The following is a 143,522-nucleotide window of genomic DNA, read 5'->3' as shown; positions in this document are numbered from 1 at the left end:
CCACAGTGGCTGTTTGACTCCGAGATTAACAAAGTAAGTACCGCTGACAATAAACAGCAAACACATAAATAATGGTGGAAGAAGAGAATTATGTGACAGTGATATTTCAGACAAAGATAGATCCAACATACGGTGAGTGACAGACTTACTTTCTTCCCTTTCATCGCCAAAACTGTGATGTATGTGGTTTTGGGGAGCGATCAATACCAGTTGGTTAATTCTGGCGATGTTATGCTACCCAGCATGTCAGTTCTTTCCTAGCACTGCTATTTTTGGTGATCTAAAAAGTAAAGTTTAATAAATAATCCCCACAAAGAACAAACTACAAATGAGTTTTCATTTCCTTTAAACTCTTTTTGTTTTTCCAGTGACGCCAAAAGACACAGAAACAATCTACGACGAGGTGAACACTGAGGACAGGAAATTGGATGTATCCCTTGTAATAACAGGTTATTTGTGGTTTTCTGAACAAATAAATGATATTTTTTATTCAATCATTAAAATAAACATTTTTTTCTATTCTTGTAGAGAATAAAGAGTTAGCTCCACCCTGTAGTCGGCTTGCGTTGGTTGTGACAGGTCTGGTGATTATTTGCCTCATCTTGGTGTCAGTCATCATCGGCCTCAACTTCCGCTGTAAGTCCACCTGCTGTGTATTCAAGGACTTTAGTGTAATCAGACAATAACACTAACATCTGTTTCTTATCTGACTGCAGTTAACACAGTGATGAGTGAGCAGCAGCGAGAAATGGCCAACATCACAGCACAGAACCTGCAGCTGATGACACAGAAAACATCCTCAGAGCGACAGACAGAGGAGCTGACCAGACAGAGAGACCAACTCAACTGGACCATCGGAGTCATCATGGAATATCAGGAATTTTCAGTGGAAAAACACTGCCCACAGAAAGGTGAACATGTCTTAGTTTCATATAGTTTTATGTTACTTTTTGCTCTCTTCCTGTCACGACTCCCACAAACATGTTTTTATTTGAAGGTTTAATGTTTTAAACTGTTTAAAAATCTTCAAATCTAAAAAACTCTTTGTAACGTATTGTAAAGTTGGATTTCTAAAATGATTCTGGTCTTGTTGTCCCTTTCTTTTTTTGATCAGTGTGTAAACCTTGCCTGGATGGCTGGGTGCTGTTTCAGTCAAGCTGTTACTTTTTTTCCCAACATCAATATTCGTTTTATTGGAGGAGCTGGGATCAAAGTCGTGATCAATGCAAAATGTATCAGGCGGCTCTGGTAGTGATCGAAAGTCAGGAAGAACAGGTGAGCCAGATTTCATTTGTATAGATTTTTTTAAAGTTTAAATAAAGTGAAAGAGCGTTTTCATACACAGAGAGGAAAAACAGTGTCAAAGTTCAAGCGATTTAGACAGGAAGGTTTGAAGAGGAAGTTAATGCAACTATAATTCAAAGTTACCTTCCTTCAGTTCAGTCTTTTCCCACCTCTTTGCCATTTGACTGGATTTTAAGAAAACATATTTCTTCCTCACTCAACACTTAAAAATACTGTAAAAATGGAAACTGCAATCTCTTATTTTAAAACTATTCAGATTCTTGTTCTCTGAAGTGCACTGGGGTTTGCTTTATATTTGAGTTGTGTTTTGATTCAAGCAGGCCTCAACTTGTACTTAAAAAGAAAAGAGAAATATTCAGGAAAAAGGAACTGCAAGCTTTGAGTGTTCCCACTAGCTCGCTGCTCTCTTTAAAATAGTCTTTGTGGCCTCACTTCCAAATTCAGTAAATGACATGATCTTTGGTCAGAGCTGTGGAAAAGAAACCAGCGATCATTCCTACAGAGTCCCCAGCGTGTTTAAAAAGAGAGTGAGAACGACTCTTCATACATCAGACAAAAGATAGTCGAAGTAAAAGGCACAGGCTGAGAGTTTAAAAGACCAAGAGAAAAATGTTCTTTAATCTGATTGGACAAACTTAAATTCATTTTGAAGAGCTCCAAACTCTAAGCGTCAGATCAGAGTTTGCAGTTTGGCGAGATCATCTGTGGACAGATCTGAAGAAGGTAATTCAGCAACACCTCCCAGGCAATCTGGTCTAACAAGCCCACAGAGTCTTAGCCAAGGAACCCAGCAGCTGTAACTACAGCCAGCAGTCTGGATAGTTGTGTAAACTTTGTCAATATGGGTACTGAGTGTTGATTTCTTGAGGGAACAAAAGCCAGTTTTATCCATTTAAAATGTAAACATAGTGTGCAAAAAAGGAAAAGGTTGTTATTTTTTTTAAACCTTTTTGTTTTTATATTTTGCTGTTATAGACGAGTCATCGTTCTTTTTATCTCAAAGGAAAACTAAAACCCGACTATTATTATGTGGCAGATAACACATGTATTACAAATTTAGGAATTTATCAGCAACCACACTAAGGACTACCACGCTGATGATAAGCACGGCTACTGGATCGGTTTGAGAGCAGAGAGCCCAAAGGACACGTGGACGTGGGTAGATGGAAGTAACCTCACTGTGACGTAAGCATGACCCCCGCCCACCACCACACATACAAATACTTGCCTATTATATCTTACTTAGCTCATCTAATTGACATAATGCTTTCCCTAGCTGCTTAGCCTAACTCTAACCATCACAAATGCCTAACCACAACCTAACTGTAACCCTGACACTAAAACCACATTTGAGCCTCAAAAATGCCTTCAAACTCATGAGGCCTACGATTTGGGCCCATAAGGACTGATGGTCCCCACAAGTATAGTAACAGTCAAAGTTTGATCCTCACAAAGATGTATAAGTGCAAACACACACACACACACACACACACACACACACACACACACACACACACACACACACACACACACACACACATTTTTACAACACATTGTAAATACCCTTTAAAAAATGGAAGTAAAAAGCAGAACAAAAAAATTGTTTCAACATTCCCTCTTCTAATAACAAGAAGTTTAAGATTTACAGCCACAAGAAGTTTACAGTATGAACCAATTCCAAATAAGTTTGAGTTAAAACAACCTTTAGGCTGGAATAGCTCAAGGAAGTGACGATTAAGTCGAATCAGCACATGTTGATGGCAGACTTGTTTTCTGTTTGCATTTTCTCTTTTCATTTGTGAAATGAAAAAACACAAAGTGTTTTCATTCAACATAAAAAGACGTCTTGCATGCATCCAAGTAAGGAAAACCCTGGCTAACACTGTTGTGTGACTTGTGTGTTCTCAGCTCCCACCACTGAGAACACACAAGTCCTAATAAACAACAAACTTATTTGTAGCAGAGTGAAAAAAAATAAAAGCTGTTAAAAACTCTTCACTGCATCCATTGCTTGTTTCTCAAAGATGATTTTTGACCTTTGACATTTTTCTTAAGCTTCCACATCCGTGATGGACTCGGTTGTGGTTTTCAGAACATCTAAGTGTCTGACTTTTGCGAGACCAAACACAAGTGTGCATTCATGGCCTCTGTGTTGGTTAAATTGCCTCGATCCCTGTTACCATCAGGAATGCTGTGTGTGCAGAGACTGACACAGATCATTGACTTATTTTTGGTACCCAAGCACTCCACGTGCTGAATTTCAGAAATACAATAAAGATTATTTTGTCAAAGGTTGAAATGTTGAGTAGGCATACAGACTGACACTATGTGACTTTTTTAGGTACTGGAAAATGCAACAAGATGTCAACAGAAGATATTGTGCTTTAAGCCTACCAAAAGCGCCCCCTCTGGCCAACTGGGGCAAAGAGAGCTGTGACATGAGAAACTGTTGGATCTGTGAAAGACGAGCGTTAATTAAAGCAGATTAGGAATCAGTCCCAGTAATAGAATTGTTATTTAATGTGACAGTAACTCCTTGTGTTTTTTGAATTAAAGGCAATGAGTTTTTTTTCTGTGTCAAACTGATTTTGTAAAAAATAAGTAATTTCTTTGTTTTGATTTATGTTCAGTTACATTTTGAAACAAATGCTGCAGAATCACACACCACATTTGAGCTGCACTGCAAAAGCATTTGTACTTTTTTGTAATCATATGTGCTCTTTTGTCATTACTATGGGATTTCTAATGTATTAGATGGCAAAAGAAACATATTCCGATGCATGTAAATGCAGAGACAGGCATGAATGTGTTTATGTTACTATTTATTAATACTACATGTTTGTGAAACTTCCCTTTCCACTTGAGGAAGTGACAGTCTGTTCATGCTCATTGGGCGTAACTTGTGAGCATCTTTATTCCTTTTATAGTAACAGAAACCAAGAATCTGAACAATAACAATAATACGCGTGCGTGCGTGTGTGTGTGTGTGTGTGTGTGTGTGTGTGTGTGTGTGTGTGTGTGTGTGCGTGTGTGTGTGTGTGTGTGTGTGTGTGTGTGTGTTGTGCCTATTGTCTAAAACTAAAACAGTGTGTAAGAAATTAACTGGCTTATCCTACAAGAGACTCATGTTAAAATGTTCAATGTTATTATGAAAAAAAGTGTTTCCAGCTTAAAGTGGTTTGGCCGGTGTGGACAGCTCCCACCTTCATAAAAACTGTGATTCTTTTATTTACTCATTCATCTGGACACTCATAAGGCTGATACCTAAGAACACAGGCAGCTGGAGCAACAGCTGTGTGCTCGGCCTCGCCTCCACTGAGCTGTGCCTGTCGCAGTATTTTGATGCATTTAATAAAACTAATCGTTGAATGGAAATCTGTCTGTGACCAGTTTACAGTTTTTACACATTTTGGTTTTTTGTCTGTTTTACAGTTCTGGTCAAATTCTTTTTTCCCATCAAGTTTTTGTTTCCATTCATAATAATTTGCTACAATTTCTTATGCTTTTATTGTTGTTGTTTATTGACTTTAAAAAGTGCAATATAAATAAATAACCAGAATATAAATGATGTAGTAGTTCATCACATCTCCGGTTATTGCAGCGTGTGAAGTGCAGAAAGAACTTGTAAACTGGGGTAAACTGCACAGACAAATGAGAATTAAAGTTCATTGAGAATTAAAAGGGGCTCGCAGTAACTTCCCGGACAAATTCATCAAATACATCACCAAATAAAAGTGTTTGTGTTCAACACCACCACTCTCTCCACGGTTATGATCCACAGGATCCTCCCTGTCTAACAGGATACAAGTGGCAAAGTTATCACATCATTTAGTGTTTAATGGAGTTCTTTTGTCGTCATTTTGAGGAATGTTAAGTCAATAAATTTGCTAAATAGTGTGAATTGAATATTGTTCATTACATCAGGACAACGGTTTGGCTGATCCATGATTACTGTGTGAAGGTTTGATTAATTTTTCTTTATGAGGTGCAGTGATGACAGACACCTCACCACTGCAGAGTCTCACTGCTCCTTGGGCCAGATGAGTTGCAAAAATTGCGATCACTCGCCTCTTCCTTTTTCGTACTGTGACAGACATTTTTCATCACAACGTTTTCACCTAACACGATGTCTCACAACGACATCGATCATCAGTTAAGAAACAACGCGGACGTTGCACCAGACAGATATGTGACAGGTTGGTTTGTTGGGTTAAAGCCCAAATGTGTTAACTGCTCTTAGCGTAACGGTGTGTTACAGAAGCAACATAATTCCGAGAACAGGCATGTGTATGAACACGTTGAGGAGTAATAGGAAGAGGAACCGCGGGTTTGTTCTGTGCCAGTTACAGCTGGAATTTCATATTGTTTTATGGTGCGTGTGACACCCCACCCACATGATGGGCATGTGGGTGGGGTGTCAGTAACACTCTTTTAACAGTCCGCTCCTGTTGAGGCCAGTTTTAGTTTTCTTTGCGCTGAAGGCAATTTGGCTTTTAATGATGGAGGAAGAAGTCAATTATTCCACAATGGTTTTCAAAACTGGTGCTTCACTAACAAAAGGTAAGTTACTCTCCTCCTTCATTCAAAAATGAATCACTGATAAGTCTGACTGTTTATATCTTTGTGAAGTTGCCTGATGAAAGAACGCTGCTCTGTTCACATCATATCATCCCGTTTTTATTTAAAAACAACAAAAAGATTATTTATCATTAAAATTCGGAAACATTCAAATCACTAGAAAGCACAACATTTCTATTTTATACGCCAAGTCATGAGCTCAGACTTATCTTTTTGAGTTTATCACATTGTTTGGCTTTATCATAAATGATGTGATAAAGCTAGTTTGAAAACTAGCACATGGCACACATGTCAGACTTGTTGGTATGAATCCCTGCATTCAGTCATTTGTGTCTTCTAGAAAAAATCCAGGACTCAACCATTTATTCTGAAGTTAAATCTAAAGCGCCTGCTGGTCCTCCTCCTGCACCTGGTAAGTTATAACGTTCATGCAGATATTACATGAGCAACAAAGCAAATTCATGCTTTAAACTTTCTGTATTTGACAATGACACAGCCTGAGAAAACAGACCAACACAAGTAATGCAAAAATACTGCAACCACCTGCAGAGACTAAGGCAAGTCTTGAGTAGTACAAAATCCATAGAGGCTGGGGTCTGTCACACCAGGCAACATCCCAGGTGCAGCCTGTGTAAAGATGCCCCTCAGACAATCCAGCACATAACTGCAGGGTGCAAGATGCTAGCAGGCGGGACATACATGGAACGCCATAACCCAGTGGTCGGCACAGTATAAGAGATAAGATAAACCTTTTTTAGTCCTCACATGGGAAATTTGTTGGGTCACGGCAGGAAGTGAACAGTGCAAAGTTACAAGCAGGAATAATTAAGAAAAACATGGAATAGAATAAAATAACATAGAATAAAATACTGTGTTATGTTGGAACAGATCCAGTGAGACTACAAACCAGTGGAGGCTAACCTAACGAACATAGTAGTGGTGGACAAGCAGTTCACTTTCAAAAGTGTTCATTTAACAGTTAAAGGAGTCAACACATATAGACACTTTTCTAGTGTCAGGTTTAAAACTCACTGTGTTAATTTAACAGTGGTGATTTTGCAGAGTGTGGTGTGTGAGGGGAAGGAGAAGGAAAGAAAAGGGGAACATAGAGCGACCTAAGAGATCAATGATATGCTTTAATGACACATGACTGCGCATTTTGTAATTCTGTGGGTTGTGTTGTTGTCAAACTCATCTCTATGAGTCCATTCGTTTAGTTATTTCTGTCTTCCAGAAAAAAACGAGGACCCAGCCATTTATTCTGAAGTTAAATCTAAAGCGCCAGCTGGTCCTCCTCCTGCACCTGGTAAGTTATAAAATCCCTTTTTCATCTTCACTAATTTAGCAGCAAAATGTTTTAGACCATCAGTGGAACAAATGTATTCACTACCTGTATGTCTTTGACAACATCTGACATGAACATCTGGTGCCTCAGTGGTCCTGAGAGGCTAACACAACAGAGCCTAAGAAAACAGACAACACACGAGCAAAGGAATGAGCTGCAGCATCACACAACAGTAAAAGTCCATGTGACAGTTTCTCATAATAATGACGTCAAATTTCTCATTAGAAGCAGAAGGCAAAGCAGCTGCATGCTCCAATTTCCGTCTACTGCTGGCATGTTTGGCGATCCTTTGTGTCCTCCTGCTGGTGGGCATCATCGCCATCATCTACAGTAAGTCTGAGTTCAGCACACCAAACTCTATTTAGTTTTAGTTTTATTTTGTTCTGGATTTTTGCATGTTTCCAGAGAGTGGGTTTGCTCGTTTCAGCTGTTTTTTTTTATTAGTTTCACTGTTTGTTTACCTTTCTTAATTATTATAATATGGAGGGTAATTAACAGGGGCAGATATTACAATACAAAGACAACACCATGTGAAAGCAGCTGAGTCACAAATTTGACCAAAAAATAGAAATAAAAAATAAATAAAGACAGTTTTCGTCCTATTTTCAACTTTATTGTTACATTTAGTTCTCATGTTCTCCCAAAAGTCTAGCTTTCATTTTTATTTTAAGTAAATAAAATATTTTTATGCATTGATTTTCTAATTCTCTGTTTAGTGTTGGTTCTGCTCAACAGAATTTTACTTTGATATTTGGTGTTTTTAAACCATCAAAGGTTTGATGGTTTTGAGTTTTCAGTGCCAGCTGTTATGCAGTTTGCTTTACATCACATTACATAATAAATGCCAGTAAAGATTTTTGAATTATTCTTGAAGATCTGATGTGTGATTTAAGTGTTAAGTTATTGTTTCTGAGCAGTCCACAATAACCTTACAGAACACTGCAGAACCTCATGTTATTTCTGAAGTTTTATGAACAAAAGGTGTATTATAATTATTGTTAGTAGTAGTAGTATTCCTGAGTAAATGAAACTTGGCTAATTTGGGGTGATTTTTAGGCTTGAAGTTACATAGTGAAGCTTTGTGAAAAGCTCGACCTGCTGCGTGAGTAACGACAGTGACATTAAAGAGTAAAAGAAGGAAGTAATGGTTCTATCCAGCCTAAAAAACCATATATGTGGTTTGTTTTGCTTCTCCAGGGCATTATAGGCATCATGTGATGTGGCAATGAAAAAAGAAAGGATTGGTTAGCTGCAAAAATGTGTGAACTCTGTGAAAACTTTTCACAACTCTGTGAAAATGACTGAAAATGCTAGTGTGGACGCAGAGCGTTTTCAGATGAAAAGGCCGTTTTCAAATCTATCTGGGCTACTGTGGACGTAGCCTGAAATTCATCAAACCCATCCATCCACCCCATCCTCCTCCCTGTGCAAACCCTGTTAATTTCTAACACATATTTATTCCTACTTAGCTTCTGTCTTGATTTAATGGTTGTTTGTGGATCAGTTAGTTAAACGTACTCATTACATATTCACTGTATGTGGAAAAACCTTCAAAGCTGTTTATAAAGGTGGCTTAAAAAACAGAGATTAATTTTTCCCCGTATAACCTGAACCATTTATTTTTTTTAATCTCTTTCCCACTAAAATACAAAACTGCATTTTATTACTTGTTACTCGAGCTTTCTGTACCTCTAGTGCCTGGATTTTAATTTAAGGCTAATTTTCCTTTTTACTATTTATTACCTTCTACTGGTGGTTAAAAAAACATTTTATTATACATTCATGTTTTAGTGTGTTTGGTGTCTTCAGCTTTGTCTCACAATGAAGACAGGAAGAGGAGGCTTCTCTGTTAGGACTGGATGTGAACCCTCATTGGTCGGCTGTGATGATGAGTGCTGTGCTGTCTTCTCTCCTTCACAGTGAGTTTGCTATTTAAGGTACAGGCAGCAAACCTCAGTAACCTCACAGCAGAACATCAGCAGTTGGCCATGGAGAAGGAAATCTCAGACAATAAAACTCGGGAGCTGAGAAGACAGAGAGACAATCTCAACTGCACGCTGGAAGTCATCCTGAAGTTTGATAACTTTCCAGTAAAAGATTACTGTCCTAATAAACGTGAGTGCTTCATTGTGCTTGTCTCAGAAGTTAATAAGCTTCATATGTCAAAATTTTATTAGGAGCTGAAGATGATCAACAGTATGATAGAGTCATGAGAGTATGAACGGAGAATTTATGTGACAAATTTAAATAGAAAACCACAAAACAAGTAAGCGTGCAGGTTGGGAGAGATGATTTGAACTGGTCACAAAACCCAGGAAAAGAGTTATATTTGAGGTAAAGAGCCTCAAATATCATCTAAAATGTACAACAATTTATTTTGACTTTACCGCACATGGAATCTGTTCTCCTTTGAACTGACCTTCAACCCCTGCGCATCAGTTGGCAGTATGTCCCACATGTTTGTTACAATTCTCAGGAGTGAACGGCTCACCCAACATGCGATAACGCATAGATGCATATTTGCCACACCAAAACCAATAAAGCAAACCAGCACCTCACCGTCTTTTGCCTTTCTCTAAAACTAAGGATCTGTCCATTAAGTTTAAGGGAAGCTTAAGAATTTCTCATTAGCAAAATCAAGGAATCTCTGTGTTCTCATTGTTTCCAGAGAACGACTCATCAAAGCTACTTTAAAATGGAAAGTAGAAAAGAAAACAGTGTGAATCTTTTAGCTTTTTTGCTACATAATTTGATAATGTTGTTAATGAGCCTACGTTGAGTCTAGTTTCTAATCTCCTTGCAGAGTGCCAGCCATGCCGCAGTGGCTGGATCCTATTTAAGAACAAGTGCTACCTGTTTTACAATGAGAACGCCCCCTGGAAAACTTGGGAGGAAAGCCGAGTGTATTGCAAAGGCAAAGCTGCAGATCTGGTTGTTGTTGACGATCTCAAAGAGCAGGTGAGCTCTAACAACAAGACCACAGCACAATTACAGCCATGATATTTTCTTACATAACTGATGATAATTCATAAATGTCACTGAATGACGAATGATATGACCCACAGGAATTTCTCAGTAGTCACATAAAATTTTACTATAGTCAATACCACGGATACTTTATTGGGTTACAGAAGACAGCAAATAACTGGGTCTGGATTGATGGACACAATGACACGCTGAGGTAAGAAAACTGTCTTACAGCTACAGAACAAAGTTACAGCAGTGGTGGGAATGACTGAATGATTAATGATAAAATAATATCGTGATTTATATGCCAATAATAATAATATTGGATAAAGTGATTTCAGTAAAAGAAGATGCATTATGAAAGAAATTATGCAGAAATAAAATATTTGGGATGTTTTTACACATGCTGACGTTCATGTCCTGCTTTTATAGTTACTGGATGAAGGAGATGTCAGACACTTCAGTCTCATATGTGCTGATCATCCCTGGGACGAATGCCACAAAAAGCTGGGTCGAAGCGACCGGTTACTTTCAGAACAAATTCATCTGTGAGGTAGACGCCCTGCTTTTGTCCACTTAGTTCCAGCTGCCGTTCTCTGTGTGCTCTTCCACGTTGCCATCCATGCTCCAGATACTGTCTGCATTATTCGTTTCTCATCTTTATAATGGAGGATGGAGAACTTGTAGTTTTTCAGCTGCTGCAACTATTTATGAAAACAGACTTTGAGCAGACCAGTGTGTGTGTCGCCAAAAAGCAGAAATAATGCAACACTGTACTTTTACACCGCACAACATTGCATGTATTGATTACATAATTCATGTTGCAAGTTCCATCCCGTGTCAACCTCAACGCTGTCTCCATCTGTCTCTGTTGTAAAGTGACGGAGGTTCAAGGAAAAGTTGAAAGTTCAACTTTTGGGGTTTTGTTAATCATCTATTTAAAATAACAGCGTGATGCAGATGTTTTAAAGCCCTTTTTGATGGAAAGACAGTCACTGCACTTCACATGTTCAGCAGGCATATTTATCTTTTTAACTTTTTGATTCATCTAGGAAGAAATTTGAGATACAGTAACACTTTAAGGATTTTTCTGAGCCACCGTAGCAATGACAAAGGGTCGAGTCAACAAGATTTTTCGACCGTTTTGTTATTTTTAATAGTGAAGTGAGGATAGTGTTCAGCATCTGAACACTCACTGAGCTGTCAGTTTAAAGAAACATTTAAATCACAACCAACACTGATGTTGAAACTCAGGTAAATGAAGGTCGAACATATATTTAATTAATGAAATGATCCAAAAGATCATAAAAAGACACATTTATTCTACTATTCAGTTTTTTAATCTTTGGTGACTCGAACCAAGATATTTGGTTGGAATTGAAGGCAAAAGGGTCATTTATTGTTGTTACCATGGACGCATTCTTCTCACATCTTGATTAAAGGAACAGTTCACCCAAAAATCTTTTCCCCCTCTGGCCTGTAGTGCTATTTATCCATCTGGGTTAGAGTTGCCAGGTTTTCCAGATATCCACTGAAGACACATCTGCTTTCTCTTAAATACAGTGGGAGTACATGTGACTCACCTTGTGGTGCTGAAAAACATTTGAAAAACTCAGCAGTAATATCTCTTTTTAGAGATCACTCGTGGTTACTCAAGAAGGGAAACAAATTCCTTGTTTAGGCGTTTTAACGTAGGAACTATTTTATTTTCTATCATCTTCACAAAAAAGCTTACAGCTAATCAACATTACAGCTCAGGAAACAAGAATCTCATCAAAGTTTACATCTGTCACAAGTGTGTGCGTCTTGTCCCAGGAACACGCTGACACACCTGTCAGGTGACTAAAACTCTGCAAATGATCTACGCACATGAATATTTTCTAATTCCTACAAAAGATACAAACATGTTGTATATTTGTTTACTTTGTTGTTTAAAATGTTTATTTACGCAAAGACAATTTTAAATAAAAGAATCAAAAGTACAAAAGTCTGCTGAGTCTGATCATTTAATTTGCATATAAAACCAGCATGTGTCACAATACTCCGCGTCCTGCACCAGTACTGTAAAAACAGCTGGGGTCTCCGTCATGTTTACCTCCCAGAACAACTAAACTGACTCCAGCTACAATCGCTGAGGTTAGAAAAGCCACGTCTGGTTGTGATGGATTATTTAGGGCACATTTCATGTTATAAAGGCAATCTTTAAAAAAAAATCATCAACTTGTCTAAACAGCATCGGGCTTGTAATGCGCATCACCTGCTGGATGTAGTTAAAGATGTTTTCCAGTTTGCTGAAAACATCCAAAGTTCCTTTACAGTCCACGTTTAGACTGTAACTCACCGAGTTCCTCTAATATCGACTAAACAAAGCTAAACAGGAAGCACTCACATGAAACCTCAGCTGATTGTTTTTTTTAAACCACAATTTCACTTGTTTATTCTTGCTGGTCGACATTGATGATTCAGGTTTAGCACCACAGACGAGTACACTGGGAAGCACGTCCTCTTCAGACATGGAATTAGATTCCCAGTTAATCACACACTAGTCTTTAGACTTCTTCTTCTTCCTCTTCAGAGGAGGAGCCTCCTCATGTGTACACGTTTTGTCCTTTTTGCACTTTTTCCTTTTCTTCACTGACTCTGTGACGTCTGAGTCCTCCAGTCCTGTGTGATTTGATTGGCTAGGCTCCTTACAGTCACTGTCATTTTCCTTTGGGGGTTTAGAGGATTTCTTCTTCTTCTTGCCCTCGTCAGCATGCATCTCAGCAGTCACCTCCTCGCTCTCTGCAGCCGGTGAATGCGTCTCTTCGACTCTGTTCTCCTCCACTTTGTTCTTCTTCTTTTGCTTCTTCTTCTTCTTCTTGTGCGAATCATCTGCCTCACAGTTTTCTACATGGATCAAATCCTCATCAGTTCTTTCCTCGGGATCAGCGCTCTTCTTTTCCTTCTTCTTCTTTTTCTTTTTAGGTTGAACATCTGTTGTGGGAGTTTCACACACTCCATCACTACTCTTCTCATTCATTTTCATCTTTTTTCTGCTTGTCATCATCTCCTCCGGCGTCTCTAAACGGGAGGCTGGAGGAGGAGCACTTGCTGGTTGGTTCTTCTTTCCATACTTGGCCATGAACTCGGCCTCCTGCTGCTCCAGCCTGGCTAACTTGGCGCTCATGGTCAAGCCGTGCCTGGCTCCCCTAAAATAACAGAAGCACAGAAAACTGGGTTATGCTTTTTTACAGTTCTTTGATGTTTTTTATGTCTGTGAAGGTTCTCAGTCATCCAGGTCATCGTAGTTGCTTCAAGCAACTTAAAGAAGTCCAGACGCTTTTCTTTGCAAGCTCCTTTGACTTTGATGTTTTTTTCCATGTTGAATTCTACAAATCATATCATCTTACTTGTGAGCTGTGCGTCCTCCACAAACCTTCATAAGATCAGTGTCAGAAAGCCTGCAGAGAGTCAGACAGAAACCTCACGATGTAACTTATCAGATAAAAGGTCCGAATACAATTCCAAGTCTCAGTTGCTGATGAGATCAGATGTTGTGAATGTTAGTCTTACTTGGTGGTGCTGGACAGATCCATCCTCTGCTCATCCTCCTCATCAGAGCTGCTGCAGTCATCTGAGCTGGAGGCCTTCGGCTCTGGCTGCTCCTGACCAGACAGCAGCGTGGCAGACTGAAAGAAGAGCCAGCCGTTTGTTTGTTTGTGTGAATAAAATAAACTACATTTAAAAACACAATAAGCGTCCATGTCATGCACAAAAGTGTCGTAATGTCCCACTGTAAGGCCCGCTTTAGACTAATGTGGGGAAACTTTGCAGAGCCTACGATGTGAACTACATAAATGGCCGACGTCGGTGACGCTGTTTATGCTTTTGCTGTTACTGTGTGGTCGTGTCCCCGTGTTTTATAAGCCGTGCCAGACGGGTTCCTGCTCTTTGTTACGGTCAGTTTTTGGGGTGTGAACATTTTTACATTTCTTTGTACTTTCCTTCATGTCCTCTCAGTTTCTGCAATCGCACACGAACGCTACAACAAAGGTGGAGGTCGAGGCGACGACATACCTGCTGCTCGGTCAGATTTGGGGACCGCAGCATTGTTTTTGTAGCCATTTTGATTTTCCTGAACGAGACGCTCTCATGACTCATCGCGTAACGCCAGTGACCAGCAATGAGTGGCAAGCAGTGTGATGACTGAACTGCAGTAAGTACAACAAGAAGGGACATGCAGCTAAAAGACAGCAAACAATTACCTTGACAAAGCATCCATACAGCTTATCTTTAGCCAGTGTCGCTTTCCTCGGCTTTTTATTGGAGATCATCCCATCCTCTTCTTCTGCAGTCTTCTTCAGCTTAATCCCATTCTGCATCAGAAAACCAGGAAACACGTTAACGCTGTGTAAGTGAACAAACCAGCTGCTTCCACTCGGAGCCTGAATGGAACTGATGTGAACGTTAAACTGAGTCTGGGCCTTGTTGCAGCTTCCATCCACTCCTCAGAGGTGGTGCTCTGAAACGTCAAACTGCTCCTAAAATCCTGAAACTATTCTCACACTGAAAAAACAGCCGCACTCAGGTGGACGAGCTAAATAAATAAGTACGAGCAAAACCTAAAAAATAAAACAAATGAGCGACCTACTTGATCAGACTCCACCTGCAGGCTGGAGGAGGCTTTATTGAAGACATGATCCCACCAGTGGAAGGTGAACTGCTCCCCTTCTTTATGGCCAACCTTGCAGAAGAAATGTAAATGGCCCTCTCAGCTTAAACCTGTTTTAGCGTCAACACAAGCGTCTGCTGCATAAAGACGAACAGCACTTACTCCTCCTTTGTCACACTTCACTTTCACCTTGATGGCCTCCGATATGCCGTTTTCAGCTCGTCCCAGTCCTTTACCTGAGGAGAGAAAGCGCCGATCAGACTCCTGCACCTGAGCGCCGACCCTCACGAGCGCTGCTTTAATGTCTGAATGAAGAAGTTCAAAGTATGTTACCGTGCTCCCAGCCGTGGCGAAGGAGCTGCTGCTCCGCAAACTTCAAGCCACGACTTTTCTCTTGAACGACTTCTGCCATCTGCACACAGACACAGTTAAATGTAAGCAAACCCATTCAATTCTTTTTTTGTATTTCTGGACATTTGATAAATAAAAACCATGTTACACCTGAGTAACTTAAACCCTTAAAACAGTTAAGTATGCAGAGAAAACCTAGCGTGTGTTCTTAGTTGATTTCCTGCTGGGCTGAGATCATGGCTGTATGTTTGGATGCTCTCAGCACAGCATCCATGATGTGATGCTGCAGGACTCCCTCTCCCACACTTCCTATCAGAAATAATATGTAATGTCTACCTACCTTTTAGGACTGGGCGATATATCGAGTTTTTAAATATATCAATATATTTTTATACGAGATAAGAGATGTGTGCCATAAAGTGCAAAATAAAAAATGTGTGAAACTGCGTCCCGCCCCGAAACAAACCACCTTACAGAACTCGTATACAGTATTTTTCGGGCTATAACCTTACATTAAAATGCTGTCATTTTCTCAAAGATCGACAGTATGACATGTATGAGTTCTCCTTACTGACCGCGAACCGATTTTATGTGCTACACGGCGCTCAGCAACCTGCCAAAAATGCTTTAGTACGACTTTGCTGAGCTACGAAACTGCACCGCTTGATGGTTTGTCGGAGCATTACGGCTAGCGTAGTCAGAAGCCTCGCGGAGTGATACGTACTGTGCTTCAACGTAATATTACCGTATTGTGTGTGTATAAGGACCATAAATGGCACCTGTAAGAGACACGGTTACAAAGAGGATTTCAAACTCCAGGCTGTCAGTCACGCAGTACAAGTTGGGAACAGAGCAGCTGTGAAATCTGTCTCTTTGTTATTATGCTCAGCGTCTGTTAGTTTACATTTCGACTGCACAATTGTGAGCTTTTTGTTATGCACAAAAACAACACTGTTTTCTTTTATTTATGGAGCATTATTATTTAATAAATGCTGATAATTTATTTCTGAGTAATTTTTTCATGTACATCTGCGCTGTATGTGAATAAAAGTGCCTGTGTGACATCTGGGACACAGCTTAGACTAAGAACTCTTTTTGTTCTTATTTAATGGCTTTAAAAAATATCGAGATATATATCGTGTATCGCCATCCAGCTAAAAAATATTGTGATGTGAATTTTAGGCCATATCGCCCAGTCCTACTTCTTTTCCTCACTTGGTGTAAGACAAATCACCCACAGGAGAGGTGGAGGAGTGATGGAGAGAATAAATTAAGATTTTCAGGTAATGGTTGAAAAATAAATGGCACTCAGGGAGCAGGTCAGTCACAAACACACATCTGTATGTATTGTGACTGGTGAGTTTTACAGGGTCCTGTCTACTGTTCTTACTGTGCAACAGTTGCAGTGTTATGAATATAAAGACCCTAAAGGAGACGAGACCTTCCCTATTATTGCCCTTCAGCTCTGACTATCCCACCTCCCTCATAAAGAGTCTGATTGACGACACAGGAAATCATTCCTGCCTGTGGCCATCTCCCTGTACAACGCATCCACTTAACACACTGTTTGCTGCTACAACTACACATGTTTCTTTTCCAAATATTTATTTATAAGTGACTTATGTATGTATGTATGTATATATATGTATATATTGTACTATTCTTAGTTAGCGTATTGTCTGTCTTGTCTTAATGTTGGTTTAAAATGGAGCACTGTAACAAAAAATAATTTCCCCCAGGGATCAATAAAGTATTCTGATTCTGATTCTGATTCTGATTGTGCTTTTTGTCCACAGCAAACATTTTCTTATTGCTTTTCTTAGTCAGTTCTTGTTTTCATTCGCAGATTTTACTTCATTAGTGATAACTTTTTTAAAAAGCTCCGATTTCTCATTTCCTAATAATTACACTGATTATCTGTGTTTTTGGAGACTTGGTGTATCGACGTATTTGATGGAGAGCAGCTTGACTCAACTCCGGTTTGAAACGTGCAACAGAAATAAAAGTTTGACTTTGTGTTTCTGACTGTTGATCTAAAGACTTTTCAAATGTTTTAAACATCCAATATATTTTAAAGGAATCGTTTTATCCACGATATTGAGACATGTCGCGCACGGTTAGCCTATAAAACCAGTCTGCTTCTCTTATAAGCTGCCGTGTAACTGCAGAGAGGTTTAAAGCAGATCTCAGGACCTGAGCAGGTTTAAGAGTGAAGTTAAAACTGGTGAATTTGCGCATTCTGGGATGCTAACTGAACCGGTTTCGCTCTTTACACTGGACGAGCTGATGCTAACAGCTAGCGTTAAACACCTGATGTTCACGGCCGTTTCTAGACCAATGTTTCCCGAACCTTCGGCGACACAACAGAAATAACAAGTCCACAAACCTCCGTTTGTTTCTGTCGAACTGTTTCACTGAAAAACGTGAGGACTGGAACCGTGCAGGAGCATCAGAGTGTAAACATGCGGTGCCAGCAGACCGCTGACATGACACCGGAAACACGTCACGGAAGGGAGGCGGTAACCCCCCCCCCCCCCCTTTTCCCAATAACTTTATTAACATGTGCATAAATTAAAGGAACCAAAACAAACAAACAAAAACCCAGTAATTGCTGTATTCACATCTGTTATATCACAGCACACAGAGACACATAATAAATGATGCATAAAAAATCAAACAAAAAATAGTTATAGTCTAATGTCTCTGTCACCACAAAATTTCATTAATCTTCTGTCCTCCATGTTCTTATAGAATAGAATAGAATAGAATTCAACTTTATTGTCATTGCACATGCACAGGTACAGGGCAACGAAATGCAGTTTGCATCCATCCAGAAGTGCTTTAGTGATATAGATATATTACAATATATATTAGCAATAATATAGATATGTGAGTATATTACAGAAATGGGTCTATTATGTTATAATGTACACGGTATGAAGTATGTTGTGAATATTCTATAACTATAAGTATGTACAGGCTGTAGTGAGTACAAGCTATGTACAGGATATGAACAGGATATAAATATGAAAAACTATACAGAATATGAAATAAATAACTTTACAGAATCTGGGATATACAGCTATACAGAAATGGGAACTATGCAAGTTGTAAACAGTTGTAGGATTAAAAATTATCGAATGTACAGAATGATTATTTACACAGAGCTATACAGTAGTGCAGTTAAGATAAGTGAGGGTGTAGATAGTTTCTACAGAGGCTATATAAAGTGCTAGTGGTTGTGAGTGGTGGTTCAGTCCATGTTATTATTGTGTTTGAGGGTACAGTTGTCCATTGTGGGTGTGTGTATGTTCAGTCCATGAGTTAACGTGGGTCAGATGTCAGGAGGCAGAGTTCAGGAGTCTGACAGCTGTGGGGAAGAAGCTGTTCCGGTACCTGGTGGTCTTAGTCCGGAGGCTCCTGTGGCGCCTCCCAGAGGGCAGGAGGGTGAAGAGTCCATGTGATGGGTGACTGGGGTCTTTGATGATTTTCCCAGCCCTTTTCAGACACCGCTTCCTGTAGATGTCTTTTATGGCAGGAAGTGGTGCTCCGGCGATGCGCTGGGCAGTTTTCACGACCCTCTGCAACGCCTTCCGGTCCGAGGCAGAGCAGTTCCCGTACCAGACTGTTATACAGTTGGTCAGGATGCTCTCGATGGTGCAGCGATAGAAGTTCACCAGGATGTCTGAGGACAGGTGGTTCTTCCTCAGAGTCCTCAAGAAGAAGAGGCGCTGGTGAGCCTTCTTGACCAGCTTGGAGCAGTTGGTCGTCCAGGTGAGATCCTCGGAGATGTGGACTCCCAGGAACTTGAAGCTGCTCACACGCTCCACAGCCGTCCCCTTAATGTGGATGGGTGGATGTGGGTCAGCATTCCTCCTGTAGTCCACGATGAGCTCCTTGGTCTTCTCGGTGTTAAGCAGCAGGTTGTTTCTGTCGCACCACTCAGCCAGACGATCCACCTCCTCCCTGTAGGCGGCCTCATCGCTGTCACTGATGAGGCCAATCACCGTGGTGTCATCTGCAAACTTAATGATGGTGTTGGAACCATCAGCAGGTCTGCAGTCGTGGGTGAAGAGGGAGTAGAGGAAAGGGCTCATCACACAGCCTTGTGGTACACCGGTGTTCATTGTGATGGTAGATGAGCAGCGGTTATCCAGCCGGACATGTTGGGGGCGGTTGGTCAGGAAGTCCAGTAACCATTTGCAGATGAGGGAACTGATACCCAGGTCTGTCAGTTTCCTGATGAGTTGTGAGGGGTGGATTGTATTGAATGCTGAACTGAAGTCTATAAACAGCATTCTGGCGTAGGTGTTGTTGTTGTCCAGGTGTGAGAGGACAGAGTGCATTGCGATGGAGACTGCATCCTCTGTGCTCCTGTTCCGGCGGTATGCGAATTGGTGGGGGTCCAGGGTGGGGGGGAGACAGGATTTGAAGTGTGCTAGGACCAGTCGCTCTAAGCACTTAGTGATGATGGGGGTGAGTGCTACTGGGCGGTAGTCATTGAGGCAAGATGGGTTGGAGTTTTTGGGTATCGGGACGATGGAGGTGGATTTGAAGCAGGCCGGTACCACAGCGTGGGCCAAGGACAGCTTGAATATGTCTGTGAGCACTCCTGCAAGCTCCCCAGAACACGCTCTGAGAACACGCCCGGGGATGCCATCAGGGCCTGCAGCCTTGTGGACATTGATCCTGCTCAGCACCGCTCCTACATCGGTGGGGGAGAGAGTCATAGGTTGGTGGTCTGGCGTCATGTCTGCTTTGGTTGTGGTTGTGGGGTTCCCTCGCTCAAAACGAGCATAAAAGTTGTTGTATTCATGGCCACTTTGTCCCCTAAACATGTGGTTACACAGTTTACACAGTTTGTTTGAATGTACTTGTTATCAACAAGTGAAAATGACACCTGTGTATTTAAAATCAGAGTACCACACTGATGACAATGAAAAGATTATCCCAATGAATAAATTCATAGATAAATAAAACCAGTTCAATGAGGAAGTTCAGGAAACGCTATAATATCAGCATTTCATACATGGAAAAATAACAGAAAACGAGCCACATTAGAGTAGAGATTAGATTAGATAGAACTTTATTAAACCCTTGGGTGGGTTCCTCTGGGAAATTCGATTTCCAAAAAAGCACAGCACCGACAGAAGTTACAGAGTTACAGAATATTATATATATATATATATATATATATATATATATATGTATATATATATATATATATATATATATATATATATATATATACACATACATACATATATATATATAAAACACCCAGCACGCCCCTGCGGGCGGTTTATCCTTCAAGCTCGGGTCCTCTACCAGAGGCCTGGGAGCTTGAGGGTCCTGCGCAGTATCTTAGCTGTTCCCAGGACTATATATATATATATATATATATATATATATATATATATATATATATATATATATATATATATATACAATACACACACACACACACATATATATATATAAATACAGAGACAATATAAATAAAATATACGAAGGGGATAAATAGAATAAATAGGAATAAAAATAAAAATACAAGTGAATTGCACATTTCAAGTATTGAGTCTATTGCACCGTTGACTATTTACAAAAGTATTGCACAAAAGGTATTGCACAGTGAGGTGAAGAGGCACATGGAAGTACAAATGTAACCATTTTATTACAAAATCAAATCAGTTCAGTGCTTCTAGGATTTTAAGCTTAATTTAATTTAAATTTGTATTCTCTGTGTGTGTGTGTGTGTGTGTGTGTGTGTGTGTGCGTGCGTGTGCGTGTGGCCTTTCAAACAACGTCATGCAGGGTTGATGTTTTTAATGACTGACTCTGTGTCAGTAGGTGGCAGCATTACATACCAGAAAGAATAAGAAAACAATCAATTGTTAAGCCTGGGGTGGTGCAAATGTGTTCTCTTACTGACATTAAAAATGAGACATATTTTAAGAATTGGTATTAATACAGATGTTTTTCCAGGTTTATTCCTGCACACAGAGGAAAAACTGACTAATGGCTGCACTCCTTTCTGATGAATACGTTTTTTAAAGAAGAATTAACAATTCAAGATCTCCCTATATGAGATTAACTTGTCAAAATACCCCAAACCATGCACTGTGCATTTACTATATTACTGATAATAATTTCAGATAGTCCTTTTTTCTCTGGGAGGACTCAAAATTCCAAATAAAGATTTTTTTTTACTCTACACAGTGCTTTTTGCCTCTCTCTACATACAAACTGATCAACACTGACTCTTTAGATATCATATTTCAACCAGCAGCTGAAACTTAACCATAAAACTGACAGAGATCATCAGCTGCAGTTGGTAGTAGCATGTTTTCAGGATGAAGAAACCGAATTGACTTGAATGTTGGGAATGGTGTTTGCCGGGTGTAACAGGCAGTTACGCCCAGGATTGCTTCACATCAGCAGATGTTTGCGTTCCTCAGATACCTTTTCTGACCTTACCGGGGAAAGCTAAAAGCGACACTTAAATGATGTCGGCCATCCATCAGTGTCCACTCTGTGGGACGGCAGGAAACAATTTTATTTAGCCTCTGCACTGGTTTCCTCACAGTGAGGATGTTTGTTCCAACAGGCCTCCATCCATGAGCTGTTTATCTGTGTCAGCACCCAGCAGGAGGGAAACAGGCATCCTGAACACTCTGGTTATCAGCTGGCCTACTGTTTGGGGAGCAGGAGGCTATTACACAGCTGTCTGTGAGAGACTGGTGCAGACTGGTGAAGAAAGAGAAGACACATGACTAAAAGTCTGTAGACAATAGCTCTGGTAGTTGACTGGGAGTAAACCCCTGCAGACAGCGATGTGACCAGTGTGGAGTGAATCTGACTGAGAATCATATGAGTCAAGCCCTGCTGGCCATTAGAAAGAGTTCAGGATTCAAACACCTGAAGCCTTTTTTATAGTACTGCATTTGTGTTTGTTTGCAATGGTATTGCTTATGCAGAAAGATACACAAAGATTCTCCAAAAATCAGCAGTAAAGAGAAAGAGCACAGAGACGATTGGTAGTTTTAGTGAAGGAGAGCATGCAGAGGGTTGGTGTGATGGGCAGGATGTCAGGGATTGGGTGAAATCTGCTGTGGTGACCCCCAAAAGACAGAAGTCAAAAGTAGAAGAAAAAGGAAGGAGAGAATTCAACTCAGCATTTATTGTTTGACTTCAAGCTAAAGAAACTTACCTTTTAATCTGTTTTGTACTTTTTAATGCTTTTTATATGTTTACACATTTATTTGCAAATGTATCTATTTTGTACATATTTATGTATTAATATATTTGTGCAGATTGTAACTTTACACTGTAAGTATAAATTGTTTCTATGTTCACTGTACCACATGTTCAACACATAAAAGAAACAAATCTGTTTATAATTGTTCAGGTGCTTTCTTTTTCGTCACATGTAACCATTAACCGTGGTTATATGATGCGCACACAGGAATTTATTAACCATCAAATACTGCAGAAGGAACTGATCAGTCACACAGTATTTATAGAGGATGGATGAACATCCTGGCTCTCAAAAGTGAAGCCAGTCCTGATGACTAGATTTATTACACTGCAGATCTTATTTATGTTATTTACAAAACATATTGGCAAATGTGTAATTTCTTTCATATACAATGCTAGAGACTTGCACGTACAGCTAAACGGCTTGTGAATGTGGTTTCCTCACAGCAGACAGAAACTCTTAGTCTGATTCTTTTCAAAATGCAAAACAAACAAGGCAGTGACTTCTTGGACTTTCAGTTTCAGTTTATTCACAGGCAGACAGGGATACTGAAGAATATACCATATGAATGAGTAAATGTCACAAACTGCCTGTTCATCATGTTTTGCATTGATGTGCAGAGTCTATATATGCTGTACCACTAGGGGGCAGTGTGACAAACAACCAGTCTTGCCTGTGCTGTAGTTGGTCATTCAGTCAGCTGTGGAGAAGAGCAAACTGTAAACTGAAGGTTAAAACAATGATGTGTGTCCACTGCAGCCACTGTCAGTGCTTTTCATGCTGTCAGTCTGACATCTCCATCATCAGCATCCTCAGTATAATCTATACATAATCCATCCGCTGCACATCTGGAAAGCTATCGACTTTATATTAATTATAAAACAAACACTCTTTTTTTTCTTTTACAATAGTTGCCAACATTTTGGGAGAGGTAGATTTATTACATCGAAAATCTTATTTATGTTTTTTATATAACATATTGGTCAATGTGTAATTTCTTTCATATACAATTCTAGAGACTTGCACGTACAGCCAAAGGGTTTGTGAAGGTGGCAGCAGACAGAAGCTCTTAGTTTGATTTTCTTTTTAAAATTCAGAAAACAAACAAAGCAGTGACTTCTTGGACTTTCAGTTTCAGTTCATTCACAGGGAGTCAGAGATACTGAAGAATATACCATATGAATGAGTACATGTGACAAACTGCTTGGTTTCTGTTTCTAGGCTCTTTTGTCCGATCACACCAAGTGTTAGCGAGAGCTTTTAACTCTTCATACTGCCATCTAACTATAGCGACTTCTGGGAAACCATAAAACTGACATGGCAGCATCTTGGGTGACGTCACTGGGTTTAGGTTCATCATCTGTATACAGTCTATGTGTGAAAAGCAAAAATGGCTAATGATCATTTCTATTGTGTGTTTCTGAACAATGAGAAAATCTCGGAGCAGATTTCGTGAAGAATTGACACTTGCCCCCGGAGGTTAGATCAACAGACTCAATCCTTCATGGATCAATTCACATATTTTAGACTATTTCTGGATTTTTGTCATCTGTCGTGCACCAGCTGAAACTTCATAAGACCCCTGCCCCCGACCTTGTTCATTTTGTTTCCACGTTTTCACTATCTTTGCTGCCTGCTGAAACTCTTCTGATTTCAACAACGATCTATCTGAGCTGTATTTTCCACCTGCACACTCACTCTAAACTTACTTTTTTTCCCAGGTATTATCCCTCTGGAGCGCTTATTCCTAAAAATTTCCAAAACACACACACTTACACATCAAGGTCTGGAGGCCCACCGAAGGCAAAAACAACTCCCAGTCTCCCTGCAGACCTCCCCCCCCCTCTCTCTCCTAAACCTCCTTTCTGCTCTATCCCTCCTTCTCTTCCCTCCTCCTCTCTCGGTCCCCTCGCTGTCACAGTTTTTCCACTTTCCTTGGCTCCACTTTACGACCCTCCCTCGTTTGGAAGAAACTGCTCTCGTTATTTTTTCTCTCTCTCACTTGTGAATGTTTATCCGGCTTGAAGATTTCTCTAAGTGTATGGGCTCTAAAGCAAACGCCGTTTTTCTTCACAGTTTCGTCCTCGGAAGTCGCTTTTTAGGTGAAATATTTCAGCTGCAGAGAGTCTGCGTGTTCCTGGATGCCAAGGTGAGTAACAGGCTGTCAGCGAGATAACAAACAAACAAACAAACAAACAAACAAACAAACATAAACTAAACAAAACAAATATAATTTATTGCTTATTGACCTGTCAATGAATGCACCTTTGTTTAATTGCTTACTCGTACACGTAGCGTGTAGGCATGTGCTGTTATTGCACCCCAGACGGCGAAAACGTCAGTTAATCTCATGAAATAAAAAAAAGGATAAATTAAATATGATTCATTCAGTTAAATACCGATTATAGATCACTATAATTTAAGAATATAATATTCGTGGAGTCTTACTTTTGGTACTTCATTTTCAGACAATACGTACTTACTTTTACTGGTCGTGTTTTCATTTATTCATGTTTCTGAACGTGTCTTTACATTTCTTTGAATACTTCGGCTGCCACTGCTTTCATCAGATAATGTGCATCAATATTCAATAAAATCCCCCGTAAATCTGCAGACGACCACTTTCATACTGCTACATTACAACATAATACACATGTGAACATTATTAGTGAACTTGTCCTCTAAATAAGATTTCACGTTTCTGTGTCCTGAATGTATTTTCTATGTTGAATCATAATCACCAACAGTAAAGTCGTCTGTTGGGTACCATGAAGGTGTTGGAGCTGAATTATGTGGTTGCTGTTGCGGTTGATTTGAAATCACATTTTTACATTTTTGTCTTCATTCATGTGAAATGCATCGTGTACACTTAGCTTTGAAAACTATACTGGAACAATCTACTCAAACTTGTGATTGATTATTAGACATAAAATACCTTTGAAGGTCCACATTTGTTGGTCAATATTTGTAGCACAAGATGAAATATGAAAAGGCAGCCTGTGTTTAACCAGATATATAAAGAAAAAATTGGATTTTAAAGTCTAACTGTGTATTAAAGTTGAATGAGAAGCATTTAATTGATCCCATTCTGTATCTTTATTGTAAACCAGTGATTGCTGTAACCTCAGACTGTTAAGGTTCTGGGTTCAAACCCCAGGAAATCTCAGGAAGGCTTGAACCCAGAACTGGATGTGTGTCCAAAAACATCAATGTTAAATGTTGAGACAGATGAGGAGTAGGACAAGTAGGACAAGAATAATCAGAAAAGATTATTCTTGTCCTACTTACAAACTGTCAATTCAGTTCAATTCAATTTTATTTAACAGCGCCAAATCACAGCAACAGTCGCCTCAAGGCAGATAGACAATAATACACAGAGAAAAACCCAACAATCACATGAGGAAACACTTTGGTGACAGTGGGAAGGAAAAACTCCCTTTTAACAGGAAGAAACCTCCAGCAGTCATGTCACATAACATCTGTCACATATTAGTCATACTTTTTTCTTTTTTAATTAAAGCACTTGTTTAAATGAACTCCTGACGTTGTGTCACCGCTTCGTGCACTTGCACACTTTTCCTCCCGGGTGTGTTTTTTTTTCTTGGCGTCTCTGCCTCTGCTTTGAAAACGTTTCCAACTACTATCAAGAGACAGCGTGACTCAAAAAAGCTCTGCTCGTCTGGCATGTTTCCTCCATCAATTCATGGCAAAGGAAGTTGCTGGGAGTAGTTCTGCTCTTTTCTCATCTTCCTCTGTTCTGTTTGATCTTCATTAAGCCGTTCAGGTTTCATCCCTGTTCTGGAGCACCTCTGGGTCACAGAGGAGCCGTGATTCAAGCCAGTGAAACGTGGCGGCAAGGTGGCTGCAGCCAGTAGTGCTGCGTGTGTGTACAGCGCACACATCCTGATGTGATGGTGTGTGAGTCAGGGTTCGTGTCCTGTTAGTGAAGTTAATCAGATGAGGCAGATGGAGTGTTTTCTCTGCAGATGTGAGCGGGTGCAGTGGATTGTTTCTCTTTTTTTGGGCATGTGTGAAGTCAGTAACACAATAATGGATGTTTATAGCACTCTGATATGAAAGAGCGCGTTGATTAAAAGGAGTTTGATTACACTGAAAAGGAGAGAGTGCAGCACATTTCGGGAGGGCGGTAGACGAGGGGGTCACTAGCTGAGCCGCTGGATTAAAGAGAAACCAGTGTAGAAACGTGGCTTGATGACAAATTGACATGTTTATAGTTTAGAGCTTTGAAATGTTGAACTCCTGCACATGCATGTGCACTGTTTTGGAAACAAAATGCACGTTTCCTTTCCTCTGTGGAGATGTAAAATCACCGTAAATCACCGTAAATCCAGCAGTTATTGTCTGTGACTTGTGAATGAAAAGCTTTTTGATTAAGGGGCCCTGACATCTTTCGACTCATAAACATCTGCATGGAAGGCGAGATATGATTAACTATCAGAGTAAATCTCAGCCACCTGGTCTGGACTCCTGACCTCACATCTGCTCTGGCAACTGAAACACCTCAGGAAGTCTCTGACTGCAGACTGAACTTTGTGTGTCTACAAATATTCCTAAAAGCTCATTTTTAAAGCTCATATTTAATCAATAAGTTATATTCTGGCTGTTAAAAACGAACTGAAATGGGGCGTCTTTGTTTTCCGTCAGTGCCCTCATATGGAATCCTCATTGGTTGACAGAGTGTCTGCCCTCTTGCAGACTGTTTCGGCTATCAGTGGCATAATAGTGACCCATTTTTTCTCTCTGGTCAACCAACAAAAATCGCCTCCAGTCTGACAGCTGGAGATCCGGCTGACTGAACATCTGTTTGTCCAGGAGAGGACTTGATTTCAGGCAGGCTATTGGATTTGTTTTGGTTAGAGATGACACCGGCTAGAGACACAAAGAGATGAAGTGGAACTGGAGAAAAAAGGGCTCAGTTTAAGTTACTGGATCCCCCGGTGCTTGGGCTTTTCTAAAATTTATTGTGCGACTGCATGGGGCAGCCAGAGTGTCTGCACATTGTCTTTTGAATGTCACTCCTTTTCTTGACAAAGTCATCCCTGATGGCCACACAGCACAATGTAACATCACAGTCTGAAGGCTTTGTTTGCATTATCCATCGAAGCACGGCTGCTGCCATATAGAGTTACGTGCACGCTCGCAGATTAGTCTTTTGCACACTGATGCCATCTTCAGGAGTTATGCCCTGACTTTACCTGGGCTTATATGAAATATATCTCAACATCACACAACATTTACTGCAGATATTTGTAGGTGTGACTCTTTACACTGGGTGTAGTGGACTCATGAGGTGATTTAATAATATCGTAATGGCTCTCACTGCGATGTACGCCTTAAGGAGAAACTTCTGTGGCTGCGAAAAAAAAGAAAGTGCTACAAACGAGTTCGTCCTCTAGAGTCGGGCTCCAAAAGTGAGTCAGTCCTCGTAAACTTCCATTGCCCAACTTTACAGTAGAAATAATATGTCTGCAGACTGGTGCAATGTTGTGTTTGCGCATATTAGAAAACTAAGCAGTGGGCTGCTCACTTTATTCTCTAGTCCACTGATAACACTTTGATTACTTTCCATATCTGCAAGTCTTCTTGGGTCAAAGGGATGTAAACGTGACGTTGAGATTTCGTGTGTCTGTCTGTTGTCTTTGACTGGTCTGCTGAGATTTCAGATTACAATACAACAAATACGCTTGCGCCTGCTGTGCTATCTCCAGCTGTCTGTAACAGAGAATCGAGGCTTAAGTCTGCATTTCACTAGCAACACTTAGTCTCTAATTTCATAAAGGCAGATGTCAAAGTGAAGGTTTGAAATGGTTGACATCATGGCCATCAGAACATTGCAAGTTATGAACTTAACTGTGGATCTGTTAGGCTTAATAAATGATGCCAGTGGAACAGCGGTGGGTGCTGTGTTGGTGCAAACCACCAATAATGGGAAATTTTAGTGTCAGGATGATGACCAGGACCAGTTTCTGTGGTCAGAAGTGGTTGAAAATAGCTTCTTCAGAGCGGATTTGTTCTGAATTTTGAAACTTTCAAACTAAAGAAGTTTTCTTCTAATTCATTATTGATTAACTGAATTCTTTTTTTCATGTCTTGCTGAATAATTTCCATTATGCCTCGCATTTTTATTACTGGGAAGTCAATTCATTATAACATTATTTTAATACTACATTTTTCACTCAAGCAGTTCCAGAGATTGAGGTTAAATACGTTCACATAAATCATTAAAAGCACCGTCTATGATTATGTTAAATCACTATTCTACTCATGCTCTCCCTTTTACGCACTGGCGACAGAGTCTTCCCTATTAAAGTTCAGAAGATGTAAAAAGTGGCCTGTATGAACTTCAAAAAGTTATTTTTGATGTAAAAATAGTCGTCAGGAAAACGACAAAGAGCAAAGGGAATTCAAAAGAAGGTGACGCTGGTTGAATATTCCTACCACAGGCTTATATAAGGCTCTCAACCCCATGTGCTTTGCAGCCGTGCAAATAATTTGGAGCAGATTGGAGTGCGGCCCTCCAGCTCAGGGGGTTTGGGTCGCTCGCTCTGCTCTGGCACCGGAACAGCTTCATTGGGCCTCGGCTCAAATAACCAGTTATAAAAAGTAGAGGTCGAAGGGTTTGGAGCTGGAAATGAAGGAGGAGCCAGGGGCGGGTTGATGGAGTGACCACAGACTACTTGTACTGTGGTGAGGGTCTTTCCTGAAGTTGCTTATGTCGGTGGTTGTTCTGGGTGGTGGGTGGAGCAGCCGTGGAGACATTGTTCATTAAGACTTCGTGGGCTTTTGCTGGTGTCTGTGTCTTTGTAGGACGGCTGGAACCAAGTGAAATTTGAGATGTAGAATTAGAAGAAATATGGTACCAAGTTCACAGCCCAGGAGGCTTCTCGCTCTTTGTCTCCACCACTGTGATGAAAACGAGGTTATGTTTTTGTTATTGTTTGTTTTCATAGCCGCTGAAATCAGCCGTGCGGATGGCAGACAGTGTTTATTTTGTCAGCCATAAGAGAAAATATGACTTAACCATGCAAGATGAGAGGTTTGCATGTGAAAAACAAATGGCCTTTATGTCATGCTTGGCACCACGTGGACATGAACTGCTAGAACTCTCGATGCTTTTCCTGAGTTCAAACCCAGATCCACTCCACCAGCTGCGTTAAGCTCCGAGTCGTCCATCTTGCGCTTTATGAGAGACGTATTTTCTTCTTTTTGTCTACTTTGTTTTTTTCAGGCCACTTCTGAAATACAAACCTAGGCCCCAAAATAGACAAGATGACAGATTATCAGCATACCCATTATTCAAAACAACACGAGCTCTGTGTGGAAAAAAGAGTTCTTTGTGGGGAAAAAGGACACTTAGAAGCCAAGTGGCGCTTGCTGTTGGAAAATGCGAGAGCAGCAGGTCTGATAGCACCTTTCAAGGATTCTCTTTTATGTGTCGCACTTTTTTCTAACCCCAATTTATTTTGTTTACATGCCGGAGGAAGCGAACATAGAGATGCAGCCCTGGATGTACAAGATGTTTCCTATCTGCTTCCTATTGTTTGTCCCTGTTTTCATTCCTGTGGTGCTCTGCCATAATGAGTGAAGACAGAGCAGAGGCAGAGTGGACCTGTGGGGCTTCTTTTGCCCTGTGCATGAAAATCTAAGAGCTGGAGAGCTGAAGTTATTAGCTGCAGACAGATGATAATGAACCAGAGATTTGTAGTCAGTTAAAAAGTAATAAGAAAAGCATGCTATCTTCAAAGACATAATAATCAGTAAAGTGCTGACAAGATACTCAGCGGTAGCTTTTGAGTTTGCAGTGTGTTAACCACAAAAGTGGTCTCTTGGCTTGCTCGTTAATTGGTAAATAGTTGAAACTAATTTCCAGCAGTAGTTGAAAAGCCTGGAGAATCCTCACTGTGATGGAAAAAAAACCCTCAGTGACTCACAGACAACCTGCTGTGTTTCCTGCTGCTTCTGTTTGCCTCTGGGCATCCCGAAAAAGAAAAAGTGTTAACAGTTTCCCTCGACTTGGTTTCCTCCAGTCGTGAACATCATCACAAGATGACAGGCTCCTGCACCTCTCTCCCTCCTGCCATCCTCAGTGTTTGCCCTCCCACAGTGTTGTTTGCCCAGGATGTCCTGTGCGGTGGCTTGACTCTGGCTCTTGTCTCCTCTTTGCTCCCCGTCTTCCTGCTGTGTTAAACAGATATGAGTGTGTCGTTGCAAGAAGCCCCAAGAGACAAATGTGTTGCACAATGCAGATGACCATGCCAGGGCTTTCAATTAACTACAGCACATTCTGCAGAGCCCTCTTTCATCTTTCGTTAGCCGCGAGGCAGCCAAACAAAGTGAATTAATGGCACCACCTGTGGGGGCTGAAACAGTTTCAGTCTAGCGACACTGCTGGGAAAGCACGGAGAAACAGACTAAGTAAAGGAACATCTTGGAGAGTTCACCTTCAGGGTAGCACACGTGGCTCAAGTTTTTCAGTGAAGAAAATAAGGCTCGAACTTCCAGATGCTTGCAGAATGGGGCCCATCTGGAGAGAGGGAGCTTTGGGGCTATATGTGAAAAAATGGCTCTAAAGTGATCACTTTAATAAGTTACAGGTTTCCACCTAGTCCTCCAAAAAGGCAGCACACCATGTGCCAGTGGTAGGACTGTAAATCATGCTCTTAACTTTTAGGAATTTACTGTCCCCAGCTGGACTTCCTGAAAATACAAATAGAGAAGCAAAGTCAGAAGAGATAATGACTGAAAATGACTCTGGTGAACTGTACCTGTCCTGGCCTGCTGCTGCTGCTGCTGCTGCTGCGTGCATATTGGTCCAGGACCTTAGTGTTATCTGGGTACCATAGATACGTCGGACCACATTGAGAATCCATTGAGATGCACATCTGTCTTCCAGGATGCAGCTCCGACTCCCCTCTACCACCCTTCACACACAGGTTTGTTTGGTAAATAACTGATTCACAGCTGGGCGTACAAGTGCCTCAGTAATCACGCAGGAGAAAAAAGAACTGAGTGGACCTTAACAGTTTTGAAAAGTTGACATTTATCTAAAAAGATAGCCACTAGACCAATGTATTTATTTATTTATAAAGTATTTAAATACACTAACACTCCAAAGTCAAAAAATTGCCAAAAATTGTGCATACGAGATAAATGTAGCTTTAAAACTGGTCTTACTCTTAGATTCAAGAAGTTTATTGTCATATACACGGCAAAACACGAGTGGTTACGCAGAGCAATGAAATTCTTCCTTTTCGAGAATTTAAAGTGTAAGTAGTTATGCAACACTGTCACAGTGGAAATATATACAGAACACGGAATATTAAAATTGTTTATATTGTATGAAGTTTTATAATGTTGTATATAAATGTACAAAATTGCAAATTTAAGGGTCAAGATCAGGTCAACAGTATGGATGGACGGATTGTTAGCTAAACATACTTGATATAAAATCTCCAGTTAAAATGATAAATGTAATGCTGCAAATTGTTAGCTGAAGTATGAATAAACAACTGAAACTGCTAGCTCAAGATGTCAGATAAACAAAAAGAAAATGATGATAAAAATTATTAATAAAAGCTTAAAAATCATTATCTAGAAGTTCTGCAGCTAGGAGGTAAAATTAAAAGATAAAGGTATGGATGAAGAAATTGTATTTTGGGTTTGGGTATAGCTAAACTAGGTAAAATGATTAATTAAAAGAAGTTTATTAGCTAACAGTACGGCCGGCAGTTAAAGTTTTTAGCTGAAAGTTTGGATGAACAAACAGTTTCCAAAATTTACTGGATAAAAAGTGAAACTTTCAAGCCAAAAATAATAACACATTCTCACTGATAAATGAACGAAGTACAGATTTTGTTTTAAATGATTGTAAATGGACACATTTGAAATGTGGCGTAGATAGAAAACTCCCTTTGAGGAGAATGTGGTGAACCTTGAAAGCACCAAGTTAAGTCTTATTTCAGGTCAGTCCTGGGAACAAATAGCAGAGAAAAACATCAACAACAACAACAGAAACAGATAGCCACTAGAGCTCAAATCGTTTCCAGCTTGCAGCAGCTGCAAAGAGAAAAAAGCTGCCATCCACTCACATTGGATGTGTTGTCTTAATCAAAACCAGATGTGGCATGGTTAAAATCTGTTACTGTAAATGGCTCGCTGTTTCATTCTGCAGCGACTCAAAGACTTGCATAAAAGCTGCTGCATGGGAACGTTATCCGCAGTATGAAAAATGTTGTTCTTAAATCTACTGTCACAGTGAGGATCAGGCTTCCCATGATGTTACTCAGACGCCACAGACATTCAGAGGGATCAGTATAATGTTGTTGGTCACCAGACCCCCCAAGAAGGCACATTTTACCCGAAATAATAAAAAACAAAAGACTTGTCACAACTGTTTTTAAACAGCGGGTCCTGATCTGTATTATCGAGAGCCTTAAAATAATTGTATAATTTTGAAACTTGTTCAGCTTCTGTGCTTGTAGCTGTTGTGGAGATTGATCGCCAAACGAGCTCGGCCACCACGAGGGCGAAGACCGCAAGCTGTAAGCAAGCTGCACGTTCTTCAGCCAAAACAAAAGACATAATGGAAAAAAGAGAAAGCCCGTGTCCCTGGGTGCACGGAGATACATGGAAGCAGGCCAGGTCTGTGCGTGCACATCTGTGTTTATGATGGTGTTGAATGGTGAGTTTCGTGCTGACTTGGCACTTTGTGGTTCAGAGTTTTCCGTTAGTGGCTTCGGTGTGATCGCCCGTTTCCCCTTGTAAGAAACTACAAGTCAAACAAGTGATTGGAGAATTGCATGCCAGCGATACATCAGCAGTCAGTAAAACAGATTGAGATTGAGTTTGCATATCTCACTGCACTTGATAAACATCCAGATGTGTACAATGCAAAGACTACAGCTATTATAAAAGAGTCTCGTGTTACAGCCATTAGGAAAGCATGTCAATATTTGATGTGCTAGTAAAATATTTGCTAACACCAGCCTCAAGAAATGTTGAGGCTGGTGTTATGAAGCTAATTGTCTTACCCCAAATAAGCCAGAACAAACAGCATTCCACTCACAGCACTTGAAGACTTCCTTGTCTTCTAATGCACGGGCAGCAGCAGACTACTCAGACCTGATAACGAAAGTTATCCCTGCATGGTCGTCTGACTGCATTGTGCAGAGCTTCTTGTCATGTCAGGAATGTTTGGCTTTTTTGGTGTTTAAATTCTCCAAGAGTGTTTGGGGGGTGAATCAAATCATTGTGTGTTTGTCAGGTATAACACTTAGTACCACCCTGTACTAATCCCAGCTCTGGAGATACTTCTACAGCTGTCTTTTTGTTCTTTATTCAGTTTTTTATTTGTTTTCAGGGCTTGTTTGATTTCTTGTTTGTTTGTAAGTCTGGACAGGGAGTCTTTGATAAAGATTAGTTGACTTATTGTGGAGGACAGTTCAGCAACGACTCTGGTGTCCTCTGTGCTCTTAGTATTTCTTCAGAGCCTTGAGGTTTTTTGGGGATTTTGGTGTGTTTTATCCTCCTGAACCATTCTCCACTGACATGCACGTCTCTGAGGAAGTCTCTGTTTCTCACTGAATAATTCATCTTTCTTCTGATTGTGTAATCATTTCTAAGATACCTGATCTTGTGCTGTTGGGTCTAATCTTCACAAACCCTCAGTCCAGCACTTCTCTGACTCTGGGGAAGCAGAATGGCAGTCAGACGTCTAACATTTTCTTTAACACATTTTTTGATTCCCACTATGACTCCGTCCGTTGCTCAGCAGTGTTTGTTTGGAAGCTGAGGAACAGCTAAATAGTTTTTTTAAATTATGATGTTTTGAACAAATGAGTTAATATGATCACAATCTTCATCTTTACAGTTTTATATGTTTTACATGTCAAAACTTATTGTGTTTTGAAATGTTTCTAAACCTCTTAAAAAAATTAAATGTCATCTCAGAGTCTTGGAGTCTGCTGTTAATAGATGAAATGAATAAAGAGGACTCAGAACTTGTCTAAACAGCTGGTTGCTAGTTTTCAGCAGATGATATTTAAAACATGAGTAAAAAGGTAATTAGTTTGGGACTGTTTTTGTAGGGCTAAAAACAAACTGTACTTTTGTAATGGAGCAGGATGTTATACCAAATACGAAGTCGCATTAAAGTTGAGTCTCTGATGAAGGGAGCATGCCGCCTAGTGCAACAGTGTGGCTCAGTTTGTAGTAGTTTTTGGACAACAGGGGGTTTCATAGACTTTGGTTACGCATTTAGTAGTAATATTAGCTCATTGTTGGTTTTGGATGTTTCTACATTACAGTAAGAAAATTATTTAACATTATCAAATGGATCCTTGTCAGATACATTAAAAACACTACTTGATGTTTGTACTGGTGGGGAGAAATGAATGTAAACAGTGCTGTAATGGAACCACACAAAATTAATTAAGAAGACATCCAGCATATTGTCCAACAGTGACAAAGATCAACACCAAGCCCAAATAAGCATTAGAGAGAGGCCTAAACAAGTGACACATTCAATCGGTGCTTGTTTGTCTGTTTAATCTAATTAGAGACGTTATTCTCTGATAAAGGAGCTACTCAGAGACATCACTAACAACGAGAGTTGATGAACTCTCTAAGACTTCCCTTGAGGCTTTCTTTGTTTTCATTGGCTCATCCAAAAATTTCAAAGGCGCTCGACCCTGTGCCCTGTTCTATATATACAGCGCGCTAATAAAAATGAATCAAAAGTGTTGGCTGTAGCTTCATGATGGAGACACAGCAGCTTTGTTTCCCACAACTTTCTGACCCTGAACGAAGAGGACAGAACATTTGTTTGAGGCAGTAATTAAGTGAAAAGGAACATCTTAAGATAAAAGAAATCAAATTTCATGGTGTAGAAACAACAATGGAGCAGATCCTCTGATGTTTAAAGAGAATTAGGACCAAAACATCAGAGGATAGCGTGATTAAATGTTATTGAGATCCTGGGGACAGTGTGAAGTGTCAGGGAGGTGTCACCACAAATCAGATTAAGTTCTACATAATAACCTTTGCAGTGTGGTGATTGTATGTGGTGGAGAATGAACACCCGCAAAGGTGGGAACCCTCTTGGAAGTGGAAAAAATCAATGGTTGCTGCTGATTCTGTTGATGTTTTTTTAATTTGGGGAACAACTGTGAGCGCTGTCCAGGGTTTGAGTGCTTTATAAGGGGATTGCACAGGTTGCCTGGTGGGAGGCAACCTGTCTGCCATCAATCACACTCTGACTCAGACTGGTTGCAGTCACTCTCTTAGAGAAAGTTTTCAAATTGCTGCCATCTGAGTCAAGTCAAGTCCGTTTATTTATAAGCTTGTTAAAAAATAACAAGCATTGACAAAAGTGCGGTACAACAAGACAACAAAAGCAATAAAAATAACACAATGTAGAAAAACGGACGGACAAAAAATAATGTCAAGGCTCGGTTTTAATAAAAATGAGTTTTCACATCAGTGCACATCTTCTGTGAGCTGCCAGCAGTTAAAGCTGTCTTTGAAAACAGATGCTAGACCTCCACCATGACCAGTTATCTGTAGGTAATGGAAAAAATGACAGTAAGGTTGAAGAGTTCAGAAAATGGGCTTAACTCACCAAAAATACGCCAAGTTTCAGTCACAAGTAAAAAATCCAAGTCCTGGGAGGTGAAGAAGACCTCGTTAGCTGTTGAGCTGGTGTTAGACAGAGTCAGCGTGATCGAGAGTGACTGAGATGGAAGACCTAGTCGGGAGGTCCGGTGCCACCGGGTTTATCCATTGGTAGGGAGGTTCAAGGGAGCACCAGGAGGTGAAAGGGACAAGAATACGGTGTTAGGGAAGTCAGTCAGTCAACTCATCTGCAACACATCTCATTTCATCAGTGGACCCAACTCAAGTGGTTTCTAACTGGTTTTATTCTGTTATATTCATAGACAGTAAGAGCAAGGATGCTGAGCACTTGTGTCATTTCACAGTTACGTTACAGCATCACTGCTTGTAGAGGAACTGCTGAACTTCTGAATGAATTCTACGACCAATAGAGTTTGAATTGTTGCAGCTCTATTGATTATCACTGCCACGTTGTCACAAACAGATCTAATTGCATGTAACTGCCACCTTCATCTTGCTGAATTCCAAACCGTTCACAGACCGCTTTTGGTCTGATTGCGTTTTGTTGCTGCTCTTTTTGTTTGCTGCAGTTTCTTCCAAGATGGCAGCTGACTGCGAGCGGTCGCAGACCTGCTGCCTGCCATCAAAGGCAATGAAACTGCAACATGTTTACACGTGGCTGTGATCGTTTTGTCCGTGCCGTTGTAACGTCACACAACCAAATGATTACAAAACATACATTTAAAAGTTGAAAATTTAGCCTTGGAAATCAGGTCCTTTTTGATAAATCACTGAAGAACAATTGAGGGCATTTTAGAGCTGCCATAATTTAAATTATTGCTATTTTTCTAGCTAAAAGGCTCAAATATGAGAATTTACATTATAAAAAAAATATTTTGGCACATAGGGAGTCTTGAGGATGTCAAGCTTAGGCTCCAGGATATTGAGTCACTGAGTAATTACAGTGTAAATCTTTTATAATTTCTCTGCTTCTATAAACTAATCAGATATAATTTAATCGCACTGATATTGATTTATGAAACTAAGTTCGATTAGCCCAGTCATTACAGAGTGGTCTTTTCTCTTGTTGTTTTTTCTGTTTCAGCAGTTTGTTCCTTAAACATTCAGCAGATATTTGGAGTGTAGAAATAAATAAAATTTGAAGTAAACTAGGAAAAAAGAGGAGATTTGATTCAATTCAGGGATGTGTTTTTACAGAACAATGCATTATAGGAAAACACTTAATACTCGAAGTTTAGAGCATTTCCTGAATGGTTGCAGTCGGCAGACAGACAGTAGTAAGCAGGACGAGATGGAGAGGAAGTGCACATCTGAATCAACAACTGGCCCGTGAGTCCACCAGATCAGCCAGGTGCCACCGCCATTAGAAATATCCAGCTCAGATAGTTGCAGCAAGAGCCACTGACGTCTGAAATTACTATTCCTATTATGTGGTCAGTGGTTGGATTTAGTTCAAGACTCTGTGGCTACAGGGATGCTTCACAGTCAGTCCAAAGTCATCCTCAGAAAACATATTCTGCCAATGAAATTACTTTCTATGTTTTCTAATCTTTAGAATTTGAAGGTGGTTTAAACAATCCATCCAGGGCACTCGTCTTTGTTGCTCCCACATCTCAGTGAGTGCTTTCTGTAGTACAGAGATTTTTAATTTTATGTAGAACGGTAGCATGGAACAAAAGGAAGAAGTGACACAAAACGTGTCATATTGCTGAATCCAACTTCTTTGAGTTGGCCTTTTGACTCTTTACGTCTCATTAAATGACCAAGTCACAAACAGCTGTACATCAAAGGTCAGAGACTCGTGTTTGAATACATATCCAAGACTCACTGTGGATGCAGATGTCTTATGCAACAAACATCATATTTTCCCACATAAAACAACCATTCTCTGGTGATTGCACGTGAAGTGACTTTTCCAAAGCTCCTCGTGTTCGTTTTTCTTACGAGCAGCCTTGTAATGTTGAGGCTTTTCTCCTCTGTTCTTACTGTGCCCATTTACAATGCAAAGCTATGTTTTTTGGTCACAGTTTGTGTTTTTTTTTTACAAGGACTTTGCTCCAGCATGATCCACAGAGCATTAGAGGACATATAATTACAGCGCTGTATGGTCATGTCCCCCAGAAACCTCAGCTAAAGCCTCCATTTTGGGTTTTCCACCATTTTCACTCACTAAAGTTTGCATAAGACTCTTGTTTTAAACACAAGCCAGACATGACTTCAATCCAAGGTGTTCAAGTCTGTGTTTGTATTTATTTTGGTCCACAGAGGTGAGTCGGGGTATTTGTCACACTGTTTTTGTTTGTTTTTGCCGACTTCTCTGACTTCTCTGACCAATGAAACCACAGTCATCCTGCCTGCGGTTATGGTGTGGAGTGTGGCGGACCAGGCGGCAGTTTACACTGTGGCTCCATGTACGAGTGCACGAGCCTCAAACGTGTCGGAGCAATGCAGCAGGGAGAACGAAGGGAGAGCAAGAGGACTTCAACTGGCAAAAAGCCCAGCCCGTCACAAAAAACAGTCTAAAAGGGCTTATTCTGTGATAGTAGGAATGCAAGACCCACACCAGCAAAAATAACTGTTGTTACATCCCAGATACGCTTCAGATCAAATCCGGTGTCATCGTCTAGGTGACATAACTCCTGAGTAAATGCATTCTAATAGGAAAGTTGGAAAAGAAGGAAAACAGGATTTGTTTTGATTCTCAGCAAGGTAGCCGTTCATGCTTAAGAACAGCGCTGCAGGACTTAATGTGGCAGGATGGATTAAAAGTTTTAAAGTTTCACTCATGCTTACGTTTGCTTACATTGTTACCTCGGGGCTGGTGGGGCTGCTTCTGCTTTTAGAGTGGGAAATCCAAGTAGAGTAGATCACTCCAGATGAAAATTCTGAAACACCATTTGTTTGGGTCGAGCAGGGTTTTTTACCAGTCCCTTCATGTATCACTTGGATTTACCTCAGATAACAAAAGGATGAAGCCAGATGACTTTATCAAAGCCTGCAGGGGAAGGAGGCAGCTGTGAACTGCTGGGTCCATCAAATGTTTCACTTTGACAAAAGGGTGACTCTTGCTTGTGACTGTTACGCTTTAAATTTGTTTTCAGAATAAAGTTTTGCTACAGAAACACCATCAGTTCAGGTTCTTTCAGTGTTGTTGCAGTTGCTGCTGTTTGCTAGTAGAGGCCTCCAACTCTGTGTGAACTTGTGTCGATGTGCTCGACAAGTGGGCCAAAACAAAAGCAGCACTATAGTGACCTTATCACACCGACCTCTGTTATCCACTGACTCTGTTCTCTGTCAGCGTGGTGACAGAGGCTGTGACAACAACTGCACCACCTCCTGAGCTCGCTCGTGAAGTGGCTGTCCAACAAAAACACACACAGATCGTGTCTAACAACTAGTTTATTCTGACGGAATAAAGGGAAAAGGTGTGGTTGTCAAGTCTTAAATCTGTTTCTGCTTTATAACACATAAATAGATTAAACTTTTGTGTCTTTTGTATCCAAGCTTTGAGGTTACAAACTTACAAAAGATTTCATTATAATTGTGGAGTTTTTTATTAATGGTTATGTTATGTTTAAATCTAAATATCTGTGTTTGTGTGATGCAGTTTTCAGTATTTGTCTGGCTTAGAAAGATGTTAAAGTGATATAGGAGTTCAGATTTTGATGAGTTTTGATTATTTTGGCAATTAAAAATCCAAGATACCCAAAGTCCAGAAGGCAAAACAGACAGAAGTCTGACAAGGAGCTCAGTGAACTAATAATAGACACACAGAGAGCAACAGACAATCTGATGAGGACAAAGGGAAACGCAGAACTATATGTATGTATATGTAGGCATGATTGGAGATGAGATACGTGTGGGAACATACACAAACAGATGAAATTCATGCGGACGGGAGCAATAATAGGATGTAAAACCAAAACAAGGCACGAGAAAACTTTCAAACTAAAGCATAACCCAAAGACTTACATGCAGACATGAAGAAACACAACAAATATAGCACAGACCACGAGTCTGTAGGGGAGCTGATACAAATGCTTTCTGTCAATGAGTAGATGTGCGCAGAAATACAGTTTTCCTGCATGGTAACAAACTGGTCATGGAGATTATTCTATTCTATTGTATTGGCCACCAAGGAGCTGACAGTATGGTAAAGCCTGTACAGAGTACAACACTACGACAGACACTGTGAACTCACAAATCCAGCTGCTGTAACGTTACTGTAATTTAACAATAAACCTGCAGTTTATCAGAGAGCTGCCTTTCAGAAGTTTGATGCTTTGCTTCCGTGTAGAGTTTCTCTTGAAGGAAAAGTAGTGAAAGAAAGTAAAGTAATGTTCAAGAGACACAATTAACCTCAGCTCTGGGAATCTAAACCTGAATGAATATAACAGGGGGCCAAGATCGAGGAGGGGGTACACAGTGAGTCCTGCTTTTCTCAGTTAAATAAATTACACCAGACCACAAGCCGAGGCTGCCAAATGAAAACTGGCCTGATGTTGGCACACAGATGACACAGGGCTGACATGATTACTTTATATTTTCCAGCAGCTCCCCTAATTAAGAGCGCTTTAAAGGGACTCGAACCCGAGGACAGATTGGCAGCCTGCGCTGGGCATCTGCCGTTGCATTCAAAGAGCCTGTTGGTAAGAAGAAGTCTTTTGCAGAGGAGGATTCAAATGATTTATTCCCATGTTATTACTGGAAACTCTAGCAAAACTGAGGTTTAAGATCTGCTGACATAATTATAAGATTGAGTTGCAGAGTACGAGGTCAAATGAAGACAATTTAACTGCCTGAGAAAAGCAGACAAAAGAAACAGACTTTGCAAAGGTGCAACTTCTACAGTTCAGGAACTCTGCACCCGGTTGCATCAATCTCACAGATAGCAAACAGCCTAGAGCTCAATCAGCAAAATTCAGACTTCCCAAGATTTCTGCAAGGCCTCAACCCTCCACTCTCCCTCACTAGATCATCCTTTTGTCATGCAACTCCCCCGAGATCCGTCAGCTGCATTTGAGCTGCCAAGAGTTTTCCACTTAAGCACTTTTTTTTCCAGTGTGGGGGTTCTGCTTTTGTGCCAGGGTACCATCTTTTACCGTATACTGAGGCTTTACAGCAGCCAGAGTGAAATGTGTTGATGTAGGCGTTGCATAACATTAATAATGTGGCAGAACTGACAACTACCGCAAAATCTGTGGGTGTGTTTTTAAGCTGTTCTTCTGACACTAAAGTTTTGGGTGGGGCACTGTAGATTTTTAAGGGTCTCTGCCCTCCCCCCCTACACCAACACCCACCCAACATGAGGCATGGCATCAACTGCAGAGTGTGTGCCAGGCTCGTCGCGGTCGAAGCGACCCTGCGAGCCAAGACGATAACCCAGATGCAAGGGATTATGGGTTTTATATTCAGTTTACAGTAACTCTGGTGTAATGTGAGGGTGGGATGGGGAGCTGGGGGAGAGGGGGCTGTGGCTGCGGTCGATGTGTCACACCGAGGTTTCTGTCAGTTTCTGCCCTCCAGCAGTTTTCATACATTTGTTATTGCAGGAGCTGAACTGTAAATTTGCAGCGCTGCAGCTTTCGTCTCCTGTGGAGGGTATTTTGTGATACTCGCGATGATCACAATCAGAGGGCGATCATTTAAACCTCCTTAAGACTGCGACACACACCGCAGCTTTATTGGCCAACTTTTAAGTGTAATGGTGCACAGCAGCCCTTTAATCATGTGCAGTGCGATCAACATGTTGCCAGGAAACATTTGACTTGATGTTTATGCTTTTGGTCTTCGTGTCTTTGTCTTTTGCTGGAGGTTTGGCCAGTTTATAATTCTCAAAAATTGACTTTTTAATGTCAAAGGCCTTTAAAGGGCTTGCATTTAGCCACAGGCTCCCGTAAGTAAGAATTTTTCTCTATGAGCTCAGTTTGTGGAGATTTTGACTTTTGTTCTTTCTGTGCGAGCAGACAAAGAGCTGGGGAAGAAAGTCTGATACAGCACTAATGACTGTTCATTTCTGCTCACTCATTGTTCTAATGGCATTATAATGGAGTTTAACCACTCCTTATCCCTCCCTTTGGGAACCACTGGTTGATTAAATCACTCCCTAAACTTCAGCTGTATGTAGATGCATCAGCTACGCTGTGCTTACTTTCAAGCTGTCCACCAGTGCAGGGACTTACTGTCTCATTCGAGCTGCAATCAGTTATCCAAGAGATTAGAAACACTCAGATAATTCATTATTTTTCTACTTTCTACTGTATTTCTACTTTCTACTGTTTCAGAAAAAAAGTAATAAAAAGCACCTGCCTTTACTTAAATGGGCTTCCAAGTTTTAGATTTAATTTCTGAAATAAAATTAATATTAATGTTTTCCAAAACTTTCTTAATTAAATGCATCTTTTTTTGGTATTATACAGCAACATGTAGTTAGACTTTTGATTTCTATTAAAAAAGTCTCCAGCATCGTCAGATGAGCCGGGTTTTATTAGTGATCTTATTGTGAACAGTTTTACATCGAACATTAAACTGTGGTGGGGATCTGCTTTTGATATTACTTACTTAGTACCTGGGTAGCATGAAACAAGACATAAATTACCTGCAGTTTGATTCATGCGACTCTGCCACACAAAAATGCATCCCGCCTGCAGGATTCATAACTCTGCAGGGAAAGTCGGGAAGACAGCCTTCAGTATTTCACCGAGCTGCTTTCCTTTTGTAGCCTCGTGGACTTTTGTCAAGCGCTTTAAAATATTGTTCAGGATAGAGTCATTTAAAGTTTTTATGCTATTGATTTGAAGTGTGGAAAACCAGGAGAACCCAGACACAGCTTTAAAAAATAGAAAAAGTCTTGACATAGGAGGCATATTTTGTAGATTCTCTGTCTGAATCTGACATCACAGCACCCCGACAGCGTGTATTTGGCAGCTTTCTGTTCTCTTTGCTGCGGCCAGTCAGTTATATCATCAGCTTTTCTTATTTTTATTTTTTAAGTTGATTTTCCTTTCCTCTTTGACTTTCCCTTCCAGTGCCTGACTAATATTTTCTACCTCAGAGACAGAAATCTGGGGTTAGATGGAAATTGGCGTCATGTGCCTTGCTTCAGATGTCACTAGACTCTAGTATTAAACTTACTATTAATATTAGCACCGCTGCCTGTTGCCTTTACAGTGATGCAGGAACTCATTTAGAAGATGATTCACTCCCTTATTTGCTAAAATCCAGAGTGATTTAGACCGAGCGCCGTCATCAATCCTGAGATAGACTCACTGAGACCGTCTTCCTGTAAAGGTCATTCAGGCAAGTTGGAGTTATGTCTTAAAATTAAGCAGCTGATAGCAGTCATGTGAAGAAGTGCATGTAAAGTGTGTTCTTCTGTGGTCAGCTTTAGCTGCAACATTAAAGCTATCCACATGAAAACAGCTTTACCTTCTTTTACCTGCGTAACAAACAGAATAGCTTACATACATGCGTTTCATCCAGAAGCTACACAATAACATTACTGACAGACATATAACGCTGAGGACGCAGGGTCACGTGTTTGCTTCTTCAGCAATGTGTATTCTTTTATTAAAAGAGGAGAACGTTTTTTAAAAAGCAGTCGAAATCTTGCTGAAACACAGGCTGAAAAAATGTGCTCAAACATTTACAAGAAAAGCTCCCAAATGATGTGTTCATCATAAAATGATGAGCTGATTTCTGGTAAAATAGTCATTTTCTTGAACATTTCTAAGTTTTTTCTATTTAATTTTCAGTTTGTTCTCATAAATTTCTGACTTTAATCTAAAACATTCAGATTTTCTGGTAGTTCCACATTTTTTTTAAATCTTACCTTAACCTCCTAAGACCGTACATCTTTCACGGCATACATTTTTAATTTCTCTTTGCTATTTGGGCTGATTATAGAACAGTGGCAGTATAATGTCAGTGGATATCAGGCCCTTGTAGAGCAAAATTTAGTATCTTGGTCCAGACAACCCAAACTGTGATGTCCACATATGTGGATTCCAGGTCCTAGAAGGTTAAACAACCTTAATAGGCCAGTTTTGCTTTTACATTCAGGAGCTGATAAATTAAAATCGATTAATATATCATCGATGTGACCAGGTGTGACTAGGTTTTTACAGTTTTGCATACTTTAGGAGTTTAAACAACAGAAGACACAAAAGTAGGCTGATTTCACAAGCCAATCGAACCCAAAAAGAGTAAAATAAGCTCATTTCTAAACCACACAGAATGCATGAGAACCTCACCAGGTTATAGTCCAGAACATGCTGAACTGGGTCCTAAATTTTGCAACATTTTCTCTAATAATTGTTGTAAAAAGGTGTAAATTGCTTCATAAATGTCACGAGAACAAAGAAAAAAGGGTTTCTCACAAACCCGCTTAGTGTGTCCCCTCCAGTGCTAGCCCCTTCACTGTCATTACTCTTTATTATCTTGTCAGTCTGATGGGAATATTACCTTAATAAAATGGCTTTGTTGCATGAAGTCAAATGAAAATTATTTTAGGGTTGTCAGCACTTACAGATCCTGAAGGGCCTGTGATTGAAACTGAATATGGTAATAACATGAGTACAAATGTCTGGTGAGATTAATATAAAAGCAGTGCATCTGTTTTCATTTGGGCTCTGTTTTCTCTGAAGCCCCTGTGCGGTGGTGGAAGAAGCATTGCTTGGACTTCTAACAGCATTCTGCAGTCGGTGCAACGCGTGTGTGCACGAGCGGGACGCTGTTGACAGTGTGAGTGAAGAGAGGCCGCGCGAATTAACAAAATATCCTCGGATTCTAAAAATACTTCAGCTTATGGGACTCATTTGATGTGTAATGTCTCCAGACATGTGTGTGTGTGTGTGTGTGTGAGCGTACGCTCGTGTATGGCACTTTGCTTATTTTCTACTGTTTAAAGAGCCACATGAAAGTTTCCCTACGCTCAGTAAGATTGTCTGTTTTTTTCATCACAAACACAACCAGAAATATGTTGGCGCAGTCGCTACTATTATGGGTTTTTTTACTGATCCTGGTCCAGATTTTACATTATGTGTCCAGTGGATTTGAACTGTGGAGGTGTGTACACATTACTGCCAGCTGGCTGTAAGCTCAATGCATCAAATAGGAGTGGAAAAAGGTTTAGGATACATAAAGCACGCTTTTGTGCTGCAGCCAAACTTGTCCAAGTGAAAAGGTTCAGGACTGCAGTCTGGAAGAAGCTCAAGGAAAATAATGGTTGCTGAATGTAATGGAGTAAAGGCCATTATGTGAGGAGGAGGAGGAGGAGGAGAGAAGAAGAGTCAGTCTGTCCACTGGTCAAGTGGAGGTGCTTTCTCTAAAAGCACCTGCCGTTCTTTGTTGCACTAAAACAAGCAGGGTTGCCTCCCTGAAGACCTCCAGATGATGATACTACCACCTGGAGCTCTAGGCGTCTCCCTGCTCCACCTTTCCACTGTAGGTAACTTCAACATGCAACGCAAACAGCGAGCGACTTCCAAACAGCCCCATCTGCGCTCATTACTCGCTCTTTCTCACTGTTTAAGAATTCCCATGCGGTTTGAAGCTTTTCTCTAATGAAGCACAATTAAAATGAAAAGAAGGTAATGAAAAATATTTACCCCCAGTCCAATGAAGTGCCTTGGGAAGTTGATGACTGCTCTTAATAAAAGCCATATGCCTGTTCTTATAAAATCCTGTTTTTGTGGCACACATTTCTTAGGCGTTGGCTGTTGTGCCAGTAAGTGAATTAACTCCTGACAGTGGGTAGGAGAGCAGTAAAAGGCAGTTTATCAGAAGCAGGAGATTCGTGCTGCAGTCGTCACCGTGCCAAATCTCCAGCAGAGATAACCAGTCGCTGGACTTTATGGAAAGGCGTTCATTGAACTGAGATGTTTATGCTGAAGCGCTTCGATAAACACGTCACATTATCTTTTTTCCTGGTCTTACGTTAGCATATAGAACAATTTGGTAAACATATCTGAGGTGGCTCTGACGGGAAATGAACAGCTGACCTTGGCAGTATTAGAGGCATGCATTATTCATCAAGCTGGAGGGAAATCTTTTTTTTTTTCGTTTCAGGAAACATCCCAAAATTTCCAAAGCGGTGACTTGAAATACAAACATGCACATGAAAAGTGAGCAAAACCACAAATAAGCGACATACAGAAGGCGGGATAGAAACTACAGCCAGCCACGAGGCCGAATCTGCAAATCAGAGTTTTTCCACTGGCTTCGAGTTTACATTATAAACCTTGACCAATGTTTTAGTTCCTTAAACTATGACAACAGATCTTTTCATGTGACAACATGTTAAAATATCCATTAAAAATCCAATCTGGGTTGAAAGTTGATACTCTTTTCCCAGTACCAGGACCAGCTTGCAGCTGTTATTCAAGCACAACCTCCTGCCACTTTTCAGAAGCGTCCTTGCAGTGCAGTGGATACAGCATTGCTGTGCTCTGTTTATTGTTCCATGTGTATTAGAGGTGACAGCTTTTAGAACAGCCCAGTAACCATATTTATCTGGTCATTGTTTCACAGCTGTCATTTATTCTCTAAATTAAAGTTTTGATTAAGTTGAAGTTTTAAAAAAAACGTAGTTTTTAATACGTCACTGTGGTCATGTTGTTGTTTTATCTTAACACTCTCCTAAGTGTCTTTGATCCTTCTGAGCCCACAGCTGTCTGTTCTGGCCTTGAAGTTGTTAAGGTGTGATTGTGGTTGTTGTATATTGTGTACAGTTATGTTAAGGTAGTGTCGTAGCTTTAACAGTTTATAGTCACCAGTCCAGTGCACGAGTACGTTTTATTGAGCTTGTTGTAAAACTTTGGATTTCTTTTAGCTGAAAGAACTGGTTGATCTCTACTTGCCTTTAAATGAGGACTCAGTGCAGGAGCACAGAGAAGCCTAAACCACAGAGAGATGCTGCAGCAGGTGTTAAAGGTGATGGTGCTGTGAAAACTTAGGGGTAAAAATAGGCCCACAGCCCCTTTTTTTGTCATTTTTTATTCTTATGCCAGCACTGAAGGGGTGATATTTTCAGAGTGAGTCCAATGTGCCGAAACGAGCAACAATAAATGGTTACGTTGCTGTGACGCACTTCATGTGACAGCTCTTCAGAACAAATTTTGATGTGACATAATGTTCCTAAAATTCTGGATGGGAATTCACGATTCCCATAGGAAAAATGACTTGATTAGTGGATGTGTACTCTGCCGAAGTCACTGGTGGTCATGCTACAGCTATTCACCAAGTTCAGCTTCTTGTCATGAAACTTTAAACAAACATGCACGACTCCCTCAGGATTTCAAAGGGTTTTGCAGACTATATACAACTCCTGAGAGTGATAGCAAGAACAGTGTGAGCAATCCAGAACAGGACTGAGGATGTGGAAAACATACTGCAACATGCATGAAAAGGAACGTCACGCTCTGTGCTTGCTGTGTGGACCGCCTCCAAGTTCTCAGGTTTAAGGTTGCAGAGAGGCCTGAGTGGATTATGAAATTTACATGTATGGATACAGCCGTGTTCTTGGAGAACATGGATTCACTTTCACAGCTTTAGTGACTTTAAGTGAGGTCTAATCACAAACAACAATGAAGAGATTTTGTCCACTAAGAATCTTAAGAAAGAAACTTCTTTCCACTCGTCAGAAATCTGAAATGTTTCCACATGAGCTGCTTGACTGAAAATACTCTCAGTCTGGGGTTGAAGTGTCACCGTCTCAACATATCAGAGAGCTCTCAACGGTAACATGCAGCTGATATGAGAAGCTGTGACCAAAATTCTGTCAGAGGGGAATTGTTGAGAAAACAGTGAGGACTGGACCGATGGCAACATAATGTCCTTGTTTCGTTATATTCCCACGATGCTTTCACCAGAAGGCTCACACAACCAGCCTTCTGAACTTGTGTTCAGGATATTTTTAGGGGGAAATCATCTTCCTTCGGCTCCTTGAGAGCCTGACAGGGTCGCCCGAGCCGAGGCGCGCTCTCTCGGGCTGATCTCTGATCGGATCCAGATGCTGCTGGAGTGTGGAAGGGGACAGCACAGGAGCGTGGAGGCTTCACGGCAGCACTGATTGATAGGGGTCAGGATCAAGTTAGGAGTCACATTTCCTGACTGTGATCCCTCTTTCTGTCTCATTTTCTTTCCTCCTAATGCTCTAACCATACCCAGCCATCGCGTCTGCTGTCACGGTGTCTCCCGACGCCTGTGTTTTATGCTCTCGGCTGAGACGGCACAGAGCTCAGCGGGCAGCGTTACGCTCAAGTCTGGCACTTTGCCTCACCTCTGCTGAGCTTTAATGAAGTCTTTTACTTTCATTTAACTAGAATTTGTGGGTGCCCCAAACCAGTCTTTCAATGAATCTTTCCATCCTCCAAACTGTGAAGTGTTAATAATAGCAAAGCAAAAACAAAACAACGAGTGTAAAACTCCAGCTGTAGAATATTTTCCACAGTGTGATTGAACAGAAGAGGTTTAAAGCTCAGATTTGTCACTGTTGCTTGTTCCATCAGCCAGTCACATATGTAACATATGTCCACTGTAAGTCTCTGCTTCTCCTTCCCTTCAGGACCATGCCGACCCTGCAGAGCTCTGCCGTCCTGCTGCTTTTTAGCATCCTGATTGGACTGAGCTGCTCTCTGGACCCAAGAGACCCCAATGTGTGCAGCACGTGGGAGAGGTGAGGCCTGCTTAAACACACAAACAAACAACTGTCACTGCTATGATACAATGTAATCATCATACATTGCATATATGAAAAAATGCAATTTACTAAATTTAAAAGTTAAAGTGGTCAGACGAGACACAAAAACAGCCAAATAAAAAGAACATTGGTGTTATTTATGGTACCTCCTCTGTGGAGGCTCAAAGTCAACTTTCTAATTAAATTTCAGCATCACTTTTATTGCTATAGTCATTTGTGTTTAGGATAAAACTATTTGGGTGACTAACAGACCAATCAAATGCAAGAAAACAGAGTTCAGTCAGACAATTTACTGTAAAACAGATACATGACATGTCTTTACTAAACTGAGGCCACAGTTGTCACGGTCCGCTGTGACGGACCGAGTGGAAAGTGCGTGGAGGACTCAGGTGCAGACACGAGTGATAAGGAAGTGGACTTAAACAAAAGCGAGCCTTTTATTGTGGCTGATGAAAACACAGAAGCAAACCAGAATAAGGGCAGCACAAGAGCAATAACTAAACAGAAACCTAAACTGGGAATAAACTAAGGTAAGACTATGACTTGGAATATAATAGACCGGGCATGGAAACACGGAGGGTGGGAACACAGACGACGCGACACAGACTGTACGAAACACAGAGACTAAATACACATGAGGGAAGATCAGGGGAAGTGGATGCACACGGGGAACACAGGTGACACTGATAATCATAACAAGACACGGCAGGAGTGAACGTAACACTGATGGGAGATGGGCAAAGTAAAGCAGGAAGTACACAGAGGTTCAAACAGGAGGAGAGAGAGCACGGGGAGAACGCAGACATAACGGGCTGGGGAAAACATAGAATAAAGCACAAAGAGAGACGAGGGCTCATAAATACACAGAGGGGCACACAGGGGGTAAGAGTCACGAAGGGAAAACACATAAGGAACAACGTAACAGATCAACCCAGGAAGCATGGCCTAAATAAAGAACAAAATACAAAAATACATGAAAACTAAGAATACTGGGCCCACATGGCCCAGGACCATGACACCACCCCCCCCTAAAGGGCTGGCTCCCGACAGCCCAAACCCGAGAAACAAAACACAAGCGAAACAGAAAACACCCCACCCAGGGCGGGAGGCGGGGGACCAGGACGGAGGGAACAAAACGAACCAAAAACAAGGAGCACGAGAACAAAACTGAGTCCACAAATACACAAAAGAGTCCAGAACAGGAAGGCGAACGTCCAAAGAGGCCCGAAGGCCAACCCGAGAGGCGACAACACAAAAGTCCAGTCCAACCGTTCCGGAGGCCGGCCACGGGAAAGGTGGCCACGGCGACAGAACAGATCCGGAGGCCGACCGCGCGGAAGGCAGCGGCGGCGGCGAAGCAGTTCAGGGGGCCGACCGCGCGGAAGGCAGCGGCGGCGGCGAAGCAGTTCAGGGGGCCGACCGCGCGGAAGGCAGCGGCGGCGGCGAAGCAGTTCAGGGGGCCGGCAGTGCGCAAGGCGGCGGCTCTCCAGTGTCAGGCGTACTGGCCGAGGCCCGGTGGGCGCGGGACCAGACGCAGCACAGGCTGCAGCGGACGCAGCACAGGCTGCAGCGGATGAAGACTCTGAGGCTGCAGCGGACGAAGACTCTGAGGCTGCAGCAGACGCAGCACAGGCTGAGGCTGCAGCAGACGCAGCACAGGCTGAGGCTGCAGCAGACGAAGGCTCTGAGGCTGCAGCAGACGAAGGCTCTGAGGCTGCAGCAGACGAAGGCTCTGAGGCTGCAGCAGACGAAGCACAGGCTGGAGCTGCAGCTGACGAAGCACAGGCTGGAGCTGCAGCTGACGAAGCACAGGCTGGAGCTGCAGCTGACGAAGCACAGGCTGGAGCTGCAGCTGACGAAGCACAGGCTGGACCAGGCGTAGCAGAAGGTGGCTGGATGGGCTCCTCGGGCCCTCCAGCAGACGAGGCGTGAGGCCGGACGGGCTCCTCGGGCCCTCCAGCTGAGACAGGAGGCTGAACGGGCCCCTCGGACCCTCCAGCGGAGACAGAAGGCTGAACGGGCCCCTCGGACCCTCCAGCTGACGAGGAAGGTTGCTGAACGGGCCCCTCGGACCCTCCAGCGGAGACAGGAGGCTGAACGGGCCCCTCGGACCCTCCAGCTGACGTGGCATGAGGCTGGTGCGGTTCTCCAGAACCCCCAGCTGACGAGGAAGGTTGCTGAACGGGCCCCTCGGACCCTCCAGCGGAGACAGGAGGCTGAACGGGCCCCTCGGACCCTCCAGCGGAGACAGGAGGCTGAACGGGCCCCTCGGACCCTCCAGCTGACGAGGCTTGAGGCTGAACGGGCCCCTCGGACCCTCCAGCGGAGACAGGTGGCTGAACAGGCTCCTCGGGCCCTCCAGCTGACGAGGCTTGAGGCTGAACGGGCCCCTCGGACCCTCCAGCGGAGACAGGTGGCTGGATGGGCTCCTCGGGCCCTCCAGCAGACGAGGCGTGAGGCTGAACGGGCCCCTCGGACCCTCCAGCGGAGACAGGTGGCTGAACAGGCCCCTCGGACCCTCCAGCGGAGACAGGTGGCTGAACAGGCCCCTCGGACCCTCCAGTGGAGACAGGTGGCTGAACAGGCCCCTCGGACCCTCCAGCGGGAACAGACGGCTGAGGTAGAAGGCAGTCTGAGGCGGAGAGAAAGCTCACGCCATTCCTAGCAGGCTCAGAAGCAACCTGTACTGCCGACGTGTGGACCCCTTTCGCCGTCTCATGAACCTGGGCTTCATGTGGTGCGACTAAGAGAGCAACGCTAGAAAAAGTCCCAGATTTTACAGAGTCAAAAACATGGTCTGTGATTTCGTTGCGTGCTCCTTCAAAGCAGTCACACACAGTTCCTTCAGCTCTGGAGCCCAGCTCCGTTATAGTCTCCGGCCCCGGCAAATCAATGCTCGTCTCACTCTGTTTCATAGAAGGGACGTGAGGCACGGAAACGCAGTCACTCACCGGAGTTAATGCGGTGCAACGGCGGCGCCGTTTAAACAAAAGCGAGCCTTTTATTGTGGCTGATGAAAACACAGAAGCAAACCAGAATAAGGGCAGCACAAGAGCAATAACTAAACAGAAACCTAAACTGGGAATAAACTAAGGTAAGACTATGACTTGGAATATAATAGACCGGGCATGGAAACACGGAGGGTGGGAACACAGACGACGCGACACAGACTGTACGAAACACAGAGACTAAATACACATGAGGGAAGATCAGGGGAAGTGGATGCACACGGGGAACACAGGTGACACTGATAATCATAACAAGACACGGCAGGAGTGAACGTAACACTGATGGGAGATGGGCAAAGTAAAGCAGGAAGTACACAGAGGTTCAAACAGGAGGAGAGAGAGCACGGGGAGAACGCAGACATAACGGGCTGGGGAAAACATAGAATAAAGCACAAAGAGAGACGAGGGCTCATAAATACACAGAGGGGCACACAGGGGGTAAGAGTCACGAAGGGAAAACACATAAGGAACAACGTAACAGATCAACCCAGGAAGCATGGCCTAAATAAAGAACAAAATACAAAAATACATGAAAACTAAGAATACTGGGCCCACATGGCCCAGGACCATGACAACAGTATGGCAGACATTTACAATGGCATCGAGTGTTGTTGATGTCATCTACACCCAGGGTGTGTGCTTCAATTCTGTCAATTCCATCTTTCTCACAGACTCTGTGGAAAAGTGCATCTAATAGCTATTTAGATAATTCAGACAGGACTGATGATGATGACGAACAGCACTGCCACTCATAAAAAATCTCCTGTGAGTGGGTGTAGTATTTACACTGTTTCTGCTGTTCTGCCTTACAGCTTCACCACCTCAGTAAAGGAGTCTTACTTGCATCCTTATGACCAAGTGGGAGAGGAGCCCTGCTCGGATCCACGGACTTCCTACAAATGCATGCGCCACAGGTAGCTGAAGCAGAATGACTCATTTCCTTCCTGACTTCCTCTTCCTGCCAGGGGATAGTCAAAACATAATGTGCGCCCTATGTTATTCTTTCAGGATCACCTACAAAACAGCCTACAGGCAGGCGGTGAAGACTGATTACCGCAAGAGATACCAGTGCTGTCCAGGCTACTACGAGAGTCGAGGCAAATGTGTCCGTAAGTAGCTGTGGAAACCTTTGCACTCTTTGCTCTTACTCGTGCATCAGTGTCATGTTACTAAGACAGAAAGGTGAGACAAATCGGTCTGGAGAACTTTTAACAGAGACCAAAACCGACATTAAAGTTCTCGCTACAAGAATGAAACAAGATAGATGTGAGTAATGATTACACTGTTACATTTTTCCTTATACTAAAGATGTACAGCCACAGCGATGCTACTCACTGGTTTCACTTAACAAGGCAGCAAAGTTTAAAGTTATTAGCTAAGTGGAGCAAGTTACATACAAGTGGAGCAGGTGCGATGCACGGACACAGTTATCTTCTAATTGGTGTCTCACAACAGGCTGATAAAAATACAAGGCTGTGTCATAGACAGACATTTATTAGATAATTCTATTTAAGTGTATTTTGTTGCACTTCTATTTAAAAACAGGAATACAGCGAACACTGTGCAGAGAACCTCACCAGACAGCTCTCAGGAAAACTGCAGTTCCTCTTGTGGCCACTTGTGACTGGTTTGAAAAACAGCCCAATCCCCTTTGACTTAAAAGGGGATTCCCTTAAAAGGGAAAAACTTAAAAGCATTAGAAATCATGTGAACAGCTGGTGTTAAAAACAGCATCCCCCCCCTCCCAACCCCCACCATAATAACAACCGTATTATTGGTTGTATAACTCGAGCTTTAGCCGGCACCCTGCAAGGCCTCATCTTCAAATTCAAGTCACTGAATCTATCGAGGATGAGAGATTAACAGAATTATCTGAAGGCACACAGCTTATTGTGCAGCTTATTGTGAGGCACAGCCTGTCCAGCAGGTTTCTCAGGGACAAGATAAGTGTCTGTGCATCTGTACAGGTTGTGGCTGCTGCTTTGCTCTGCCCTGTCATCCAAATATGTCACCTTTTGTCTTTAAAAAAAAGCTGACGTGGAAGCAGCCAAAATACTAATGTTAAGGCACTGAAACGAAGAGTACAAAAGGAAAAGCATTCTGACACTGGCTTATAGACAAAAACAACATCAACCAAGTCAGTCAGTACCAACACACTGATTAGTTTGCAAGCAATACTGTGCTACATTTGTGCACGCAGTAACTCATTCACATTACTCGAAGAAAGTGTTTTATTTCCTCTTTTTCCATGCAGTGTGCATCGTCAGTATGAGCAGCACGTGGCACACAAATAACCAAAATTGTAGGTTCACTACCCACTGGAGTTTCTCATCCTGCTGGCAGTAATTGCTGGAATTTTTCAGAAAAATATATTTGATGTGTTTTCATTCCAAGATTTCACATCATTTTAGGAACTTTTGTTACAATAGTTAAGCTTCTGTTGAGTTCAGACGTGCGGCACTGCTGCCTCTGCAGCTCAAAGCAAAGAATGCTCCATATCAGTGTCATCATTTGTATGAATTCAGCATTTGATCAGCTTGTTTTCATGTATCATGATGCAAAAATAAAGTATGTAAGCTCATTTTTTAAATAAGTAAGTATTCTATATCCTATATATTAATTTTTTCTACTCTAGTGATGGTGGCCTTAAAGTAAGAGGAGCTAAAGCAGCTTGTTGGTAGCGGATGAACTGACGGGCTGCACCGAGACCCATTAAAACCTGAATCATACAAAGATTCTTCAGTAAAGTCAGAGAGTAAAAATATGACGCTGGAAATGAGTATAATAAATTCATTAAAAAAATTACATTATAGAGTAGTGAAGCAATTTTACCAATCCATTTTTACAGCTTCATTTTAATTAAAGTTAAAACTTTCATCCACATTGATTTGATTTGTGCCTCAGGTATTGTATAATCATGTTGTCTTATAATTGCTGTACATCTAAATGACCCCAACTTAAATATACGTGGAAGTATTTGGTGCTCTTTTAAATGCCATCACAATTTGAACTGCAAAAACAAAACAACTTAACAGGTAAACTCATAATCTCATCATTATCTAATGTTCTGCTGAAAAACATGGTTCTTCTTGCTCATGAAGATGTTACTCAAGGTGTATGTACACCTAAACAGTGTGACACGCTCATCACCCACAGCAGCCTCTCCCACCAGGACAGTTTGCCCAACAATGTAATGTAAATTGCTCAGAACCAGCTTGAGGAACATGACAAAGATCCCAATATGCCAAATCTGCCTCCAACCTCTCAAGATCCCCGTCTGACTGAGCATCCAAGGAATAAACTGGTACAAACCCAATTTTCTGTGGCTTCACATTGCAAGCCACACGACTCAGAAATCCACCATCCATGCCCTGAAGGGGCAGAGTGGGTTTGTTGGTACAAGGGAGACACAATATTAACCCCACTTGTAGAAATAAGACTCTGTAGGTGGAAGTTTGAAGTTATCGGCTTTTTCACACAAAGGTGGGGCGCCTGAGTTTGTCAGTTTATATTAAAAAAGTATTTTTAATAATATAAAAGTTGTTCATGATACACTCAAAACAATAATTCTTTGCCCTCATGGACACAAAGCAATAAATGTGAGTGAAATAAAACTGAAATATATTAAATCAAGTAATTAATCATTAAGGAAAATATGATTTGAATGTATACAAATCAAGTCAATTTAATTTGACCAGATATCATTAAATGTAACATTTTCCATTGTACTTATGTAACAAAATGAAAAGTTAGTTAAAGTCAGCATTCTGGGTTAAAATATTTGTTTGAGTGTATTACCACCGATGAAGAGACCCAACTGTCATCATACAAGGACATGTTTCTATTGGTCCAGACTCAGTATGTCAGCTCTCTGGACATACTGATATAATGGAATTCAGGCACGAAACACATTGAATTTAAGACATGAGTAAATATTACATAAGGTTATAGTACTTCTTTATTAAGAAGTATTCTAATGCAAAGGGCTAAAATTTGCAAGAAAGCAGTAAATACGTGCACATTTAAACCCTGATCTGCAAAGCAATTCACCCATTGTGCATCACTTTGTAGCTGATGGTTAGTTAGTAACCAACTGATGTTGCAAAGGTGACGCTGTGTAGTGTATTTACCACAGTCAACAGTTTCTTCAGTCCTGTTGGCATTTGCTTCAATCACTTGCCTGAAACATGACGCAAGTTTAATCGGGAGCTTTGTGTCTCTCTCCACATGGCTGCTACTCTCTTCTTGGCTGGTTTAAACAATGTGACTGATCAGTGTCGTCGCATAGGTTGAAACTGTTGCAGCTGTCAGCAGCGCACTGACACTCTCTTATTGCTTACAAACAGCAGCGACAGATATAAATAACACGAAACCACTCGTGAGGCTGCATGGTTTGAGGAAATTCTACAGTAGCTTCACAGACCTTCCCATTCATCGCTGGATGATCTTAGGAGTAAAGTATGATAATAAGAAGGCTTGCGTGCTTTGTGCTTGAAAAACTGACATTTTGTAGACGGATGCTTGTCGCCCAGCAGAGATAATATGCGTTTACGGTTGCCTATTGTGTGCCACCTTTAGCCCAACCTCTGATTTTCATGACTGACACGAGAAAGGCCAGAACGGAACCAGATGAGCGTGTTTTGAGCTTTGTAATTGAAATATCCTCCATCGACGTGTCATCTATAGCTCTGAACCCAGTTTCTGTACAATGTAGTGTTTTTTTTCTAAATATATATAATTACCTATAATTATGTTTACCTTGTTCGTTTGATGACATGTTAGATCCCCAAGTTTCCCTCCCCCAGTATCCGCACGCCTTCAATTAAAGGGGAAAAAGTAATCAGTAAAATTACTGTTTATTGAGTTTGAATTGAAAGAAAAACGTGCATTCGCAGCACGTTGCTGTCAGCAGAGAAAACGCTTTTGTAACAAAAAAATTAAAGAGATTTGTAGTCTCCAGTCATAAATGCATGTTTGAATTCACTTAATTAACAGCAGAGCCGTTTATGATGTTGGCTTGCGCACAGCTGAGAGACTCTTTTTACAAGGAAGCTCCTTGACAGTCTGAATGGCATCTTAACGCTGGAGCTTTCAATTGCATGGTTGAGCCCAGCTGTCGAGCTGGCAGCTCGTGCGCCGCTTACGATGGGTGGAATACATTTACAGGGAAATAATACAGTTGAATAGATTTTGATTGTATAAACAACTCGGATTTGTTGCTTTGAAATCTATTTCATGGTGTTTAATGATTAAAAGAACAAAATCATGCCGACATGAAGCATAATTAGTAACTCTGGAATCTTACAAAAAATGGAAATGGAAAAAGCTTAGCTGCAAGGATTAATCAATCAATGAACCAAGCAGTAGAAAATCAATTTGTCATTTTTGTGATGATTTGTTGCACTTCTGTTTTGTATCATTGCAAACTGAATATCTTTGGAGCTGCACAGAAGACGTCTGAAGATGTCGTCCCAGCTTCTAGAAAGTCATCTGTTATTTTTTATTTGTTTTACTTTAAAGAGATTTTGCAGACTTTTACACAATGATTCCACAAAATAATCTGCAGTTTAATTGTTTTCTTTTCTTCAGCTTGTTTCTTGCAGTCTTCAGTGGCAGACAGTGACTCTGACTCAAACTTGATTTGAGTGAAAGTGAGTTTGTTCTTTCAAAGCCAGGAAAAAGCTTTTTGCTGCCATTGATTACGACAACGTCTTATTCACATATCACTGCCATGTCTCTGTAAACCGGACTCATCACAGCGCATCAAGTCTAACTTTTAAACCAATAACTCATCGCCGTGTCCTGTAGTCTGCTGTTGGCCGGCCATCTCGCTCTTGAGTCATGGGTATGTTTTTATTTACGAGGCCATGCTGGACAAACTACCCTCATATCTTCGGAGTGATTTCATGGAGTTCATCGTCCAATCATAATCTCCCAAGACACATCTCCCGCTGCCTGTTCCAGCGTATGAAGAGAAAACAGTATGTTTGGTACTGCAGCCAGTATGAGTTTGCAGAAACAAATTGAGTTAAATATGTGGTATCCTTTAGGTAAAAGGCTTAACTAACCTGGACTGTATATAAAAGACGGACATAGGTAATGCAACATCACCAACTGGTTAATGGACTCTGGTTTTAAAGCCTTGAGTTGGTCATTTTGATCATCACCACCTCGGTTTATTGAAACCAAGCATGATAACAAGGGATACTTCTTTTTTTTTTTTCTTTTTTTTTGCCTGTCCCGTTTGGCTCTTTTGCCATCAGAATTGTTGTCTAAAGGCAAAGAAAGATGCCCAACGGATTTACTTTACCAAATTGACCATCCCAGCCTTGCCATAATGGTCCATTTGATTCACCTTTTATTGTTTATTTTATTTTCACTTACTGAATATGGGACAGACTTGACTGGGGGAAAGAAGGGGAGAAAGAAAGAGGGAAAGAGAAACAGCTGAGAAGAGGGACGGGGGAGAAGGGCAAAAACCAAAAACCAACAGAACGGGCAGAGAAAAAAAAATGCATATATCAATCACCTGGATCACCTGCTGAGAAAGAAAAAAGAAAACAAGCAGAAGAGAACAAGAGTAATAGAATAAACAGCATCACAATGATATATGGGAATATGACAGTAAATACTAAATATTAAACATTATTGTGCAGCACATAAGATCAACAGAACACAGTGTGCTTTGAGGTAGGAGCCAAAAAGGGTGTAGTTTGTGGGTGTGATCACCCGTGTGTACACCTGTGAGCATGGACGCGCTTGTTTTTTGTTTTTTTAAAAGGTTCCTTCATGTAATAATCTGCTAGAGGGTGTGGGGGGGGCCACAGCCCCGTCCTCCAGGGCATGAAGCAGGTATGGAGGAGATCAAAACTCCAGACATCCAGAGGCCCCCAGAACACAAGAGACCAAGGAAGACCAACAGAGGGGCAGCCGCGCCACTGTCCCAGAAAGAGCTGAGGAGAGTCCCAGATGAGGGCTCACTCAGCAGCCGCGGAGCAGAAGCCAGGGGGAGTTGCAGTGACGCGCCCGTGAGCTCCGCCGGCAGCCAGCTGCGCCTGAGTGACCGAGCCCCAGGCCGAGAGGCCGGGGGCACCCCACCTCCGAAGTGGCCCGAGCGAGCCCCAGGCTCCAGGCCCCGATAAGCGGCCGCCAAGGAGTGAGCCGGTGTGTACCTGGACGCCCATCCCCGGACACAAACAACCACCAACGCACCGATGTCTGAGGGGGTCCGCCACTGGCAGGGGAAGTGGTGGTAGGGGGAGATAGGCCTCCATACCTTGGAGGGCCTAAGATGTCCCCAGAGAGGTGGCGTCTGATACCCAACCTGACATATAGACACAGACATACAGGCACACACAGATACAAACATCCATTCCCACCCTCATGCTCTCATATGCACTTACTCCACACTCAACCAACGTGGAGACAGACATAAAGAGACGCTGTACACACGATCACACTCCCCAAGCGTACTCTAAGCCCCGGGTCTAGGTACCCTTGCCCCTGGAGGGGGGGAACTGCACCCAGACCCAGGTGGTGTTACCCTTTTCCCTGCGGTGGGGGGAGGCAGACCGCCCCGACTCCGCAGCAGCAGGGAGGCCCCACACTCCAGACCGCAGTCGGACGGCCAACTCCTCCTCCTAGCCCCCCCGCTCCAGCAGGTCGCAGAGAACGGGGGTGAGAGAAGACTCCAAACCTCCCTCCACCCGCTCATTGTAGTGTTGATGCATGTGTGTTCTAAGGTGCATTTAAAACCCAGGAGGGCTTGGAGCTACCTGCCAAGGAGCAGCAGGTAAGCGCATGGGGATACTTCTACCAAGGATACCTTGGCTGAGCTATGATGTGAAGGGATTTTGCAGTGATACCAGACTGACTGAAAAAAGCAACATATCAGACTATTAATTAAATAAATGGTTGTTTGCATGTGAATGGCTTCAGTCTGTACCATAAAGAAAGATATGTTTTTAGATTTTTTTAGGATCAGTTGTTTTGCAGTGATTTGAAAGGTTAAGTTGGAAGGTAACTTATAGGTCTATAATTTTTAAAATAAACCCCAAACCTTCAGTTTAGTTCAGTTTTATTTATATAAAGCCAGTTCACAACAATGGTCACCTTAAGGTGCTGTATATTGTCGGTAAAGCTCCTACAGAATTAGAAAGAAAACCTCAACAATCAGACAGTTTCATAGTGCAACACTTGGCCACTGTGGGAAAGAAGAACTCCCTCTCCACAGGAAGAGGCTTCCAGCAGAACCATGCTCAGGGAGGGGCAGCCATCTGCCACCACTGGTTGACATAAAGAGACAGGAAAGAACACACACGGTTGTCAGAAGATAAAATCTGATGATATCCAGTAGTAATATAAACACATGGAGAATGAAATAGGTGTGGAGAAGAAAAACCTAGTGCGTCATGGGAAGTCACTGGGCATGGCTGAATGGATGGCAGCATAACTACGGGATGGTCTAGGGTCATTATATCCAACCCTAACTATATGCTTTATCAAACATGGAAAGTTTGAAGGCTATTCTTTAGAAGGCAGACTCTCAGAGAGGGCGTTTGTCTCCTGAAACCAAACCCGGAGCTGATAGCTGAGCGCTCTGCCTCCCATTCCACTTTTAGAAATTCTTGGAAACACAAGCAGTCTGAGAGTGAAGTGTTGGGCTGATACATGGGTCTTTAAGATACGATGGGGCCTATTGTATGTGACGAGATGGATTTGAAATTTACAATAAAATGCAGAAGTCAAACCTGCCGCTGAGACCATAATCTGGTGTTTAGTGAGCGTCATTTTCTCTCATTTATAAACGGACTACTTCCTGCACCAGACTGATCACCCCTTGCTTGCAGATAGAAAGAATGCAGGTTTATGCATTGCTTTTTAAAAACTGCGCATGTCAATTTTTCATACACACACCTGTCTTTTAGTAAGTCTTCATTTTCTTTGTGCCCTCATACTTTGTAACCTGGTTTTTACAACAGTTTTATTTGCGTGCCTGATGTTGGATCGTCCTGATTGAAAGCACTTGGCGGGTCTCTCTGGAAAAAGAGGTCACCAGCCTCAGTGGAACCTGGTTAAATAAAAAACTACTGTGCTTTTGTGACATTATCCAATTTTCTGGCCAAAAGCTTGAGATAACGTAAACATTAAAGCTTCTTTAAAACCCTGACCCTTCTCCACAAATCTGTTTCTAATTCTGTTCCTTCTCACCAACAGCTCGCTGCACTAAGGAGTGCGTCCACGGCCGGTGTGTCGCTCCAGATCGCTGCCAGTGCGAGGGAGGCTGGCGAGGAGATGACTGCTCCAGCGGTATGAATCAGCCTTCCTCTCGCTTACAGACATTTCCTCACTCTCGTCTCTTCTCTCATTTGCTGTTTCTCCTGTTGCTTTCGTCTCTTTCCCTTTCCCTTCAGCTCCACAGAAAAAAATACACTTCACATTCACAACAGGAAATGAGCAATGGCCATTAGTCAAGTGGCTGATCTTCACATACACCTCTCCATCACACACTGAAGCCTCTCCAATGGAAACAGCAAGGGAGCATTACCGCATGCACAGCAGTGACTCATTTATATCAGACTCAGTCCAGAAACCAGTTTACTAGTCCACAAGGAGGCTGAGCTGAACCTCCAACGTTCGTTCACGGTTACTGACAAAAAAAGAAGAAGCAATGTCAAGTCAGCTTTTCTTAAAAAAGCAGACATGTGCTGTCAAAATAAAAGGAATAAAACAATCACTACCTACAAACACAAGCAGTGAAGAGGTGGTAAGATAAGTCCTGTTTCATGCACAGAAAGGAGTCCATAAAGAAGAGTTAAGGCTGATCCTGCTGCACTTTTTGGCTCCTGTTACAGAACTGAAGTCAGCAGAAATGGTTATATAACCACTGAGAGTCGTGAATCTAACCCTGTTTGCCTTTTTTGAAATCTTTTTAAATTTGATCATCCAAACAGTGGAGTGTGAACTCAGAGCTGCATTTTTAAGGGGCTCCTGTTTCCCCCGTTTTCCACTATATTCAGGCCCATTTCATCGCACTCAGCTGGGTCAACAGTACACAGCCCCCCCTCTTCTGTTTTCCCCCATTCGTTTGCAGAGAGCAGGAATTAGCTTTAGCGGGTAGCGGTTGATGCCTTGACAGTGGGATGATGGGAAGAGGAAATGGAAAATGTTACCCCACTCTCCTTCTTTTGCATGGCTCACTTCTCTCTGTCTCTTCTTACACCTCCCTGCTACCCTAACCCACACTTTAAGTTTCTTCTTTTCTTTTCTCCTCTTCCACTCCTTTTTCTTCTTGGCTCCTGTAATGGAGTCTTTCTTGGCAAAATATGACCCCACACTTCCTGGATGCCTGTGTGTTGAGCTAGTTAGCTGTGGGAAAGAGGAGAGGGGCCTAATGTTTTCATACTGAAAACATTCTGAATATAGAGACTAGATTTAGAAGGGGACATGGCTCAGCGTGACAAAAAAATAGAGGAGGGGGTTGGGATGAAATGGACAAACAGGCAATGAAGCCTCTGGTATTCCTCACGGATAGATTTTCTAGCTCCCAGCAGGTTTTTCAGGGACCCTGAAGGGTGAATTCCAAAAATCACCAGTGAGTGCTGCTTGTTAGGTGATCAGGAGATTATGTGGACTTTGGATGCAAGCAAAACCCAAGGCGCTGCTTGGACAATACACACGGGAAAAGGAAGAATGTTCCCATCGTGTCTGTCTGCATTCTTCATAAAGGACACTGAACACATGCCAGCTCTGAAGCGTGCAGCAGTTAGTGGCTTTACTTGCATGCAGTAATGCAGATTCCAGTTTGAATCACAGTAGTGGTCAAATTAATGACTCGTCCTGTGGCTAAATAGTCATATCTTCAACTCAGAAGGGAGGAGGATTTTCTGTTTAACTTTATTTAGAAATTCTTTTTTACAAGATTAACTATTTTTAATGCTGTACATACGCAGGGACAGAACGCCAATGAAACTGAAATATCAATAAGAACTCAAATTAATTTATAATTTAAGCTTGTTTTGTAGTTTTACTGCCACAAGTTGAGTAGCAAGGTTTGTTTTATAGGATCATTCATGTGTATGTATGCAAGTGTGAGGTGCATAAGAGCCGTGTGATCCCGTGAAAATCCATATTTAAGGTTTGCAATTTAGGATAATGTCACTTTGATTAAAAAAAACTGTATATATATATATATGGCTGCTTCCTTTTATTGGTCACCACAGGGGCTCATCTGCTTCCATCTCACCCTATTATTAGCATCCTCTTATGTAACACCAAGTCTCTCCATGTCCTCCTTCACTACATCCATGACTCTGTGGTCTTCCTTTTTTCCTCCTGCCTGGAAGCTCTGTCTTTATTATGCTTTGTCCAGTATATCCACTCTCTCCTCTGCACTTGTTCAAACTGTCTGTCTAACACCAGTCTTTTCTAATCTTGTCCATCCTGGTCACTCACCTCCAGCTCGGCCTCCTGTTTTTCTGTCAGCGCCACCATCCCCAAACCAAACATCACAGCAGGTCTCACTGCCATCTTGGAAACCTTCTCTTTCACTCTTGCAGCTGTCCTTCTGTCACACATCACCCCTGACACTCAGCTCCATCCTGCCTGCACTGTCTTCTTCATTTTTCTTGTGGACTGTCTGTTTTTTGGGTGGTTGATCCTAGATTTTTAAACTCAACCACCTTTACCAGCTCTCCTCCGTACCAACTTCATCCCAGCCTCCCCCGCCACACTTTTATTCTGTAGGATAAATTTCTCTAATCAAAGTTGAGAAAATGTATTTCTCAGATATTTCATAGTTCAAAATTGAAGGCCATCATTTCTGCATGTGTTACTGTGATAACCTATCAGGCACAGGGCAGGTTCACAGATGCAAACAATTAGAAAGGAAAATGGGCCTTCAATGCTCCCTTGACATCAACGTTTGGCCAATTTTGACTCTATTATAATGATTAAATCAGTGCTGGACATAGGTTGGCTAAAGTACGTGAAACAAACAGATGTGAATAATTAACTGATGAAGGACTCAGCCAGCTGGGAGCTCAGAAATCACATCTCCAATGAGGGAGTGATGATAAGATTTGTTTGATAGCATTTGATTCTTGTTATGTGTCATATTATGAACCGATTCATTATCATATTTGTGTGGAGAAGAGCCTGCTAACTCTCAAACTCGTAACACTGAGTAGAAACGGAATAAAAATGCTTCCATGTGAATCAGGTAAGCAGAGGCTCTACTGCCTACTACTAATGGCTCAGTTTGAAGTCATTGTTTTGCAATGTGCAGCTGTTGGAAAACTATGCCAGCTCTGATAAACGGAGGTGATAGTCTTGGAGTCATGTAATTCTCATGGAAATCGAGAGCTGGTTCCCAACTGGAAGCAGTACTTGATTCTAATCCATTGTTGTACTGCAAACTGTTGTCAGCAAATATCCAGTTGTGGACATCTACAGTTGCAAAATTACTAGACATAAATCTAAAGCATCCGTATCCAAACATAGTTTTTTAGATGTGTTTAAGGACATACAGAATCATGTTTTGGATAATTCTATTGGCCGCTGCAGGTTTGGCAGAGACTTGGTGGTGCGAACATTTAGAGTAACGGAGCCCTGTTTGGGCCTTTTGGCTGTTCTGTTTCCACTGAAACCATGTGTCTCATGATGTGATGCAGCAATACTGCAACAGCTTGACTGTTCAGTTCAGTTTAAAAAAAAGTGAGACAATTTAATAAGTTGTATTGTCGGTTATAACATCCAACTACTGTATTTGGCAAATGTTAGTGTTTGATATTACAGCAGCCTGCACTCACTGTTCTTTCACACCAAAGCAAAGAAACATTTTCACATGCTATGATTACATGGAAGCTGGGGAAATCCATATTTGTGCAAATTAAGACATGTCAACATGAGCAAAACATTTGCTGCATGTATGTCCTGAAAACCCTTACGCTAGGAGGGCAGTAAAGAGAGAGCAGAAAAAGAGAGGGTTCGGAGACAAGTGAGCAAAGTCATAGCAACTAATGTTAACATGTGAAAATATGTTTCCATAACTTGATTTAAGCTGTACTGGGTTCCCAATGCGACTGCATTCATGTGGAGGAGGATGTGATTACATGAAAGAAAGCTTTTTCTGAGTTTTCATAATCAGCGTTGAGCAAGACTCAGCAGTTTTGGGGGAAGCTCAGACATGCCTTAAATGGTGACTGCGCTTGTTTTCTCTCATGGCAAGAACTCAGAAAGAGGTCCTACAGGCTGGTTTCTGCAGTAAGAGCATGCACAAACATGCAACAGATGAAACAGTTTCCTGCAACAGAAACAAGGCCAATGTCTCCACTGAAGACATTTTTCTTTTTCTTTGAGCGAATGCAGCTGATACAGTAGCAGCACTATCAGACCACTGCATGTTTGATACCTCTTATACAGCTATATCAAGAATAAATTGTCCATATCCGATATTGAAAGCCCAAGTAACAAGCATGGCAAAAGGGATTTATAATCATTGTATCGAAAGTTTAAATTCACATATATCCAGATTACTTATCCTCTTGAAAATCAATTTCCACAGTAAGACTAATAAAAATGGGATTATAGCTTCCTGTTCACGTCCACTCTGGTAAATTTCATCCACTCACTCAAACAACTGCTGGTTGTATCAGCAGTCAGCTCTCAGAGCCCTTCAGTAAATCTGCCCTGGTGCCCTGGAGAATGTCTGTGTAAACATAATCGCTGCTCCAGCTGAGTTTCTCGTTACTCAACGTGACATACTGCCTTCTCCAATGCCCACACAGAGAACAAGTGAAGTTCTTTTAAACAAAAGAGGCTTCGAGTAAGTGCAATAAACTCTACAGTCTGTGGCAGCGCGATTTGCTCCACGACAAATTTGGCTGTACATGCTGAGAGTAACAGTCAATGCAGTTCCTTGTATTTTTCTAAGCCGTGCTCGGGCGTATGTTCAACACCGGCAAAGGTGGGAGTGAGACACGTACACGCATGGAGTGTAGCTCACAGAGCAGAGGATGATTCACTGCAGGTCAGCGTGAAATTGTTGGAAACACTTTTAGCTCTGGAGAAGATAACCGACTCCCATCCATCAGTTACGTCAGTGTTATTGGATATCACGTTTTCTCCGATGTCCAAGATAGTCGAGGTAATTGATGAGAAATTTTAAGAATGCACCCATGACCAATCTGGGTTCTCTCCATGGACTAAGATCTCTTCATCATGAACTGAAATCCAAACCTTGTGTGAATTTCCTCTGCGTACAAGCCTCGAGAGCCAATCACCAGGCTCCTGCATTATTTTCCATTAAAATCCTCTCCATGCAGATCTCCCTGCCAATTCCAAATTATCTGCCAGTAACGTAACATTTGCGAGCTAAAGGGATAGATTTGGTTGAGGAAGAATGGCATCAGACACTCCCTCTCTTGTTGTTGTTGAACAGGGCACAGAATCTAATCACATTTGTTTCTGTTTGTTTCCCATGACATCATATATTTGAGCGTACATAACAGTGTGTGGGGAGGAAAATCAATTAGGAGCAACAGAACGGACACAAAATCATCATACTTGCACCGTATGCAAGTTTCAATAATCATGTGTAATTTTATTTTGACTCGGTGTTTTTATTTCATTTCCAGCATCGCAGAGTAGCTTTGACTCACTGTTTAGAGAAGCAGGAGGTTTTACTGGAAAACGACTGGTTTAAATCACTGGAAAATGTGGGCAATGAAAGTGAGAAGCTCCGTCGTGTGAGTGTGTGCAGTCGTGTGACTGCACGAGCTGTGGGGGTTGTGGAAAAAAACAAAACAAAAGGACAACTTTTCTTCAGAATAAATACAGTAATGCGATGTCCTGTATAAACACATGCTCAGTCTGATTTTTGGAAAGACGTGTTTGAAAGCTGAGCTGAATCCTTTTTTAGCTGAGATCAATCAGGACCACTTCAGCAGAAAGAAGATCATCGTTTCCATCTGCTGTAATCGGGCCGCGTGGCTCTGCTCTGCATCCTGCCAGTTCTTCCTAAAGTCTCATCCACATATGAAGTGATTGCTTGTTTCACTTAGACTTTAGAACATCATTATGTATGTTGTACTTGTATTTCTCACCTCATCACATGCCAGTCAGTGGTATCAATTTCTCCTGTTGGCAGTTGCTTCAGTTGCTTCCCTCAAAGTTGAGAAGAACATATCTCAGGGTGTGCTCTCTTCTCATTGGTCAGTGTTACTCTGACTCATCTCTGCAAATTGGTGAATTTCAATGACATTCCAGGGTCTGTGGTCATTGAACAGTTGCTAGTCTTCTTCTTTCTGAACACCCCTCAATGCGCCATTTACGGTCCTGCGTCAGTTTGTCTTTGTCTACACAAAGGGATTGTGGGACATCAGCCCATGCAGAGACGAGCTTGTGGAAGTCCTAAAAAAGCCAGCGATTCATCCCCTTATGGTGAGAGAGTTATGTGTGGGTCAAATGCTCATGGCTGGAAAAGTTGGCTTGAAAAGGGGAACAAAGATGAAGCATCAAGGATCAAAAAAGTTTTTAACACTTGGCCTCACTCCACTCCAGATGAGATCTTTTTATATTCCCCAGAGCTAAACACCAACAACGGCACAAACACAAAGAAGAGGAGCCCATGTTGCAGGTTCCTGTATTTATTTCGTTACTACCCCCCTGGCTGCAGTTAAGAGCTATAGAAAAGCTATGGTCATACGTGGAGAGCTGCAACAAGAGCCCCAGTAGATGACAGAGCATGCATGGCAGCAGACGTGACATTAAGTCAGACAATTACAAGGAGAAGCTGTGCAGCAGGCTGAAACAGGTTACATGTGCCCCATATGAGATCTGAAGGTATGATCTGAGCAAGCCAATACCATGATTGCGGTATAGATCTATATAGGAACTAACTCTTTCAGTTTGAAACAAAATCAAAAGATATATAAAAATGTTGGAAAAGGCTAATGTTTTACATGATTCAGTATACTGAGTTTGCCCTTTGACCTTTCAGACTGTGACGATAAACACTGGGGAGCGAACTGCAAGCAGCAGTGCAAGTGTGAGAACGGAGCTCTCTGCGACCCTGTGAAGGGATCATGTCGCTGTCCTCCAGGGTTCAATGGACGCTACTGTGAAGAGTCGTGTCCAGCAGGCACATTTGGGAAGCGCTGTCTGCAGAGGTGCAAGTGTGCAACCGGAGGATCCTGCGATAAAGCAACAGGAGAGTGCATTTGTCGGGATGGATTCACAGGGACTTAGTAAGTCCAAACAAACAAAACAGCTTAGCAAATTTCTAAAATCCAACACTGACTTTGTAAAAAGTGATAAAAATTTACAGACATTGGCAATGTTTCTCTATGAAGAACTTACTTTTCAGTTTCATTCAAAATCTGACTCTTGGGTGAGATTTGCATGAGGCCACCTCACAGACACCACAGCTGTGCAAGCACGATGATGACAAAATGACAAATCCAAAGTGCCGACATTAACCATATTCACCAGCTTTCCTTCATCTGTTAATGCTAACATTTTCTTAGCAGCCGAGTCTGTACTTTGTATATGTATATATTGCATACTTTGACAATTATCTCACAAATTCTGGCCCCATGATGGTGCTGGATTAAAACTCAAAGGGTAGGCAGTTATTTCACATTTCTGCTTGGGGAATAAATATTGAAAGCACATCTAAAGTCTGTGAGTAACCTTGTGGTGACACTAGAAGAAATGTTAGTAGATGATTATTGGGAATGTAAGGTACAAAAATCGACTTTCAGCTCCAGGCTATGGAAGAAATTCTGATGGAGAAATATGGTCAGATTCTTGATTAATCCTAAGAGTCGAAGCAGATATTCATCCTAATGTGCTGAAAGCGTCTGGTGAGCAAAAGTAAGATCACACTAGACATTTGTGGGACTATATTTAGGTTATCGGATGCAAGAAAATATACAGCTTGAAGATTGATACCTTGTTAGCAGTTGTGTTAGCGGTAACCAAGAAGTTAATCAAATCAGAATGATGCCTGACACACTAATTAGAAATGCTGAAGAGATGCACACCAAAATAGCTCCGACCCCTCGGGGCCTGGACCTCTGTGAGACGTTGGCAGCAGATTTTTTGGGTCCCGTTTATTATGGAGGTGCGGTGGGATGAATTTAGGATTGGGAAGCCATGAGTGCCTGTATAAAATTAGATTGCAATCCATCTAACAGTTCGGATATTTTAGCAGCCTTCTGCGAGTCGCTCTTGCTAAAAGTTAACAGTGTATTTTCCTTTTCATTAGGAGCCATTTTTAGAATATTGTACTTTGTTAGTTATTTCTTTTGGGAGACATTTATTACAGCACTTGATTAGACCCTACTTAATTACCCGAATGTTCTCCAGAGGTATGTTAGACCCTCATCTTCCTCTTTGCTGATCCATCTTTTTATTTGTTTCCGTGAGTTAATTCGAAGATTGAAAAGAGACCCCGATGGTCTACTCTGTACTCCATGAGTCATCTGTTACGCCCTGTTTTTTAGATGCCCCTGAGGATGAGTAAGCAGTAAAAACATTTCCCCACTACACATTAGTGGAAACTCTCATTCTGCCAATGTGAAAGCACAACACTCCACTTTGAGCTAAATAAAAAAGGCGGCTTGGCAACAGAGATTAGGGGATAAATCTGGGTCAATAATTGTGTGTATTTGTAGCGTTTTCATATCATCCGTTTTAGAAAATGTAATATCCTTGCGATGGTTGTAATCTCTAATGTGATTGGTTAAAGACACATTCCGCATTACCGGAAGAGGAATTGATGGATCATCTTGATTCTTTTTACATATTCAGCTACTTTTAGACATAAAAACTGCAGGAAACATTCTAAAATTGAGTCCAGAAGTTGATCTATTATGTTTTTCTGTATTTTCACAACTTGTTACAACAAAAGTACGCAGACCAACATTTCACAATGCACAACACACATGGGCTACAGCAGCAGAAGACCACACTGGATGCCGCTCCTGTCAGCTAAAAACAGGAAACTGACCCAACAAAATCAGATGACAACAGTTTGGGAAATATTACCTGATCTAATTAGTCTCAGTTTCTGTTGTGACATTTGGATGGCAGGGTCACAGTTTGGTGTAAACAACATGAAAGCATGGATCCATCTTGCTTTGGATCAAAGCTTCAGCTTGTTGTTGATTTTGTAATGATGTGTTGGATATTTTTCTTGACGCACTTTGAGGCCCTTAGCATCAAGTAAACATCAAGTATTTATGAGCACAGTGCAACCTTCTTTTGACGACTGCTTCCGGCAGGATAATGCACCATGTAACAAAGCTCAGGTTATACTGAGCAGCTTTTATTTAGCATAACAACGTTTAAATGATCCCAAGATCTGAGTCTAATAGAGCATCTTTGGGATGCAGAGAAACGGGAGATTTAAATCATGGATGTGCAGCTGACAAAACCACAATATAAAGAACATGCCTGCAAAGTGTTTCTTTTCTTTAAGTTGAAAAGAAACTTAAAGAAAAGAAAAAAATATTCGCCAAGATTAAAGAAAAAAAAAGCTGGAACCATAAGTCCAAGTGAAAGACGCCCTTTAACCCATTTCCGGTGAAATTTGCCAGACGGCAGAAGGTCCTATAGCTTGTGAAATATATGTTTCTTCTTTATTGAGCATCAATCAGTTTTCAAAAGGATGAATAAACTAGCTGCCTTTTTCATCTCAGTTCTTCCACATTCATGGAGTCTGCAAGTCCACCCTGGAAAGTTTAAAGATTGATAAGGTTTATTTTGAACTGCGTAATATTCAACACCGCTCTACAATTTTTTTTAATGGAGCTGAAAATGAGTACTGCAGGTTTCTGAGTAATGTACCAACACAAATGCAGTCTTTTGTCGCTAAAAGCAGTTAATTGCAGTCAGGAGACATTAAGCCATCTTTTTTCTCCCCCCAGCTGTGAGACCTCGTGTAGGAGGAAATGCCAGGCGCGATGCCCGTGCCAGAATGGTGGCATCTGTAAAGGCAAAGGGATCTGCGCTTGCCCACCTGGATGGACGGTATATTTTGAGGCTTTCTGTTACTCATGCAGGTTGCCAGGTTTTAAATTAGCTCGTGTTTCATGTTCCAGCTGGCTTCGAATTCTGGAAAAACAGTCACTTTTTTGTAACACTGACATTTTGAAAGGATGCACTTGCATGACTTGCACATGTTGTTCTGATTGCGAGCCCATCTGACAGCACATTATTTTCTCAGTGAGTGCAGAAGCCGATGGCATTTTAGTTCATATTTTTGCAATAACGCATCTATATCCATTTGTCTTTTTTGTTTTTCTGTGTGCTTAATGATTTTTCCATTCTGCTGTTCAGGGTCCAGTCTGTACCGAGCGATGTCCAGAAGGAAGGTTTGGGCCAAACTGTACTGAGGAGTGTGTTTGCCACAACAACGGAAAATGTGACGCTGAAACTGGACAGTGTCAGTGTGCTAAAGGTTTCACTGGTCACAGGTAAGCAAGTGAAAGTGGATCTTTGGACAGCATGTGGTTGTTTCCGCCTTTTCTTGCTTTTCCTGTGCAGGTGCCTCTCCAGTATGCTTACCGGTGCCACGTCTAATGTTTGGATTAGTCACCGACATTTTTTTCGTCTTCAAATTAAAAGGCAGCCTGGTTATGATTTCTTGTAAGTGAACAGGAGTAATTTAAGCATGTTTTTCTCCAAAATTCAGGCAAAACCAAACAGCAGAGGCACAGGAATGCAGAACGTTTAGATTTGGTTTGTGCATACTGTGCTCAAACACACATTTGTATATTTTATCCCATTGCCCCAGCTTTTTTCTGTCTGTGTGTTTTCCTGCATTAAGGTGTAAGGAGGAGTGTGCTGCAGGTAGTTACGGACAGGACTGTAAAGGCGTGTGCGACTGTGCTAACGGTGCGCGCTGCTACAACATCGATGGAGCCTGTCTGTGCGAGCCGGGCTTCAGCGGTCCGCACTGCAGGGACAGGATGTGCCCAGACGGCATATATGGCATGCACTGTGAGCGCACGTGTCTCTGTCAGGACAAACACACACTCAGGTAAGAGCAGCTCTTACATGAGTCTGGCAAAAGCTTCATTTACTGCTTTGAATAGTGATGCATGCAGTGTGAAGTGAAAAATTAAAAAAACATTCTTGTAATTTGAATTCACATATTTGACGCTACCCTTGTTCTACACTTTATGTTGCGCTGTTTAACCAAAGGGTGGTTTTTTTCTTCTTCTTTTAATAATGTTGTAGGTTTTACAGGACACACAGTTTTATTAATTATATAGTTCGTGTTCACAACACTCTCAGATATTTCTCAAAAAGATCCTGAACAATAATATTATAATAACTGGTTCATAAATATGTGTTATTTACTTTATCTGCATAGTATTGCACCATTTTAACTGAGGCTGATGGCATGTTATTTATATTATCCAACCATCCATCCATCAGTGCTTATATTAAGCCAGAAAGCCATGTTTTCCAAGTCCTTCTGAGGGATCCTTCCCAAATGAGACCAAATGAGATCTCCTATAATAATCTTGTCTATTCCAGGATCTTCATCCAGTTAGGTTTACCTGGAAATTCCCAAGTATAGGTTAAATGTTATCATATTGTATCATAATGTTGCAGCACAAAATGTAATTAAAGAGCTGCTTTAAGCAGACCACACAGCCACAGATGTTTTCATTTCTCAGGCCTTTGTGGGCATCACGGAGCCTGATTAACATCTTATGCTGCAGTGGCTCCATCAACCATAAAGTCAACCAATGAGATTATTCTCCAGCTCAGAAAAATGGCAGCATCAAATATAATTTCTTTAAAGTGGTTTCATGCCCCTCTGCAGTATGAAGACAAGTACTGAAGTACATGTAGACAGGCGCTGACTGTGGGTTTTCTTTGGCATTAGGTCCTCTGTTTCTCACTGCTCCATTCATATTTATGTCTGCTTACACTCTCCAGCTGCCATCCAATGAAAGGAGAGTGCACATGCCAACCGGGCTGGGCGGGACTATACTGCAATGAGACCTGCGCTCATGGTTTCTATGGTCATGGCTGCCTGGAGCCGTGTCTTTGTGTGAATGGAGGGGTGTGTGATGGGGCCACAGGACGATGCCATTGCGCCCCGGGCTTCACGGTCAGTGGTAGAGTAGATTAACGACTCATGACTCACTTTCTATACCTGTTGTGTCTTCATGTAAACCAAACTTTGGGGGTTACTGCAGGGGCTTCACTGTGAAAATCCCTGTAAAAGTGGCACCTATGGCAAGAACTGCTCCCTGGAGTGCTCCTGTAAAAACTATGTGGACTGCTCACCGATTGATGGAACTTGTTTCTGCAAAGAAGGTGATGAGTAAAGAAAAACAATCATGAAGGAAAACTGGCCAAAAGGAAAACAAAGACTTACAGTTGATTGTGGGTCTGCAGGCTGGCGAGGTCCGGACTGCTCCATCCCCTGCTCCGAAGGAACCTGGGGTCCAGGATGCAATGCCACGTGTCACTGTGCCAACGGAGCAAAATGCAACCCTGCAGATGGATCCTGCACCTGCACGGCTGGCTGGCAGGGGGCACGCTGTGACCAACCGTGCCCGGTGAGTATCTGGAGATACTGGCAGGAGTTATATATAATATTTACCCTTGAAGTTGTAAAAGATGTTGGAAAACCAGGTATTAAATAGATTCATCCTTTTACAAGACAACAGGGAGCGCTGTTTTTGTGACACGTCTGTCCTATACAGCAGTGTCTTTAGTCTCAGACAGTTTTCTCTGTAGGGCGACAATAAAACAGCCTTGAACCTTGAATACGGATGTTGTCAGACACCATACCTGCACACAAGTGCACAGAGTAACAGCAATAATGCTTTTATGACTCAGCTCGATGGGGAAACTGGAATGTAAACAAATATATAACATATATTGTTATTGTGTATTTAATAAAAATAACCTGTCACAACAAATCAGCAGATAAAGGTAAATGGAGATCTTAATTAATAAGTGTGCAATAACACACTGAATGCATATAAAATATAAACAAAATAAAAGCAGTGGTTGTCACTTTGTCACAGATGTCACTTTGTCACTGTGTAACATAAATGCTCTCCAAGATAAGAAAAGTCTGGTCTGTGTTTAGTCCATGTCACACTGATGAGACGAATGGCATCTTTGATAAGACTGACACTCAAATCATACGGCTGATAATTCTAGGGGTTGTCTGTTTTCTGATTAAGCAGCCCGTAGAAGTGTCCAGCTTTGAATCCCTTACCTCGCCCTCTGTATGCTTCAATCTGCATTTTGGAAAAGTACCCCTCTTGTCTTTGCGATGCCAGCCCACCAGGCTGTCTACACAACATCACATTGCCAGTGTAGTATTTTGTCTCACTCTGACTGGGCTGGCCGAATGTGGAGGAGATTCCCCTGACAGTTCTTTGCCCGTTGGCACTTGTTCATTGTGCAGATGGGCACGTTTGGGCCTGGCTGCCTGAAGAGGTGTGATTGTGTTCATGCCGACGGTTGCCAAGCTACCACTGGGGAGTGCCACTGTCTGCCAGGCTGGTCTGGTAAGTGATGACGTCCTGCTTATGTATCGCTGCCAGCTTGGCTTTGGTGTCACAGATGAGTCTGGTCTGATAAACTGTGAGCCACAGGTTTTAAACCATCCTTGCTCTCCTTTATTCTCATTGTTGTGTGACTTAAAGAAAGTCTAGTTGTAAATGTAAGCAGTGTCAGAGCCAATCAGATTTGTACAATTAATCAAGTTTCTTACTATCAGATATCATACTAGTTACTAATCTCTGTCTCTCTTATCCTGTCTTCCTTCTCTCACCCCAACCGGTCGCAGCAGATGGCCTCGCCCCTCCCTGAGCCTGGTTCTGTTGGAGGTTTCTTCCTGTTAAAAGGGAGTTTTTCCTTCCCACTGTCACCAAAGTGCTGCTCATAGGGGGTCATACGATTGTTGGGTTTTCACTGTATTGTAGGGTCTACATTACAATGTAAAGCACCTTGAGGTGACTGTTGTTGTGATTTGGTGCTGTATAAATAAAGCCGAATTGAACTGAATTACTAAACACCAATTCCTTCCTCCTTCTTTTTCATATATGACCATTTAAAAAGGGAAGGCGGTGATCTTAAACATTTGTTGCCTTACTCAGCTGTCCAGATGAAGTTTTTTCAATCTGAAATTCATTTTTCTGATTGTCGCGACACCACCTGACTCGACCTGTGAGGTCTAAACTGTAAGCCTTTGAAAACAGAGCGTTTCATTTGTGAATACATTTTTCTCCTGTGTTTTAACAAATATGGGACAAAAACTAAACCTTCTAACATGCATGAAATATTTTTTACATTTGTTCCAAGAAAGTCATTTTTTTGCTCTGTCTAAGAGATATGATCTGGCTTATGTTTATGACCTCACAGGGTTAAAGTCATACATATTGCACTCTTATTGACCTCCAACAATTCTTCTGTTGACTCGATGAGACTAATATTTTGGGGGTTTAGAGAGGACTCTGTTAACCTAACACGTGTGTGTTTCGTGCTAGTGAAGGTGAACATTGACATGCTGATGTTAGTGTTTCACTCTTACGTCCATACCCCAGTGCAGCCTCGTAAAGGCTGCTAGACTGGCCCAGTATGAAAAGCACTTTTTTCTGGTTTTGCACCTCCCATCCATGCAAATAAAACAGGCTCTTTGTGTTTCGGGGAAAACGTGTTAGTTACAGTTTTGAAAAATCTTTTTGGTGAGAACACTAAATTACCAAATATTTCAGAGTTGGCTGCTCAGCAGCAACATTTCTGAAACTGTTAACCACTAAAACCCCTCATGTTCCCATTTCTCTCTGTTCCTGCTTATCATTTCAACTACATTTTTATTATACAGTTATAACCATGTTTTTATGTATTTAGATCAGTAACTGATTTACACTTGGGATAGTGAAAGGCATTCTGCTCTTTGCTTTAGCAGATGTAAAACTGTAGGTCCTTTATTAAACTAAATGATGTGATTAGAGTCAATAAAAGTTGTAATTTCCTGCTTCGTTTATGTGCTCACTGCTTCATTTCCTTTAGGTCCCCGCTGCAGTGAGCCGTGTTCAGAGGGCCTGTGGGGGCGCCACTGTAACCAGACCTGCTTCAAGCATTGTCCAAACAGCGACACGTGTTTGAGGGAAACTGGAGCGTGTGTGTGCCGCCCAGGCTACTGGGGAGTCACCTGCCAAAACAGTGAGCGTTGTATCTGATGAGTTAATAAAAAACGACTTAAAGACTCGCTCGCTGTATGCATTGTCTAATATCAGCCCTACTGTTTCCCTCAGAATGCAGAACGGGTACGTACGGTGACCAGTGCAGTATGACGTGTCAGTCCTGCGGCCAATCATACCGCTGCCATCATGTGACAGGAGAGTGTGACTGTCTACCTGGATACACTGGGCCAAACTGTGACCAAGGTGGGCTTTCTCACTAATCAGCAGTCATCACAAAAAGCCGCTGATCTTTCATTTACAAGTGAGTGCAGGACATTTAGCAGGTTCTTTTCTGTGGTTACAGTTTGTCCAGCTGGCTACTTTGGAAAACAGTGCTCTGAAGTGTGTCTTCCCTGTGCCAACAACTCCACGTGCAACCACCGGAACGGTCACTGTGAATGTTTACCAGGCTGGACCGCTATCGACTGCTCCAAACGTGAGTGCCACAGGATTTCATGCAGAGATGAGAGCGTGGACAGTACGGTGCTTTTGATTTGTTTAGAGTATCTACAGGGTTAGAACTTGAAGTGGTAATCTGTTGATTAATAATCACTATTTTAACTTCCCAGCAGCCAGGGCCTTGCTTTTATCCATAGACCCACTCTAATCATTGGAAGCAGCCAATGTGAGGCGTTGATCTGAGCATCTTGCTTTGCTTTAGAGCTGGAAGTGACCATATTTAAACTACCAGCTGTTGCCAGTTAGCTTAGTCAGCAAGCAGCAATCATAAACTTTCCAGATGCATCACAGAGAAACAAACACCTGCTAATTAGTGCTCGACTAACAAAATACTAGAATTTTCACCAGAACAACTGAAACAAAACAGATATTTGCATTAAAAAGCAGCACAAACACAGGACCAGCTCAGTGACTCAGATTCGCTGAGATGAGGCCTAACAGAATAATAGGAGCAATCAAGTGAGTCCTGTAAAACGTCAACAGATATTTCATACAGATGCTGCTGAAGGGGAAATAAGTCAGAGAAATGTACTTTGTTTTCCAGCGTGTGATCCGGGACGTTTCGGCCAGCTCTGTGCTCAGACCTGTTCCTGTCCAGCCAACCTCCTCTGTGACAGATTTACTGGAGACTGTGTGTGTGAAAACAGAGGCGAGGACTGCAAGCAAGGTACGGACCTCATGTTAGCAGAAGTTTGGGAGTTATAACACTGACATTTACAGTACCGTACAATATAAAGCTCCTTGAGGCGGCTGTTGTTGTGATTTGGTGCTATATGAATAAAACCGAATTGAACATGTAACCTGTAATGTGTTCATAATAATAATGAATTAATCATGAAAGCTGCTCTGGTTGTTGTACTTGAGCTCTCCTTCCACCCTCTGCTTGTCAGACTCCTTTCAGCAGACGGGGAGCGTCATGAGTCGTCTTAATCCTGGAGAGAGGGAGTCGTGGGGGGCCATCGCCGGCATCGTTGTGCTTGTCATTCTGGTGGTCCTGCTGCTGGCTCTGCTGCTGCTCTACCGCCGCAGGCAGAAGGAAAAGCAGAACAACACCCCGACTGTCTCCTTCTCCACCAGCCGCACCGTCAACTCTGAATATGCCGTTCCAGGTACAGTCTGAAGATGCTTCTGTCTGCTCATGCAGAGAATGGCTCATCCCACTGAGCGCTGCATGCGTAACATAAAACGGACACAGATTCAAAGTAAAATCTGACACATCCAGTCAGACTGTTCAGAGTTTGAAACATCAGAATCTCAACACAGGATTCATCTCCTGTGGATATGAGGTTGAATTACAGCAACAATAATTTAGCACTGAACTTAAACCTACAATGTGGTAGTGTGTAGCACCATGCAGTTTCCAGTAAGGTTTGGTAAGTGCAGACGGGGGGTACGAGAACATCGCTGGATAATGACAATCTGACATGTTCAGTGGGAACAATCACCCAGTATTTTACTGTCATGCTGGAGCGTGCACAGGCAGCTGCACCTGAAAATCCAGTCACCTTAGAAACTGCTTTCATCTTTACTTTCATACGTTTGCTCTTCTTTTTCCAGCACGGCTAATAACACACTTTATGCACTTTGTGGCAAAACAGGAGAAGTAATGTATTTGTTCATGTTCTTGGAGACGAGTAACTTTTTTTTTTTTTTGCAGTAAAGCTAACGTGTTTCAATGAGAAGAATGTTTTGTGTCTGCAGCACGTATGTTGTTGATCCTGTCCAGCTGGAACACGTCACCCCGGCACGCAACAAACCGCCTTTAAAATAAAATCGAGTCATTGTATTTGAACCAAAACCAGGGTCTTTTTCTAAATCTTACCCTGTGCAAAATCGAACAGTAGTTTTTGATCTCTCGTGAGGGACCAGCACTATGGTTCTAGTGGTTTCCACCAACATAGGTCACATCACTGCCAATCACTCCACCCTCAAACGTGTGGATTTTTCACTCTTTTGGAAAATATTATATATTTTGTGTACATAGACATAAATTAGTAGATGGGAGAATCGTCATTGCAGCCAAAAAAAAGGAAAATTTGTGTTTGTGGATATAAATTTGACTCTTTGATTAATGTGTTGATGTGACGGCTGATTTTCACTTTTTGACTTCCCTGCTGGAGGTTTAAACTGACACTAAAACACTTTTTAAGCCTTAAAAATATAAAGCAGGATGTCAGAAATCAACATAACTATATTTTTAAAAAAAATATGTTTTCTTTTGGTACAACAGTTGATGACCGAATGTGATTTAAGTGGACTTGAAGGCCACCTGAATAAGGTTTATTATGAAAATAAATCACTGAACAAATTTTTCATATAGTATGTTAGAATTGGAAGAAGAAGGCATGGTCAGATATGTTTCAAACTTCCATTTAATTCAGCCAAACGTATTTGATTGTTTTACAAACTGGTGCAGTAAACTAGATAGATATCATGCTCAGTGTCAGCCATTTATTAACTGCAGTAATTGAAGTCATCTTATACATAAGGGATAAATTAAATGTTGCAACAAGTGGGACTGTGGCAGATTTTGTGGTGTTGTTGAGGATTCTTATTGAATCCCTGTAAATATTTATATTTGTGACTGCTGTCACTGCTGACTGCTAACATGCCTTTGCAGAAGAAGATTCAGCCGGTCAGTGATCTACGCTGGATATTGAGTATTTTTGGAGAACTGTGATGTTGATGTCGTTTGTATGCACAGTGCGGTTTCATGTCTATCTCACTCTGTGTGATTGTGGAATGCATTTTATTGACCTTGAGGTAATTTAATAGCAGCAGACGTGATGCCATGTGTTTGTTTTCGTCCTGCAGATGTTCCTCACAGTTACCACCATTACTACTCCAACCCCAGCTACCACACACTGAGCCAGAACAGGCCTCCGCTGCCACACCTCCCCAACAACCACGACCGCACCATCAAGGTGAATGTCATCTCTGATATCTAAGGAGAAAGCTTCATGCCTCATTGCAACTGAAGGGCAGCAATGGGAGGAATATGTCATTTGGACAGTCAGCAACAGCTGGCTATGTATTCAGGGGGTTGTGAAATCATATGATACCAAAACGTGTAGACGCAGTAGGTCATTGGTCCTCAGCGCTTCATTTGGCTTTTGTACATTTGCGACGGTTTATCATTTTTCCTGCCTTACAGAACACCAACAACCAGCTGTTCTGCAGTGTGAAGAACGCAGAGAGGGAGAGACGAGGTCTGTTTGGAGTCGAGACCAATGCCACTCTGCCTGCAGACTGGAAACACCACGAGCCTCGCAAAGACTCAGGTCCGTCTAGGTGACTCTCCACTGCGTGATTCACATAAGGATCATTTAGAGGGCACACCTGCAGCTGTAGACTAGAATAAAATGAGCACATTAACATTTACAAGCTTATAAAAGCAAGAACCTGGTTTCCTGACCTTCTGACCACAGCGGCATTAAAGTAATCAGCAAAATCTGCAACTGCTGGCTGGCGGTGAGGGGTGTGTGTGTCTGTGGTGGGGGGGGGATGTTACAAAATAAGACATTACTGTCATCACATTATCTTTGCCTGTCTCATAGTAATATAACAGAGTGATCAAATTGTAGTCAATAATTAAACAGTTATGTCACTTAAGTTAAATGCATTCTTTAATTACGGTCATAACAGGTGGAAAGAAAACGTCTTGTGCAACATTAATCAGAGTTCATGTGGGATCAACCAAACGTCTTTATTTTCACTGAAGAGCAAGTATGAAGCTGAAGTGCAAAGATCTCATACGTGTCCTTTCTTAGAAGGATTTGTGCAGACTTCTGATGATATTTAAAGTTTAATATTATATCATTATGACTAAGTGGTGACCTCTGGCAAAGTGAGAAAGCAAAGAACTGCTGTTCCTCTGATGGCCATGTCCACAGAGTTAAACCTTTTTAAACTGTGCAGCAAGCCTCTAGTGGGCTTGCTGCACAGTTTTGCTGTCCACCCTTATATATGAAGGGGGGGGGGGGGGGGGGGGGGGTGCTATGTCATGCTTTTCTCATTTTCTCTCATGTCCTGATGTTAGATGATTACAATCATGATCAAAGTTTTAAATTATGAGGTAAATGTAAAATAATCCCTGCGAGCCAAAAGCTTTTTTAAAGTCTGACATTTTCTTGTAATTTTGTGCTGAGCTAACATCAGCTCAGTGTGGTCTTTTTACACAGTCATCTCAGGGACACCAAAGGCACATGAGTAGAGAAGCCTGGCTTACAGGCACCAGGGTTCTGGTTGCAGGAGAGAGGAGGGGCAGCCAATCAGAAGACAGTGGGGTTTTTAGGGAGGGGAGGCCTTTAAAGCGATAGGAGCTAAAACAGTTTGTTGACAGACCTGGAAATTATTGTTTGAACAGTGAAAAGTATTTTATTGGTATCTGAAAATGAAAAATTGGAATATAAATGAGAAGAATAAGTCCCTATCTATTTTTGATCCAAACACATCTGCTGTAGTTCCTCATTGGTAATGAAAGAGTTAAAACATAGCTGATAATGGAGAATAACCTCGGTAAGCTGAACTGTCAGGGATCAAAGTGTCTCAGTCAAATTTAACCCTTTTTTTAGGGTCTTGATCAGAGTTGTGCGTGAAGCTTGGAGTGGAGTGCAAAAGTTTAGATTTCAAATATTTCTTAGGCTCTTTTCAGTAACTGCGCCAGCATAGCTGCTTAAACAGGTAATGGCTGAGAGCCTCAGGCCAGGAAGAAGCTTAAGTAGTTCCTGCTTATAATCTCGAGCAAAGTTTATCGACCATCACATTTCCTAGTCAGCGGGGCACACTCGATATGAGACTATAAAAATAATAAGGACTTCGTAAAAGGTGAGAGTTGCATTGCCAGCACCTATCACTCACCTGGGATTGATTTTTACAGGTTTCCACAGCAGTTTATCTGCTTTTGATTAGCTCGCTATAAAGCAAAATGAAGACGTCTGATTTGTCTTTTATTGTTAACAGGAGCTTTTGGCATCGATCGGAGCTACAGCTACAGCGCCAGCCTCGGAAAATATTACAACAAAGGTAGTTTATCACCTCATTTTCTCTCTTTTCTTACTTACTGCTGAAGTCTGAGGTTAGCTGTGGAAAAGCTGTCCAAAGTATGCTTACAAAGTATGCTTTATTTAGACAGTCTATGGATGACAGTGTTCTCCACCGTCACACCTTTATCCATCAGATGGCTTTTCATGAATTTTACACAGACATTCATGGTCCACAGAGGCTTTAACTGTGGGGACTTTTCTTCTAACACCCGTGTAATTTTTTAACAGCAAGCTTTGAGTGAATTAGATGTCCATGTAAATTGGTTTCAAAGGCCCCCTCTGGGGGAACTCTATGTACTTGTGGAAAAATGTAGCGTTCGATCTCTCGCCGCCATGTGATCACATTTTTTTTCTAGTGCTTGTGACATGTTGAATGTTTGTTTTCCACATTTTTACTTGCATATTGTTGTTTTAATTTTTATTTGATCTTATTCCTGTTTCCATGTTTTATCACTTCTATTGCTTAAATGTTATTTTTATATTTATATTTTTTTATTTATTAGTTTCTATTATTTTCTGATAGTCTGGGTGGAATTGGACCCAGGCCACACAAAAGATCAAGCCTTCTGTCATGATTTGCACACTCAGTCAGATTTTATCTTCTTCATTGTTTATTTTCTTTGCATTTATTAAATTATTTGAATCTCATTCATTTTACATTATCTGTAGGTTGTTTTGTTTTTTTTACTCACCTCAGCTCACACTTGACCTTGAATGCCACGTCGAATCAAGTGTGCTGTACAAATAAAGTTTGGCTTGCTTGTTTACTGATGACATTCCCATCATCCTCAGCTGGACTGTTTGTTTAGTCCCATTTAGCAAATGTTAAAATGCATGTTAAACAAAGACAGTAAGCTCATAACATGCTCGGCCGTGGGCTGTGTGTAGTGGTCCTGAGAGCTCCTCGTAGCGCAAACACATTTAAGCAGACTGAGAAAACATTTTGACTGGTCTGAAAACACAGACGCAGCAGACGGCTGAGACGTGTTTGTTGCAAAATTCAGTGACTCATGAAGCGAGTGATAAAACAAAGAAACCATCAGACAAACCGTAAGCTTACATCCATTTTTTTATTGTCCCCTGGAAACATTTCAGTTGTAATTGGTCTTTTTTCAGTGTCTCTGTGTTTGCGGCTCTTTAAATGCTGCACCTCTGCTGTCACTGGGGAACATTTTTTCTCATCTTGTTTGTTGCTAACACGGCATCGTTCCATAAAGAGACAAAGAAGTCTGAAGCTGCTTTTTGGATTATTTAAATATCATTATTGAATATTGCTCATGGAAAAAAACACATTTCGTCTCAACAGGCTCACTTACTTTAGGCAGATCTGTTAAGCCTACAATTTCATCAGCGTACAATTAAACTAAAGCTGATTCCTTATTGCTGTAAAAGATCATCAGCACTTTATAAAGAAAGCTGAAACTTCAGAAGCTGTCGTCGTCCTCTACTGTCATGATTTGTCTCCTGAGCCCAGAGGAATTCTCAGGCTTGTAAAACTGCTAGAAATTTCAATTTCCATGTCAGTACTCGACAGTTACTGGAAGTCCTTTGTGCTGCCTACAAATTTACGTCAACAGTCATTAACTTGCAGCTGTACAGCAATTTACAGAGCTGCATACTGATGAAAATCTCACTTTTCATGGAGTGAATGCTTCATCTAGTAGGCTTAGGCTTTAACTCTCAATCATGCTCCATTCTCGCTCTGCATGGACTTCATATGCAGTTAATCTCTCAATATTTGTTTCCTGCAGAGCTGAAGGATTCGGCAGCCGTGAGCAGCAGCTCTCTGAACAGCGAGAATCCGTACGCCACCATCAAAGACCTGCCCGGGCTGCCCCTGCCCTTCTGCCCCCCGGAGAGCAGCTACATGGAGATGAAGTCGGCCGTGCCCAGGGAGCGCGCGTACACCGAGATTACGCCCCCGCCGCCGTTCCACACGGCCACCTTACGCAGAGGTAAGCAACACTTCTGACCTCAAGCAAGTCCGAGGAGTGTTTTACACTTCACCACAACCTTCTTAGTTATTGTTATGGTTAAACGTCCAATATTTCCATCATACAAACATCAGTGGGTCTGTTTGTGTTTTTGAATGAACCAGTCTATTTGGATCCAGCTACTCTAACGCTAATTTTAATAAGAACTATGAGTTTTTAAAATTAGGAATTGTAAAGTAATCGTAAGGTGGGAACTAACTGCGATTTACACTATAGGGACAAAAATACTGGACCACATTACACCTACAGCAGCTGAAACCTGTGCCGTGCAGCTCCTGGTACAGTCTTTGTGCTGATGTTACTGCCAGAGGAGACGTGGAACCCTGCAGAGCGTTAGCACTTGCTGATCCCACTCCTTAATGTTATGAATTTTTATCTGTAGAACAATCCGTTCTTTTGACTACATGATTTTATACAAGCGCGGCAACAGGACAAAAACACCTGAATTCAAAGATTAAGAGGTGTGGCCCAATATTGTAGTTGATTTTACATAATTCTTTGGATTAACTTGAGTTTATTAGGCTACAGTGCTACCCACGGCACCATGGATCCACCCGCTTTGGGAGAAAAAACAAAAAATAGCAACTCTTTTAAGGTCCTTATCAGTCAAACCTTAAAACAGGTCTGTGGCCTGTTAGACAGCTGGGCAGGCCAGACTTCCTCAGGTCATGGACCAATGAATCAACATCTGTTTGCCACAAATAAAAGACTAAAGGAAGAGGAAGGGCAGGGGAGAGGAGAGGAGAGGGAAAAACAGGAAGCCGAAGGATTTTCTTCCTAGCTTTTATTGTATTGTGGACACTAGTAATGCATCAATATGCAGTCAGAGGAACGAAGTGTAGGTCTGCGGGATCAAATCCTTACATTCATCCACATATTGGATTGAGTCCAGTCTTTTTTTCTTAGACAAATCACTGCAATTTGCATTCACTCTACCTGAAACAGAAGACTGTGGTTGTAATGACAGAGCCAGCTTTGTGGCCGCTCTGTTGTTTAAATCACTGATTCTCTTCTCTGTATGACTGCAACATTTGTAGCTGGTTTTTAAGATCTGACATCCAGACAAGACTTTTGAAATGAAGAAAAGCAAAGTGCAAACAAATCCAGTCTAGCCTAATTTAACTAAAATTGATGTTGAAAATTAAGCTTGGAAAAACTTTTTGCGTCAGCACATTTTGCAGCTAAATACAAACGATTGTAGATGAGATGGATTCTGAGCAGCAACTTTTTCTGCAGTATATTCTACAATAAGTACGCATGTCATAATAAACGAAATTACCTTTAATGTCTTTAAATACTCTGGCATGGATCCAGAACACAATGACTAAGAAAATGAGTCATTTAGAGAAAATACACACTTCATGTAATAAAGGGTTTATAAACATAAAAGGAACAGTAAAGAGTAAAGACAGGGAGGTGTTTCCACTTCATGGCATGACATCGACGTGATTATGCGACACTGCTGTTTGTTACTGATGTTTTTAGTTTATTTGCTAATATCCTCGTTCAGGGTGCCCACATCTGAGAGCTAGACTCTTATTAAACGATTTATAGATGATGTTATTTAAATTTAAACAGAGGGTGAATGCACGCTTTTCCACCCTGGAGTGTGTGGGCTTTTAAAAAGCTTTATTTAGGACCGAGTTCAACAAGTTGAATTAAACACTGAGCACAGAGTAAGCTCAGACTGTAACGCCAAACCAACTCATCCAGTCAAGTCCAAAGCAGCAGGACTGAATGCACAGATGGGTTTTTATTTAAAAAATAGAGTCAGCATATTTTCCAGCACTAAAACAAAGAATGGCAGCCTGTTTGGTCCTCACAGCGAGTTCTTTTCCCCCTCAGAGTGTCAGAGCTCCCACGGCCACGCTCCTCATGAGGACCCACAGAGCCACTACGACCTGCCGGTGAACAGCCACATCCCGGGACACTACGACCTGCCACCGGTGCGCCGCCCCCCCTCGCCCTGCCCCTCCCCCAGGAGAAGCCCTCAGTGACAGCGTCAGAGCAGCAGAGCAAATTGTTCCCTTCTGCTCGCTCCGGGGTTGATGAAGAAACGGCTAATTTTATCTCTGAAAATCAGAGCTGCAGACCACCAACACAGCAGGGGCGAGGAGTCTGTCCTGCCAGACGAACCTTTGTTTACAGTGGATGCTTTGCTTTCAACTAAACACCGCCCCCTTGTGTGCGCAGAGCGGTACTGGCGTCTCCGTCACAGACCTGTCATCCAGACTGAGGAGCCAGCAGGCTGTGTGGTGACGCCCGCGGGGCTTCAGCTGCTTTTAACTCCCGAGGGCAAAACCCACCAGAGGATTTGATGGCTAAAAGCAGCGACTTGGGAATGTTTGTGTGTTTGAACTCTTGTAAACATGCTGAAATATTTGTTTTCCACACCCTTTGCGTGCTGCTGATGCATTTTTAACGGGCCTCTTTTATCAGAGCTCGATTTTTCCTTCGTCTCGCTTTTCAGGGTTTTTATTTCGAGTTGAATTTCAGTGCGTTACATTTTCAACATTTTCTCAGCTTCAGCTGAGAAAAAATTCGTCTTATGACAAACCAAATTTTATAAACAGAAAAAATACCACAGATTTTTCTTTTTTAACACCTGGAAGCCAAAGTGAGCAGCATTTTACAAAAGTTCATGTTGTGTTTTTTCAAAAAATAAATGCCATTTAAGGACTGAAGTGTGTTTCTTTAAAGAAATGTGGCTTATTGCTGCTGTCTGAAGAAAACTGTGTAAATACAGAAATGAATATATTGTCAGCCTCTGAGTATTGTTGAAGCGCAGCTCTTCTGTTCAAATAAAGATGCTGTTATGGGTCTCATAGGACACCTTATGAACTTCTTGTGTATATATTAATAGATGTTAAATGGTCAGTGTGAGTTTGGGCACAGATATTATGATAAAGCCATCAGTGCAGTGCCTCTTTTTGTCACAATTAAAGGGCCATTTCACCCAAAACACAAAGATTTTATTATGTTTCGGTTTGTTTTTTTAGACCTGGTGCCTGTGTTACCCATAATGCAATCTCTCTGAATGGATCGCCTTTTGAAGGATAGCCACCAGATACTCAGGCCAGGTCTTCTGCTGCTCATTTTTTACACATGCAAAGACAAAGATAATAAAAAAACTAAATGTGTTGCTGGCTGACAGATTTATGAGGCTGCATTTTGGGGAATTAGTTCGTTGACTGTTTATTGTAATTGAAGCACAGCTTGCTCAAACATGATTGGTCAATACAACTTCAAGAGGACTAGAAATGGAAACCTCAACATGCTGGGTACCAGAGCTCATCGTCTATAGATTTTACAGTCATATTTAGGTTATGGACGTTACCCTACTATGAGTGGATTGTGCATAGTGATTGATGACTTGACAGCTGCCTTTGAAGTGAATCCAAAATTTTAAGGACAAAGCATTAAACATTGGGAAGGCTGGGTTACTGAAGAGTGTGGGCCAGACAGAAGGCCTGAGCTCTATTGTCTCCATCGCTGGACAAAACTGTGGAGACTTTGGGTACAAAGCGGTGTTCAGAGATTCAGCGTCACGCGGCCTCCTCTGCTGCAGTTAAAGGTTTACAGAGTATTTGTCCAAATATGCAACAGCTCACACCCATTCTTAAGACGTCTCCCTTCACCCTGACCTCACCACCAACAGGTTTCAGTGGAACTACTTTTTGTCAAGTTAGTCCGATAAAAAAATCATTGACATTTTTAATGATGAGAGTGGAAATGTAATGTGATTGGCTAAAATTAGTGGCGATTATTGAACTCTGTGTGTGTGTCTGGGGAGCAGACTGTAGTCCCGATTGTGTTGTGGTTCAGAAATACTGAAATTGGTGTATTAATGTAAAAATATTGACCTGTGAAGTTCATTTTCCTGTCAAGTTGTTAACAGAAGCCAAACAGAATGTACGTCGTGCTTTTAGTGCTACAATATTGTGCAGTCATTTATTTTTGAATGTAATCCTGGGAACATGTGTTTGTATGATGTAAATAAAAACTCTCTGCACTTTTCATGGACTCGACCTTTTTCAATAACAAGGAAATAATCACAACCGTCACTCATTGGAAAAAATACTTTTTACTCAGCATCGCTTTAGAAAATAAATTGCATCAAAGTGTGGCTTTAATGATTTCATGATCTCACACAAATCTCATTTCAAGAACCTTTAACATTAATGGCTTTGGGTGATATCTTTAAATCTCAAGCCCTTCAAAGGATTCATGAGATCTCCACCAAGACTCGAGGAGGGCCGGAGTTTACAAAGACCTCACAGTGTGTTTGTGCATCTGTGGTTGTAGCGAGTCCTTGTTACTCTGGTTCTTAATTACACCCTTGACGTTTCGATGACCTGATCTGAAGCATTATGTTGTGAATATACTGCACAACTACAGTTATCATTTCTCATCACTTTACATGTAGACATTTGACAACTACAAGATTTCTGTTAATACACATTTATACTGTAGACGTCATTTCTCTGATTGTCAGTGACTTCATGAGACACGCTGAGCATCAAACTACCTAAAAAGCACAATTCAAACCATAGTTAGGTTTACATATTTGTTTTTCTCCTGCCTGTAGCTTTTCTGTGCATCTAGCCCAGTTTTGAAGAGATATCAGACTTCTCTTCAATATGTTGAAATTAAAAGTGCCAAAAAACATTTGAAAATTCAGCATCAATGTTTCCAAAAATCATGACCGGGTCATACTACTGAGCAGTTTGATACAGGAAGTTCTTTCTTTGTACGACACTACATCTGATGCTTTCCTCACTCTGCTGGATAAACGCTGCATCTTCCACTGACGAGCAGCTCATGTCAGCTAGCTGCACGCTACTTTCGGTTGGTGGATGAAGTTAGAAAGAAAGTCGTTCCTACAAGAAACTGTTCATAAAAGGTCTGTAGATTTTTTTTGAGTACCAAGGTCATGATTTCTGGTTTGTTCAAATGCATTTTCCAGTACTCTGAGCACCACAACATGAGTTGCATTATATTAACAAGAAGGCGGACATCTCTGCAGCCGTCTCCAACCCTGGAAACACCAAGACAGCATTAAAGGGCAGAGGACACAAGTTTCATTTTAGGGGTGAACTGTCCTTTTGTGGCCGAAAAATTTAAAAAATTAAACTTTGCAGAAATTGCCTCTTTTTTTCTTTTTTTTTTAAGTATAAAAAGAAAAAACCCACACAAAAACAATACCACGACAGCTATCAAGTATCTTCCACAAATGCTTTGATATGCTTTCCACTGGAGTATAAATGAGTTAAGCTGCCAGACTAGACTACAAATCTACCTGCTGTGCATAACTGGCAAAAAGCAGTGCATGAAGCCAAAGCTACAAAGTCACACAAACCCCTCAATCTGACAGAGGTCCCAAAATCAGATCAAGGGATTTGCAAAGTCGGTAAAGCTTAGAGGAAAGAAAGAAAATTCAAAGCCCTTATGACCAGCTTTTAGGAGCAACACGGATCGGAGGACAGCTGACGGTCACAAGACTCCCATATGAAGCATGTGAGCGGGAAAAACAAAAACTGCAGATGTTGCCTCTGAAGGCACATCTGTATTTCTAATCGGTTAAACAGTCATGTCCAAAATCTACTGCAAATAGAAACAGAGCCTATTAATATATACTCTCTATATATGGCACCCAATCTATCAAAAAACAGTACCTTCTGCTGACATTCCCCCAGGTACAAAATAAACCTCTCCCATCATGATTAAACGCACTCAAAGCCAAGAAGCACTTAACCAGACACATTACCCAATAATTCCCTTCTTTCTTTAAACATTCCAAAAACATAATGAATACATTCGTTGGGGAGCGAGCCGTGTACATATATTCATCTCAAGTACTCATTTTCTCTGTGTGCACCACAGCTGCCCGACAGCATCACATAGAAAACATATCATCACCCCGTTTGTTTAAGGCTAAGGTGAAAAAAAACAAACAAAAAACCCTGAGCTTACATCGCTTTGGCTTTCTCTGGAGACTTTTCCTACAATATTTTATCCATAAATATAGCACAACACTGCTCCAAAAAATGTTTTAGTTGTAAACATTGGCTTTAAACAAAGAATTGATCTGTTTGATGGGAAACAAACATGATTAACAAACTCCAGAGGAGCCATCCTCCTCTCGCCTGTACGGCTGTTTTCCTGATAGGGTCCACTAGCTGTGCGTGTTGAGTGTTGACAGCCTGGCCATTAAATGTGAAACCCCGTCTCGGATCGAAGCACAAGCCCTGGTCACTGGAGCTGTGTGTGTGTGTGCGTGTGCAAGCAGAGCGGAGAACAGCACGAGCAAACAGCAAACATGCAGTAAAATAAGCTGAATATACAAACTTGAAAGCTATATGTGAAAATCCTACGCCCTCTGCCAAAACCTCAAAGCAAATCTAACCCGCAGAATAATCTGAATACAAAATAAGACACAATCGTATAAAAAAATAAAGACAAACATCCCGACGGTAGAAAAATCATTCTCCCCTGTGGGCTGCAGGAGGTGCTGGGTTCAGGTGAGGTGCTGTCTGGTTTTTACATGATGGAGCAGTTCTCCGGCTTCATGCGGCCCTGAGGAGGAGACGACAGGAATATTTGATTTTTGTTTAACAAAAACAACTATTTGTGTAATTCGACACCAAATGCTTCATTTGCGGTCCTGATGCTTAGAATACAGATTAATAAAGGTGACTTTTTATTGATAGTGAGTCTTTACGAGGCGTTAAAATGGGAGCTGTGGGGAAAACGAGCGCCGTGTTTCTGCACTGAAATTGTGCAGCTGAACTTTAGAAATGTCCTTTTTTAAAAGCCACATGTCTCAGTTTAAATCCGATTTCGGTTTCGCCTCTTGCTACATTATCTTCTGAAGCTTTTGGTAAATTGGGGGAAACAACCGTTAAAAGTGAAATGAAAGAAGCCGTTTGTTCAGCCCTGAAGTGGTGGAGGACTTGTGTTCATCATTCAGCATGGGTGGGCATTTCCAGGCCTCGAGGGCCGGTGTCCTGCAGGTTTTAGATCTCACCCTGGGTCAGCACACCTGAATCAAATGATTAGTTCATTATCAGGCCTCTGGAGAACTATAAGACATGTTGAGGAGGTCATTTAGCCTTTAAATCAGCTGTGTTGGATCAAGGACATCTAAAACCTGCAGGACACCGGCCCTCGAGGCCTGGAGTTGCCCACCCCTGGTCTAGAGTAACAGAGAGATTGATACAGATTGATGCATGTTCAAAGTCTCCATAAGCTTACTCTGCTCCACCACCACCACCACCTCCTACCTGCATCTAGGATTCTGCTGCTCTGAGCACCATCATGAGCAAATCCACACACATCCTGCTGTTTCTGTGATCATCATTTATGTTTTTGCATCTAATAATAATTCCAAGTCTGCAAAGTGAAAAGTAACATTTTTTTTTTGCTCATGTTTGATGTTTGGGAATCTGTCAAAATGCAGCGCAAACCAAAAATTTTCTGCGACTCTAAACTGCACTTTGTATCATAAAACAGTTCTTGGGAAATAGAGAGAGGGAGTATTTGCAATCTTGGATCCCATTTAAACTCCAATTTTGTTGATTAGTAATTAAATTAACTGCAGATGCCACACGCCAAAAGTCTGTTTCAGATGCTTAAACATCTTACAGTACAGAACTCCAAAACATGTGGAACATCTGGGCATTATTGTGCAACAGGAAACTCTAAATTTATAGATGAATAAGCAAAAAAACCCACACATGTTGTCCGTTTTCTGTGCGTAGTCGCCGCCAACAATTTTAATCACTAATAGAACCAAATATTATACGCTTTGATCCTAAAACACAGTTATTAATGATGCTGTATAATTGCTGCAGGGATGTTTTGACTGTGGAGTACCTGTCTGGGCTCATTGGTGCCCATGAAGTAGGAATGTCCTGGGAGGCCTTCAGCTAGACTGCTGCAACCACCGGCGCGCTCCTTCGGCTGCCCGCAGGAGTCGCACATCACCTTGCGGCTGCGCAGGTTGTACTCGTTGTCTGCGCCGCTTGTGCTGTGAGCTCCCTGCAGAGGGCGGCACACATCAGTTACTCAACTGCTGCTTAACTGCTTAGTGGTCAGGTTACTATAGACTGTATATAAAAGATGGGCAGAGTGTTCAGGTCTGAAAAGTGAAGCTTAAGCCTTAAACCTGCATCCGGTCAGCAGGGGGCGCCTCCTCTGGTCGCAACAGGAAGTCGGATTGTTTTGAGTCTTATTTTATGATCTCGGTATTGTTTATTACATCATTTTTAAAATTAATACAGAATAAAAGAAGGTGGGGTTAAAGGCGTGGCAGCTTTGAGTAACATGCTGAACAGAGTAACACAGGAGGAATTTACCATGTCATCATCTTCATCATCGTCACGGAACAGGGTACGGGTCACTTTCCTCATGGCCATTTCCTGATGGCAAATCAAACTCAAGTCAGACACTGCAGTTAAAAAGAAGAAGAAAACTTTACAATACAAAGTGAGTGAAGTCGGACCTCTCCATTAGCACTGATGAGGGAGGTCTGCAGCAGGTCGCCAGTACCCCAAGAGCTCTGGCTCTTCCACACCAGGTCAGTGGGTGGGTTGTGGGTTCCACCACCAGATGCAGCCCAGACCTGTAAAAGTCAAACATCAGAGAATTTGTAAACTGCACTGAACCAGTGAAGGACTGAAAAAGGAAGCAAAAGGAATATCTGCCAGCTATTTTGTGCTTTTTGAGGTGATCATCTCAGTCAAATTTCTACTTGTCTTGATTTTCCTTTGATACATTTACACTCGTTGAAAACTGAAATACAACTTTACTGTTTTGGGGCTTTTATCGATTGTGTTTGCAACAACAACTGCTGGCTGTTTGTAACCATGATGGATTCCACGTGTGTCACCCATTCTGCTCATTTTCAGCTCCATATTCTTATTCTTCAACTCCGCCAGAGAAGCTTTCGACGATTTCCAGCTTAACACGTATTTAATCTCATATTGAGCTTTTTGGTGCAGACCTTCATTTCATGCATGCACCAGTTTGTCCTTATATCACTTTGTTTTTACTTCATTTATACACAACTGGTCTCTCTAAACTGCTAAAATGTTTGTGAAGCATTAAACAGAAATTCTTGTGTTGACATTCAGTGTTTCCCATCTTTCATTTACAACATTTTGAGCCACTGGCAGGAAAGGTGAGAAGTAATTCATCACAACATGACTAAAACAAAAATGGCACCTTCGAAGCATCGCAGCATCATTAGTGTCCAAACATATTCACAGAGTCTCTAAAAAGAGGCAAAGAAAGGAAGAAGGCTTGGTGTAACGTACAGTCACAGTCCCGCCGGCCTTCAGAGTGAACTTGTGGGGAAACTTGTAGATGATTGGGGTTGAATTCCCAACCTGTCTCTTCACTTGCCAATTGCCCAGTGATTGGTCCTGCATAAGAGAAAGTTGGAGAATGATGATTAGGCAGAGTCACAAATAATTCACCTAAAGACACTGGAAATATTTTTTATAGCAGAGGTGAGGAACTCCAGGCCTCGAGGGTCGGCGTCCTGCAGGTTTTAGATGTGTCCGTGATCCAACACTAATCATTTGATTCAGGTGTGTTGACCCAGGGCGAGATCTAAAACCTGCAGGACACCGGCCCTCGAGGCCTGGAGTTCGCCACCCATTTCGGTGTGCTTGTATAGTAATGCACAATCTCAGCTACCTCATCAGCCTTGTTGCTGAGACGGATGTATCTTCCCTCCATATCAACCTCGTCCACCGTGATGCGTCCACTGGCCGAGGCTTGCTGACTGATGCGAGTCTTGGTCACAGTGTTTCCTGTCACGCTGGAGGTCTCGCTGTCATTGTCGTTGAGGCGGCGCTTCTTTGAGACGCTCATCCCAGAGGAGTTGCGGCTGCTGGAGGCAGCGGCGGCGGAGGAGTGGTGCACCCGGGTGGTCTGAGAGTGGCCTGAGCCAGAGGTCCGTGACACCGTGACTTTTGTGGGTGGAGGACTGGGTGACAGACGCAGCCTGGGGAAAGATGGTGGGAGAGGATACATACGAGGTGAGTGAGTGTGCAAATGCACCTGCTGGTTAAGTGCCAGGATTACATCCTTACTGCTCGGGTACTCCATCAAACCTCATCAGGTTAAAGACAGTCAACAGCCTCGTGTCATAATCGCCATATAATTATATCTCTCACTGATTCTGCACCTTGTTCTCCGTTTGTTTTTTTATGATATTAACAGACTGTGGTACCAATGCCAACAACACCCTGAACTCATATGGTCCCATATCGTCCTTTTTACTTTATATGTTGTATACTATAAGAAATAAAACTCGTGCCCAACACCATGAAATTATCAGAAAACTGTTTCCTGAGGTCACGGATAAAGTGAGCAGCAGGGTCATTTTCTCAAAAACCTCTATACAGTTTGCCTTGTTTTCATAATCACACATGCTGCCCCCTGCTGGCCATCAGAAATAATACAGATTTTCTACACGTTATTAATAGGTTTTGTTTTTTTATTTCATATTTAGAAAAACTTTGTTTCTGGTGCAAGCTCTTCACATGTGATACAAACGGCTGCAATGAAACAGATTTATTCCAGGATGAAATGCGGCTCTAAACTCTGTCTGTTAGCAGCTCTCCACAAGAGACGCATGTCAAGACATTCAGGTCAGCCCTTCATGAGGAGGAGCCGATGAGCTGTATTGGCTGGATAGCAGTAGGTTACCTACAGCGACATAAAAGCCACATTAATTTTGATTTGTCATTAGAAAAAAAAAAACAGGCCCAAATCACATTTGAAGAATATCTGAGTTATGCTCTTCAAACTCATGAAAAACTTTCATGAAAAATCCGAGTCAAATAAGAAAATGAACAATATATAAACTGAACGAAACAAACTGAGCTCTCATGCAGATATTTGTGACTGTAAATATACTTCGGTCAGTCACGTTTCACCGGCGTTGCTGGCTGCACGCCATTAACTTTCTCTTTACCTTAGTTATGTTTTGTCCTGTCTGTCGTCTCTTTGTCCCTTTTTCCGCTTGTGTTTTCTTCTTATCCCAAACAGATGGCCGCCCTCCCTGAGCCTGTTTCTGCTGGAGCTTTCTTCCCTTTGAAAGGAAGCTTTTTTTCCCCTTCCCACTGTTGCCAAGTGTGCCCTGTGATACGAGTGGCAACCTGTCCAAGGTGTACCCCACGACCCTCCCTCTGTGGGTGTGGATAAGTACTCGGATTCCTATGTGTCCCTGAAACTCAGCTGTTGTTGGTAGTTAATTAAAGTCAATTTGGCATTTTTCTTGGTTTTTGTTTACTTTATATATCACGTCACGATGCACCTCACAACGCCCGTACTGAATGCACTGATAAACACACTTCATATTTATAATAATATTCTACTTGCATGAGTCCTTGTGATATTTGTTTCCTCCGCACAATCAGCCAACAGTCCCGCTGGATGATGAAGTAAGGCTCGCTGTTGGCATTTCAGCTCAACCAAATGCTGCGGTGCGTGGTGAAACCATTTTTTATGGCTCTGACGAGGTGTTTAAGGGCAGGGTTTTAAAATAGAAAGAGTACTTTCCTCAAAGTTAGAAGGACTCTATTTACACCCTCGTTACGCTAAAAAAGAGAAAAAGGAAAAAAGAAAGACAAACAGCCCCAAAGCAAAAGCACCAAAAACAAAATGAACCCAAGACTGGTCCACAGGTGTCCACCTGCAGCATGGCAGTGACTCTAATTGGTTATTTATTACACTGCTTGGAGCACAGAAGTCCTCGCCGAGGTTATGGAGCGCTGGGTTCAGTTTTCACTCGTTATCCCCACAAACCAATTTTTCACTGACTTGTTAGTGCTCCCTCTTTTCCCATAACAACTTCTGGCCTTGTGGGCATCTACATGGTTGTAGAGCTGTTTTACAAACAACCTCACCTCTCCTCCTCTCCCTCCAGCAGCTTCCTGTAAGCATGGATCTCCATGTCCAGGGCCAGTTTGACGTCCAGCAGCTCCTGGTACTCATCCAGCTGCTGCTGCATCCGGGTTCGGATCTCAGTGATATCCCGATCTTTGTCCTCCAGCCGTCGCCTCATCAGGTCGCGCTCGCGTGTCAGAGCCTCCTCAAGCTCCCGCGTCTTGGCCTCGCTTGCCGACAGCTGATTCAGAGAGAAGACGCACAAAGGACGCCCAGTTACATTTTCACCACTGCTTTGTCTTGGATCCGAGAAATCCACCTGATGGTTAACAATCCACTGACACGCTGCGAGTGGAAGTACCTGTTTCTGCAGCTGGCTCAGCTGGCCTGACAGGCTCTCCATTCGGATCCGGGTCTGCTGCAGCTCTTCGTGGGCAGCTCCCACCAAGCTGCTGTTCCTGTCAGCTGAATGACGGGCATTTTCCAACTGTCGGGCAGAGAGAAGAGGCAGTCAGCTCCCAGCAGGGCTCAACTACAGCAGAAAAACTACACTGCTTCAGTCTGACCTTCTTAATAAAGCTCGAATGAACAAACCCAAATAAAGTTATTTCAAAGTAATGGGATGAAGGAGCATTACTTATAAAAGAAACTAAACCACAAGGCCCGCCATAACCACGGTCACAGTAACAGGACAGTTCACCCTTTGGTCTGTAGTGCTTTAAATCCATCTGGGTTCTTTTTGTATGAGTTGCTCAGTTTTGGAAATATCAGCTGTTACAATGTTGACCTTTCCATCTAATGAATCTGAGTAACACTCAACTCGTGGGGCTGAAAAGGTAAAAAGAATGAAGTATAATAAATACGACACACACCCCACAATAATGTAACAACCAAAAAAAATGTGTCTCTTTCCTTCTATCTACCAACATCGACAGTTAAAAGCTCGCCAGCAGAGCCGCCTGATCTGTGCAGGAAGCAAACTGAGCATCTGAAAAAAACACTCCTACCTCGTGTCACACCTGGAATTCAAAGGGGATTTTTTCCCTCATAGTGTTGCACTAAAGTAACTGTTACTGACCACATGGATGTTATTTTCATATCAACAGGTGTTTTCTACAAACAGGTTTTCTTTCAACTTACTGTTAAGATCAATTTCTGCGACTGCAGAGCCCTCAGTTATCTCAGTGTGTGTGTGTGTGTGTGTGTGTGTGTGTGTGTGTTACAGAAATTTGTAAAGGTAAAGCTTAAAGTTGCAAATTATGTTGAAAATTGGAACATTAAAATGATTAAAATGTGATTTTTTTCAATATCACTAATAACAGAAAAGTACAATATATATATATCCATTAAATAAATTTAACTTTAATTTTTTTTAGCCCTAAGCATCTTACTGTTTTGTTCTTGGATGTCAAAGTTCATACAGGTTTGAATGTAATGTCCTGTTTTTATCTTCGTTCACAGAATCAGCAAAATCTTCTTCTACCATTTTGTAAGAAACAAACATGATCTGTTTCATAGCTAACAAAACCAAAGAGATCTAAAATCCTACAATGTGTTGCAAACGTCTCCGACACATTTCTCAGATGTTTTATTTAGTTGCTGATCAGCATGAGGATACTCCACCTCTGCCCGTGTACAGGCCACGATGTGTCATTTCTTTTAGTGTGAAAAGAAAGAAATTGTACAGTTTGGCCATAAATGTTTACATCCTGTCATAATGTTACAAGCATGAGCATCTCATCACAGGTAGATATACCCTTCCTTCTCCACAGTGATGCGATTGGTGGGTAAAAAAACAAACAAAAACAAAACAAAAAAAACAGGTTGGACCATGACAACACAGACGGAAAGCCTTACAGGCCAGATAAAAAAAAAAAATGTTTCATTTCGGCTTCGCTTTTAATGAATATACTTGTACACAAAAATGAAGCATTTTGTACGCTAAGATGGTGACAAATGAATTCTTTGAATTATATGAAGTGAAAATGATGTCATACTTTGACTCTAGGTGGTGACAGAACCGTTTTCCCAGGCAGAGAGCAAATTACCTTGGAGTTGTAGGTCTTCTCGATTTCCTCCTTGTAGAGGCGGACCTGCTCCTCGTGCTGGCCTCTAAGGTCAATCAGAGCCTCGGCGAGCTTGCTGTCGAACTCCTGCTGCCGCCCGCTGTCAATCTCCACCATGCGGGTCTCAAAGCGACGCTTGGAGTCACGCAGCTCCTGCAGACAGAGGCGACGGTGTATGATACAAACACATGTAAACTCAGAGTGGCAGTTCCCATCCTTGTTTGATTTTGTCACGCGACTTGTATGAATGATGCTCGAAAAAGACTGATCCGCACTGATGTTTGGTCCATGCACCATAAACAATAATACAGTCACCAACTGTAAAAAAAAAACCAAAAAAAAAAAAAAAAACTGCCCTTGTCAATTAATGTAATTGTATTAATTAATTGGTTGCTGTGCACGAATTCTTTGTTCAGAGGGCCAACAGAAAACAAATCTCCAAGATATTCCTCATTTGGAAAAAGCACAAAATTGCCAACTTTGGGAAATGAACATTTCAGCTCTATTATGGCATCATTATATCTGCTCTTTCTGTGCAGACTTCTATCTGTTCTGCATTACTAGAAGGAGAAGAAACAGCTCTGAGACAGATCTGAAGGGAAACATGCAAAAACAACAAGTAGGTGGTTGGAAGCAAATCAATATCCTGTGGAAACGATGAAAAGTAGGACAGATTACTGAGACAGCTCTGTAAAAATAGAAGTGCTAAGGTGAAGAGCGGGAACCTCGTTGTAGATGTTCTTCTGGAACTCCAGCTCCTCCTTCAGGGTCTGCAGGCGGTTCTCGGCGTCCACTCTCCTCAGCATCTCATCCTGCAGCTGCCTCTTGGCATCAGCCAAGTTTACTTCCAACTGGAAAGGACACACGAAGAGAGAAACGAGATGAGAGAAATGATTTTTAGACGAAGCATGTAAGCACACAAAAAGAGATCTAATACAGAACAAGGTCCAATCTGTGCTGCTTAATCTGTGAGCCTCTCTTAAAGAAAAACCTTTAGTTCCTTGATTTGGCCAGTAGGTGGAGCAAGGTCACAACCTCAGGAGTAACGTTCATTGATAAAACAAATAGCAAAAGATGCAATTTTGTCTGTCTCGCCTCCACATCCTCATTCATAATCAGCTGCTGGAGGGTTTACATAAAATTACCAACTCCACTGGGGTATTTCTGCTTTGAGATCAGCACCACACAGACAGCCAAAGAGGCTCTGCACTCCTCTGACTGCTGTTCAGCTGATAAATAGCTTTAAACAATCCGTGCAGGTCTGCAGATATTAAAGAGCGACTCCTGCTTTATCGGTGCAAAATGAGCAGTAAATATCCAAGCAGCCTGCACGGACATCTCTCTTCCATTTGCAAATTTCAGGCTAAGCTTCAAACCGCAGTCTACTTCTTTGCCTATCAAATCGCAGCTCAAGGGGGCGGGACAGAACGCACATTGGTGTTTGTGGGATTTTCCCCATTTGAGACCACGAATAAACCACTTCTGAGAGGTACGCTAAACCACAGGACCACGAGGCTTTCATTGTCTTTCATTAATGTAGAGGGAACTTCTTTTACTTTGATGCTAAAGCAACAGAGTAAAAGAAGAAAAAAAAACTGAGCAGTAAATAACCAACAATTCAGACTCCATAAAATGAAATGTACTCGTCCTGCCCACGTTAACCATGTAAGACTTAAGTTTGGATAAAAATGTCTTTTACCTTCGCCAGCTGGGCCTTGAGGTCCTTCACCTCTGCCTCCAGGGTTCGCTTCTCCCCCAAGGCAGTGCTGAGGGCAGCATCTTTGGAGTTGAGCAGAGCTTCTAAGTCCCTCAACCTGACCAGAGCTGCCTCCAGGTCAGACTCCTTCTTGGTGTTCCTGTGACGATAAGGATGACAGGATGTCATTTATAGATTTTTTTGGTACTTTATGTGTCGTTGTTATGTATTCTAACTGTGCTCATCATATCCCTGCTGATAAATGTAATTTTATTCCCCACAGACAAGCATTTTATCAGCCTTATTGAAGCACTACAAGTGGCCGCATCCAGTACTGAGAAAAGAAGCTAATCAAAAATGCCAAAAACTGCAGTTCTGCTAACCACCACTTGAGGCTGGTCCTGAAAGTGAGTCGATCCCCACAGATTCTCATGTTGCAGAAATAAACACAAGTTAGCTCTCCATCCTCTCATCTAAACACTCACATTAGGTCTACAGCCTCTTATAATCTAAATCATTTTAAAAAGGTGCAGCTGTGTTAGAGGTGCTATATAAAACAAAGCTGCCTTGCCATCCATGGAACAGTTTTTGTAGGTGACCCAAGAAAAAGAGGAGAAATAAATAAGAGAACAAATATAAATGCTTTCTATAAATCAACTTCCACTTAGGCTATTGTCTGTATTTCAGTGGAGAAGGTGAAAGAAGGTCCTCACCACAAATCCTTCCATGTAACAGAAGGTCACAGGCATAACATTAAATCCAACATATTTTTTTATTAGGCCATTTATTTCTCTATGTATTTATTTAGCTGTCGACTGGTTTATTACCCTCCATCAGTCCATCAGTTAATGTATTTGGTAACTTGCAGTATAGATTTCCTGTTAGCTTCCATTCAGGTTAAAATCTACAAAGTTATAAAAGGAGAATCTGTTCTTTATCTGTGCCGAGCGATAAATAGCACCAAAGTACACGGCAGTGAGAGAAGCTGTGGATGACACGCTGTGCTGTTATTGGACTCCCAAACTACACATGAACTTCTCTCTGAGACAACCTGTGGCGTTTTTAGAGAACTCGTGTTTGTTCAGAGAACTGTGTGAGGGGAAAAAGTAAAAGAAATCTTGGAACTGCCTGTGGAAAAACTATATATTTCCAGCACAACGTGAAGACAGGGGACGGGTTGGACAGAGGCTCATGCACGACTGAGGAGGAAATGGGCTCCCTATTATTCTATTTGGCCCTGTGGGCCAGGCTTCATTGTCACTAATAATGACCATCTGCTGCAGGAGAAGGCTTCCAGGCTGCTCACACAGACCTCAGAGTCCTCTAGTCATGGACTGCAGGCTGTTAGGAAAGCCAGTGTATGGAGAAGCAGGCAAAAAGACACACAGATACCCCACAGCAGAGTGAACTGACGGATATAAACTCCAAAGCAAAAATGCATTTATGACACAGCAATCAATATCCGTTACTGCTTTCAATAAAACCCAGGACTTCTTTTTAAGAGGATGAAAGCGAAACTTTGTTTTCCTGAAAAAAAGAGCCAAAACAAACAGCAGGCCAACCGAAAAAACATGCATCACAGGCAGAAAGTGGAAAACCGAAGCAGATTTAGGAAAAAAAGAAAAAAAGAGCCTACAAGACTGATTATGTTCAGATTTATAAAAAAAAATTTTAAAAAGGGAAAAAAAGAAGCAGGAGGAGGAGGAGGAGGAGGAGGAGGAGGGCCGCCCAGTTTCTGATGGGCCCAAATCAAATCAGCGTCCTGGCTCGGCCTGCTCACAAACACAGACATACGCAGCTCAGGGAAGAAAGCAGAGACTGATTCACACGTGCTCTTTAAATAACACTCTGGGAAAAAAATAATCATCAAAATTCTGCAGCACAACATTTTTTTATTGTTGCTCATGAACACAGCATTTCATTCTTTATGAACAGCTGAGGAATCAAAGAAGATTTTTCACTGTTTTCAGATCTGTTGGTTTTTTTGTTTTGTTTTTAATATTAATAAAGATATTATTGAACTGAAGTGCCTGATGTTCAGACCACACATCGCTTTCTATAAACATCACAAATACTTGCTGGAGTTAAAAGCCTTGCTCATGGGCAGCTTGCCTTTCTGCCTTTCTTTGAATCAACCTCTGTTTGATATGACTGCACCAGAGTAGGAAGGAAGAACGATATCGGTTCCTGCTTATGTGTCGCAACTATTTGTCATATTTGACTTGTCAAAGAATGACTTCATGGCTCAGGTGTAGTGCAGCACAAAATGCACTATTAACACCTACAACAGTTGTTGGACCAACAAAGTTATTGCCTCATTCTGACATGTCAGTCATCACAGAGCTCCGAGCTTCTCCCACTGGACAGATTAGTAACTCGTGTAAAAAGAGACGTGACAACTGCTATAAAATGTCTTAATGGCTTATACTGTTGTGACTGTAATAACAATAATATAGCTTAACAACATGAGGAGGTGCCATGCTCCTCGAGGCTCATATACGTTTCTGGAAACTTATTTACTAAAGTCGCTGCTTTATGTTATTGTGGGATATTTTAAATTCACCGCAATGCTCATTAACATACCCAGTGCACGTCTATAAAAGAAAGAAAAATAACCCAAACATGGCTGTAATGAGAGAAGGAGACAATGAGAGGTGTGTTTTTCATTTCACTTATAAACTCATTTGTTTACAGCTGGAGATAAACATTACCAGAAAGTATGCAGCTCTTTGTCTGGATGTTAATATTTTCTCCAACAGACTGTTTTAACAGTGTGACTCTGCAGCAGACGAGTGTGTGTGTGTGTGTGTGTGTGTGTGTGTGTGTGTGTGTCTGCTGTGACATTCATTAAGGCTAATGGGCCCAGTGGATCAGCTTCAGCAGTGAATTAATGGATGGATGTGCCTCTACTGTATCAACATGCTGCTTTGCAGTTTGTATTCTCCTCGCACATAAAAGAATAAGAAAAGCTTAGAGCTAAAAGACTTGCAGGCCGGGTGTTTGATATTGTGACTTTATACTATAACTAGATTATATATGAACTGGGGTGATTGTTAAGATGTTGGGTCACCCTGTGCAGCCAAGTTGTCACAAGTCTACTGAAAGTAGTGCTCTTGTTTTGTTCTGGTTTTAATCCCTCGTAGACACAAAAGCAGGTCAGTGCTGACAGCATCCATGCTGATGTTTAAAAAAAACACAAAAAAAAAAACAATGATGATTTTTTTCCCAGTTTGTTTTTGAGATCCTCAAAATCAAAAACTTCTTCCTTAATGTGAACAAATAATAAAAACAAAAATAATTTGACATAACAGATCCCAGGTCCCTGATATCTGTAAATGGCATTTAAATGTTGATATGAGTCAACAAAGACAATAATGGCTCGGTATATTTATAAAACGCATTCAAATAAAATGTTTGATTAAAAGGAGAAAACAGACGTTACAGAAAAAGAAAGCATTTTTAAACTTTGTACAGTTTGACTACGTCCATCTCTCCTTCCAAAGAAAGGTTCCTTCTTGCAAACAGCTCAAATTCCTGACATTCACATTCCTTCAAGCAGACACTAAATAGGGCACAGCAGGAGGGGAAAACTCAGGAGGTCACGAGCACGCTCCATCCATCATGTAACGTACGGGTCCGTGGCTTAACCTCTCAGGACCTTCCTATAAAAAGGGAGACCAGCACCAACACGGACACACATGTGGTGGTGTTGATGTTTTTATTATTACCACCCTCATTAGGTGTCCTTAATTCGTTTAGAGACTCCTCATACTGTATGGATGGAGGCATATACACTCAAACCAGGCCAAAAGGATTGTTTCTAATCAAAACAGTTCAAATGTATGTTCTTGATCACAGTTAAGTCTTGTTTGATTGTTATTGATTTAACGATGGCCCTATTTTGTCTCTGATAAGCTGACTACATGTGAATGCAGTGTCCTTTGACTTTCAGTCACATCCAGCCAAGGTGCTCAACCTAAGCTTTCAAAACGTGACCAATGGCTGATTTCACCGTGTCGCCATCTTTTATATACAGGCTGGAGATCAAAGTCTGCAGGCTAGATGTGGCAGAATGAATTTAATCCCATCTACTAGATAATCGAAAGATACCCTTCACAGGCTGAATGAAAATTTCTGCTGGTAGCACTCTGAAGCATTTCTGTACAGAAATTTCACAGTAATCCGATTGCTGCTGAGATACTTCAGTGTGAAGCAAAGTGGTGGAGTGAAAAAACATACAGACACTCACGAGAATCCCTAATGGCTTGGGAAAACCCACTTATTTAATTACTTTATAGCAGCTTCTGTACTGTGCAACGCTTTGAGGGACTAAACCAAAAACTCACAATAGGATCGCATTCAATAACGGTTTTATTAAATGAGTATTGTCAGTGGCTTTGAACAGGGAGGTGCAAAGGTGCACATTTGTCTGCAAAACTGCAACTACTACTAATTTACTCACATTTCTCTGAACGTAAAAACTTCGAGCACAATTTCAGCTTTAAATAGGCAAAAAAGGCACGCATGTGAGGTAAAGAACGTTTGAGCCGTTTGCACTCTAACTTCACTTCCTATTATATGAACTACAAAAGAAAAAGGAACTAAGTAATTATTTTACTATAAGTCAGGAACATTAGGACGCAGGATTAAATGGCACGACTGACTCATCCCGACTACAGTTATTATAGTCAAACTCTAATCTACGTATTACAATTAGATGAAGTTAAGTGAAACAAAGAAATATATAAATAAATAAATTACATTAAATAAATAGAATGATTTTATGAACTACAAAAGGAAATTTCTTTAGTTTTAGTCTTTGTTAGTTTTGCTAAATTTTTCAAAGCGACCTGTATAAGCAGGTTCTCATGGATTCATCCCTGCTTATAAATACTGATTTGAGTGCATTATAACATCAATTCTGAACTTTTTACATTTTGCATCTGCAGAAAAATGAAAACAATTCTATGTAGAATTTTTAAAAATGCCAAAATTTCCACTGACATGAATGAAAAGTACAACTAAAAACATTTTTAATGGTAAAAACTGAACTAAAATGAGAAAACCCATCTGGGAAATTAAGTAAAAAGAAACTGAAGTGAAAATAAAAATTGCAAATTAAATACACTCCAATAACTTTGCTCCTGGGAGGTAAGATTGGCACCTTGACTATAAGCAATTTTTTAAACTGAGAAGTTCTGACACACAAAAAAAAACGAAAATATTGCAAAAGCTATTTTTCCCCCTGATGTAATCACAAAATCAAAATCACAAACTGGAATCAGAAGATTACTGCATTACAAAACGCATCTCAATGATGCGCTTCTCTGACTGGGACCTCTCCAGGATGCTGTTGCTGGATGTCTGCTAAAACAGCCAGCGGTGCCTGTGGAGGATGGAACAGCATTGGAAAACCTCATCTGTGTGGCTTTGTGGAGTTTAAGTCTTCTGCAATGCAAAAATTGCAAACATGACAGAGTACGTGCATCTGTGGACCCAACGTCTGTATATACGACCTCAGTGTGTGCTAATGTGAAATGTGCATGCCGGTCCCTCCACGTTCATGTGCGATCTGTCGTGTGTGCTCTTCATGCAGCCGTTTGCTCAGAATTACAGGTTCATATATAAATTAGACAGCAAACACATAAATATTCAATCTCTGAAGACTCAAATTGTTCTCAGGACACATGTGGAGAAACTCAGCAGTTATTTTTAAGAAACTTATAATTAATATTTACAACATCATCAGCAGGGGAATAAGCAAGGTGGTACTGATCTAACAGCTGAGCAAACAAATGCAGATTCGATTAAAATTAAAAGTTTTATATTCTGCAGAGAAAAAACAATTAGATCAAAAACTGAATTTTGTCAAGCTTTCTTCTTGTCTCTAGACAGTAAAACACTTCTTTTTATTTTATTCCACACATTAATACCTACAGCCTAAAGAAGAAGGGAAAAACATAAAATCGTAAAAAAAAAAAAAATGGTATTGTTTACGTTTCAGCTCTTTGGAGGAATTTCATTACACATGATTTAAAACTGGCACATGCTGAGGCACAGAGACAAAATGGGAGCTTTTCAGTGGAGTTGGTGTGAGATGGGGGAGAGTAGGAGATGGTGGTGTGAAATGGAAATACAAAAAAAAGACTGAGACAACAAGAAAAAGAGAAAGAGGGGGAATAATGGAGACAAGAAATCTGAGGAGGAGAAGGAGGAGGAGGAATGTGTTGGCTCCGCTCCGAGCCTCGAGGATGACTCACAGCTATCTTTGTCCACCCCAGTAACAAGAAACGAACTCCGCCTCACGGAGTGAAAGAGAGAAAAAAGCCCGCCGTGTCTCTCCCTCCTCCCCTGTTTTGCTATGCCGTTGCCATGGCAACCAAGGCCTTGTCGTCAGGCCTGCTAGCGTGCACATTTCCAGCACGCTGTGGACGCAGTGGAATAAAAAGGTGTAGAGTTTTCTGTGCAGATTTTCAACACACCTCAGGACTTTGAGTGTGGTGCTTTGTTGCGTGCAGCCCCGAAGGAAAGTCTAACCTTCTATTCCTACAAGCTATGAAGGAAAAATGACTGTGACCAGAGCCAGAAAAGAGGCTATGCAAAGACCTTTATGAGGCCTATAAATCTGGAACTTAAATTTAGACATTTTATAGAAGAAACACATTTAAGTATGGAAAGAATTTGGTTTTTGTGGCGCAGTGCGCAAGATACAGCACAAGCAGTGTTTCTGTGTGTCGCTTGCAATTACTAAAAGAAGGCAGAAAGCTCAGGGACCAGAAACTAAAGCCAAAGCAGAACCTGCAGTACCTCCAACAGCCACTTGAGGCTGCTCTGGAGATTTTAATTTTTTTTTAAATTAACAAATTATAACCCAGCTGGGGTTAGTCAGGCATTATTATGGTTGTGAGAGTTAGCTGTCTGCTAGGCTTCAAGTCGCACTTGTACTTCTGATGTCCTTTAAAGCGCTGCTAAAACAACTTTTTGGCTTTTAATTTGGCTCCTTCGGCAGTTGGTGGGTGAGCACCAGGTAACAAAGCTAACACTTTTTATTCTATCTTTTATTTACAGTTTGTAGTGTGTAGTAAATAAAAGCTAATGCAAGTTACCCATGTGTGCAGAATGTGCTGTTTTAAGAGACAAAATATTTGAGACTGTACAACGTCATTGTCTAATCTCTCCATGAACTGAGCCGCCTTTGTTTTTCCTTCTTTGCAGTGATCTGGCAGCCTGGATCATTTTCCTGGCTGCACACAATCAGATTAAAAGGTTGGGGGCCTCCTCATGCAACCCTTTCATCCATCCATACTGACAGTTCTGAATTTGTGGTTTCTGTAGTATTGGAAAAATTTAACAAAACAAAAAAAAAATCCATAACATCCGTTTCCAGAAAGTCTGGCTTTCATCTGCTGGTAGCACACTCTGTGTGTGTTCATGTTTAAATTAATGACACAAAATCAAATGGTTACTAAACTCTAAAAACAAGATTTTTTAATGTTATTTTTCTGTCATTTGTGCTGAAGAAAAAAAATATCCACAAGCCCTCCAAATTCCTCGCAGGAAACCTGGCCAACATATTGCTTCTATGTAAAGTAGCTGCAGAGGCTTTAGACAGCAGCGTGCACACACCGACAGCTGGGAGCTGCTCACTACGACTGCAGTGTTTACAGGAGCAGCTCCCCTGCAGGAGTAGGGGCTTCAGCGCTTTGCACACGTGCACATCAGAGGCTGCAGGAGGAAACCCACTGAGGTTTTCCCTGTTTAAACCGCCAACTTATGCAAGTGTCCACCAAACTATATGGTATGCTGCTATATAAACACAGACACACCCCCTTCTGCAAAGCTTGCTACGGTCTGTGTGGGTGGGGTTTCCTGATGACTCACTGCTCAAACACAGAGGAGAAATTGGGGGGCAGGAGGAGGGGGATCTTCCACATTCCCTATAGGCCATCTAAAATGTTCCCTTTTCCTTTTATAGCCCAGTGTTTCCTTTTTCCAGCTTCACCACGTTTAGTTTAGCAATTCACAAAGCCACTTTATGTGGAGAGCACTGTGGGGAAAAGGTGACTAAGAGGAAGGTTGGTGAATAATGAGGCACCAGGAAAACATGCCAGAGTACAGCATGATCCTCTGCTAATGGCCTTTAAAATAAAAACGCTTTTTATTATAGCGCCTGTATCCAAATGTGCTTTTGGTTATGACTTACTTTCAGAAGTCAAATGTTAAAATAGCAACAAATAAAAATAAATAAATTGTTTTGTTCAAACAAAATTTAACTGCATAAATTATTCTCCAAAGGCGACTTACTCATCACAACAACCAGCTGAATCCCGGCCAAAGTCAAATCATTTGAAGTTTCCCGCATCACTGAGGAAACAGTTTCTCGGTTATCCAGCACAAAACAACACGCAGGTAAAAATCGAAATAAAGCCCGATTTCTGCCTTTAGCAGACATCAAAGAGTTGTTTTCATTTCTAGTCTTGTGCACAATAACTTAAAGTGTAGAAACGGTAATTACAGTAAATCCACACACATTTAAGAAGCTGGAATCTATAATTACAAATAATCCATCAACCCATAAACAATTTCATTCTTCTGCCTTACGTCTCTCACTGACTGTCATGATGGCGGCCGTCCTGGATGTGAAGCAGTGTGTGTGAAACCGCATCCTGTACTCATCCTTAAAATAAATCAAAACCTTAAATATTTTGCTCATTTAAATGAACTACAGATCAGCAGAAATGCTGTGGTGGCCGTTACGCGCGTCCCTGAAATGCCCAGCCCAGACATGACATGAACTGCTGAGGTAACCACAATGAGCTGAACCACAATCACATAACATCAGATATGGTAAAAATGGCAACAATGCGAACACAGCACCTATCATTTACTGCCACTCATCTGCCACTCTGTGGCACTAAAACTATGTGGTGCTACACCTAAATGAAAAATGCACCAGTGCAACCAATGTAAAAAGTTAGGACTGGAGGCCTGATTTATTATACGCTTTTAAAACACGCACTAATTGTGGACATGTAAATGCAACTTTGAACAGGTTTGGCGTGTGTGAGGAACCAGACGGTGTTCTGACACGTTCACACGTATAGCAGAAGAGTTTCCCTGCAGGCTCTGAGATGATATCAGATACGACGGTTGTTGAAGAGAACCTCGAGTGTGGCCTGTGAAACAACAAAGAAAAACTCTGCAGCCTTCAGCCTGATGGTTCGAGTCAGCTCTGCAGCATTTTGTGAAACTTTCTATTGCTGCATTTTTCAGTGAAACAGGCTGGTACTTGACTGTTTCCTGTGTCTCTTCTGGGATGAAGAACACAATGACAGGGATTGTGTGTGTGCGCGTGTGGGATAAATCAGCAGAAACCGTCAACAATGCGGCCTTTGCCAGAGACCGCCCGTTCGCATCCACATGTGGCAGATGGAAACAGAGCTTTTAGTGTTTGCTTTTTCACAGCAAAGCAAATGGTGACCATGGCTAATCGGCTTCAGAGCCAAGAGACGTTCTCTCGTATCAAACTCGGTTTTGTTTGAGCTGTCACCAAAGCAAAATTTGCACGTGGAAATGAGTTCCACGCACTCGCTTTGTCTGATTCGTGCCTGCAGAAATTTGCATTCGCTAAAGCTCAAACACACCATCAGTCAACAAATGAAGAAAGAGAGCGGAGTCCCGCCCGTCGACAGAGCCTGTTAGAAAGTCTGTGTGTGAGACCGCAGACACCAAAGAGCACATGAAACGCCTCTTGTTCCCCTTTGCACGATTAGTACATGACTCATCAGTGGGTGAGTCAGATGCTGGTCGCTGCTCTTTGTGTCAGCTTTTACGCTAACTCTTCACTGGTGTTGAATCAGAACAACTCACACGATAAAGAGCAACGCTGGTACACGACTGCCTCTTCTGCCCCTTGCTTTCAGGGGTTTTTGCAGCCATCATTAAACAAAAAGCTAAATAGATCTTAAGATAAGATTACGAAGAAGCGTTCATGTTCTTTACTATTCAGCGCTTCCTGTTAATCAGACCTGTTAGACGTGTGAATTCCAAGTAAAAAAAAAATTAATAAAATCACAGCAGTCCTCCTTCATTAGCTTGCAGGCATTCTGACAACAGGTTAAAGTGCTTTGACTAAACAAGACTATCCTGCTGCTTCACAAGACTTCTTGCAACAAGTCGATCAAACACTTTATTGCATCCAGCCCGAACTGTGCGACAGTTATCATCCGGCTGAGTCCCATTTTAAGTAAAAAGAAAAAAGTCTCAGCCTCATATAGGCATCAAGTTGTAACAGCAGGCTGTTTCTAGTTGCTTCTCCAGCTGCACTGACTTACAACGAAAACGCCAGAAACAGCTATCGTTAGCTTTGAGCTAAATAAAACCCATGTGGACTTAATGAGTCAGGGTTCTGTAGCTTGTGCTAGCGTTTAAGCGGGTAAAAAAAGAAAGAATTTATTCTTGGAGTAAAACCAAGTTGAGGTTGTGGGACGAGTCTAGCGACTGGGTGCTCTCACGCAAAACAGTAAGAGGCTGGTACCGTCGGAGAGGAAACACAGGAGCGCTCGCTGTGAGTGTGCAACAGATCAAAGTGACAGAAAAGGAAGAAAAGGCGGGTTTGCTTCAGGAAGACTCAAGTAGTGCCAGGTGAGCTCTAAAAAACAACTCTGCTTCCAGTAATTGTGTAAACTCTGATGCTAGCAAGCCACACCCATGTGCCACAAGTTACAAAACACAAACCAAAACATGCAAACTATTTCCCAGTTTGCCAGAATCGTGTTTGTAAAAAAAAAAATTTAACGGCCACTTCTGTCACACGCAACAATGCAAAAGCAGTTCACACATACGGAACACAATTAATGATACTTTTAAATGAAACTGGGCAGCTTCTTGAACAATAAGAGCACTGCAAGCTAAGATAAACAAAATCAAGATGGCAAAGCTTGGCTTCCAGTCAGTCCTGAGTCCTAATAAACAAACGCAGCAGTTAATGCAGAACATATGAGCCTGATAGTTGAACGAGATCCCTCACAAACTCAGTGCCCTGCTTAGATTATACAGCACAACTGCTCCAATTTATGTCAGAGAAAATGAGATTTTACAGGTCTGGAAACTGAAGCATTGTTACATAAGTAACCAGGTGGGAATGGAACTGTGCAGGATGAAGAGCGGCCACTCAGTCTACGTCCCAACGGGAAAGTCTTTGGGCAGAGAGAGAAAGCGAGCTAGAGACACAAAGACACAGAGAGAGAGCGAGAGACTCTTTGGTGTCCCACCATCTTAAAGCGATTTAGCCTGTCCATGTGCGAGTGACTCATCGAGGGTTTGGCTGCCTCTGCAGGCTCTGTGGAAACTTTCATTCTATAAACATCACTAAAACACACAGAGTACGACAGCCTGCCAAAATCTCAGTTTGGTACCAAGTTCTGGTCCACTGAAGTCCAAGGCCGAGTCTCTCATTACTCGCACACCAATAAAGCCAGCAGAGAGCTGTGTAGAGCGCCGTTCAGCACATTTACAGGCCTACTGCATCTGTTTTCCATCACAAAGTATTCTGCGAGGGCCCGAGAGAACAAAACACCACCAGCACTCACAAGCTTCATCTGCAGAATATCTGCATCAGAAAAAATGCAAATTTTCAAGAAGTTTGTCACTTTTCTGATCTATGCGATTACACATTTATGGGATTTTCCTACTTCTCAAATGAAAAGTTATGAAGCTTCATATCAGGGATTTGGGAGACTAATGATTTCACTGCTAAAGCATAAAATATGGTTTTGTCAAAGTCGCTGGCACTGCGTAGCTGTCCCTTCACTTCAGCCCACAACACACTAGACTTGGCAGTACTGGGATGCTCATAAATACTCGTCAGCATCACGTTTAAATGCAGGACAAAAGGGTAATGTTGTAACAGGCCGTATTTGAAACCAAACCAAGATCTTTCCGCAAAGAAACCATTCAGTTTTTAGTGCCTCGACCAAATCAGACTGAGTCAAAAAAAGCAAAACAGGAAGTGTGGCTGTAAACAACCACACCTACAAACTCTACTCGGGGCTCTTTAAGCCTCTAAAGGTGACTTATTATGCTCATTTCCAGCGACGTGTTTTCACTCTTCTGCTTTGCATCATTCACAGTTCAAACTAATCGTGTTTATCATTATACTTGGTGCAGGTCCTGAGCCAAGCCGTTTTAGCTCTCTTCCCCTTTTAAGGGCATGCTTCCTTTATACCAACCTTCTTCTGATTGGCTGCCCCTCACAAATACAAGATCTGAAACGTAAGAGTGAAGCTAATGTGCTCTGTGTCTAATATGACCACATCAGAGATATCCCATCTCTGCTGAAACGGAGTGTTTCGATTATTTCTGGCTCAGCGTTACTCACACATACACTGAGCTCATTATTTGACACTTTGGTCAGCATGTCTATACACCAGTGTAACAGTCAACATGACAGAAACACAAAGGATCCCAAGTTTTCTTTTTCCAATTTATGAAAAAAAAAAACAACAAAAAAAAAAAACACTTTAGATTAATCAATAAGGGAAAGTGTAAATTATTGGCAGAGCTGACGTTTCTCCTGCTTTTTATGTGCAACTTTTCCCTGAGTGTGTAAATATGACAGAGCTGAATATAGACTTTAAATGTTTACAGCTAAATATAAAAAGCAAGTCAAACACACAGGATTAACCATAGTTTAAAGTATTCTTGATTAATCAAACTAAAAAATAAAAACACAAATCTCTTAATCTAAAGCAAGTAAAATGAATCAAAAGCTACTCCTGCTGTTTGAAGTCAGCTTAAATGGAAATGCCCCTCAACGACTACGTCTCTTTAGGACAGCTCAGGTATAAATGAGTTATGACTCTCGGGCATTTTTGGGGCGTCTTCAGAGCTGTGACACAGCGACACAAAGAGCTGCATGATCCAATTTACATCCCTGCTGGAAGACACCCAAAATCCTGGACTGCTCTCCGAGCTCTTATCTGCCCGGCATGACTCAGTGTGACAGACGATTGTCCGCTGTCACGTAATACAAGCTGAGATCATCACGAGGGAACGCAGGGCTTCCCCTCGAGGCAGCCAGAAGAACAGAGGAGGATGTGATCAAACGACATGAGAAAAGATATCGAGCAGTGAAATCTGCTGCGGGTGCTGGATGGTGGTCCGCTGCCCGCTTCTGGCCTTAATACAGCGGAAAACCTTTCATATTTTTTTTGAAAAAAAGGTTTCTGGAGAGATGGATTTGAGAATTAAATGCATTTATATTCTTTTATATGACGAGTTAAAATGTCTGCTGTAACAAAAGGTCCACTGATGCACTGATTACTGAAGCTCATGATGGAGATGGTTTGTAATGGCAGCTGCGATGGTGTAATGGTGATGCACTCAATTATGAATGAAGAGGTCAGACCTCGTGCTTCTCTCTTTGTGTCCAGACACATTCGAGAACTCCAAAATGGGTTTTTCCCGAAATTTAAATAGTGACATGAGCATCAAACCCTTTTAAAAAATAAAATAATCCTGCTCTAACCTAATAACAGCACATTAATGGCATTCATTATTAACTAGTCTCCATAATCAGTCTTTAAGAGGTTGGGAGGGGAATTTTGGGTCTTATTATAATTTTCAATTTTATCCTTTGTCTTTTGGTAAAAGCCCAGTTTTAAATTACTGCAAACAGAAATGTTTAAAGCATTTGATGGTTTTTGTTTTGGGGTTTTTTATATTACACTGTGCATTTTCAAACCTTTCAAACATTTTTCTTAGCTGAACATTTTAGAGATTGCAAGGAACATTGAGAAAATATATATAGAGAAAAATCAGCCGCAACATCCACATTTTTAATATTTAAATCATTTAAAGTAACGATAATAAAGAAAATATAGTAAAGATGAAAGAAATAAAAGAACTTTCTGTATTTTTGAAAGGATTTGTCATTTTTCTTAATTTTTATTTTGAGAATAAAGTCAAAAATGTTGAGAAAGGAAAACTGCTGTGTTCAACACATCACCGACTGGCTTCATTCTCTACTTGTTAATGAAAAATATGATTTAATGATGATTTTTTTTTTTTTTTTTTTTATTAGGTTTGACTATAAAATCAAAATAAAACTTATTCTCCACATTTAATTCTTAGAATCAAATAAAAAAAATACATCTTCCACCGCACGAGCCTCCTGACAGGCTCCTGCTCATTCAGCAAACCAATAGCTTAATGATGGTGTTTCAAGCAGACAACTAAAGAAATTAAAGGCCCTGAAAGGCTGAATGATCTGGAACAGATGCTCTTTTCCATTTTAGGAAGGAACTTTTCCAGCAAACATTTTATCTCAACAAAGCTGACAGGAGCAGCTTGAATGGATCCTCCTGTTACACATCATCACCCATTAATAGAGCGGATGTATAACACGTTACCTTAGCGACAGGTTTAGAATTTACCCCGAGATAAATATAGAAACTTTACTCACGCGAACTCAAGCTGTGACTAATATTAGACGGCTTCCTATGACGTCCGATACTTGAGCGGGCTCCCCCTTTCACTTCTCGTTTTCTCCTCACAGGAGAGAGTTTGGTCAGATATTGAAAAGCTTCTGTTTATCACACTGTTGTTGCTCAGGGTGCTGGCATGTACTGTGCAGCTATGTGACATGTTGCACAGGGGGAAACAACAGCGCCGGACTGCAGTAAATACAGCTTTGAATCTAAATGAAGCGTAACAAGGAAATTTAGTTTATCAGAAAATAAACAAACGCCTAAAACTGACCATAAACATAACAAATGTCTGAAACATGCGCAAGTCATAGTTCATAATACAGTAGGCAAATTGTAAAAGAAAGTATTCACAGTTGAGGAAATGGGATGTGTGATGTGATAAGTGCATTTCCTGCAGTGCAGTCTGATAGCCGTTCTGTCATAGTTGCGCTCAACATTGCACATCAGTCCATGAATGCAGTGTTAGTGCATCTGCTGCATCTTTGTATTGTACTGCCTTTCAGTCTGCAGCTGCTCCTAGACATGCTCAGCCACGTCTGCTACAGTATATTTAATTGATTTTTGTACCGTTTCAACAGACTGCAGAAGAAAAAAAGAAGTCTGAGTGCTTCATCAGTGTCTGCCACATCTTCACGCACATCGTTCAGACAGGTGGGGCAAACTCCTCCATGGAAAATCCCTGCTTTGTGTCTGATCCTGAAAAAGGACTTAGCTATTTACTTTCAAATGCTGCACTGGTGTCTGAGCAGCTCAAAGTTGAGTGTTTTAAAACGTCTGTTAAAAATGGCTGCTGGTTATGCTGGCATAATGCTACAGCTACAATCACAACACTCAAGCCTGTGCATGCAGAGTCAGTGCATTTATTTATTATTTTTTCTAGTTTAATTTCTTTCCTCCACACTTGGATTTACTTTTCATTTCCATTTCACTCCACACTAAAACCAAAGGACACGCCCAGAGATCCTGTGTTAATGCTATTACCGGTATGTTGGGACAATATTAGGTGGTGTTTCTTTAGTGTCGTGGCCGATGGGTGAATATAAACCTTACATCATTACAGTTGACAGTATTTAAAGTTGTTTCCATATAAACACTGAAAAATGGTTTTGTTGGCTGTAATAACTTCTCCTGCTCTTACAGCAATACAGGAGAAGAGCCTTCGTATTGTGGTGAGTAATCATTAGTAAATATGAGCTTTATATGAGGTTTCATTCACTTAAGTTTAAATCCACAGTACAAAATTCCCTCTGTGTTTTCCTGCAGCAGACCAAAGACCTGACGCTTCAACTTAACTCAGAGCCTTCTGCTGTTCAGTGTTAAAACACAATTCCAGTGTTTGTCTTGTCAGTTTCCACTTGAATGGCATTCTGAAGCAATCTTTTAATGGATAATCGAAGTTCAAGGGGATAATCGTGGATATCTAACCTCAGGGTCGATGACTGTATTTTGTTGCCCCTGTGAAACACTTTGTACTGTGGATTTTGAGAGGTCGTCTATAAATAAAGAGCTTATTATATAAATGCTTAGATTAGTGTAGTTTGCATAGCAGCACAAAGCTAAAATAAAACGTAATATGATGACCAATAATTCCTTTATCAGCCTGGTTAAGGATTAAAAATGACCCTGCAATAACACCCTCATACAAACAGCTAGACTTTAGACTCTACGTGAGACAACGCAGGCGCAGTGCTCCAAGTATTCAATGAAAAAGACCTTGACAGTAACGTGTCTCCTCTTTAGTGTAGCTTTGCCTGGTTTTCAAACCTGAGCCATTTCAAGTGGCTCCAGGCTTTAAGTTTAGACCTGTTTTAAAATTTCCCTCACACCTGCTTTTCACCACAATTTTAAATTATATATGAGAGAGGTTGTCGTTCTGACCCCTTGTTGCTTCGCTTCAGGGGATGAAAGCATGTGTCCCCTGCGGTTGTTCTGCATACAAAGGCGTGTGTGTGTCTGCCTTTGGGCTGAACAGGCGTGTCCTGTCAGCCGAACTGCACTGAAGGCTCCACCTGTTGCTGTGTCATGTTTGGCAGCAACAAGCAAGGACACCAGCGAAAAGTCAACACATTGTGAGACTTAACAGCCGCATGTTCGTTCTGCTGCTGCTGTCGCCGCCTGACGCTCAGCCCAGCAGCGTCACAGCAGCCCGTCGGTGTGTATTAATAAAGCCGACTTCCCGTCACAGAGAGTCCACTCAGCCCATTCCAGAGGCCTTGAAAAAAGGCTCTGAGTCACAACCCCGTCACACAGCCGAGCCAAGGCTCCCACAGCACCATGGAAACCAAACAGCAAACACGCCACTTAAAGTCTAGCAGATAAAGGCAGCTCAAGCCGGACTGAGTGACTCCAGCACACATGCATCAAAAGAATCTGCCTCCTTAGGAAAGTAAAACTGCTGTGGGAGCCGTGGTTGCTCCTGCAGGCAAGAAGCACCGTGATAAGACTGCTGAATGCAATATGTATTAAGCTGATGAGCTTAGGACCACTCAAAGAAAGGTAAGCCACACTAAAGACGCATTTCTCGCAGAGTTATGGATCTTATATTACCGCTGCTGTGGAGGTTAGCCGATTGATTTGTGTGCTTATTTTTCCTTTTAGCAGGATTTTTTAAAAACTTAAGAAGGGACTTGTGTGAAACGTTTCAACAGGACCCAGCCGAGACCTGATGTGCTCCCAAACTTTGGGAGTTTATATGGAACTGGATTCAGAAAAACTTGCATTTGTAAACATATTTCTACAAACATACATCAAATAAAAATAAGGGAAAAAAGGGAGACACACATCAGAAAATCATTGATGTAGATATTCTACTAGACTCAAGGACACCAGTCACGCATGGTGTGGAGGAAACTTTCAGCCTTGTTCTTGTTTCTCTTTGCAGTGAGCCGGCAGCTCAGGCCACACCCACAGTCACACTGTTTCATAGTTCAGATCAGTGTTGGTCAAGTTACTTGGAAAAAGTAATCCCGTTACTTTACTGATTACTTATTTTCAAAAGTAATTAGTTACTTTTTAAAAACATGATTTACAACCTGAATAGCTGATAAAGCGATAGATCTTTCAGCCCAATTCTACTTCTGCATAATCCATCATACAAAATGTAATCAAGTTTAGCGGTTTTTCGCTGTAAAAAGAAGTTTTCTTCTCATGAAGTGAACAACGGACGCTAATGTTTTTGTCACTTTTTATGGACTCAAACTCAAAGTAAGGTCAGTACTTCCACGCTTTAAACACTGCAGCTCATACTCTCTCCCGCAATCGATATATGATCCATTGTTGATCTGCACACAGCTGTTGCTACGAACGTCGCACTCGCTTACGTCACTGTCATGAGACACTCTCGCAAAGAAAAAAAAACAAAAAAAAAAACAACCCCCACGGCTTTAGTAACACAGTAATGCAACGTGCTTACAGGAAAGTAACAGTAATCCAATTACCATTTTTTACAATAGTAATCCCTTACTTTACTCGTTACTTGAAAAAAGTAATCGGATTACAGTAACACGTTACTGCCCATCTCTGGTTCAGATGCAATAAAACGTCAAGTCTTTGAAAAGGAAGCAATTAGCAACTAATCAGATCAAAGGAGTCATTAAATTTGTGGTCACACACACACACACACGTGAAAACGCAGCTACTTTATTCCTGAAAAAATGATTTTGGTTTGAGGAACAATCAGGAAACAAAGTGCTGACTGTAAAGAATTAGAGTGCAGCGAGTCGGTATTTTGCATTTTCTCTTTCTCTAACATGAACTTTGCTGCCAACACATTCCTGGGCAGCACTGCTGGCCGAGTCTGATCTGCCGACAGACTCCCCCAACATCTGAAGACGCGCAGACATTCAGTAAGGCACCGAGTCGGAAATTTTGTGGACTCGGGGCGACTTACAGGGGGAAAAAATCTGCTCACAATCCTAATAGCTCCTCAGCTAGCTGAAGCTGTTAGAGCTGCTTGATAATGTGGCCTCGGCTCCAACACTCCTCCAATAACACCAGCCTGCATGCCAAGCTACACACAGGGTTTCCTCTAAATGTTGTTTTCAAATAATGAATGCAGCGTCAACCACCTACTGTAATGGAACCGTTTCCATTCCGCTTCCTAACCTCATTTAGATGTAGTGACGAATGCTGTAGCCTAGCTTGATTAGTATCTGGGAACAAGCAGCCATGGATACCGTTTGCTCAATGCATCATTGTAAATATGACACAATGCTAAATAATATACCAATATGTACAGAAAACTCTTCATTTTAGTACAGAGTTGTGTAAGTTTTGAAATAATGACTCCCTCTCATGTGCCTCACAGTGGTTTGGTTCATTGTCCACCATTCCTCCTGTGCTTTGAAAGTTTCAAATAAAGGATGAATGACAGACATGCGTGTTCTTCACTTCCACCACGCAACAGAATTTAACAAAACAGAACAAAAACAGTAAAATTAGACTGCATTTTCATTCAATTTCATGCTTCAGTACGAACTCAATTCACAAATGCCAAAACTCTAAAGTCTTTATGCACCTGTGCAAAGTAATCTCGCCGTGTGTAAAGCTGTGAGTCGACATTCTGTCACGGGGACAGTGATTCCAGCTCAGCAGAGCAGGCTGTGTTCAGCCTGTTTGCCTGGAGGTGTGTCCTTTCCTTCAACGGGGACTGAAGTGACATGACTGCACCTGAAAACTGACAAACTCAGGAATGACATTTACAACCCTGATGTTGGATCTGGCTGCACATCTCACACCGCATTCCACAGACGACAGGGTGTTGCACCTCCTCAGCTGTTCATGCAACACAGGGTGTGAATTCAAAGTATTGCAGCACAAAAGGTAAAATCACAGCAGCTGCATCCACACGTTCACATCACATTCACTGTAGTTTAACCAGCTGCTACGAGACACACCGACAGGGTTTGAAGACATATTTTAAAAGAAGACAAACCTGCGCTGGCTGACGCTCAGCAGTAACAACGCCAGGGAATCCTTAACGCGTCCCCATATAACAATCTGATTCATCGTTTTTTACAGCGCCACAAAGTAAAAATTGCTGACCTATAATCTGAAAAGCATCATTCTTATGCAGCAGGAGGAATACGAGAACATATCAAAGTTACTGTGGAATCACTTGGCAGAAAGTCAGGGAATTCCCCCACACAGATCCCACACAACGGCAGATAAACGTTACATCATCAGTGTGCTGCTGCTTGAAAGATTTATGGATCATTCCCAGTGGTTCCCCTGACTCTGAAGCAAAACTGCATCAGTGTTTGTTTTCATCTGTCCTCTGAAGAGAAATGACACATGCACAAAATCATCAGTGTGTGCTTCTGATATGTTAACTTATTTACACATGAAATCAGTTACAGTGTAGTTTACATCCACAATGTGATGTCAGTACAATAGCAACTGTCTGATAAATGGGTGTAGCTATCCCGACCAGCTGGTTTTTGAACATTTGTTTTGAAGGTTGCATTTTAGCATTTATTTTTGGTCCTTCTTGGATCTGACTAACAAGGACTCTGCATGCTCAGATGTTAGTAACAAAGTAGGCATTTATTCCCACAACAAGCGTGATGCTGTATCAAATAGGACTTAAAATCAGCGACTGGGAACATAAACAACAGGGAAAAAAGTGAGGGCATGTTCTCATAGACTTCTATACAACTGGACCAATTCTTGAAACCAGGGCAGTCGCCCCCTCCTGGCTATTAGGAAGAAAGTCCACGCCCATTTGCTCTTCTTACCTGGCTTTGAGCTCTTTGTGCTCCTCCTTGATCTTGCTGAGCTCCAGCTGCAGGCGTGCTCGCTCCTTGGCCACCTGGTCGAGAGTCTTGCGGGCATCCGCCAGCTCCGTCTCATAGGCCGTCTTGATGCCCGACAGATCACGGGTGACCGAGGACTCAGACTCGCTGATGCGCAACCGCAGCCCGGCGTTCTCCGACTCCAAGGAGCGCACCTTGTCGATGTACACGGCCAGCCGGTCGTTGAGGTTGCACAGCTCCTCCTTCTCCTGCAGCCTGGTGATGCGGGCCGGAGAGACGGCGCTGCGGCTGGTGCGTTTTTGGCTCGGGGTTTCCATGGTAATAATGGCTCAGCAAGAGACGCAGATGGGGTGAGTCACTGGCTGTGGGAGAGGAGGAAGACTTAATGAGAAGAGTATCAAGGTTGCCTTCCACAGAAACACACTGCACTGATTTAATGGCTGAATCACAAGTTAAACTTTAACTGAGGTGAAAGCGAAGAAAGGCTCCAGTCTTGCACCACAGTGATTCTTATCTGTCCGCCTCCAGTCCTCCGTCTGCTCACAGATTTGTTTTATTAACTCGTTTTGATTTTTTTGGGAAGCATATGCTAAAAAAGATAATGCTGAACTTATCACAGCTACCTTTTCACTTGTTTCCTGCTCCCTTTTACATTCATGTCGATATTTCCAAAACAAACTAACCCACTGTGATAACCTCACCGTCCGCTCTGCTTCAGCTACATTAAACTGCTGTAGGTGCTGTTAAACCACTTTACGCAGCTTGCTCAACACATTTCCCACAAAGACCAACCCACATACCTTTTGCAAGGCTGTAAACACTCTCATAATTACAGTGAAAATATGCAGTTGTAACCAGGGACACTAAAACAAGGCATTACCATGCTGCTCTGCCATCCACAGAGACTCTGGTAAAAAATGCTTTTATTTGTTTAGAGATCAGAATGTTCAGTGGTGATCATTTTGCCCACAGCCACTAGCAACAGCGCTCAATATAATTCCAAAGTGTTGACTCATAATCTAAACGATTGCTGCAGGATGCCCTGATATGGACAAGTATCCATCCTAATATGAGGAGTGTTACATCGAAACCTTAAAAGCTTCAGAGCTTACAGTTCACTGGAAAAGTATACAAAATGAATTAAAATAAAAATGCATGGAAGCAAGCCACACCCACACACAAATAAATACATACATATATAAGAGAATTTTACAAACGAAACACGCAAAGGGAGAAGCTCTACAAATCAAATTATGAGGCTTTGACGAAACTTCTCAACGAGACTTATCAGCACTGTTATCAGTAACTGTGGCCAAACAGGTGAGACTGAAAACTACTCTACTTGTCAGCAGTTGCTCCACTCACAGCCTAACAAGCCTGTCCCACCAAATGGCGGGAATGGGCTCTCCAGATTGGAGTGGGTGGACACACCAAACTCTTCCATCCATCCTCTCTCGCTCATTACCAAAAGTGCACGCGAGAACATGCACGTGGGTGGGATGCATGCACACGCCCACAGGAGCACACACTTACGAGTACTCTCTCTGGACTGACTTTGAATAAATGAAGCATCATTTCAGCTTCCAAAAGCAGCTCCTGAGCATTAACAGGTGCTGTCTGATGTTCAGCTCTTCAGCCACTGAAACGAGCTACAACTTTGACAAAGTTATGCCTCAGAAAAGGAAAATGAAAGCAGCTTTCAGCTGACTGAACGAGTTTAACCAGCTCAAAATGACAAGTATACTAGAAGCACAGACAGCAGCAGTGTCAGTGAGACATAAAGAAAAAGCCTCACAGGAGACAAACATGAGGAAACTCTCTGAAGCTTACCTTAGCTGTGTGAGAGCCTTTTGACTGCAGCCTGCTGAAGGGTGTAAAAGTGCGAGCACAGGATCTTTCTGGAAGTTTATCTGCTGGTTTCAGTGCCTCAGATGATCGCAGTCCCAGATCTGTTGAAGAATGCTGTCTGCTGGTGGGTGTGTGCTCCTTTGGCTCGTGCCCTGGACTGCTTTCGTAGCCGAAGCTCACTGCACATGTACCTACCGCTGAAGAGGGAGACGGGGCGGGAGCACAAGAGAGAAGAGGGTGGGGTAGCGAGGAGGAGTCAGGCTAGGACAGACTGTGTGTGTGTGCATGCAGAAAGCAGCTGCTGAGCTTTATCTCGCTCTGCACTGGCCCTATCTTTTCCTTTCTCTTTTCCCCTCACACTGAGCCCTCGCAGACACACTGACCTCAGCAGTTGGTGCAAGTGGTCTGTCAATAAAACGCTGCGACACTGATGATACCGAGCAGCTCCCAGGTGGGTGAAAGTGTGTGAATGTGCGGATTACACCCTGCTCCTCCCTGCTGATTTGAAGAACACATTCTTTCAAGCTGAAAGGCCAAAGACATGAATGAAGAATTCCAGTTCCATCAAGAAATCCTGCTGCAGAACGACGCAGAGGTGACCTTGAGCCCTTGTAACGCACCATAAACACAGGCAATGAAACTAATCCAGAGTACATGCATATGATTCATCACCTTTGTCCACAGTTCTCGTTTTACCCATGGCAGAAAAATAGCCTTTCAGCAAGGTTATCCAAAGGATTAAAGGAGGAAAACGTCCAGGGAATTCTCATATTATAACCCCAGATGATAAGAGAATAATTCCCAAAAGGCATCTTGACAAGCTAAAAGTCTGACACTCAATCCGGAGCTCATCTGGACTTATATTTGTTTCGGCGGGGTGGAGTTAATGGTACCACAGGTCCAATCAAGCTCTGATATTTTCTGTGTGTCTCTGTGGGTGCACACATCTTCTCACCATGGAAATAAACGTTTGTCCATTCATGTGTGCGTCTGTGTATGCGCATGTGGTTAGACGGGGGCAAGACAGCACCTCTGTTTTTGGGCATGGGGCAGGTCCAGTAGCTAAGGGAGTATCCCGGCTACAGCGCGGCCTTCCAGTGGAAAGCAGCCGTCAGAGTCTGAGTCACACGTCCCTGCTACAAACAGCTCACATTTTTAGCCCTTCTTTCCTTTAACCCTTTTTCTTTCTCTTTCTCTTCATCATCATCATCATGTCCACATTTCAAGTTTTTCAGCTCTCATGTTTCCATGGAAGTCACACAAAGATAGGAATGCATGGTTGGCAGCCCAGATAGCTTTTCAGTAAGACTCTTTTCTCAAGGGCACAAACAATAATAGCATTTCTCATTTAAAATGCCATCACATGGAAACATGATGACAGCAAAGCACCCCGAAGCAGAAAAAAGGTCCTAACTGGAATTTCTTTTCACCATACCAGAACAAATCTGGAGATGGGTGACTGATAAGCACTTACAATTTCAAAATCTTACAAAATTCTCAGCTTGTTAATACTTGAAAACAAACCTAATGTTTTCTAAGTGAAAGTTCACATGTAGCAATTTCATCAACTTCTTTTCAGCGTCTATGAGCAAGTCAAAAATAACTGTGTAATGTGCTCCTTTGCACATGTGCAGGTACCAGCACTGGATCAGATTTAACCCCGTGTGTGTGTGAACAAGCCTCAAAACTCATTAATGGTACAGCGGACATTGTTAAATATCTTATTTATGGGGCTATGAGTTAATTTCTTAAGTAAATGTGGTGTCAGGACATTTAGGAGAATTTTTAATGTATGAAGAAAAAAAATACATGACTCACTTAGCAGTTAATTGTACTCACAGACCACCCTGAAGTCTGAGCCCCATCTCTGGTAATTTTAGCTTTTTATCTATTTCAGTTATGTCACAGTAATTAAGTGCCTCCATCTTACATATACAGTCTATGTAATACAAACAGATGACACTATTCTTTTATAAATGTGGTTTGGACAAACCATCATGTTTACGCCCAGTAAAGCACACCCAAAGCATTTAAGCCTTCATCCCCTCAGCCGCTGACTGGTGCACAGTTTGATTCCCAGATGCATTCATCAAGTCCAAAAACAGGAGCTAGCATGACAGACCGGGATGCAACTCAGCAGCCAAAACAAGTACAGAACAATATGTTATCAGTCAGCTTTCCCCCCCAGACTTTACTCACTCGCGCTCTCCTTTTCTACCCTCACCGCATTCCATGCAGGCGCACACACAAAGACAGAAAGAAACCCACAAGGCATGCCGTCCCATTGTGCAATCCTGACATTATATTTCCCCATCCTGAGCTACTGACTTACTGCTCTGCTAGGAGAAAAGAGCAGCAATGAAGAAGAATTTGAACCAGAGAAAATCTGGCATGGGAACGAAAGGAAAGCTACTAGATCGTTTTCATTCCTGTTCCTCCAACTGAGGAACGCATAAAACATGCACAGCAGTACACACTAATGCTTCCTGGGGTTTTTTTTAATCGCACTACCTGCGGAGCACGTCTTGGATTGTGCACGTTTAAGATAATGAAAAATAACCACACATATTTTATATTGTTTGTTTTTTTAGCCAAAAATCCCTCACCCAGAAAATATCCTTGACTGTACGCTTCATTTTCATAACCTGGTTACATCATTTTGAAGCTGAAAGTTTGCATTTTCAGGGACATGTTTGCTACATTTTACAGCATTTTGATTGAAATACTTGAAAATTGTACAAAGCACCTGTGCTTGTAAAATTCTAGCATTTATTAGCACGTTAAGGCTAATTGGCAACTATACGCACCCACACAGTCTAGGATGCACCTCAGTAACTGAGCTTGCTGACTCGGCTGATGACGCTACATTTGTTTTTAAATGTGGTCAAACCACATTTGGACACATTAAAAAGAAAACGAAGACAAATTCTCACTCAGTGCTTTAAGGACCAGCATGTCACATCATCGTGTCCATCTTTTACATACAGTCTGACGTCATCTCTGCTGCTTAAGAGATCATTGTTCATCTTCCTATTTTTGCCTGAATCATTAACAGAAGACTGGTGCCTAATGTTTCTATCCAGCGTAGACGAGCCTGGAAATAGAATAATATTTATCTAAATTCATTTTTTCAAATCTTTTAAGGCAAAGCTGAACGTTAGTTTGACATTTTGTTTACAACTACAGTGCAACATCAGCGTCATGTCAAACAGTTGTTTCTTTATGAGCCTCTGTTTTGCTTAGCGTGCAAATTATCTGAAAGCCTTCAGTCTTATGTAAATTCGCCTCGTGATTTTTCACAGTGTGCTGGAGATGTGAAAAAAATATTGCCGAGACGGGAAACACGATGCGCCATCTCTGATGAGGGAGTATTCTAAACAGATAGAAACCACCAGGAAGATCAAAAGCTTGACTCATTATTTCAATCAGCAACATGAGGAAGTAAAACTCCACCGGGGAAACTGCAGATGACACACAAGTCGCTTGGAGGCTGAATAATCCTCAACTACTGCAGACTTAACAACCTGATGTCTACAATGGACATTTCTGTCACCGTGGGAACAACAACAACAGAAAATCTTGCTATGGAGTCACATGTGTTTCCACCAACAGCTTTACAACAGTGTCTCCTGTTACCAGCAGAATTAGTCCCATACTTCACTGTTCTTACAGTACAGATGTACCATCATTTCATTAATTTTATGTTCTACACTTTTAACAACGTAGAACACATAAATCGTTCTTTTAGTTAAGCTGATGTAAACGTAATCAGACGTACTTAAATAATCACATGCCTGCATGTACAGTAAACTACGAGGGCCATGATCCCCTCCATCCTCCTGCCACGAAAGATCCCATTGTAACATGGTTTCAATGAAAAAAGTGCACGTTCATGATGCAGCAGAAAAAGCATCTGTATGTTCACTGAAAACAGATTCAAATTCAGTCAGACAAATGAAAGAGCTGTTTTCAATATACACTGCCTTCTTGTCGCTCTGTATATTCATCATGAAATGTGCACAGAAGTGTTTCCACAACAGTGTTTTCAGCATTTTATCCTGAATTTGTTCTCTGTTACCAGTGTTTCTCCTACAATGAGTCCAGCCTGCTCCACTCTGTGTAGAAAGAAGGACTCGTTTAAAATACAGCCGGGCTTGTTGGACTGCCTCTCAACTCAAGGTTTCACCATCTCATTTAGCTTCCAAACGCTTATCCCAACCTCAAATATAACCCTAAAATGAAGCGTTAAGCCTCAAACAGGTGTTTGAATGGATGTGGAAAAACGAGAGCTGGACAAAAAGTTGTCAGTTTTACAATATGTAATCTCTCTCACGGTCTAAGACTTAAACTGGCTCTCACAAAGATGACAGAACAAGTTTCTATTTAATTTCACGGAGGAATGATTCTCAAGAAAGCTGCAACACACTCCCTGTGCTGCACAGCCACAAAAACAAGTCCGCGCACACACACTCGCTCTCACAAACACAATATATCTTTTTAGCTGTCTGCTTTTCAAAATAGCCTCTTTGCGACTGCCTGTGTGAGTCATTCAGGAAAAATCTGTAAATTATAGCTGTAACAAAATGTCCTGGATTAAACTCTCTCCAAACAGACTGTGCAATGAGCTGCTTCTAAAATAGAGTTGATATTTGTCTCTGACAAGCCGTCTTTTTAAAAATCAGGAATCGGCCCAAACACAATATCACACATCATGAAGACCCTGCAGAGCCTCATCCTGGACCAGTTCACCTGCCGACCCTGAGTTGGAGTTGACTGAGGTCTTCATCCCCCCCTTCCTCTTCAGCCTCTACATTGCAGACTTCAGCTACATCTTCAGCAGTCTCCTGAACTCTGCAGCAGTGTTACGTATCAGAAGCAAGGAGCACGGGGCTGTGGTGGGTAACTGTAATACATAGTACAACCAGAACAGTCTTCAGCTGTTTGTGGACATTAAGAGAATTACAGCTCTATTGGCACCGTTTCCATGTGCAGACACCGGAGGCTTACAAGTACTCTGTGTTCATCCTGATGCAGAGAATGGCACAGGAACTCATTCCTGCCAGGAGCCATCAAACGTTACAACTACCCACTATGACATCTGGACTGTTTAGACTCGCCATATCTTGTGTTTATTGTCTGTAGTATCATTAAACTTTGGAGTATTTATTTTAACTTACTGTACCTTGAATGTGGCCCTTTTTAAACGTATTTTCATATATGTTGCTTACATTTTTCTAGCTTCATATTTTACATCATATTGATATTTTCATTTATCCCTCCACCTCACCCACACACCGTGATTAATAAAGTATTCTGATTCTGACTGATTTCACAGCGTGGATTTCTTTGGGATTTCCCCGGTTCACGTCGAGAAACAAATAACAAAACTGAACAATCGATATTGACTTCGGTTACCGGTAAACCTGTGTGGCTTCTGTTTTCTGAGCATCAGTATGAGTGCAGATTTTCCGGAAGTCCCGGGTGATCAACAGGTTCAGGAAAACTCAAACCAGGACAGCTGACACAAACCTCACATTTATTCCTATTTTCTGGAGTATGATGTCATCATTGGGCGAAGCGGGTGTCGCGCACCGCTCTGCTGCCGCGTGATTGGCTGATTCTAATGTGGTTTCTAACAAAGCGCTCACTCGGTGTACATGCATGCTTTCGTCACGAGTTATGAGGACGCTCTCACTCTGTGCCTCTCCGGCGCCCCCTGCTACCACTTAGTACAATGACATAAATAGAACCCCACAGCCTTCCACTGAAGTCATTCACAAGCACAGCACATCCACGCCATCCACTGGCTGACACACTGAATGGAAACTGTCAGCATGGGTCACGGAGTTCATGCACTGATTGAACTCTCTGCCTGCTCCCTGTTAGAAACTATAAGAAGCAGAATAAATGCATTTCCAGCTGAAACACATTCAGCTCTCCGTCCTACCTTCGTCTTCTTCTGCCTTTTCTTCTGCAGCGCTTTAAAACGCGTCTCCTGTCTCTGCGCTCACGGGTGACCTTTCCAAATGTCGCCAGTCCCAGTTAATCGCGATATCATCCGCTGGGACGCGTTTCCTTTGAACAAATCGGAGAGCCGCGGAGCTCCGAGTCGAGTCGACCCGGGCCAGCAGCCACCTGCAGATCCACACACTTGATTAGGCTGCCAATCTCCGCTAATTACAATGCAGCCTGCAGGCGCCACCTGGCGACCATGATTAACGCTTCGGTAGTGGCAGTATTTTTAGCTGGTGAGGGCTTCAATCGAGCGAGGAATGTTTGGAGAAAATAAACCACATGTGTGTAAGGGGTGACTAATACTGGGGGTACGGAACAGGGGTGTGTCCAGAGGGCCGGCATGAGGGGTGGCACAGCCCCCTCATGGTGCCCCCCACTAAGGTAACTAGAGCAGAGTAGTGCTGAGAGCATGGCTACTCTGTTTCTGTATATTATGCTGCTATCCTCCTCTAATCCAATATATTTTGGATGAATTCCTTGCACTGTGTACTCCCTGCCATGTATTTTAATGATTTTAAACTATGATTCTGCTAATACATGATGCTGGGTTATTGTAGACAAAGCTACCGAGCGTTGTATGTGATTAAAACAGTCAAGCTGCAACAACAAAGTGATATACATGGTTTTATTTTAAGTACTTTAAGTACATTTTGAAATGATGTGTATGCTAGTATTTAAATGAGGACATGACTTTTACTCGAGTCACGTTTCTTGTTCCTGGAATAGCCCATGCAAACATCGCTCGCAGAGCACGGATGGCTTTTTTCTTCTCCTCCTGCTGAACAGCTGATGATAGCACCACTGAGTTCAGGTTTTAAAGATTAATGAGAGTCTGCAGGATGTTGTGCTTTATGTTTGTGTTTAAGTGCTGCCTTAATTTCTGAATTCATCTCCAACAGTGACACAAGCAAAATAGAAAGTGCTTGTACTGTAGTTATGCTGTGATATGAGAGTGATGTAAACTCAATTTACTGCAAGAGGCCAGATGGTTGGAGTGCCAGTGAAAAAACAAGTTAACCCAGTGGTTTTCAAATAAACGTACACTTTAAAGTAATCACTTTGCTGCTGTGTATCTGAACATGTTACTTTTTTGTGTCGTTCACATTTTTACTGTCAGGCATCATATTAGGCCTGTTTAGACCCAAAAAGCCAAGATTACGTTGCTATAAGTTTAAAGTAAAATATTAGATGGCAAAACAAATCTTTAATACCTCAAAATCTCTTTTTTTTTTTCAAAACTTGAAATGGCCCTGATTCTTTTTCCACACAGGATCCCACTGAAGCTTGTTTTGGACTGAAGCTGATGCTCAGGTAAAATTACTTCACATCACACTTCATACACCTGTTACTACAGCGGTTAGCAATACACTTTTAATGAATTAAATAACTGTGGTTTTCATTTCACTTGGGACCCCCGGAGAGCCCTCAGGGACCCCCCAGCTCCATGGACCCCACTTTGCTAGTGATTGATACACTGACCTGTGCCGGGCTTTCCATGAATTGATAATTTAATTAAAGTGGCATCCAGGGAGCATCATACAAGCCTTCCTCAAGGCGACTATAGCAGCACGACTGCCATCATCAAGCTGTACAGATGGCCCAGTTGAATGTTGCAGTCAGTTTAATTCCCTGCGATCCCAAACTTGTTCTAAATACAAACAAAAAAACACAAAGTAAAAACAACTCGAGTGTACTGCCGAAAGATATTCTACAGAGCTCTTGGTGGGTTTGCTTATCATTATGTAACGGCTGAGCATGAATTTTACATGACCTATGTTACTGAGCTGTAAATGGTTTGTTTACATCTGTAACGTTCATAAATGATGGAATAGGACTCTGGGTCACTCGAACGCATCGTGACACTGTGATGTAGACTCCTCTGGTCTTAATGCTGTACCTTATGGGTGGCATATTAGTTATATTAATTCAAATAAATTATTTATAAATAATATAGTTGAATCCAGAAAGCACTGAAAATCATTTTTATTAATAAAATATTCAACAATTTCCAGTTTAAAAGTACTTGTTAGGTTAAATGGAAGTATTAAATGGAAGAGTTACGACACTTTTATTAATAAGATTAACAAGAATTCAGGTGGGGGGGGCAAAAGGTGGGGTGCATCCTGGGCAGGTCATCAGTCCATCGCAGACAAAACACACACCTGCGCGTCCACGTTAGACTCATCAGCAAACCTGCAAAGCACGTCTTTGGACTGAGGAAGGAAACTCCTGCAGCAACAAGGCGGACATGCAAACTGTACACAGAAAGGCCCCACCCAACCGGGAGGTTCACACGGGGACAGACGAGATGACAGCGTTAACCACACCATAATCAGACTGCTCCATAATTAAATACGTCCAAAATAAGATCATTAAAAAACTGCTCAACAGGAGATCATAAAAAAAACTGCCACATATCAAACATCCATAAATGTCTTCTGTTCAAGTTCAAGTTTTTCTTTGATTAATGACAAAGGCTTGATCACCTCTGTTAACTATCAAAGATCCGTAAGAAAAACCAGCAGTTAAGAAGATGGAAGCCAGTGAGTTACTTTGTATGATCCTTTATTTTCTTGTACTGTGCCACTCATGCAGTCACTCGTCTCATCCTGTGTTGCAGCTTCCTTCATGCTTCCTCTAAGCTCATTTTCTTCTGATTGGCTGCCACTCTCAAAAAAATAAAGCAAACATCAGGTGATTTGGGCTTCTGTGCTCACCGCCTGAGCTACCTGCCTGACGGGGGTATTCACTCTCTGAGACCTGAAATGAAAGAATGGAGAAAATATCTGAAAGTGAGTGTGTAGAGCAGTCTGAGCTTTGGGCTCACAGGGATGATTTATCCTCACATTTAACTATTCTTCATATCTATTACTGTAGATATGAAACATGGCTTACATACCTTGCAATATGAAGGCAACCATTGTCATAATTTGGTGTTATATAAATAAAACTGAATATGAGCATCCTCCTTATATCAGTATCTATGCGACAGAAAATAAGGAAATGCATAATAGATCCCTTTACAATTCATAGACTTTTCATTTTACCCTTGAATAAATGTTAAAGTGCATTCAAGCTTCAACTTGAGAGCCATCCGACGTGAGACATTTTATTTGTATCAAGCCATCATCATTTTTAATGAAATTTGACCCAGTTTGTGACTCTGCCCTTCTGCAGATTAAAAAGTACAATCTTTCATTGTGAACAGTAAAAGCAATATCCAAATCACCCAGCTGTCTGCAATACATTCAATAAAATGAGACATTAATGCCAAGAATCACAAGAAGGCCAAGCAGGGCTCCTGAGTTCAAAGCGCTCTGTGAGATCACTGCCATACGGGAAGCGAGCGGTGAGGTGAGCCTTACTCATCACTAGGCGTGTCACTAGCTGTACAGCATCAATATGATTAGACACACAGACGGGGGGAGGGGAGAGGCAAGAGGGAAGGGGGTGGAAATAGGGGAAAGTGAGGCAGAGAGATGACCTAATACCCGTAAAAAGAAATGAAGTCATACTAACCTGACTCATATTCCCAGCTGACACCAGCTCTCCCAATCACAGCATCCCCAGTGTGTTCGTTGACAGAGGTGTGTATGTGTGTGCCGGTCAACAGCTTCATTATGCATGTAAGCTTTTCACAGCAGGTGAGATGACTGTACAATACTTTTGTGATTGATTTGCACTTTTGTGATTGCAGATAGAAATAAAGTCTGCTGTGTACACGAGAAGGCTGAAACACTCGTTGGGTTCTGGACAATTTGTTGGACAAAACAAACACTTTTAGTGAAGCTGTGGAAGGCTAAATGATTAACTGGTAATAAAAATAACTGACATATGAATCAATAATAATTTTGTTGGCTACTTGTGTGTCACACTGCTCACTGAATAAATCCCAGAGCACTGCAAAAAATAAAAAGTAGCACAAAAGAACAAATAAAAACTTCCATTTTAACTTGATCCAATTTAAATGAGACTGATTTCAAGTTCAAGTCCTGAGCAGCAACCACACAATTTTACAGCTAAATTACCACAAACGTCCAAAGATGCATCACAGACTCATTTTTTAAGTGGGAGGGTCATAATATTATTTTATTCTAAATAAATTAAAAAAACTAAATAAACCAATATTTATGAACACAAAGCTACTTTTTGTAGTTACCCTCTACAAAATGTTCTATTTCTCACCACCAGGTGGCAGCGTGTTAGTAGCAGGTGCCTTCAGAAGTCTGTCTGCGTGCTGCTGTTTAATTGTTGACGTTTCCTTTGAGCTGCCCCAATTTCATCAACATGCTTTTTCTTTTCCCAGGTGTTAAAAAAATAATGTGCTCTTTATGACTGTTTGTGTTTAAAAAAAAAGTCTAAACTGACTCACTGCGCCATCTTTTGGTACAAAGTGGTGTTGCAGCAGTAACGCAGATATTTCTGAGGTCGCAGCTGTCACCTCTGTAAATCGGTTTAGTCAATTTTGAAAGGTTTTAAACTATTTCTCTATAAGGGAATTTTACAGTAATTATCTTCAAAGAACTCAAGCCTCCTCAGAGTTGTTTTGGTTGTCTTGGTTTGTTTGGATTTATTGGACACCAGTATTTCAATGCTACACGTACAGACCTGCTGCAGCATTGCCTGCTCTCAAAAAAAACACACAAATTAGCAGACGTGTAAAGAAAACTTACAAAAAAAGAATAAAGCAGGGAAGAGTAGCCTCTACATTTAGCATGTTATTTATTCAGCTGATCGTCTTCAGGGCTCTCGTTGGCTTATGAACACAAGATGTGGTATCATTTGCATGAGGTCTTACATCATCCCAGAGTGCCCGTTCACTGTGGCATCAGCACGTGGTGCTTAGCCAACATGTCCCTTTGTGCTCGCAGAAGCCTCATTCAAGTGACAGCGGGGCACCAGAAAAGTCTTGAAAAGGACATCTGGCCGTGGAAGTCAAAGGGATGTCCTTTAGGGATTCTCGGACATGTCTTTACAGCCTTTTAAGCTCGTCCTCCGAGAGAGACAGATACTGTCCATAGGTGAAAGCAATATTTGCATGAGCTCTTGGACAAAGAGATGGGTGTGCAGCACACAAAACCACAGCATCTCCCCAAACATGCCAGTCAGCCTTTCATTAAGCACAGGGAGGAAAAAAGGAAAAAGGAGAAACAGCACTACTGTGACGAACAGATGGTCAAAATCATTGAGTTTTTTATGTGCAAGTAACATGACCTCAGCACTCTGGGTTTCACAAGTATCCTGTAGCAAATGCACACACACACACACGCAAGCACAAAAGGACAAATGACAATTGTAGCCTACAGCTGAAAGATGTGAATGAAATCTCGACCTGCTGCGGTCCATTCAGAGCCAGAGAAGATTTCGTTTAGGGTCATAAAGATTATGTGATACAACAGCATCACCAGTGGGCAACACCCAGACTCACACATTCAGGCAGAGATGGGTGTGTGGATGTTGGGGGGGGGGGGAAACACTATCCCAGATCCATGCTTTTTATTGATTGGGGCTCTGGACTCCCAGCAGACCCCTTTTAATGGAGCCAGACGACCTCCTGGACGCTCATTGAAAGGCTGGTCCTCGTGTGGGTGCTTTTCTCCATCACAGCCTCGTTCTCACCCAATCCTCAGCGTTCTCCAAAGGGTGGGGATTGGGAGCAGACCCCCTGGGCCTACACTGTGGTCCTTCATAGATCACGCCATCATGCTCTCCTCCTCCTGCTGGTGCTGTTTTTTTGTTGTTTTTTCCCCTTTTCTCTAACCACGTCGTTGGCTGGAGTGGGGGATGTTTTAATCCTGGCCTCATACCAGGAGTTGTCCTGTGAGTTCTCATCTGCAACACGTCCTTAGGGAACAAACCCCTTCCTGATTGGCACCCAGAGAGCGCGTCTAGACTATGATTACACATGTAAATACACCTGCCGTATCAGTGTGACAGAGTCTTATCACGACACCGATATTCTTTCTATTCTCAGACCTGTTGTTTGGATATTTGTGATTATATTATTGCTCTGTTCTACGTGTTATTAAAAGGCAGAAGGCATTCTCACTAGAGATGCAAAAATATTCATGCTGAAGAGTCACATGCCATGCTCAGCCTGTCACTTAAGACTGTTTATTTCATTACAGCTGCAGCCCAGTTGCAGTCTGGGAAAACACCATGAACGATGGAGAATAAGAAAACAGTACATTAATGGTTGGGGTTAAATGCAGAATAATCTCCACAGTGGGAAAACTATTAGACACATCAACAGACTTCACTGGAATTTTACCCATCAGCTGTTTCTTGTATTTTCAAGTGCTGAACCTGAACTTGCCATGAACCCACAGGCCAAAGATCTGAATTACAAATAAATTATTGTGGAGTGGAAATAAAGCAGAAGAGCAAACATCCCCATAGTTCGCTTTGTCATTCAGGTAGCCTTACGCAACACATCCTCACTGTACAGCCCATATATGCACAGATGGTAAGGACAGCCTGAGTTAGACTGACACTCTGAGGAAGCTGAAAACATGGACATCAGTTGCTGCTCAGCACTGTACCGCGATTCAGACACCAACAACTGACACAACTTAAACAGCAACGTAGAACTTTGCAATAAAATAATTATAAATCTAAACGGGTTCCCACTCATCTCATTGGCTTGTTTACTGTGGATATCTGTAAAAAAAAAAAAAAAATCTGCTTTCAGCCTCAATCGAATTAACTGAAGTTGCAGGTACTTTGCTGAACCTTGAGTGAAACATGAAACCTTCACAAAGGAGGGAGGAAACCGATCACGTGGGGTGTGATTTCAGTTTCAGGATAATGATTTGATTTCCTATCGCTGCAGTTGGGATCTTTGTGCTGCGCCGAGCTACAAGCGAGCCGTCGGCGTGGCTTCAGTCGAGGACATCTTGGGGAGTCGGCGCGGTTCTTTGTTCGCGGCGGCTCCGTGCTTTAAAAACAACACAAGGGGAAATGCTGTTCTCATGTTCCCCCCACTGCATAGGGTCTGCAACGCCTGTCTGACAACTCCCTCTCCTCACCCCCCAACAGACGCCCCCCCACCCCACCCCCCCGCGCCTCCTATATAGCCTACATAACATCCTCATGCGCAACGGCGCCGGAGACAACAGCGCGGTGACCTGCCGCAAAGCACGGCTACACCGAGGTGGGCGGACCCCCTCCCCCCCCAAAAAGAAAAGAAAAATGCCACCAACTCCTTAAATTCATCTCAGATGCCGCCGCTTTTTTCTAAAACCTCCTCATCATAAAGTTGACATCATCCGTTGAGCGCCATGTGCGCACTGTGCCCGCACCTTTTAATACGCAACTGTTTACATCCCGGCTGCCCGTCCTTACATAAGTGGCCAAACAAAAATGCGGCTCTCGGGCTACACTGCGGCTCCGGAGCCGTACCTTTCCGCTCATGTGATTGCAGTGCGGGGTTGTGAGGCAATGAGGAGCCGAGTCTCTTTCTTTCTGCTTTCTGCGTGGAACGCGAGCTGCCACATGTTCGTGAACCTGAGACTGAATGGTACAACGGGAGGGCGGCTCGTTTTGTCTCGGCGAGGAGGGGAAGCTGTGTAAACCAGACTGGGTGGAGCAAAGCATCGCCCAGCCCCATCTGTGTGCAGACGGCCTTGTGTCCCGTTTGCCCGGAGCTCGGAGAGAGACTACTGTACCGAGAGTCTGGCGGATAGAGAGAGAGGGGGCCGGTCTATGGGAGGGGCTAGCGCAAAGGGGGGAATCGAGAGGAGGAGGGGGCGAGGAGGAGGAGGCGGCACGGGTGCTGTTTCTCCAGTCTCTTTCCCCTGTCTTTGTCTCACACACTCTTTTGTTAGCCATGCCTAGCCTGCTGGTTCTAGCAGGGATCATGGAGAAAAATGGGGGCTACGGCAGGGATCTGGCCGGCTCCGGCTTCGGAAGCGAGGGTCTCCTTGTGCCGCCCGACGAGGAGGAAGACGACTCCCGTGCCCTCAGGGTCGCGCTGGGCCAGCTGTCTCTGCTGGGGCTCGGGGAAGGCGAGGACGGCGGCGGAGCCCCAACAACAGGAGTACAGGACCGGAGCAACAATAACAACAACCACCACAACCACACGAACAGCGTCGGCGGCGGGGACACGGCGATTCTGCAAGGCAAGAGCAAGTTGTGCGCCCTGTACGAGAGCTCCTCAAGTGAGACGAAAGGACGAGGCTGCAACATAACAGAATGCGTCCCAGTGCCCAGCTCTGAACATGTGGCCGAGATAGTGGGGAGACAAGGTAAACCGCTGGCTCGCGGGTCATTTTCCCTCCAAACTTGAGCTTTTATCAGACAGCAGTGCATGCGCCCCGCCGTGCGTCCCCGTGTGCTTTGTTGTTTGTTCTCCAACTGTTACCTGGTGTTATTTGACAAAGAAAAGGGAGTGGTGTGTCTGTGTGTGTGTGTGTGTGCGTGTGTGTGTGTGTTTTTTCCCTACTCCCCCGAGACATCAGCCAGCCTCCCACTTTTCCTGCTTATATTGTTACAAGTTCTCGTGCACTCATGATTAGAGTCGGAAACGAGGCGTTTCGCAGCTTTAGCCTCGTTTTTCTGGACTAAATTTGCACGAGAGGGAGAGAGCAGGAGAGAGACCCGTTCCCTCCCGGGCGAATTATTCTACATCCACGCCATCAATGTCAGCGCACAGACACACACTGGAGCAGGGAGAGCACTTGCTTCCTTTGTCGTCTGAGACGCGCCAGACTGTTCAAAAAGGCAACGTGCGCCTGGTGTACACAAGAATGTCTCTCGGCGCGAGCCGATGGCCAGGAAAATCAGCGAAATTACACATCTGGCCTCAAAAATCGAGTGGATGTTTTCCCCCCTCTTCCTTTCTAAATTTATTCTGCTCGTTGTTTATGTTGCGCACTGCCCCAGTGACACAATTGGACAATAGAGCGAAGCGTGGTCACCGTTTTTGTTTTTTGGGTTTTCTTTTTCCTCAGATGAGGGAGTTGGAAAGTTCAATTCCAGACACGTTGCAGGTTTTTTTTTCTTACAGTTGGAGGTTTTTTCTTGAACAAAGAGCTGAAGTTGAATGACAGCAGCTGTCAAACAAAGGTGTGAGTCGGGGGATGAGGGGAGGGGCGCATTAACACAGTGTTGCTGCTTGGCACACGGGATCGTCTTAAAGGGGTGACTCAGCGAGAAGTTGCACCCGAAGGTGGGAATCCTTCTTTGTTTTTTGGAGGGGGAAAAAGCAGAATATTGATATTGTTTGTGGTTATTTGCAGTTGTGCGGTTGTTTGGTTGCATACATGCTTTTTTCATTGTGTAGTTGCAAACAAGCCTGAACTTAAGTTTAAAAAACAAAGGAAAAAAAGGAGGGACCCTGGTGTTCATATGGAGCACTCATTGGTAACTGCTGTGATGAACCCATGGGTGAGAGGGGCAGGGAGAAACAAGGAGTGGGGGGGTGGGGGTACGGCGTCTGAAAGCTGAATGGGAGTCACGCCTTGGAGCTCAACACAAGGGACTCCTCATGAGCCCCACTTCACTGCACACTCTCAATGCCACATGGTTGTCTGTCAGGATAGGGGAGAAATCAGGGGGTTGGATGGAGAGAGGAGCACAATGACTGCAGGGTGGGTGAGGTCCCATCAGCAAATCCCGATTTATCTGCCAACAAAAACAAACAGGAGTTGTGATAGCTCCTTTCACTGACACTCCCCTTTCTTGCTTCGCTGCTGTAGTAACGTGGCTTTAGTGTGTGCTGCTGAGCCCCCCCACATCTCCCATGTCGGCTCCCATTCTTTACCCTGAAGTGTAAGTTTTGAATTTTAATGGGCTAACCGAAGACAGACAGAGGGTGGATCCAGTGTGCACAAGTGCAGCAAGAGGGCCCTTTAGCCTAGACCAGGAAGAAGTGCTGATTTGGGGTGGGGGGAATTTGAGATGAGCTGCTTTTGATCTGGGCCCTTCGTTAGCTGGCACTACATACACACCCCCTTCCGCTCAGAGCCCGTCTGGTGAATCTGGCAAACGAAGCATCCTGTCTTGGAGAAAGGGGTGGGTATGATTGTTTTCTCCTGTCAGAGGCGCAGGCATTGATTCTCCACCTTACGCTGGAGCTCGTCAGATCACGGGTGGCTTTGTTTTGAATCACACTTCACTGCTAATGCAGCTGAAAATTACGTTTCTTCACAGCGACCTTAATTTCTGGGTGTGATTAATTGGCTTTTGCCTTCTTTGTTTACATACGTTTCTTTCATCGAGACATCAATTTCAGCTAATTAAAATTTAAAATCTAGTTTGAGAGAAAGAATTGTTCTTTGAGCCTTTCGTGCCAGGAGCAGGTCTGTTAGGCCAACGCCGGGCAATGACCGCAGAGTGCATGTTCAAATTTGGGGCATGAGGAATGTTATCACCACCCTTCTGCGTGTACCAGCGGTTCCTGGGAAGCCAGTGCCCCTGAACAAAGTGGGTCAGTGTAGTAGCATTAGGGAGATACTCTGCTTCACCTTCAGGTGTCTTTAAACCTTTTGATACCTGCTGCTGTGCTATTCAGCTGGTTATGACACGCTGCGAGCTCTGAAGCACCTGGACTCTGTTACAGTGAGATCAGGGCGTTTTTTCTTTTTTAAATATGATGTTGTCCAGAGAGCCACAGTGACACAAGGAAAGCACATTTAATGTGTCAATAAAGGAAGAAATCTTAATGAGGAAGCTGGCAGAGTTTGAATACAAACCTGTGTGAGGTTAATGAGGTGTAATCCAAACAGAACTGCTGTGTCTTCTCTTACCATTGTCTTCTTGACCTCAGGTGTTCCTGGCAATCCTCCTAAATAATTACTGATTTATTATATGCCTGTATCCTCCTCTGTCCCATTACATTGTCAGGTGATTCGTCCTGAAATGACATTAACCTGCACTCTTTCACATTAAGAGTCTGCCTTAAAAGCATTTAACAGAGTAAACTATTCCACGCTGATCAGAAACAGGACCAATGCAGAGCAATAAGTGGCCCAAAAATGAAGCATATGTGGGTTGTCTGTATTGTCTGGAAACAAGTTCAAGGAGAGGTCAGAAAGTAATTGCTCACCAGTACAGTGAAAACACATGGCATCTGCCACAGCCGTGTCCACGCTGGCCGGTGCCTGCACCATGCGTCTTAGTAAGTTTTGTTGTAGTGCAAATAAAATGGCCCTCTCAATAAAGACACTAATGATTACACCCTTGAACTCTCATAAATCCTGGTAATTACTCAGCTTTTGCTTTGGCCTCCAAGACATTAGGTTAAAGTGGTCATAAGCAGCTCAAACATCAGAATTTTCACTGGACATAGCAGAGACGAGCATTTCTTTCAGCTCAGGCTGATCAAGTGTGTTCCTGGTTGTAACCCTTTTAACTTGATTTGTGTCCCCGAATTGAGCCGGCGTGTCTTTACTCATTTTAAAATGTATGTTGGTGTCTCTGCAGGTTGCAAGATCAAAGCCTTGCGGGCCAAGACCAACACCTACATCAAAACCCCCGTCAGAGGAGAGGAACCTGTGTTCTTAATCACTGGCCGCAAGGAGGACGTTGCTCTGGCCCGTCGTGAAATCATCTCTGCTGCAGAGCACTTCTCCATGCTGCGGGCGTCCCGCAACAAGCTGGGAGTGTCTTTTAGCGGCTCCCCGCCCACACCTTTGCCAGGTCAGACCACCATTCAGGTGAGAGTGCCATACCGTGTTGTCGGGCTGGTGGTGGGGCCTAAAGGCTCCACCATAAAACGCATCCAGCAGCAGACCTGCACTTACATTGTCACTCCGAGTCGAGACCGCGACCCGGTCTTTGAGATCACAGGCTCCCCGAGTAACGCCGAGCGGGCCCGCGAGGAGATCGAAGCACATATCGCCTTTCGAACGGGAGGCCTGCACGACCACAACAACGAGAATGACTGTCTGGGCCCGAATGGTGGAAGCAGCCCGGCGGGCAGCAGCGGTGGTCTGGAGAGCCGGCTACAGCAGGTGTGGGGGCTGCAGGGGGGCCAGCGCAAGCCACTCACCAGCAGCTACCGCCAAAACTTCTCAGATGCCATGGTTGGAGGAGGGGGAGGAGGTAGCGAGGGAGGGGGGATCTACAACAAAGGCAACTTCTCCAGCTCTGGAGAGAAGCCCTGCTCTTATTTTGGATCTGACGGTACCCAGAGCTGGGGTGACCCCGACTACCCCAAACAGGTGGCCTTCTACGCCCAGCAGCGCTCCAAAAGCTTCGGAGGCCTCCCGCTGCCCCTAACCAGACTCTCCCCTGGCTTACCCGAGTCCTGTGGAGGCGGAACCACCAACAACTCTTCAGTCACCAGCATTGTGCCCATATCCGGCTCACCTCACGCCCAGGCCCGCCGCGCCCACAGCGAGCCCACCTCAGCCGGCGAAGGCTTTCCAGGCCGTCTGCCAGTGCCGGACTCGCCGCCGGCCACTGTGCGGGACTGCATGACCTGCTTTGAGAGCAAAGTGACGGCTGCCTTGGTGCCCTGTGGCCACAACCTCTTCTGCATGGAGTGTGCCATCCGAATCTGTGAGCTCAACCACCCGGAGTGCCCAGTGTGCCACACCCAGGTCACACAGGCCATCCGGATATTCTCTTAAGGAACCATGTCAGTTTTTATCATTAGTTTTGTCAGTGTTTGTTCAATAATTATTTACTGTTATTATGATTATTATTATAATACACATTTTGGTTTTTCAGAAAATTTAAAAACAATCAAGCAGATATTTTAGAAGGCACTGCTTGCTTTACTAAAAAGTATAAGAAATATTTTTAAGTTTTTCTTTTATATATATATATGCATATATATTTTATAAAAGTTTTGTTTATAAGAGAAGTATAGTACCTTGCATTTTCAGTTTTTTGACTGCTGCTGTTTTTCATTCATGAATCACAGTGAAGGCAGAGGTAGACAGTAATGTGAACATTTTATTATTCAAATTTTTTATTTTACCGTGAAGTGGGTTTATATTGAAGGAGGAAGATGATTGTTGAGGTACCCAGTCTGCACCCGACTAACCCAGAAACTCACTGTTGTTATTAGAAGGGAAAAAAAAAAAGATTTCTCATTGCACCTTACAATCATCTTGGTCTAAAATAGGATTGTCAATCATACCTTGAAATTTCTGGAGCAGATGTGAAGGTGAATTCAGCCTCGAACTGTGATTGTGATTTGATATAATTGGTCCAAAATATTTTGGCAAAAATGAAAATGTGAATAGATTGGTTCTAGTCAAAAGAAACAAAAAGCAGACTTTTATTTTAGAGTCTTAGAAACCAGATAATCCTAAAAAAAGGGATAGCTCGTTACATGATTTATTTATACTAATTGGTGGAATTTTATCGGCGTCATTAATCACAGAGATGGATGAAGGCTGTACAAAGTATCAGTAAAAGTCTCTTTCTAGTAGCCATTGATTAAACTTTGGCCACTGCAGTTTGTTGAAAAGATTCAGTAATGCTTGCTCCTCGTGGCACTTGAAAAGCATGTGGTTCCTTGGTTGGCTTAAAGCACTGATTTAATTTGTGAGGCGGAAAGCCTTGGAATTCATCCAGTTGGCTGCTTCTCGATAGCCGTCTCCCCGATGGACTTGTCTCAAAGCCACCTTAACCGCGCTTTGTTTTGTGGTGGTCATTTGGCCGAACAATGTAGGACAAAACACGAGCTCCAGTCAACGAGCGTTTCACTGTAAATAAGGAAGAGAATTAGCATGTGGACAGAAGCCGAGTAAAAATTGTAAAAGTGTTCCCTTAATCAGCAGCACATTAAAATAGTTGACACTGTAAAATACAGAGTCCCGAGTCAGTAATCCCCACTCTTCGTGCCCTCCGCTAACAGCATTATGTGCGAGCTCTGAGGGGCCTGCTGTCTCCCCTGTAATTAGCAAAGCTGTACAGGAGCAGGTGTTTCATGACACACTGTGGCTGTGACCCCGAGTTCGAGGCCTCGCCTAGCCCCCTTTTCTTTCTCCCTTTTCTTTGGGAGTGGCTTTCATGTCTCCCCCTTCTTACAGTTCGATCGCTTGCTTTCGAAGGCGTCTCTCTGAGCGAGGTGTATTGTCTGGGCCCGGTAACAGCGTGGGCTGCAGAAAGCTCGGACACGGCCTGGATCCACTCATTCATAATTAGGCAAATGGGCTGGTCCAGGTGCGGACCGTGTGGCAGGGTCCCGCGGCAAGCCCCTTACCACCCCACCCCGATGTTAGCCAGCACAGAGGGGGCTGGACGGTCCGCGTGCAGCTGGGTGAAGAGGGCCCCCCGTCTTCCACTCCCCCTTGCCCATTCCGCCCCCCTTTTCCTCTCCGTTTCTGCTGCTCCGAGCCATCCCCAGTGAGGAAAAGGGGGGACTCTTTTGTCCCAAAACACACACACACACAAAATTTGAATGCTGAATCTGGCAGCGCCTGTGAAATAAGGGGAGGCTAAGGAGAGAAATAAAAAAAAAAAATCTACAGTTATCGGGAGACACGACAGTAACACGTTTTTACTGTTGATGTGACACAATTTGAAAATGTTCACCTGCAAAACACAGATTTTACCCCCCACCCTTGCCTTCATTATCCAGCTGCAGCTCCCTGAATTTTGGATGGGGTCCTGTTTGTGTGACGGCACCAGTCCAAATCGAAATTTCCACAAAGCTCCCCCGCCCCCTTTACCTCTGGGCTCCCTCCCCATGTCAGCTCGCTACTGTATGGGACATCCTGCAACTGCCCCTTCACTATGGACACCGAGATTTCAGCCCCCCTCCCCCCCTCACTTGTGTTAAGCTTCCAGAATGAAATCAGACAATTGTAATTGACAGAAAAGCAGAGGAAACGCCCCATTTAACTAGCACTCATGCTGAATCAAATTACACACCCTCTGCGTCTGCCTTAGCCCCAGCCTGGGGATTTCGGAGGGCTAGAGGAGAGCGGATGGGGGGTAGGGATTAAAGCTGTTGAATGATGGGGGTGGAGGGGTTTCATTTTGGTTGGAGAAGGAGAGAAGTAGGCTCCAAAAAACACGAGACCCTGCAGATCGTGCTGTTTTATTGATCGTTAGACTCTTTCAGCGAGCTGTTGTCACATGTGCGCCATGCGTGGTGACGACGGTGATTCAGCAGGCCTCTCTCAGATCGCACCGGAGAACAATTAAAACTCGGCTTCCGTCTCAAATAAAAAGAAAAACCCGATTAAAAATATCAAATTGTGTCTTCAGGCCACAGAAGGCCTTTCCTTTAAAAACAAACAAAGAACAACACACAAGGCAGACCACTCGCATGAGGTGTGGACTGCAGGGAAAGCACTGTACTCGGGGGAAACCCTGAAATCTGTCAGACGTAGGAACAAAGAATAGTTAGGATTTTATGGATGGACAAGTTGCACAGTGGTTTGGCCTAAGCTTTCAACGTCACATTCAAAGCAGTATGACACTGTTCTTTGAACTTCGTATTCTGTTTTTTAAAAATGTTTTATTTTCTGCCTTAATATTTTTTATGAAATATTGCCATTACTTTGGCGTACAAGGTAGCAACTTTGGCCTTTGATTAGGGGTGTAATAATTCTGAGAGTGCGATACAAACGAGTATCGCGTCGCAGCTCCATCTTCCCATACTGTGATGCCCACGTGGAGCTGATAACGCCTAGTTTCGTTTTTTGTGATCCAATGGTCTCTAGCAAAAAGAAAAAAACCCATCCCCCTCCCCCCGTTTTTTGGCATCTGCCCTCGAACCGAACCGTGATTTTGGAGAATTGTTACACCCCTACATTTGATACTACTGCTACTCCCTAAAACAACCTTTAAAGTACTTATTTTTGGAGAAAAAAATAAGAATGTGAATCAAACTGCTTGGGTGGGGGATTAAAGGGATTCAGGAAATTAGGCTTTTTAAACACATTACATCAAATACAGAGTAAAGCACCTTATTACAAAACACACGCATCTGATTAATACCAAACCGACCGCTGATGGTGAAATATATTTCATAGAATCTGAAAGACATGCACATAAGGATTCCCTATCATTTTTGTTCATTGTGTTATGGTGGTTCTTGTTATTCTTAATACTACAGTAGTACTTAGTGGCAATTTGGGAGACCTCTCATCCATTCAGTCAATGCTGTTGACTTTTGTTTCGAGTTTTGCACTGGTTTAATGAAGAGAGGGCTTATTGGAGATTCTCCCAGTTTAGACGCTGTACAACTTAATGAGTACTTTTAAATGGGAAGGCGCTCTGAGCATCTATGTAAATA

The 143,522-nt window shown here is 42.2% G+C and overlaps 6 protein-coding genes across 7 annotated transcripts; 4 read left to right on the top strand and 2 right to left on the bottom strand.

Annotated features, from left to right (window-relative positions):
• Positions 1 to 71: 71 nt before the first annotated feature.
• On the top strand, positions 72 to 3,794 carry LOC146623522 (uncharacterized). Its single transcript, XM_085365967.1, has 7 exons — positions 72 to 132; positions 369 to 449; positions 529 to 636; positions 717 to 911; positions 1,115 to 1,275; positions 2,366 to 2,490; positions 3,647 to 3,794. The coding sequence occupies exons 1-7, from the start codon at positions 72 to 74 to the stop codon at positions 3,792 to 3,794; spliced, it is 879 nt and encodes a 292-aa protein (XP_085222093.1).
• A 2,007-nt stretch (positions 3,795 to 5,801) lies between these two features.
• On the top strand, positions 5,802 to 10,775 carry LOC146623521 (uncharacterized). Its single transcript, XM_085365966.1, has 8 exons — positions 5,802 to 5,865; positions 6,224 to 6,295; positions 7,118 to 7,189; positions 7,454 to 7,558; positions 9,149 to 9,343; positions 10,032 to 10,186; positions 10,294 to 10,409; positions 10,628 to 10,775. The coding sequence occupies exons 1-8, from the start codon at positions 5,802 to 5,804 to the stop codon at positions 10,773 to 10,775; spliced, it is 927 nt and encodes a 308-aa protein (XP_085222092.1).
• A 1,415-nt stretch (positions 10,776 to 12,190) lies between these two features.
• Positions 12,191 to 17,680, bottom strand: gpatch4 (G patch domain containing 4). The gene is made up of 8 exons (XM_085365965.1): positions 17,587 to 17,680; positions 15,183 to 15,261; positions 15,012 to 15,085; positions 14,829 to 14,921; positions 14,443 to 14,553; positions 13,751 to 13,866; positions 13,588 to 13,638; positions 12,191 to 13,386 (listed from the first exon to the last, which is right to left on the bottom strand). The coding sequence occupies exons 2-8, from the start codon at positions 15,259 to 15,261 to the stop codon at positions 12,738 to 12,740; spliced, it is 1,173 nt and encodes a 390-aa protein (XP_085222091.1). The 5' UTR covers positions 17,587 to 17,680; the 3' UTR covers positions 12,191 to 12,737.
• A 6,742-nt stretch (positions 17,681 to 24,422) lies between these two features.
• Positions 24,423 to 86,042, top strand: pear1 (platelet endothelial aggregation receptor 1). Its single transcript, XM_085366698.1, has 23 exons — positions 24,423 to 24,607; positions 48,677 to 48,787; positions 52,632 to 52,733; positions 52,828 to 52,928; positions 61,036 to 61,128; positions 67,820 to 68,066; positions 70,752 to 70,854; positions 71,164 to 71,300; positions 71,654 to 71,866; positions 72,778 to 72,952; positions 73,041 to 73,161; positions 73,243 to 73,406; positions 74,270 to 74,372; positions 75,880 to 76,032; positions 76,125 to 76,256; positions 76,357 to 76,488; positions 77,056 to 77,178; positions 77,402 to 77,620; positions 79,326 to 79,435; positions 79,666 to 79,792; positions 81,474 to 81,536; positions 83,308 to 83,511; positions 85,396 to 86,042. Exons 1-23 carry the CDS (start codon positions 24,600 to 24,602, stop codon positions 85,545 to 85,547), a joined length of 3,093 nt encoding a protein of 1,030 aa, XP_085222824.1. The 5' UTR covers positions 24,423 to 24,599; the 3' UTR covers positions 85,548 to 86,042.
• A 1,601-nt stretch (positions 86,043 to 87,643) lies between these two features.
• Positions 87,644 to 127,317, bottom strand: LOC146623518 (lamin-A-like). 2 transcript variants are annotated; one of them, XM_085366696.1, is made up of 14 exons: positions 127,251 to 127,317; positions 121,286 to 121,500; positions 119,438 to 119,817; positions 99,217 to 99,373; positions 98,243 to 98,368; positions 97,500 to 97,670; positions 95,813 to 95,938; positions 95,472 to 95,692; positions 93,253 to 93,562; positions 92,868 to 92,975; positions 92,054 to 92,173; positions 91,908 to 91,970; positions 91,426 to 91,590; positions 87,644 to 90,126 (listed from the first exon to the last, which is right to left on the bottom strand). In XM_085366696.1, the coding sequence occupies exons 3-14, from the start codon at positions 119,770 to 119,772 to the stop codon at positions 90,091 to 90,093; spliced, it is 1,938 nt and encodes a 645-aa protein (XP_085222822.1). In that variant the 5' UTR covers positions 119,773 to 119,817; positions 121,286 to 121,500; positions 127,251 to 127,317; the 3' UTR covers positions 87,644 to 90,090. The 2 variants fall into 2 exon arrangements, with proteins under 2 accessions (XP_085222822.1, XP_085222823.1); XM_085366697.1 differs by lacking the exon at positions 127,251 to 127,317 and adding an exon at positions 121,687 to 122,127.
• A 7,810-nt stretch (positions 127,318 to 135,127) lies between these two features.
• mex3a (mex-3 RNA binding family member A) lies at positions 135,128 to 139,893 on the top strand. Its single transcript, XM_085365964.1, has 2 exons — positions 135,128 to 135,564; positions 138,743 to 139,893. The coding sequence occupies exons 1-2, from the start codon at positions 135,147 to 135,149 to the stop codon at positions 139,891 to 139,893; spliced, it is 1,569 nt and encodes a 522-aa protein (XP_085222090.1). The 5' UTR covers positions 135,128 to 135,146.
• The last annotated feature ends 3,629 nt before the right edge of the window (positions 139,894 to 143,522 follow it).

This window comes from Diplotaxodon limnothrissa, linkage group LG11 (genome assembly GCF_057381915.1).
Source record: "Diplotaxodon limnothrissa isolate DT_005_m linkage group LG11, D_limnothrissa_male_GT1.1, whole genome shotgun sequence".
In the NCBI taxonomy this organism is placed as follows: Eukaryota; Metazoa; Chordata; class Actinopteri; order Cichliformes; family Cichlidae; genus Diplotaxodon; species Diplotaxodon limnothrissa.
This window is presented reverse-complemented; position numbering and strand designations above follow the sequence as displayed.

What these genes read in the sequence shown, in the direction of transcription:
- mex3a (XM_085365964.1), top strand. Translation starts at nt 135,147, where the DNA reads ATGCCTAGCCTGCTGGTTCTAGCAGGGATCATGGAGAAAAATGGGGGC. An exon ending in CGAGATAGTGGGGAGACAAG is followed by an intron (nt 135,565 to 138,742) that starts GTAAACCGCTGG and finishes GTGTCTCTGCAG; the next exon opens with GTTGCAAGATCAAAGCCTTG.
- pear1 (XM_085366698.1), top strand. An exon ending in CGCTATCGACTGCTCCAAAC is followed by an intron (nt 76,489 to 77,055) that starts GTGAGTGCCACA and finishes TTTGTTTTCCAG; the next exon opens with CGTGTGATCCGGGACGTTTC. An exon ending in CGAGCCTCGCAAAGACTCAG is followed by an intron (nt 79,793 to 81,473) that starts GTCCGTCTAGGT and finishes TATTGTTAACAG; the next exon opens with GAGCTTTTGGCATCGATCGG.
- gpatch4 (XM_085365965.1), bottom strand. Translation starts at nt 15,261, where the DNA reads ATGGCAGAAGTCGTTCAAGAGAAAAGTCGTGGCTTGAAGTTTGCGGAG. An exon ending in TGCAGGTGGAGTCTGATCAA is followed by an intron (nt 14,554 to 14,828) that starts GTAGGTCGCTCA and finishes TTTCTGATGCAG; the next exon opens with AATGGGATTAAGCTGAAGAA. An exon ending in TGTATGGATGCTTTGTCAAG is followed by an intron (nt 13,867 to 14,442) that starts GTAATTGTTTGC and finishes CTCTTCTTTCAG; the next exon opens with TCTGCCACGCTGCTGTCTGG.
- LOC146623518 (XM_085366696.1), bottom strand. Translation starts at nt 119,772, where the DNA reads ATGGAAACCCCGAGCCAAAAACGCACCAGCCGCAGCGCCGTCTCTCCG. An exon ending in AGGCCGGCGGGACTGTGACT is followed by an intron (nt 92,174 to 92,867) that starts GTACGTTACACC and finishes TGACTTTTACAG; the next exon opens with GTCTGGGCTGCATCTGGTGG. An exon ending in ATGATGAAGATGATGACATG is followed by an intron (nt 91,591 to 91,907) that starts GTAAATTCCTCC and finishes CGCCCTCTGCAG; the next exon opens with GGAGCTCACAGCACAAGCGG.
- LOC146623522 (XM_085365967.1), top strand. Translation starts at nt 72, where the DNA reads ATGGTGGAAGAAGAGAATTATGTGACAGTGATATTTCAGACAAAGATA. An exon ending in AAAGATAGATCCAACATACG is followed by an intron (nt 133 to 368) that starts GTGAGTGACAGA and finishes TTGTTTTTCCAG; the next exon opens with TGACGCCAAAAGACACAGAA. An exon ending in TGTATCCCTTGTAATAACAG is followed by an intron (nt 450 to 528) that starts GTTATTTGTGGT and finishes CTATTCTTGTAG; the next exon opens with AGAATAAAGAGTTAGCTCCA.
- LOC146623521 (XM_085365966.1), top strand. Translation starts at nt 5,802, where the DNA reads ATGATGGAGGAAGAAGTCAATTATTCCACAATGGTTTTCAAAACTGGT. An exon ending in TGGTCCTCCTCCTGCACCTG is followed by an intron (nt 6,296 to 7,117) that starts GTAAGTTATAAC and finishes TCTGTCTTCCAG; the next exon opens with AAAAAAACGAGGACCCAGCC. An exon ending in TGGTCCTCCTCCTGCACCTG is followed by an intron (nt 7,190 to 7,453) that starts GTAAGTTATAAA and finishes ATTTCTCATTAG; the next exon opens with AAGCAGAAGGCAAAGCAGCT.